This window comes from Lithobates pipiens, unplaced genomic scaffold (assembly GCF_037356315.1).
Source record: "Lithobates pipiens isolate NorthernLeopardFrog02 unplaced genomic scaffold, aLitPip1_a1.2 Scaffold_30, whole genome shotgun sequence".
Taxonomy (NCBI): domain Eukaryota; kingdom Metazoa; phylum Chordata; class Amphibia; order Anura; family Ranidae; genus Lithobates; species Lithobates pipiens.
In genome coordinates this window covers 164351732-164495452 of record NW_027507791.1, presented here as the reverse complement: position 1 = coordinate 164495452, position 143721 = coordinate 164351732, and the positions used below count along the sequence as shown (strand labels likewise).

The 143721-nt window shown below is 47.9% G+C and overlaps 1 non-coding gene and 29 pseudogenes across 1 annotated transcript; 15 read left to right on the top strand and 15 right to left on the bottom strand.

Moving 5' to 3' along the window:
* Nucleotides 1-22187: 22187 nt before the first annotated feature.
* Nucleotides 22188-22306, top strand: LOC143948771 (5S ribosomal RNA; annotated as a pseudogene).
* A 433-nt stretch (nucleotides 22307-22739) lies between these two features.
* LOC143954142 (5S ribosomal RNA) lies at nucleotides 22740-22858 on the top strand. Its single transcript, XR_013269160.1, has one exon. It is a non-coding gene; the product is annotated as a 5S ribosomal RNA (ribosomal RNA).
* Nucleotides 22859-32398: 9540 nt separating this feature from the next.
* On the bottom strand, nucleotides 32399-32517 carry LOC143948601 (5S ribosomal RNA; annotated as a pseudogene).
* Nucleotides 32518-32626: 109 nt separating this feature from the next.
* LOC143945467 (5S ribosomal RNA) lies at nucleotides 32627-32745 on the bottom strand (annotated as a pseudogene).
* Nucleotides 32746-50579: 17834 nt separating this feature from the next.
* LOC143945855 (5S ribosomal RNA) lies at nucleotides 50580-50698 on the top strand (annotated as a pseudogene).
* A 2012-nt stretch (nucleotides 50699-52710) lies between these two features.
* LOC143946413 (5S ribosomal RNA) lies at nucleotides 52711-52829 on the bottom strand (annotated as a pseudogene).
* Nucleotides 52830-54019: 1190 nt separating this feature from the next.
* LOC143948428 (5S ribosomal RNA) lies at nucleotides 54020-54138 on the bottom strand (annotated as a pseudogene).
* Nucleotides 54139-54240: 102 nt separating this feature from the next.
* LOC143949670 (5S ribosomal RNA) lies at nucleotides 54241-54359 on the bottom strand (annotated as a pseudogene).
* A 320-nt stretch (nucleotides 54360-54679) lies between these two features.
* Nucleotides 54680-54798, bottom strand: LOC143948379 (5S ribosomal RNA; annotated as a pseudogene).
* A 1697-nt stretch (nucleotides 54799-56495) lies between these two features.
* Nucleotides 56496-56614, top strand: LOC143948433 (5S ribosomal RNA; annotated as a pseudogene).
* Nucleotides 56615-56933: 319 nt separating this feature from the next.
* LOC143950116 (5S ribosomal RNA) lies at nucleotides 56934-57052 on the top strand (annotated as a pseudogene).
* A 91-nt stretch (nucleotides 57053-57143) lies between these two features.
* LOC143948985 (5S ribosomal RNA) lies at nucleotides 57144-57262 on the top strand (annotated as a pseudogene).
* A 2085-nt stretch (nucleotides 57263-59347) lies between these two features.
* On the top strand, nucleotides 59348-59466 carry LOC143947565 (5S ribosomal RNA; annotated as a pseudogene).
* A 7716-nt stretch (nucleotides 59467-67182) lies between these two features.
* LOC143949801 (5S ribosomal RNA) lies at nucleotides 67183-67301 on the top strand (annotated as a pseudogene).
* A 747-nt stretch (nucleotides 67302-68048) lies between these two features.
* Nucleotides 68049-68168, top strand: LOC143949930 (5S ribosomal RNA; annotated as a pseudogene).
* Nucleotides 68169-68266: 98 nt separating this feature from the next.
* On the top strand, nucleotides 68267-68385 carry LOC143950090 (5S ribosomal RNA; annotated as a pseudogene).
* Nucleotides 68386-94693: 26308 nt separating this feature from the next.
* Nucleotides 94694-94812, top strand: LOC143947093 (5S ribosomal RNA; annotated as a pseudogene).
* Nucleotides 94813-95124: 312 nt separating this feature from the next.
* LOC143949030 (5S ribosomal RNA) lies at nucleotides 95125-95243 on the top strand (annotated as a pseudogene).
* A 102-nt stretch (nucleotides 95244-95345) lies between these two features.
* LOC143947269 (5S ribosomal RNA) lies at nucleotides 95346-95464 on the top strand (annotated as a pseudogene).
* Nucleotides 95465-97827: 2363 nt separating this feature from the next.
* Nucleotides 97828-97946, top strand: LOC143949586 (5S ribosomal RNA; annotated as a pseudogene).
* A 12896-nt stretch (nucleotides 97947-110842) lies between these two features.
* Nucleotides 110843-110961, top strand: LOC143947222 (5S ribosomal RNA; annotated as a pseudogene).
* A 1810-nt stretch (nucleotides 110962-112771) lies between these two features.
* LOC143948110 (5S ribosomal RNA) lies at nucleotides 112772-112890 on the bottom strand (annotated as a pseudogene).
* A 378-nt stretch (nucleotides 112891-113268) lies between these two features.
* LOC143947140 (5S ribosomal RNA) lies at nucleotides 113269-113387 on the bottom strand (annotated as a pseudogene).
* Nucleotides 113388-129193: 15806 nt separating this feature from the next.
* On the bottom strand, nucleotides 129194-129312 carry LOC143949102 (5S ribosomal RNA; annotated as a pseudogene).
* Nucleotides 129313-129413: 101 nt separating this feature from the next.
* Nucleotides 129414-129532, bottom strand: LOC143949450 (5S ribosomal RNA; annotated as a pseudogene).
* A 104-nt stretch (nucleotides 129533-129636) lies between these two features.
* LOC143949109 (5S ribosomal RNA) lies at nucleotides 129637-129755 on the bottom strand (annotated as a pseudogene).
* Nucleotides 129756-140613: 10858 nt separating this feature from the next.
* On the bottom strand, nucleotides 140614-140732 carry LOC143947220 (5S ribosomal RNA; annotated as a pseudogene).
* A 374-nt stretch (nucleotides 140733-141106) lies between these two features.
* Nucleotides 141107-141225, bottom strand: LOC143948920 (5S ribosomal RNA; annotated as a pseudogene).
* Nucleotides 141226-141326: 101 nt separating this feature from the next.
* LOC143949458 (5S ribosomal RNA) lies at nucleotides 141327-141445 on the bottom strand (annotated as a pseudogene).
* Nucleotides 141446-142134: 689 nt separating this feature from the next.
* On the bottom strand, nucleotides 142135-142253 carry LOC143949248 (5S ribosomal RNA; annotated as a pseudogene).
* Between the last annotated feature and the right edge of the window lie 1468 nt (nucleotides 142254-143721).

Genomic DNA, 143721 nt, shown 5'->3' with positions numbered 1-143721 from the left:
TACAGGAGATGACCAGACTGCGAATGCGACATACTACAGAAGATGACCAGACTGCAAATGCGACTACAGGAGATGACCTGACTGCAAATGCGACTACAGGAGATGACCAGACTGCAAATGCGACTACAGGAGATGACCAGACTGCAAATGCGACTACAGGAGATGACCAGACTGAAAATGTGACATAGTACAGGAGATGACCGGACTGCAAATGCGACTACAGGAGATGACCAGACTGCGAATGCGACATACTACAGGAGATGACCAGACTGCGAATGCGACTACAGGAGATGACCAAACTGTGAATGCGACATACTACAGGAGATGACCAGATTGCAAATGTGACTACAGGAGATGACCAGACTGCAAATGCGACTACAGGAGATGACCTGACTGAAAATGTGACATAGTACAGGAGATGACCAGACTGCGAATGCGACATACTACAGGAGATGACCAAACTGCGAATGCGACTACAGGAGATGACCAGACTGCGAATGAGACATACTACAGAAAATGACCAGACTGCGAATGCGACTACAGGAGATGACCAGACTGCAAATGCGACTACAGGAGATGACCAGACTGTGAATGCGACATACTACAGGAGATGACCAAGTAGCCAGTTTTAAAATTTAAACCTGTCCTCAGCCCCTTTATAGCACCCTTCTTCACATTCCTGTCCTCACCCCCTTTGTAGAACCCCCCTTCACATTCCTGCCCTGCCTCCCTTTTATATCACCCCTCCTCATTCCTTTCAGTTTCTGATACTTTCCCCCTCCCTCCTTCATAACAGTGCCGTCTTCCCTTTCTTACCTTACTCAGGATACAGCAGATGACATCGGAGGCACAGAGCTGACATCGGAAGTGCAGCAAAGGGATAGACAGAGGGCGGGACCGGCCCCAGTTAACTGATTGGTGGATAGAATGCAGAGCGGTTCTATTAACCAGTCAGTTAACTGGGCCAGCCCCTGCCCTCCGTGCATCGCTGTGCTGCTCTTCCGATGTCAGCTATGTGAAGACAATACAGCTAGCAGGCTGTGCTAGAGCCTCGGGCGGCTCCGGTCCTGCAAATGGGAACGGCGTTCCTGCTGTGAAAAAAGTGCAGGGACGCCGTTCCCACGCGTTCCCGCAGGACTCGAGCCCTGTTCTCCACACCTCCAGCATATGTTCGAGGAAGAGGGGAAACATTTATGCAGCTTTGATGGTGTCAAATACCACCTGGTGAGAAGTTTAAAATTAGTCTCCTGTATCTTCGTGCACAGCCAGGTTTTGAGAGCCAAAGTGATAATGCGTTGTCTCTGTGCTGGGGAAAACTAGCAATTAAGGTCCTTTTCCCAGTTGGACAGACAGGTTAAGTGTGGGTAATCTGTTTGAGAGAGAATGTGTGCCAAAGGGCCTTCGCTCCTGCATAGAGTCTCAAACTCCGTCTGAGGATTGGCGAACGTTTGAGGATTGGGGATGGAATGGAGAAAATTATGTCGTTGCGCCGCTCTCCAAAAAGGCAGTTGGAAAAGCCCTGTCGGATCTGTTAGGGTTGAGAAAGAAGGCCATTTTCCATCAATGATGAATTTAGACGCATTGTCTAGGTTGGAATTTCTAAGTGGGTCCCCGGTTTAAAGTTCGGATGGCCACGTATAGGGAATAGGGGGGAAGTCAAAGACGTGAGTGTGTTTTGGGTAGCGATCAGGTGACTGACTTTCAACTAAGCCCCTATAGTGGGATGTGACGTCAATTCTGTGGGTAAACCCTTATAGCACCACATGGCGCTTCTTAGCAGAATTCGGGAGTGAGCTTAGAAAGTTTGTTTGGATTCCAGTCCAATACACACCCCAGATGGGAGGCCAGGTAGTAGCGACACAAGTCAGGGAGAACCAACCCTCCCTGTTGTTTAGACAATGTCAGCTGTGACCGCTTAAGTCTGGGATTTTCGTGGGCCCAGTTAAATTGAGTGAGCAAGGATTGAGCTTGCTTAAAAAACGGGACTGGAATCTGGATCAGGAGAGCTTGGAAAAGATAGGTAAATTTAGGGAGTATGTTCATTTTAATGAGATTGCATCTCCTGAACCAGGAATGGAGGCCAGAATGCCACCCGTGAAGCAAACTGCGGATCTTAGTGACAAAGGGTGGGGGAAGTTTTAAGGGCTGTACGGGTCAATTTAAATCGAAAATTGGACTGCAAGTCTAGTAACGTTTGCGGGGGGACTGCAACCCCCATGGCCTCTGATTTCAAGAAGTATCCCGTATATCTGGAATTCCCGAAGGAGATTTTGCAAGGAAACTCTGGGATTCGTCAGCGAGAACAGCATGTCATCCACGTAGGCAGATATCTTGCACTCAGTAGTACCCATTTGGAGTCCCGTTATGTCTGAGTTTTGTTGAATTGTGGAGAGAAAGGGTTCCAATGACAGGGGCAACAGGGGGCAACCCTGTCTGGTCCCATTCCCGATGTCAAGGGGAGATGAGAGCACCCCATTCGCTTTGACTTGAGCTGAAGGGCGTGAGTATATTTTACTTATCCATGCCAGCATCCGTTCACTCAGACCTATATGGCGAAGGACCAAGAACATGAATGTCCATTTGACCCGATCAAAAGCCTTCTCGGTATCAGTACTCACGAGAAGACAAGGGGTCCCAGATGACTTTGCTTTATGGACCACGGTAAGCACCTTAATGGTGTTGTCCCTATCTTCCCTGGTGGAAATAAAACCTAACTGGTCAATATGTATATGGGACTGCAAGTGATGTGCCAATCACATGGCAAGGATTTTAGACAATAGTTTTAGGACCGAATTTAGGAGGGAAATGGGTCTGTAGCTCCCACATAGGCCCAGGTCTTTGCCCTCCTTAGGTATCAACGAGATGTGGACTCTAAGGGTATCCTCAGGAAAATCCCCATTTGAGCTCAGAGTATTAAATAAATTCACCAAGCGCGGGCCGAGAATAGGGAGGAAGGTCTTATAGTATTGTGCGGTATATCCGTCAGGGCCCGGAGCCTTACCCACCTTCGGAGGTCCCACGGCCGTCTGGACTTCTTCCAGTGTGATCGGGTCCTCCAAGTACTCCCGTGAGTCCGATGAGAGGGTTGGTAGACCAGAACCGGTTACATATCTGTCTATATTGTCCTGTCCGGACCCTGAATCAGGCAGGTTGTAGAGATCAGAGTAACATTTTTCAAAGACTTTGGCTATTTGGGTTGGGGTAGAGGCCCTCTGGCCATTCTCATCTATCAACTGGGGTATGTAAGAGGCAGATTTAAACTCCTTTACCGACCTGGCTAAGATTTTTCTGCATTTGTCCCCTGACTCCTACGTCAATTTACGACAAAACTGGAGTGTCGCTTTCGCTTTATAATGGAGTAGGTCAGCAATCTGGGTGCAGAGTGTCCCCAATTCAATCTCTAAGGTCCGTGAGGGGGCATGTTTATGTTTGGCTTCCACAGAGGCAAGTTCACGAAACAGATTAGCAAGCTGTTCCTTCCATGTTCGTTTGATGCCTGCCCCGTGCCTGATAAGTACCCTGCGGAGTACTGACTTGTGAGCCTCCCAAATTATCCTCGGGTCGCAGTCCTGCGTTTAGTTTTCTTGGAAATAAAGGTCCAATTCCCTGGTCCATCTGCTAAAACTTCCGGTATCTGGAGGAGGCTCTCATTAAGGTGCCAGAATAGAGACCTACGTGAGGGGTTCCTAGAGAGGGTGTAGGTAAGGGCTACAGGAGCGTGGTCAGACCAAGTAATATGGCCGATGGAGGAAAAGCTCACCAAGTGCAGTTGGTCATGTGGAATCAAGAAGAAGTCTATCCTCAAGTATGATTTGTGAGGGGAAGAGCAAAAAGAGTTGTCCCTTTCCCCAGAGTGTTGCAGACGCCAGACATCAACTAATTGGTCATTCAGTAAACACTTAGTAAATGAGGAGCGAGGAGCAAGAGGCAGAAGTTTCAACCGATGGCGAAAGGGGACATTAAAGTCCCCACCTAATATCAACTGGCCCTCCCGAAAGTCACATAATCTGTGCAGGGTAGTTCTGAGGAACGTATCTTGGTGATCATTGGGAGCGTACACAGTGGCAAATGTAAAAAGGCGCTCTCCAATGTGGCCCCTAAGAAAAAGATATCGGCCCCCAGGGTCCACCAGAGAATCCTGGAGAACCCAGGGGAGCCTGCTAGAGATCAGAATGAAGACTCCCTTGGTCTTAGAGGAGGGGTTAGTAAAGTGGTAGACCTTAGGGAAAGATCTCGACCATAGAAAGGGGAGACTAGTATTTTTAAAATGTGTTTCTTGTATAAAGGCCACATCAGTACAAGAAGTCTTCAGTTCTCACAGGAGGATCCACCGTTTTTCAGGGGAGTTCAGTCCCTTAACGTTTAGAGAGGTGACCTTGACTGAGTCTGCCATCGCTCCTCGGGGAGGGGGAGGGGGACGTCAGAGAAAAGCAAAGAAAGTTGAACCAAGGTAGGTTTTGGGTAGGTAATGGATGGCGGGAACTAAGGGGGAGAAAGGAAGGGCAAATGGAAGGAAAGGTAAGGGGAAAAAGAGGCCGGGCACCTCAACCCCAGGGGGAGAGGGAAATTAAGGGTTGTCCGCACTCAACAGTACAGAAAGGGTATACTAAAACAGCACAATTATGCTATAGCACTTACCAGATGTACACTGGGTTTAAAGCGCTGTCCTGCGTGGGTTGGTGGGTAGACAGGTCGGAGAGGGAGCCCCCAAATCCTAGTCCCCCCAGTCCCGGCAGTGGTAAATGTCACGTCTGATACCGGTATGCAAATAAAAGACAATCAGTAACATCATAGAACCAAAAAACAATAGTATAATCAAAACAGAGGTAGAGCATATAACTGTCAGCACTGAGGGGTCTCCTCAGCTCACCCTAAACGTAGGCATGCACGAGGGAGCCCATCACAACAGAAAAGGCATCACAAAATGGAATCCACCACCCCCCGTCCCATACCCCAAAAGTACATGCAGCCCCCGAACAAATGCATTTCTCCCTTTGGCAGATTGTCCTCTCCTTACCCCCTCTCCCCCGTCCACACCCCGGGGGAGAAGGGGCAGGGAAGAGGGGAAAAGGGGGGTGGAAGGGGGGAAGGGGGAGGGAAAGGGGGAGGGAAGAGGGAAAGGGGGAGTGAAGGGGGAAAGGGGGGAGGAAAGGGAAGGAGGGAAGGGGGAAGGAGGGAGGGAAAGGGGCAGCAAGGGAGAGGGGACAAACATGCGGAAATGTCAAGTCCTTTAGCGCACTCACACCAGCAACCACCCGGACGCCATAAATTTCAACTCCTGCCCTCTATGGTCACCACATCAAGATGAAAGAGGAGCAGCCCTGGTCGGTGCATGGAGAATCCGGCAGGCAAGGGGCTGGGGCCACCATCCCTCCATCCAACGGGAGACTTCACCCGAGCAGCAGTCCTGGGGCCCGCCAATTAGTGTCTCTCCTGCATCACCATCGGGGGCTGTGTAGAGCATCCAGAGGGAGGCTGGGACCGCCCAAACAGTAAGGGGTTAATCCTCCATGGGGGTCCAGAGTCACACTGGAGGGAAGCAGTGTCTCGTACCAATAGGCTCAATAAATGAGTCATTCAGGGTGTCCCCGAAAGTTGCAGAAGGCAATGTCGGCAAAGAGTAGGTGGGGGCCAGAGAGGGGGGGACGAGGGGCGCAACCAGGGGGAGGGGACACATATGCGGGAATGTCAAGCCCTTCCAGTACAGCGCACTAGGTATCACTCAGACCCCCCAAAGTGCAACTCCCCCCTCTAAGGTCAAGACGCCAGAAGGGAAGATGAGCCGCCCTGGTCTGTACATGAAAGAACCTGCTGCCAAGGGGTTTGTTGCCATCATCCCTTCCTTCAATGGGAGATGCCACCGGCATGACAGCCCCATGTCCTGTCAAGTGGTGCCCCTCCGACAATGTCGTCGGGGTATATGTGGAGCATTCAGGGGGAGGCAGGGACCACCCAAACAGTGAGGTGTAAAGCCTCCAAGGGGGACCGGTGTCAGACAGGAGGATAGCGGTGTGTTCCTGTGAGCAGTGGAAGGAAAGGTCGGTAAGGATTATGAATGGGTGGGGGCCAGGGAGTGCATAAAACTGCCACCAGATGACCAGGGCAGAGAGGGCAAGGAGATGAAAGTCAGATCTGGTAGGTGGGGGCGGGGTTGAGGAGTGTCCCTCATATTACTCACGATGGCCATCCCTTGAAGCTGAGCGCTCTGCATACACAGGACGTTCTTCTGTATAATCTAGCCTATCTATATACATTGGCCTGTCTTTTGTACACATTAGCCTGTCTGTATCAACTAGCCGGTCCTCTGTATACACTAGTCCGTCTGTATACACTAGTGTATACAGATAGGCTAGATTATACAGAAGAATGTCCTGGGTATGCAGAGATGGAGGCTAGGGTATACAGAGAGAGAGGCTAGAGTATGCATACTTGCTAGTGTATACAGACGGACTAGTGTATACAGAAGACCAACTAGTTTATATAGAGAGGCTAATGTGGGCAAAAGACAGGCTAGTGTATACAAATAGGCTAGATTATTGAGAAGAACATCTTGGGTATGCAGAGATGGAGGCTAGGGTATACAGAGAGAGAGGCTGGTGTATGCAGACTTGCTAGTGTATACAGACGGACTAGTGTATACAAGGAGGCTTGGGTATACAAAGAGCTAATGTATAAAGAGCAGCTAGTGTATACAAAAGACTTCCAAGGGTATACAGAGAGACTCGTGTATGCAGAAGACCGGCTAGTTTATACAGAGAGGCTAAAGTGTACAAAACACAGGCTAGTGTATATAGATAGGCTAGATTATACAGAAGAACGTCCTGGGTTGCCGAGATGGAGGCTGGGGTATACAGAGAGAGAGAGACTGTGTTACACAGAGAGGCTAGAGTATGCAGACGTGCTAGGGTATACAGACGGACTAGTGTATACAGAATATCAGCTGGTTTATACAGAGAGGCTAATGTGTACAAATGACAGGCTAGTTTATACAGATAGGCTAGATTATACAGAAGAATGTCCTGGGTATGCAGAGATGTAGGCTAGAGAGAGAGAGGCTGGGTTACACAGAGAGGCTTGGTTACACAGACTTGCTAGTGTATACAGACGGACCAGTGTATACAGAGGACCGGCTAGTTTATACAGAGAGGCTAATGTGTACAAAAGACAGGCTAGTTCATACAGATAGGCTAGATTATACAGAAGAACGTCCTGGGTATACAGAGAGAGAGGCTGGGTTACACAGAGAGGCTAGTGTATGCAGACTTGCTAGTGTATACAGACGGACTAGTGTATACAGTAGACCAGCAAGTTTATACAGGGAGGCTAATGTCTACAGAAGACCGGCTAGTGTATACAGATAGGCTAGATTATAGAGAAGAACGTCCTGGGTAGGCAGAGATGGAGGCTAGGGTATACAGAGAGAGAGGATGGGTTACTAAGAGAGGCTAGTGTATGCAGACTTGCTAGTGTATACAGGCGGACTAGTGTATACAGAGAGGCTTGGGTATACAGAGAGATAATGTATAAAGAGATGCTAGTGTATACAAAAGACAACCAAGAGTAGACAGTGAGGCTCGTGTATACAGAAGACCGGCTACAGAGAGGCTAATTTGTACAAAAGACAGGCTAGTGTATACAGATAGGCTAGATTATACAGAGGAAGGTCCTGCGTATGCAGAGATGGAGGCTAGGGAAGCCAAAGTTAGACTGTGTTACACAGAGAGGCTAGAGTATGCAGAAGACTGGCTAGTTTATACAGAGAGGCTAATGAGTAAAAAAGGCAGGCTATTTTTTACAGATAGGCTTGTGTATACAGAAGATAGTCTGGGGAATTCAGTGAGGCTAGTGTATGCCAAGAGAATGGGACACCGAGATTATTGTAAAAAGAAGGCAGGCTAGTGAATATAGATTACGGGCACGTGTATACAGAAGACAGAGAGGCTAGTCTATATAGAGTGGCTGGTGTACACAGAGAGATTAATGTATACAGAAAGGCTAGCGTGTAAAGAAGACAGGACTTTATTTTTTGCTAATAAAGTAGTTACTTCTGAAACATGTAAAGAGTTACAGTGCTTTTTTCATATTTTGGTGCTTTTAAAAAGTGGTGTGTTGTCAGTGGTGATATCAATGTGACAGTTAATGTGGAGAACTACAAATATACAAAATAGAGCAAAAGAGTGCTAAGTGTATTTTGTTAAGTCATTGACTGATAGACGTTAAGTAATTGGCCGTTATTGGTTTGGCAGTACATGGTTTATTTTGATAAATATATTCTCTAATTATAGCCGAGTTTTAGGCGACTTTATTATTAGCATTATTCGCATTATTCATATTTATTATGCAGAGTGTAAGTATTACAGTGAGACGATATTGCTTTTGAAAGTTTTGTATTATTATACATAGCATTGTTAAGAGACCAATTTTACATTGCTTAATATTGCAGAGCGTAATTTAACAGGAAAGAAAACCAAAACGTTAGTTGTAGTAGCTTCATAAAACTGAGAAATCGTTGCATTACTCTAAATTTAAAAGTTGTTGCGGTAGCGCTGAGAAGACGATATTAGATGAGTGATCTACACATTTCGTTTACTATTGCAGAGAGATACCGGCTAAATGTTAATATCTTAATATGTGCTGCGTGTAAGGTAGAAATAAGATGGTTTTGTGTGAGTTGGTTTACCAGGATTTAGAGATAGTAATCTGTTTATTCTAATAATAAATATAGCAAAATAACTCCGATTAATATTGAGACAGTATATACAGGTTGGGTTTAAGTGGAAATACACGAAATAACAGCAACGACGTGTGTCAATCATTACGTGTCTTTAATCATGTAGTGAATATACCCCAAATATAGCATAAGGATGAGAAAAGATAATAACTGGCAGAGGATGACATGGCAAAAAGACAAACTGCATTAGAAATGTGAAAATGAATTAGAGATGAAATGTCAATCCCCATTGGTTACTTGCAGGTATTAATACTGTTAACACGGCTACGTACAGCAAAGTATGAGCTAAGCAGCTAAATATTCTGCAATAGCAAAGATTAAGTATTGCAGTTGAAAAGAGATCGGAAGCGTTAGTTGCAGTAGCTTCAAAATGACTGAGAAATCATTTCATTACTCTAAATGTAAAAGTTATCCCGTTAGCACTGAGTGGACTGATATTAGATGAGTGATCGTTGTAGTACAAATTCAGTTTCCTATAGCAGAGAGATACCAGCTAAATGTGAGAAGAGCAATTAAACTGTACACGGTAGCATTGCATTACTCTTAATATGTGCAGCGTGTAAAGAAGCAATAAGATGATTTTGTATTATCCTAAAATTAGCCGTATACGTGATTAAGGTGAGTAGGTAAGGTGAGTAGATTTAGACATAGCAAACTCTACAATCTAATTTAGCAAAATTAGAACGGATAATATTGAGACAGTATATACAAGTCGAGTTTAAGTGGAAATACACAAAATATCTAGCTTACCTTTACATTGTTCAATAGAGCGTTGCAAAATAATACCAGGGCAGAATGTCGGAATAGCAATTAGATGAGATGATTGCTGTAATCATGAAATATCAGCAACGACCTGACTAGGTTTTTATCGTTCTTCAGGATCATTACGTGTCTTTAAGGATGAGAAAGTATAATAACTTGCAAAGTATGACATGACAAAGAGACAAATTGCATTAGAGATGTGAGATAGACATAAAATGTCAATCCCCATTGGTTATTTACATGTAGCCATTACTACAGTTAACGCGGCTACATACAGCAAAGTGTGAGCTAAGCAGCTAAAGGGTTTACATTATTACAGAGTAAATTGACGTAGCTTGAAAATTCCAACGTGTAAATAGTTCCATTAATTTTGTTACGCACGAAGATGGCTTTCACTGACTGTTTTCCGATTCCACTGGAAAGAGAATCCTATTGCATAGAGGTAGCGAGAGATGGTTGCATTACCCTTAATGTGTAAAGGTTTTAAAGACATGGTTTTGTGTGAATTTTGCTTTAACGTAAAATTAGCTGTAGACATTATAACTATGGTTAGGTTTACAATGATTTAGAGATAGTTATCTCTATAATATAATAATAATAACTATAGCAAAACAAATTAGGAAAATATTGAAGCAGTATATATAGGTCGAGATAAAGTGAATACACAAAAGGGATCAAGTGATAGTTGCAAAGTAATATCCTCATTAAGGCAGAATGTCGGAATAGCAATGAGATTCGATGGTTGCAAATTAAATAACTCTGAGCTGATGATTAATTTCCCACTGGTATAGTCATAATGTAATATCAGTAATTGCTATCAATAAATGTTAAAATTGTAAGACGGTTCACGGTTCTGTGGAATTGATATGGATTTAAAAGCGGTACATTAATTTTCTGAAGCATATGGCAGAAAGACGGCTTACACTGCTTTTCTTACATTTTGCTGCGGTAAAAAGAAATGTTTTGTCACTGTGTTTTAACTGTGACAGTTAAGGTGGAGAAAAATAAGTAATACAGAAAAAGAGTCAAACAGTGGAAACGTTTATTTGCTTATGTTCTGAGATACTGGTTGAGCAAAAAAACTGTTTTATTAAGATGTAAGACTAGTTTAATTGTCTACATATATGCTTTTCAGAGAGTTGTATAATATAGGCGACAAATAGGACATTTAAATGGCATAATATTGCAGGGAGGAAGTATCGCTGTTCAACGGTAAGAGATTGAAAGTTTAGCTTGAAAATGGCAGAGAAATAGTTGCGTTAGTCTAAATTTAAAGGATATGCAGGTACCAATGAGAAAGCTTATATTAGACTAGTTAATCTTTGCATTACACATACACTAGTCCATCTGTATACACTAGCAAGTCTGCATACTCTTGCCTCTCTGTGTAACCCAGCCTCTCTCTCTCTGTATACCCTAGCCTCCATCTCTGCATACCCAGGACTTTCTTCTGTATAATCTAGCCTAGCTGTATAAACTAGCCTGTCTTGTGTACACATTAGCCTCTCTGTATAAACTAGCCGGTCCTCTGTATACACTAGTCCGTCTGTATACACTAACAAGTCTGTGTAACCAAGCCTCTCTCTCTGCATACCCTAGCCTCCATCTCTTGCATTACCAGGACCTTCTTCTGTATAATCTAGCCTATCTGTATACACTAGCCTGTCTTTTGTACACATTAGCCTCTCTGTATAAACTAGCCGATCTACTGTATACACTAGTCCATCTGTATACACTAGCAAGTCTGCATACTCCTGCCTCTTTGTGTAACCCAGCCTCTCTCTCTCTGTATACCCTAGCCTCCATCTCTGCATACCTAGGACGTTCTTCTGTATAATCTAGTGTTATGATGAGCTTTGAAATAAAGGACATCTACGAAGTAGCATTCGTCTCAATGCATGTTTACTTCAGAAATACTTACTGTACAGAGGACCACACCTTCCAAGGGGTTGTGGTACAGAATACAAACTGTTACAGCTTTTTATAAGAAAATTATAACATTACCGCTTATGGCGGGCACAGAACCAAGTTACAGAGTACGTAATACATTTCATAATAATTGGTCCCACATTACATATGGTCATCTTGACCCAAACACAAAAACAAGATAAACAAGATAAAAGTCAATTTGACAGGATAGTGATTAATTATTAAAAGGGTAAAGTTTGTTATATACAGGGACTTTCCATACCAACATTTCACAACATTTCTGGGAATAATATCTTTTGTTATCTTACTGGCAGAACATTTCATGTCATCCAGAGAACAGAATACACAAGCAATCATATGTGTGGAAACATTTGACAAATACTCAAAGAATAGAGAAACATTTGAAAAAGAAATTAATTCTTATATTGAAGGGGAACTCTGAGTAACTTATATAGATATGTGTTGCATATGTCTTCATATCTTCACAGGCCCTCCTATGTTTCTAATTCTTTGGGTATTCCTCTTTAGACTTCCTCTATGTCTCTGGGTTGACCTCCAGGTATACGAGCTACCATCTCATGAGCAGTCCTGACTCTTGACCTTTGGGGCTCAAAAGAACCAGTATTAGTACAAGCTTTCGAAATAGCACTACAAGAAGTTGTAGTTATCTTCAAACAACATTTGAATAACATAGGTGCACAATTGATTATAAGGATTATAAGTACTATGATACCAACAATATAAAGGATACCATGTAATATACCAGCAAACCAGCCTCCAATGCTTGAAAACCAGTTGACAGGATTAAGCCAGGAAAGCCAGCTTTCCCAACTTCCTTCAACCCAAGCAGTTTCAGTATGCTCTTTCCGAATATTGAGCTTGAGCTGTTGCACCTGTTCCACATGTGAAATGATGGCATCTTCTGCTTTAGTATCACTTCCAATGTAGTTACAACAGCCTGTTCCCACTATGGCGCATATTCCTCCCTGGCTTGCTGTAAGATAATCCAACACCGGTGCTGCAAAATCTCCTTTTTAACCATTTTTAGCTCTGTGGCAAGAGTCACAAAGTTCCTATGATGCAATGCTGTAATATTATCAATCAAGTCAGCTAAATCAATGATAAAACTGAATGCCTTTTTGATACAACATCTATTTACCCATGATATGGAGAATATTGGCTTTATCTCCTTGTCATGTGACTCTACATTAGCGTCAATATCACTAGTATAAGTATTTTTCCTCAACAATAAGTGGGGGTACCTCAATGTTAGTCTCACCCTCCTTGTTCATATCAGGACCTTTAACCTCATCATGATTCTCTTCCTTCCCCCCAGGTTCTGACTGAGAAGCTAAATCTCTTTTTAGGAGATGGATGGGGATTTTACGGATTTGGGACTCCTTAAACTCATTGTTACTCATATACCAAGTGGCAGGTATTACTCTACCAAAATAACAAACCCCCATAGAATTTAAAGAGATCCAATTATATGCTTTCTTCCCACATATAAAATAATAACCTGGGGGAGCTGCACAAGCCTTCTTGAAATTATACCTCTGCAAACACATTAATAATTTCATATTGTTCTGTCTAGAATGCTGACGGTGCGTGTAGTCATGTAGTTCCTGAATTCGATCCGTGCTCCATGCTGTATCCTTACCATTAAACCAATATCTGATCTCAGCATTGTTCATACAGTTGGAGTTCCCAATTGGTCTGGTAGTACTTTGGAAACCCTGAGTAAACAGTTCAGATTAATATTCTCGAGTGAAGTTTATACAGACCGAGGGAATTTTCATTGGAGCATTAGTGAACAACAGTAGCGAAACAACTCTGTCAACCATAGGTCTGCTTACATCTTCAAAGTGGGCATTGTTCTCTATTTCGGCCAATGTGCTGGGCACACCTAATAAGGGTATAGTCTTATGTGATATAGGTGCATGTGTGCATATCCAGCAATTAGAAATGTTCAGTCTTTTTGCTGCCTGTAGGTGCATGGATACAAAGGAGTTATAAAAGGGTTCACCCAATTTAGCATGATACCCATGAGTGTCTCTTCTTGTTCTTTGATTGGGATTACGGCTCTCTTCAGATTGCAATTTTTCACTTGTTACGGTGGCATTGAAAAGGTAGGTGTCATGTATCTTACCTTTTTCTTTATGGTATGTCCATTCGAATGCCATGACTGTGATCCACACTACCGCTCCACCACAGAGGATAACGCTCCACAACGCCACATTCGGTCTAGGCCCCAGGAGATTCATTCTGCAGTCTTCTGGCTCTGGCACGAGTGATTGGCGGTGATGACCTGGAAGGCAAGGGTAAAGAAGAATACCTGCTAACAGCAGAATGATCTGTATGTTCCATCGGACCTATAGTCTTTTTACAATGGGAACCATGAACCCACTTGTAGTACTTCAGCTTTGCAGCAGTTGGAGATACAAGAATGATTTGAAACGGTCCTTTCCACTTAGGGGACAAAGTGGTCCAGGGTATTCGATTCTTGATGTACATGTGTTCCTTCACTTGTATCCACTGGTTGTCCTGCTTTGGCTCTGGAAAAGTATCAGAAAACACATTTGCCAGTCTGCGCACATAGTCTATCATGGTATCTTGACCATTTCTCAAATTTACTGTCTCTGGGGGTACCAAGGGTGCAGGAAGTCTCCGAGGCGGTCACCCAAATAGTATATCAAAAGGTGATAGTCCATGCTTCTCCTTAGGGGTGGTCCTAATGGTAGTTAAGGCTTCTACCCATGTGCTTTTCCCGTTAGCAGTTATTTTTGCAAGATATCTCTTTAAAGTCTGGTTAGTGCGTTCAACCATCCCACTAGCTTGTGGCCTATATGGTGTGTGCAACTGTTGTTTTATTCCCAAAATAGCCACCACTTCTGCCATTAGCTTATTGTCAAAGTGTGTACCTCTATCTGAGGAAATAACAGCCCCTATACCAAATCTTGAGATTAACTCTCTAATGAGACATTTTACTACTGTTCGGGCAAGGGGGCATATCTGAGAAGTCAATCTGCACAATTTGAAATGGCTCCTCAGTATGTGGAATATGCTTCATATGAGTGGGCACTGGTTTTGCAATGTTATGAATTTGACATATTGCACATTCATTAATCTATATAGCAGCATATGTATGAAAGCCTGGAGCCCACCAGTGTTTGTTCGCCACCCAACACATCCCTCCTGTTGAGACATGGCAAGGCCCATGGCTCAAAGCAAACAAATAAGGAAACAGAGTTGGAGGAGCAACCATTTTTCCATTCATAGTCCACAGGCCATCCTCATCACAAACAGCCCCTTTGGAGCACCAGGATGGTCTGTGAGATGAGTTTTCCTGTAAGGCAGACAAAATGTGTAAATCAACAGGTAAATCAGTCAGAAACAACATAGGCATGGCACTGGATGGCTATTCGTAGATTGCTCCTTTAGCATATTCATTGGCTTGTTACACAAAATAGGTAGTAAGGTTTACTATAGTCAGGTAGCCCAAGATTTGGGGTTGTCAGTAAAATTTCTTTCATTTCTTTCTTCACTGCTGGGGTTAATTTGTCCTCAATAAATTTATAACTACCCTTTGTATGTCGCTTTAATAATACTTGTAAAAGACCTAATACTAGTGGAGGATTGAGTCTCCTTCATAAAGTAAAATTTTCATTTTTTATTTATTTATTTATTTATTATCTATTCGTAATCACCGGGCAGCTTCCTCCGGTGACTTTTCTACTCAAGATACTGAAAAATTCTTGGTACTGACAGGGCTAAATCCCCATGACTTTTCACCGCGGCCACTTTCATATAGTCTGGTGAGAATTTCCAGTAATCCAGACCGCTGGATTCATAAGCCCCTTGTGGGCTTCTTGTAATCCCTCCTGTTTAGGGTTAATAAAGTTCTGGCATAAGGAGCAAATTTAACATCTCCCTTTGCTTCAAGTATGTTTTACTCCCATCCCTTCAGGCATTAAAACTATAGTTACTCTTATATTTTCTCTGTCTAGCAGACTGCTAGGAGAGTATGGCGATACACCACCTCTTACCTATAGAGGTTCAGTGACGTTGGCAGTAATTACATCATTACTTATCTTAACCAAGAAAATACCTGCTGATTCGAAGTAGGAAAATTGGCATCACATATATTTAACAAAGTCTTTTTTGTCTTTCTCGTTTAATTTGAAGAGCTACAACCTGCACTTCAATACTTTCCATATGCAGTGCTGCTTTCTTAGGTATGGGAACTTGTTATACATTTACTATTTTTATCGCTATCCTTATTAATCTCTTAGATTCTTTAAGATCCACTATTCATTAATTCTAGCGCTGGCTTCTTTCTCCATTCTTTAACTTCCTATAACAATCCTCCCATGAAACTGTTAACCAGACCATGTCTTTACACTTTCTTTTAATTCTTCTTAAATTCTTATTGCTGAGTCAGAAACTGTAGCAGCAGGCCAGGGGCGCAGCTATAAGGGTTGCAGCAGTCGCGACCGCAACCGGGCCCTGTGATGCAGGGGGCCCATGCAGCCCCCTCTACATATGACCAGCAGCAGCATAGGCAGCTAGGGGTACCAGTGCACCATGCACACGGGTGGCTGGAGGTGGAGGGTGACTAGCAGAGCTCCATGCTCGACTATCGCACTGGCTGCTCTTTAGTTGTGCATTCCCCGCATGACCTGTGTCCTCAGCCGGCTCCTCAGAGTACCCCTATCCTGCTCCATGCATTGCCACTCAGTCCGATGTCTGTTCTCCCCAGCCAGAGTCCCGCTCCCCCCCCCCCCTAGTCCGGCCCACACTGCACTGCATACTTCTCCCGGGTAAACAAACTTTAAGCACACAGATGCAGTGCAGCCCTATGAGAGCCAGCTCCTCGGAGGACACTGCAGGCTTGTCTGCCAGCCCCCCTCCTCCCCCGTCATACACAGATGATGAAAGGTCTTTCTGGGCGATATGCTGATCGCCCATCCAGCACACTGGATGGAGCCCAGGTCAGCATGGATGAGTGCGCGGCCTACAGCTTGGTCATGGTGAGTGAGAGGACCCCATCCCCCACACACCATTACATACCCCCTCCCTCTCCCCCTGGGGACAGGGACCCCTTCTTACGTGGGGACAGGGACCCCCACCTCCCCTGGGGACTGGGACCCCTTCTCACCTGGTGGCAGTAACTTCATCTGCCCTGGAGAAAAAGGCCTCATCTCTTCTGGGGACGGGGACCCCATCCTGCCTAGGGACAGTCCCCCAATGGGGCACCTAAAAATTAAAAAAAACTTATAAAAAAAAACTACTGATACCAGTGGTGGAACTACAGGGCTCACAAAGGTCATACCTGTGACCACGCCCTGGAGTTCAACCGCCAGACTCGGAGGGAAGGGCCCTGTATGGGGTTCAGGGGGGCCCTTCATGGTTTCTTGCATCAGGGCCCTGAAGATTCTAGTTACGCCACTGGCAGGGGTAGACAAGCCGTCCCTAGTTGTTAAGATTATGTAGCTCTCACTTCCCCTAGTCAAACAGCCACCACTATATATATTGGGTCACCCATCTAAGCCCCGGTTAGGGTTAATTCATTTCATTACTTGTTTGCCCATCGCTATATGGATGCTGCACATTATAGAATACAGACCCCAACTTACTTCGGGGAACGACAATATGATATCATAACGATATAGTGAGGCCCGAAACGGAAAAGACAGAAAAGAAAAAGTAGTGCAGGGCCGGGCATGACCATGTTTTTTGGGGAGACAATGCAGGGGTTAATATGAAGAGATAAGAGGGGAGGGGACAGGGAGTAAAGTCCAAGGGGGAGTGGTAATATATAAGGAGGAGGTGGGACTTGGCTGGGGAACAGAAAGTTGTGGAGAAAGAAAGGAGGAGGCAGTTTTTTGCTCTGCTCCTCCAACATGGCTGAGATGTCACTCGGATGAGGGTCTTTATGGATGACCAGGTGAGTGGACGGAGGCTGGGAGGTGAGGGTTGCTGTGCATGCACAGTTTGCGGCCTCTGGCACTCTGTTTTCACCAGGGCCCTCATCTGAGGCCCTGCGCAGGCAAGGAGCACTCTAGGGAGAACAATCCGGTCCCCCAGCAAAGAATACCCAGCCGCCTGCCTGAGCAGGGTCTGGGCGGACTCCACGCCGCCAGCCCAGCTCGGTGGGTGGGGCCACGTGCTGCTCGGTGGGTGGGTTATGGTGCTGCTTCCCCGCCCGTGAATTGCAGGACTTCTACCTCCTCTGCCTGCATCGCTGCGCGGGGAGGAAGGCTCGGCGAGGGAGACTAATTAGTATGGCCGTCAGGCTGCTTATATTTTAAAAAAAAGGTTTTTAAGGGGGCGGAGCTCCGCGGGTGGGCGTTGCTTATACGGGCGGCACAAGATGGCACAAGATGGCGGTGGAAGGACGAGGTTGACCTTCCAGGTCACAGTATGTGAGGGCATTTGTAGAACCATGGCAGGAGGCAGAGCTTCGGGGGTGAGACAGGCACTACAACAGAGGGACTCCACGGCCCCCAGGACCTCTTTGCCTGGGGGGCTGATGACACCACCGGTCCTGGTCTAGAATGACAGGTCAGAAGGCGAGCTGACAGTGTGCGAGGAGGAGGAGCCGCAGGAATGCGAGCCAGCAATGGAGGCAAGCACGGCGGCTGTTGGGGTTCCAGTCAGCCCGGTAAGTCAAATAATGTCTAAATGTTTTTCGTTTAAGTTGCATTACAGGATTTGTTGGGGGGTTGGAAAGGGGGGTGCAATGTCGGTGGCAGTTGCTCCTCCGGGAACAGAGGTGGTGGATGCTGGCCCACAAATGGCGGGCGGTGCGTCTGCAGTTTGGGGACAGTGGTGCAGTGGTGGGGTTGTCAGGTAATGGTAGGATGAAGATGGTAAGGATTGCAGATGCAAAAAAAATAAATAAATAAAAAAAATGTCAGATGTACGGGTGCTTTGAGGGTCCCCTGAGAACACAATTAAATAGGAATTCCGGGATACGATTTGAAAAGGTAAGTGTGTGGAGATCTTCTCGTTATGGCCCCCTTTAAAAAAAATAAAAATAAAAGGGGGGGAATTTACATTTTAAGTGTGTAGGGACATGCAGGAAGATTAAGGGAAAAGGGATGAAGGTAAGAGGAGGTACCGATTGATTTTGTGGAAGGCGGTCGCCATTATGCGATTGCCATGGGGGGGAAGAACCTGTTGTTCTGTTATATGTAGGCCATTGCACACGTTAAAAAGGGGGATCTGATTGGCTACGGGATGATGAGCAGTTTAGACCGCGCAGGTAGGTATGGCCGCCTCTTAATGGGGATCAAAGGATAGCGGCTTCTGGATGCGGTTTCTGTAGTCGAGGCCCCCGAAGCAGTTCCTTCAGGGGGGTATACCCAGGGCCGTCTTTAATATTGATTGGACGCTGGGCAAACATTTTCTTAGGGCCCCCCCCCCTGCATGCAATTTCGCTCTCCACCTTCTCTGAGACATACAATAAATAGCAGCAAGACTTAAAATCACTTTACTGTATCAGATCAGGCAGCGATTGTGATTGGTTGCCAGAAGTTACAGCATATTATTACTGCTTACTGACTGGTTGCTAGAGGTTACAGCACTCCTTAAGGCTCACTGATTAGTTGCTAGAGGTTACAGCACATTTCTGCTTGTTGATTCGCTGCTAGAGATTACTGTACAGTAATACTGCTCACTGGTTGCAATAGGTTACAGCACACACACTGCAGTGGGGTATGATATACTTATGAATGCTGCCTTTATTTACATATGAATGCCGTTGGCCTTGGCTATTTACATATGCATGTGACTGCTATTTACATATGAATGTCAGTATTTATAGGTAAACACAGGTCTGCAGGTGATGCCTGCCCATAGGTTGCTCAATTTAGTGGGCCATGGTTAGATGTTTAGGTAATTACCGGAGTGGGGGGGGGGGGGGGTAGAGACGTGTCGGTCCCTGATTCAATCGTACATGGCTTGGACGTTTTTGTGTGTTGGGCCGCCTTCTTCCGATGTGTGTGCGATTATACTTTATACATTGCAGCACATTGCAGGTAGGTTCATTAGTGCCATTGGCTGCAAAAAACACGGGGGGCCGACGAGGGATATTGTACTATTTTGTTCTGGCATTGTGATTGTTTCAGGGGTTACGGAGGTTCATCTGCCAGTGACCAAGGTGGAGGTACTATAGAAGGGGGTGGGGGAGGCCCAGGGACGGCGTGAGGTACAGTTGAGGACTTTGCATTCGTTGCTGGGTAAGTTCAATTATACCTGCCGGTTTTATTCTGATGAGTGGGTTTTGGCCGACGGCTGCCGTCTGCTACAGTGGGGGTTTCAGGCCCTGGCTAATTTAAACAGTTAAATGTGGAACATAGGGAGGGTTAGAAGGTTTGGTATGAGTTCTTGGCCACATATAACGGACGATAGGTGGATGCCAGGTCAATGGGAAAAGGGGTCACGAACACGGCAGGGTAAACAGGTTTGGGGGAAATTTTTTCTTTCAGGGGCAATAGAGTGAGGAAATTTGGCCCCAATTTTGTTGGGTGGAAGTGGGGTGTTCATTCGTAAACGTGTGCTATTGGAATTTTTCCAGTGGTTCCAGCTATGGAGCTGGGGTAAGGGTCATGCAGGAACCTGACATTGAATTGTGATTATGTGGGTGTGGTTTACGTGGTCAACCACATGTCCGCGTTGTCACAACTGGTCATACGGCAGCTACGCCACTTTGTGGTGCGTTAGGTGCAGTTGAACATTTTCTATATGCTATTCATCTTGCAGGCTTCGGAAACACGGGGGGCTTACTCCTTGCATCTATTTTTGGTGGGAGTTAGCCGGCCACAGAGGGGGAGGAATTCCCTACTCGGGCTGGGTATGGGAGATGGCATTGGAGTCACCACGGGAGGTAACAGGGCGGTCAGCCAGTGAGTCCACATGGGCGGCTTATGTGAAGGTATGAAAAGAAGGGTGGGTTGTTGGGTGCAAGAGTCTGAGGTCAAACATGGCTATGTGGGGGGTAAGTTTGTTGGTGGTACTATGGTTCTAGGAACTTGGTAAACGGGGGTCGGTATCTGCCATTGAGCGGAAACTGGTGGGTTTTTGGCTTTTGTTTAACCTGCGGTGCAGGGTTGATTGAAAAAAAAAGAGTTTGGGTTGGACAATTGAAAAAAAATATGAATAAAAAAATGATCAAAGGGTTAGAGGGGTGGAGGTGCTGCTGTTTGTGTTACCAGGATTCAGGGTAAAAAAAAAAAAAAAAAAAGAGATAAAACGTTTAGGGAGTTTCTAGGGTTTGGAACAGATGGCATGGGGGGCAGTTCATGTGGCACAAGGCTGGGAAGTATTGGTCTAGGTTCCAGTTCGGATCGGTGTTCTGAAAATGCCACTGGGACGCAAGGTTAGATGGTGCAGAATACGCTTCACACTCCTTCCGCATCGGGGCGGCTGTAGAAGCTGCCAGATGTGGGTTGGATGAGGCAGCAGTAAGGAGGAATGGTAGGTGGGAAGCAAAGCGATTACGCACTTACCTATGCCTTCATGTGGTGGTGGAATAAATAATAAAAATAAATAAATAAAAATAAAACACGAGTGGGGGAGTAGTCTGTATATACAAGCTGTGTTGTTTGTGGTAAGGGGTACATTGGTTTACTTTAAAGTTGGTGCTGCCTTTGTTTGGCGTTTTTTTTTTGTCCAGATGGAGGACTTATACGCCTTGTCTGGATTTTCTTTGTTATCTGTATGTTTGTTGGGGGGCCAGGAGAGCAGATGCGAGATCCGTTGGCAGACAGTTGGGTAGTTAGAGGAGGGAGGCATGTGTTCACTGGCTAGGTGTAGGGGGGTTGAGGTGGAGCAAGGTGGTATGGGAAATGGAACGTTAGGCATGGCGGGATAAACCGCCGGCCATCTGGGTTATGCATACAAGGGGTAATGCTTTTGGGTTCGAATGATCAGGGAGCTGATCTCGGACATTAAGTCAGATATTTTACGACTTCGTACAGTTGTCTAACACTCAGGTGGTGGGGAGGCTGTGGCTCAGAATGGGGTGCCTGGTGATCAGGCAAGTAGAGGGGGAAACTAATGTGGGCCTGTAATTGAGGGTGTTAGAATACACCTCTAGGGAGTGGGGATTGTTTTCTGGGCTCTGGGGCTGCAAGATGGGATCCAGCGGGCCCCCGGGGGTGTGGGGGAGCCCTTAAGGGTAAGGTGTCATCCTTGCAGGCTGTGGCGGTGTTTTGTTGGTCTTTGACGGTGGCAGTAAACATATGTGATGATAAGGGGTGGGGGGCTCATCGGTAGTATGTGCCCCTCCGGTGTATTCCAGAGAAAGGTTAGCTGGAATACTGTAATGGTTGCACTGCGGGAAGGGGGTTGTCTCCGAGCTGATTATCCGCTGGAGACCTATCGTGTGAATAAAGGTCCCGCTGTGTATTGGTGGAATATGTGTTGGAGTTCGGGGGTGCCCTCAAAGACCAACAGACTGGAGTTAAACAAGTTGTTACGGAGGTGATATTTTGGTATATATTTGATATTGGAGTTATTTATATGGTGTGAATAATAAATAGGCTGCTATGGCCATTTATACTCCAAAATTAAGGTGTGGTCTCATCATTTTAGAAGGGTAAGAAATGGGGATGTTGGAGTACAAGTGGTATAGCAGTAAGAGGCAGGTTGGGTACCTCTGAACTACACTGGTTAGTACCTGATGTTTTATTTTTCTGCTTGTTTGCTGAGGTGACCATCTTGGCGTTTGTCAAGAGGACTGAGAGTGGCCAGCAAGATCGCCTATGGCCACATCACCCTGAATGCACCCATTCTCGTCTGATCTTGGATGCCAAGCAGGGTCAGGCCTGGTTAGTAAATGGATGGGAGACTGCCTGGGAATACCAGGTGTCGTAGGCTTTTTTTCAATATGTTGTTGGCGTTGACGACCTGTTTTATTTTTCTGCTTGTTTGCCGAGGTGACCATCTTGGCGTTTGTCTCGTCTGATCTCGGATACTAAACACGGTCGGGCCTGGTTAGTACCTGGATGGCAGACCGCCTGGGAATACTAGGTGCCGTAGGCTTTTTTTCAATATGTTGTTGACGTCGACGACCTGTTTTTATTTTTCTGCTTGTTTGCCGAGGTGACCATCTTGGCGTTTGTCAAGAGGGTTGAGAGTGGCCAGCAAGATCGCCTACAGCCATGTCACCCTGAATGCGCCCGATCTCGTCTGATCTCGGATGCTAAGCAGGGTCGGGCCTGGTTAGTACCTGATGTTTTATTTTTCTGCTTGTTTGCCGAGGTGACCATCTTGGCGTTTGTCAAGAGGGTTGAGAGTGCCCAGCAAGATCGCCTACGGTCACATCACCCTGAATGCACCTGATCTCGTCTGATCTCGGCTGCTAAGCAGGGTCGGGCCTGGTTTGTACCTGGATGGGAGACCGCTTGGGAATACCAGGTGCTGTCGGCTTTTTTTTTAATATGTTGGTGGCGTCGACGACCTGTTTTATTTTTTTGCTTGTTTGCCGGGGTGATCATCTTGGCGTTTGTCAAGAGGGTTGAGAGTGGCCAGCAAGATTGCCTATGGCCACATCACCCTGAATGCGCCCGATCTCATCTGATCTCGGATGCTAAGCAGGGTCGGACCTGGTTAGTACCCGGATGGGAGACCGCCAGGGCCGGACTGGGAATAAAAACCAGCCCAACAGCATAACGTCATTATTTTCTTGTTCATGAAAGGGAAAGCCATACATTTTAAAGAACATTTGATGAAGAGTGTATTATATATAGATATGAAGTCACATAGGGATATATATATATATATATATATATATATGCAAATTCCAGTTAAAAGTGGTAAGTGGACAATTATCAAGGGGGACCCCAGGAACTCAGAACGTGGGGGGGGGACCACCTTCCACAGAAAGAATACACTAAGGTAAAGGGGACGGGTGCTCACCAAATGCAGCTTTACTCTGCCTGTGAATGCAGTCTCACTGTGCCCACAAATGCGGCCTCACCGTGCCCACCATTGCAGCCTCACTGTGCCCATTATTGCAGCCTCGCTGTGCCCATCAAATGCAGTTTTACTGTGCCCATGAATGCAGCCTTACTGAGCCCATGAATGCAGCCCCTCCTGTGCCCCATGTCCCAGTCTGCAGTCCCTGTCTGTGGGAAGGTGTGTTGTTGATGCTCAGTACGGTACCTTGCATGCCAGCAGGATATCCATGACGGCCAGCAGCAGGCAGGGTCTGTTCTCGTTTTGGATGGGGACAGTGCTCCTTCCAGAGGATCTGTTTGCTGTGAGATGGAGTGGTCCCTGGAGACCTGCACCTTCAGCCGTCCCCATTTTCCAGCCCCAGTCAGCCTGTCCTCTGGTCCTGGGGAAGTGGAAAGTACTGGGTGGGAGGTGGAGAGAAGGAGGAGCAGAGAGTATTGGCGGGGTTGGAGAACACATGGGTGGGGGCAAAGAGCAGGGGGTAGTGGAGATCACAGGGGTGGGGAGCAGAGAGTGCTGGGGGGAACTTGAGAGTACTGGCGGGGCCAAAAAGAACAGGGGTGGAGAGCATGGTGGGCTGAAAGCACTGAGGGGGCTAAGAATGTGGGGTGGCGAAGAGCACTGGGGGGGGCAGAAAAACAGGGATGGAGAGCACGGGGCTGGAGAGTACTGAGGGGGTACAAAGAGTAGGGGTGAGAGCTTGAGAGCACCAGTGGGGACCAGAAAGAACAGGGGGAAAAGCACGGGGGATTGGAGAGCATTATGGGAGGTGGAGAGCATTGGCAGGGTTGGAGAGCACATGGGTGGGGGCAAAATGCAGGGGGGAGTGGAGAGTACAGGGGTGAGGAGTGGAAAGTGCTGGGGGGAGCCAAAAAGAACAAGAGTAGAGAGCACGGGGGTAGAGAGAACGGGGGGACTGGAGAGAGATGGGTGGAGCTTGAGAGCACCAGGGGGCCATAATGAACAGGGGTGGGGAGAATGGAGGGATGGAGAGCACTGGGGTGGTGAGAAAGAACAGGGAGGAGAGCACTGGGGGGAGTGGAGAGCACTGAGGGGAGAACAGGGGGGAGAGCACTGGGGGGAGTGGAGAGCACTGGGGGGGAGAACAGGGGGAGAGCACTGGGGGGAGGAAGAACAAGGGGGAGGGGGAAAACAAGGGCGGAGAGCACTAGGGGGAGTGGAGAGCACGGGGGTAGAACAGGGGGGGAGTGAAGAGCACTGGGGGGGAAGAACAGGGGGGAGGACTGGGGGGAGTAGAGAGCATGGGGGGGAAGAATGGGGGGAGAGCACTGGGGGGAGTGAAGAGCACTGAGGGGGAAAGAACAGGGGGGAGAGCACTGGGAGGAGTGGAGAGCACTGGGGGGGAGTAGAACAGGGGGGGAGTGAGAGCCTGCAAAGAACTTAACAATTGTGACAGCGAATCACAATTGCAAGACTTTCTCCAAGACGGAGGATGTACATTGGTCTTTAATCCTCCACACTCCTCACATATGGGTGGCATATGGGTGGCATCTGGGAGAGACTTATAGGTATTGCCAGGTCGAATCTTGGATGCTATGTTGCTACAAATCAAACCTGCTCAGTTGACCCATGAGACTTTACGCACCTTTATGGCAGAGGTTACGGCTATTGCCAGGCCTATAGTTCCTGTGTCCTCAGACTCAGATATACACCTATGGCCCTTAACCCAGCAATGTTGTTGGCTCAAAAGGTGAACTCTTTGTCTGCTCCATCTGGAACCATAAGTACAACACAATTTCATGCAAAACAATGGAAGTACAATGCTTGGCAGACATATTTTGGAAAAGATGGAAAAGAGTATCTGTCAAATCTGCAACGCCTTAGGAAATGGACTGAGGATCGTCCAAATATAAAAGTGGGTGATGTTATGTTGAAGGACAGCCAAGAGGGCAGGAATGAGTGGCCCGTAGGACTTGTTAATGCTCTAAGCAGGGATGGCAAGGTTAGAAAGGTGGAGGTCAAGATTGTGAAAAATGAGACCGCCAGAATTTATCTCAGACCTGTAACTGACAGTTTTGATCTTGGACTAGCTAGGATTCCATTTTTCTGTTTATATGTTTTTTCTGCATAGCAGTAGTTATTTAGGTAGTGACATAATAAATTATGCCAGACAGAGTGTTCTGCCCATATTTTTTATGTGCTGTTACAGATTATACTGCAATGTTGGTTTCACGTTGCTGCCATCTAGTGGTCAGAGTTAGTTATTATTTTGCCACAGCTTGACAGGAAGTGATATTTTCTTCACAGTGAAAGCTGGAACTGTACTTCCTTAATTTCATGATTGCTCCTTGATCCAAGCTGACTGAATGCAGTAGAGCTCTTAACTATTCCTGGGCTAATGGTGGAATTGTCCGTGAGTACTTTCACTGATAGAGTGAGGCTGCTGTATAATGGTTTTAATGCAATGACACATTTGTTTATGCTTATGTTGTAGTTTTACAAAGTTATTTGGAAAAAAGAATACATACAGATCTGATGTCTTGTGTTTCTTGACTTCAGAGTTATTTTTAATCTGTCTGACTAGTGTTATACAACAGTTCAATAACGCAAAGCAGAACAGTGGGCGTTGCAGCGCGTTTTCAAACCGCACAGCAAACTGCATTTTCTGGGTGGGTTGCGTGTTCAGAAATGTGTAGATGGATTCAGACACTGCCTAAATGGAAGCGCATACGCTATGCACATTTGTTGCCTTTTTGGAAACATGCAGAAAGGTTTTGCTGCCAAAACGCGCAATGCTCCATGACCAAAAAGTTTCTTTAAACTACTTTGGGGCGTTTGTCGCTTATAGGGCAGCCCATTCAAGTGATGCTTGTTTACATGGGAAAAACACAAAAAAAAGTGAAGCAGGAAACATGCATTTCCACTATGCTCGGGTGTGGATGGGATGTGCTGGGGAGTAAGCTTTTAGGCAGCAAGGATAACTAGGGAGGAGAGAGGGGTGAGTCAAAAAACAAAAACACTACATCAGAAGTCTCAAAGATTAAGACAAAACGTACCCCTATGTCATCTCAAGCCTTCTCTTCTCTACTCTGCTATTGACAACCTCTACGACAAAATCTCACCCCTATCCTGCACCAACCTAGCCACTTCTGTCTACAACACTTCACTTCTGGCCTCTCTGGACTCACTGGCCCCCCTCACTACACACAGAATCAAGCCCCGACCCCTTCAACCTTGGCAAACAGATGCCACTAGAAGTCTGAAAAAACTTGGTCTTGCGCCACAGGCGCTCATGAGCATGACTAAGTCTCAGAGAGATTTCAACCAATATAAATCTGCCCTCCAAAATTAAAATTCTAGCCTCCTCTCTGCCAAGCAGAACTATTTTATCACTCATCAGCAACCTATCATCCCGTCCCCATCAACTCTTCTCTACTTTCAACTCTCTACTTCGTCCTCCACCGCCTCCACCCGCCAACTCACTCACTGCCCAGGAGATTGCTAATCACTTCAAACAGAAGATTGATACAATTCGCGTGGAGATTTCTACTGTTCTGATACCCTCCACGCTTTACACATCATGCCCACAGGCACAATCATTACTTCCCTCTTTCAACCCCACCGCTATAAACGAAGTTGCTAAACTACTTGGTAATGTCCACCTTACCACCTGCCCTCTGGATCCTGTTCCCTCGCAAATGCTGCGTTCACCCTCTGACTCTATGCTACACTCTCTAACTCACATCTTCAATCTCTCCCTCTCTTCTGGCATCGTCTCCAACTCTCTAAAACATGCACTTGTCAAACCCATACTTAAAAAACCCTCACTGGACCCATCCAATCCAAACAACCTACGCCCCATCTCCTTGCTCCCCTTTTTATCCAAACTACTCGAACGTCTGGTCTACAACCGACTGAGCGTCCACCTCGCTGATAATAGCCTTCTTGATCCCCTTCAGTCTGGATTTCGTCCTCAACACTCCACAGAAACTGCTCTCCTAAAACTAACAAATGATCTACTAACGGCCAAAACCAATCGACATTATTCTGTACTCCTCCTCCTGGACCTCTCTGCTGCCTTTGATACGGTTGACCACCCCCTCCTTCTCAAAAAACTCCACACCTTTGGTCTCCGTGACTGTACTCTACGATGGTTCTCTTCCTACTTATCCAACCGCACCTTTAGCGTTTCTTACAATTCTACTTCCTCCTCTCCTCTTCCTTTCTCTGTTGGGGTCCCCCAAGGTTCTGTTCTTGGACCACTCCTATTTTCAATCTATACCTCCTCCCTGGGTCAACTGATAGCCTCCCACGGCTTCCAATACCACCTCTATGCTGACGACACCCAAATCTATTTCTCTACCCCTCACCTCACTCCCTCTGTCTCCTCACGTATCACTAATTTACTATCAGATATATCAGTCTGGATGTCACACCACTTCCTCAAAATCAATCTATCCAAAACCAAACTTATAATTTTTCCTCCCCCATATGCCCCTTCCCCTGATCTCACTGTCAAAATTGATGGCACAACCATAAGCCCATCCCCTCATGCCAAGGTTCTAGGTGTAGTACTGGACTCTGAACTCTCCTTCAAGCAACACATCCAATCACTGTCCAAATCCTGCCGCCTCAACCTCCGCAACGTCTCCAAAATATGCCCCTTTCTAACCAATGAGACAACAAAGCTCTTAATTCACTCGCTGGTCATCTCTCGCCTCGACTACTGCAACTCCCTTCTCATTGGCTTACCTCTACATAGTCTATCACCTCTTCAATCCATTATGAATGCCGCTGCCAGACTCATCCACCTTACCAATCACTCGGTGTCTGCTACTCCTCTCTGTCAATCCCTCCACTGGCTTCCACTCAGCCAAAGAATTACATTCAAAATACTAACAATTACATACAAAGCCATCCACAACTCTGCCCCCAGCTACATCACTAGCTTAGTCTCTAAATACCAACCTACTCGTCCTCTTCGTTCCTCTCAAGACCTCCTGCTCTCTAGCTCCCTCATCACCTCCTCCCATACTTGCCTCCAGGACTTTTCCAAAGCCTCCCCAATCCTATGGAATGCCCTACCCCAATCTGTCCGCTTATCTCCTACTTTATTAGCTTTTAGACGATCCCTGAATACACTTCTCTTCAGAGAAGCCTACCCCACCCACACCTAACTGTATTTTCATTTTCTCCATCAGCTCACCCCCCACAGTTATTACCTTTTGTTTCAACTTGACTCTCCCTTCTAGATTGTAAGCTCTAACGAGCAGGGCCCTCTGATCCCTCCTGTATTGATTTGTATTGTAAGTGTACTGTCTGCCCTCATATTGTAAAGCGCTGCGCAAACTGTTGGCGCTATATAAATCCTGAATAATAATAATAATAATTCAGACACTGCCTAAATGGAAGCGCACACGCTATGCACATTTGTTGCCTTTTTGGAAACATGCAGAAATGTTTTGCTGCCAAAACGCGCAATGCTCCATGACCAAAAAGTTTCTTTAAACTACTTTGGGGCGTTTGTCGCTTATAGGGCAGCCCATTCAAGTGATGCTTGTTTACATGGGAAAAACACAAAAAAAAGTGAAGCAGGAACATGCATTTCCACTATGCTCGGGTGTGGATGGGATGTGCTGGGGAGTAAGCTTTTAGGCAGCAAGGATAACTAGGGAGGAGAGAGGGGTGGGTCAAAAAACAAAAACACTACATCAGAAGTCTCAAAGATTAAGACAAAACGTACCCCTAGCTGGTGATTTTACAATGGGAGTCGTGCTACACCAGAGTCACCAAAAAATACTGCAAGACTCAAGTCACTGAATTTAAGACAGCACCTATTGAAATCTGTGTGTTTTCACTTTACCTGAGTAGCAGGTCACCAATAAATAGTCAATATGTATCAGTTCACAGGAACCATGAGGTAGATCAAAAACAGATTATAGGTGACTCACCTATAATCTGTTTTTGATCTACCTCATGGTTCCTGTGAACTGATACATATTGACTGAGCACATTATTTATATAGCTGGTAGCCTTATTTGGCATATATAAAACAGCTTTGCTTTGCTCAGTTTTTTCCACAGTTTTTTGCATATACATATTTTTTTTTTTTTGCATTATTTGCACATATTTTTTGGATTTTTTTTGCACTCTGCACTTTATGGACACAAGAGATATACAGTTTTGCAAAATTTTTGGACTTTTATTGATCCTTGATTAACGTTGGATGTTATATACAATATACGATATTTAAGACACTTATATTCTAGTCCACATTAAAGCGGGAGTCCACCGGGACTCCGCGTTTTTTTTTTTTTTTAAAAGCCAGCAGCTACAAATACTGCAGCTGCTGACTTTTAAATAGTGACACTTACCTGTCCAGCGCGCCCGCGATGTCGGCACCCGAAGCCGATCGCTCGCTCGGCTGCCGGGTCCCGCCGCCATCTTGGGTATGGGAATCAGGAAATGGAGCCTTTCGGCTTCATTTCCCGGTTCCCTACTGCGCATGCGCGAGCCGCGCGGCGCAATCTGGACGGTCCCCGCTGCCTCTGGGAGCTGTGTGTTTCCCAGCAGGCAGCGGGGCACTTGCTGAAGGGGGCGGGCGCTTGCGGAACGGGGGCGTAACCTACGCTCGTTCCGCAGAGAGCTAGCCCGGAAGTGGGTGCAGTTACCTGGATTATCCAGGTAACTGCACCCCCCTCCCCCCTGAAAGGTGCCGATTGTGGCGCCGGAGGGGGGGGGGGGATTCCGATGAGCGGAGGTCCATTTTAGGGTGGACCTCCGCTTTAACCACTTGCCACCCGCCCATTGTCAAATGACGGCGGCAGAGTGGTTTCAAAATCCTGACTGGACGTCATAGACCGTCCTCAGGATTTTGAGCCGCTGCGCGCCCCCGGGGGTGCGCATCACGGCGATCATTGTTGCGGGGTGTCAGTCTGATCCAATGATGGCTGATCACAGTGTAAATAGGAAGAGCCGGTGATTGGCTGTTCCTCACTCGCGTCTGTCAGACGCCAGTAGAGGAGAGCCGATCGGCTGCTCCTCTGAGAGGGGGGGTCTGTGCTGCACACTGGACCACCAGGGACTCCAACAGACCACCAGGGATGCCCAGCAGCAGGTATGCCACCCTAGACCACCAGGGATTCCAATCAGTGCCCACGATGTATGCCAATCAGTGCCCACAATGGGCATCACTGATTGGCATGCATTATTTTTTTTTTTAACAGAAACATTTTTATTGGTCTCTTAACGGATACAGCAATGCATCACATCATATTTTTTACATATAAAATATAAAATACAATGTAACAAGCACAAAAAAAAAGAAAAAAAAAGGATCAGAGCAGAATCAAGCTATGTAGTATAGCGTACATTCAGATTTAGCAGTCATATTCCACAAAACATATCCGCACTGCACTTATCCCAGTATTCGTAGGGGACAACTCCTTAATTTGGCTGCTATAAAGGGTCAGGCCATTTGATCATAATACAGCACCTAACCATCTACAGTAGGTCGGGGTGAGGGGACCAACGCATCAATACAGGTCAGCCCTGTGTCTCATAGTGCGCTTCTCTCTTGCACCCAACATCCCCAGATCTTAGTAAACTTTGTACCTTGTACAGCTGGAGGGCAGAATCAATCAGGGATTTCCAGTGGGCTACACTAGGTGGGTCTGATTTCTTCCACTGCATAAGAATAGTCTTTCTGGCATAGAACGCCGTATAAAACACAAACAGCTGTTTATATGTATTTGGCGCCACCCTGTCACACACGCCCAGCAGTAAAACTACCGGATCTAACCCCAACGAGAGGTCCCCAACTTCGTTGATCTCCCGCACCACACCTTCCCAAAATCGTCTTATAACCGGGCACTCCCACACCACATGTATAAAGTGGTACACTTCGGGCATCTATCCGAGTATCCCGGGTATATTCTGGAAAGGCGTTGCGGGGTATAGTATGCCCTATGAATACATTTCAACCGTATGTACCTGTCCTTAGCTGATATCATCAATGGCAAATATTGTTGTATCCCCTCTTCCCAATCATCAGTCTCCAGGGTGGGGAGGTCCTCCTGCCATTTCTGGAAGAGGCTAGGTCCCCCCCTGGCCGACCCCGTCGAGATCCTAAGATAAAGAGAGGAGAGGACACGATCCGCCTCCTGGGCCATGAGAAATTTCTTGACAATGTGGGAGTGTAAGATTACTCCTGAAGGAAATTGTGCTCTCAGTGTGTGGCGTAATTGTATGTAGCGAAAAATCATTCTGGAGGGGAATTGGTATTCTTCTCTAAGGGAATCAAAGGGGATAAGGGATCCCCTCGGCATCACCTGTTGCAGAGTTGTGACACCATACCTAGCCCAAAGGGCAGGGTCCGGGACCGAGCTGAGGTGTTTCAACTTTGGGTTTTCCCACAGTGGGGTGTATGGCGACAGTGCGGCGGGCGGGTTCAATCGAGTTGTAACCTGATTCCAAACCCGAAGCGTAGTTCGCATAGGGGTAGTGACCTCAGGGTGAGCCTTCGGCCCTCTAAAGACTAAGTTACTCAATGCAGGATAGGAGCCTAAAATTGCCGCCTCCAGATTAACAGACGGGTTGGAGCGGAGCTGCATGAACCACCACCGCACCGTAACCAGTACCGCTGCCCAATAATATTCCTTCAGACAGGGAAGGGCTAGACCCCCAAGTGACAGGGGCAATTGGAGGGTAGTTTGTGCTATTCTTGGGGTTGCCCCGGCCCATATAAAGGTGTTCACTATCTGTTCTACCTTCTTAAAAAATGAAGGTATCTGTCATTTGTGGGAGGAGCCTCGCCGTTATAAGACGGCCTCGGTTCCTCCCTGCCCTGTTGGATGTTTCCGGAGGTTGTCCCACCCTCTCGTTCCCCCTTTTTCTTTGTATCCCCTTTTCTTTTTTAGTACTACTTGGGAATGCCCCCTTTTAGGCATACTGACCACGTGACCACGGCACAACTTCAGGTCACTTTCTTTCAGTATCTGTCATTCCCATTTCATCATTGTTATAAGAGTCTCCAAGCACAAATAAAAAAAAAGCCTACGGCACCTGGTATTCCCAGGCAGTCTCCCATCCAAGTACTAACCAGGCCTGATCCTGCTTAGCATACAAGATCAGACGAGATCGGGCGCATTTAGGGTGATGTAGCCATAGGCAGTCTTGCTGGCCACTCTCAACCCTCTTGACAAACGCCAAGATGGTCACCTCGGCAAACAAGCAGAAAAATAAAACAGGTCGTCGACGCCAACAACATATTAAAAAAAAAGCCTACGGCACCTGGTATTCCCAGGGGGTCTCCCATCCAGGTACTAACCAGGCCTGACCCTGCTTAGCATTCAAGATCAGACAAGATCGGGTGTATCCAGGATGATGTGGCCGTAGGCAATCTTGCTGGCCACTCTCAACCCTCTTGACAAACGCCAAGATGGTCACCTCGGCAAACAAGCAGAAAAATAAAACAGGTCGTCAACGTCAACAACATATTTTAAAAAAAGCCGGGAGGGCGTGGCTTGCCTAGAGAGAGGATGGCTGCTTAAGCTTTTTGCTCCGTCTTACCTCAGCCTAAAAAAGATCGATCACCGAGGATTTTACCTGAAAAACACTGTCACATCATGGGGACCTCCTCAAGCGGACCCTCTGCATCTAGATCCCGCTCACCAAGGGACCTGGGATCCCGTAATACCAAGAGAATACCGCATCTTTTCAGGAACCAGGGGGCCGACATGGCGGCCTGTTCTCCCACCACCAACCACATCGGGATTACCCTGACGCCGACTGATCCACAGCACACTATGGCAGACAGTCCATCTCCCCATCACCAACAACTAAATATCCACGACCTGAGGACTGAGGGCTGATATAAAGAGCACTCTAACCACCTCCATCTCAGACTTCCGCCACGAGATACAAGCAATCACAGGGAGAGTAAACTCCATGGAGCTAATGGCGGCGCAACAACAGCATTAATTGCAGATGGCTCAAGGCAAAGTCGACACACACACCTGGCAGCTCAGAGACCTCCAGCGCCATGTCGAAGATATCGACAATAGGGGACGAAGACACAATCTGAGGTTTAGAGGCCTCCCGGAGTCGATGGAGCCCGAGCAAATCCTCCCAGCGGTCACATCCCTATTCAGCCAGCTGCTAGTCTGAACCTCCGGTACACCTATAGCTATGGAGAGGATACATAGAGCCTTTAGGCCTAAGGGCAAAGATTCTGATCCCCCACGGGAGGTCATCTGTTATGTTAACGACTATACCCTCAAAGAAGAGGTTCTTAAAAAAACTAGGAGCAATCTGAACCTGACATTTGAAGGCCATTTGATCCAGATATATCAGGATCTTTCGGCGATCACGCTGAAACATCGAAGAGACTTGCACCCATTACTTGACGTGCTGAGGCAGAGAGACATCCGCTATCGCTGGAAGTTTCTGTTCGCTCTGCAAGCCTGATTTTCAGGTCCACATTTCACCCAACACCCGGAGCACTGAAGATCTCATGGAAACTCAACTGTCCAGATCTCGCAGACATAGGTTGCCATCCACCTTCAGACCACTTGGGGGACACCGACCCCGCCACACACCGACGAGCCCGACTTCGGTCCCGCTACCTCGCAGAGCACGCAGGGACCGCTAGACCTGTCGCCTCACGAGAGCTCTGGGACCCCCATGCGACGGTGGATTAGCCTACATGCTTCATACCCTGCCTAGTGCCGCTCTCCTTTCCTCTGCCATGCATATGGACCATTCCCTTACTCACCTGCCTTGAAAGACTACAGACACTAGCTTCAATATCCCTGACTCCGGTTACCACCATGATTTCTACCTGGAACAGTCCTGGGCCTCCAACCCGTCAGACGAGAGAGCATTCAACGCACGCACTCGACTAGACACCAGACCTGCTCGGATCCCATATAGTTGTAGCCTTTTACTCTCTAACTGAACACTACCACGACCGAATGAGCGCCCAGAAGAACCCGAGACACCTATCGGTAAAGTATACATCGAACGGAGCACTTGGTATATTTTAGTGACTGATCCGATCTTGTGCCCTGCTGCGACATTTATATTGGCGCTTACCTCTATGCCTTATATGAACTATTCTTCATATTGCAGACCTCATATCATCATAGAGGAGCTAGTAATTCTATATACTTTACTAAACATCATACTACCATGAAAGCAGGGGCCCGTTCACTACCTTACAATATTGCAGGCATTGGGTGGTCAATTTATCAAGTGATACCCCCTTACTAGCCTTATCCCTGATCCAGGATATACAGGAGCCATGATTTATATGATTTTTAGGCCCACCCAAACCTACCCCCCAGTACCCACCTCTTACAAACCTATAACATCTATCAGGTGTAGGGCAGGGGTCAGGGGCGTAACTATAGGGGGTGTAGCAGTCGCGACCGCAACCGGGCCCTGTGATGCAGGGGGCCCATGCAGCCCCCTCTACATATGGCCAGCAGCAGCATAGGCAGCTAGGGGTACCAGTGCACCATGCACACGGGTGGCTGGAGGTGGAGGGTGACTAGCAGAGCTCCATGCTCGACTATCGCACTGGCTGCTCTTTAGTGGTGCATTCCCCGCATGACCTGTGTCCTCAGCCGGCTCCTCAGAGTACCCCTATCCTGCTCCATGCATTGCCGCTCAGTCTGATGTCTGTTCTCCCCAGCCAGAGTCCCGCCCCCCCCGAGTCCGGCCCACACTGCACTGCATACTTCTCCCGGGTAAACAAACTTTAAGCACACAGATGCAGTGCAGCCCTATGAGAGCCAGCTCCCCGGAGGACACTGCAGGCTTGTCTGCCAGCCTCCCTCCTCCCCCGTCATACACAGTTGATGAAAGGTCTTTCTGGGCGATATGCTGATCGCCCATCCAGCACACTGGATGGAGCCCAGGCCAGCATGGATGAGTGCGCGGCCTACAGCTTGGTCATGGTGAGTGAGAGGACCCCATCCCCCACACACCATTATATACCCCCTCCCTCTCCCCCTGGGGACAGGGACCCCTTCTTACGTGGGGACAGGGACCCCCTCCTCCCCTGGGGACTGGGACCCCTTCTCACCTGGGGGCAGTAACTTCATCTGCCCTGGAGAAAAAGGCCTCATCTCTTCTGGGGACGGGGACCCCATCCTGCCTAGGGACAGTCCCCCAATGGGGCACCTAAAAATTTAAAAAAAATTATAAAAACAAAACTACTGATACCAGTGGTGGAACTACAGGGCTCACAAAGGTCATACCTGTGACCACGCCCTGGAGTTCAACCGCCAGACTCGGAGGGAAGGGCCCTGGATGGGGTTCAGGGGGGCCCTTCATTGTTTCTTGCATCGGGGCCCTGAAGGTTCTAGTTACGCCACTGGTGACAGTTAAGGTGGAGAAAAATAAGTAATACAGAAAAAGAGTCAAACAGTGGAAACGTTTATTTGCTTATGTTCTGAGATACTGGTTGAGCAAAAAAACTGTTTTATTAAGATGTAAGACTAGTTTAATTGTCTACATATATGCTTTTCAGAGAGTTGTATAATATAGGCGACAAATAGGACATTTAAATGGCATAATATTGCAGGGAGGAAGTATCGCTGTTCAACGGTAAGAGATTGAAAGCTTAGCTTGAAAATGGCAGAGAAATAGTTACGTTAGTCTAAATTTAAAGGATATGCCGGTACCAATGAGAAAGCTTATATTAGACTAGTTGATCTTTGCATTACACAATCCTATTATTATTATTATTATTATTAAGATCATAGTGCAGAGAGATACTCAGTTAATGTCAGAGATACTCGGTTAATGTCAGAAAAGAAATAAAACTGTTTACATCGTTAGCGAGCGATAGTTACATTACTCTTAGTATGTGCAGCATGTCTAGTAGCAAATGAATGGTTTTGTGAACATTTTGCATTACCGTACAATTAGCGGTATAACTCATCGAAGTGAATAGATTTAACCGGATTTTGAGGTAGTAAAAAAGTTTTAAGAAATAAAGCAAAATAAGTCAGGATGGTGTGTCAGGACTGTCACATACTCAATGTGACAGTTGATGTGGAGAATTACAAATATGCAAAATAGAGCAAAAGAGTACATGATTCATTTTGATGTATGATAGTTTTATTGCATGCTTGATGTGGATGATTAAAATCGTGTAGTGAGTATAATCTATATTTAGCATAAGAATGAAAAGACATAACATGGCAATGAGACAAACTCCATTAGAGATGTGAGCTAGATGAAATGATGAAATGTCTCTGTATAGCCCAGATTGTCCTCTGTTATCACTTAGCCTACCCTCTAAATTCACTAGCCTCTCTATATACAACAGCATGTTTACACTAGCCGGTCTTCTGCATACAATAGCCTGTCTTCGATAGACACTTGCCTAGGTCTGAATACACTAGCCCGTCTTCTGGCTTCTGTATGCCCTAGCCTCTCTTCTGTATACATTAGTCTCTCTGTAAAAACTAGCATCTCTGTATACCCCAAACTGTCTTCTGTAAACACTTATCTCTCTTTATAGCCTGTCTAGCCTTTCTTCTGTACACACTAGCTTCTCTGTATACACTAACCAGGCTTCTATATACAATAGCTTCACTCTATGCACTAGCCTCTCTGTATAATCTAGCCTCTCTGTATACCCTAGATAGTGTTCTGAAAAAACTAGCCTCTCCGCAAAAGCCAGCCTTTATTCTGTATTCACTAGCCTTTCTTCTGTATGCTGTAGTCTTCTATATATACTAGCTTCTCTGTAAACCTTTGCATCTCTGTAAACACTGTGTAAACTAGCCAGTCTTATGTATACACTCGCCAACTGTATACACTAGACTCTCTGAATACACTAAATCTCTGAGTAACACAGCCTGTCTTCTGTATACACTGGACTGTAAAAACTAGCTAGAATACACCAGCCTGTCTTCTTTACCCACTAGACTATCTGTATGCACTACCCAGTCTTCTGTATACACTGTCAGCTTTGATGTATACCCAAGCCTGTCTTCTGTATACACTAGTTTCTCTATATGCACTGTCCTTTCTATATACACTCTACCCTCTCTATACACTAACCTCTCGATATACACTAACATCTTTGTATATACTAGCCTCTCTTTAAACTAGCCTCTCTGTGTACCCAAGCCTCACTGTTTACTCTAGCATCTCTGTATACTCAAGCCTATTAACATACACAAGTCTGTATTCTGTATTCACTAGCCTTTCTTCTGTATGCTGTAGTCTTCTATATATACCAGCTTCGCTGTACACCCTTGCATCTCTGTAAACACTGTGTAAACTAGTCAGTCTTATGTATACACTCGCCAACTGTATACACTAGACTCTCTGAATACACTAAACCCTCTGTATACCACAGCCTGTCTTCTGTATACACCAGACTGTAAAAACTAGCTAGAATACACCAGCCTGTCTTCTGTACCCACTAGACTATCTGTATACACTACCCAGTCTTCTGTATACACTGTCAGCTTGGATGTATACCCAAGCCTGTCTTCTGTATACACTAGTCTCTCTATATGCACTGTCCTATCTGTATACACTCGACTCTCTCTATACACTAACCTCTCTATATACACTAACATCTTTGTATATACTAGCCTCTCTTTAAACTAGCCTCTCTGTGTACCCCAGCCTCACTGTTTACTCTAGCATCTCTGTATACTCAAGCTTATCTGCATACACGAGTCTGTATTCTGTATTCACTAGCCTTTCTTCTGTATGCTGTAGTCTTCTATATATACTAGCTTTTCTGTACAGCCTGTCTTCTGTATACACTAGACTGTAAAAACTAGCTAGAATACACCAGCCTGTCTTCTTTACCCACTAGACTATCTGTATGCACTACCCAGTCTTCTGTATACACTGTCAGCTTTGATGTATACCCAAGCCTGTCTTCTGTATACACTAGTTTCTCTATATGCACTGTCCTTTCTGTATACACTCTAACCTCTCTATATACACTAACATATTTGTATATATTAGCCTCTCTTTAAACTAGCCTCTCTGTGTACCCCAGCCTCACTGTTTACTCTAGCATCTCTTCTGTATGCTGTAGTCTTCTATATATACCAGCTTCTCTGTACACCCTAGCACTGTAACAGTGCTAGGTTCCTGTATTACAGAAACAGAACACCAGCAATAAGGTGTATACTGTGTAGGAGGCACACAACACCCACTCTAACTTCTGCACTACAGATGCGTGTATTGCAGAAATTGAACACCAGTAATAAAGGGAAGCTTCAGGTGTGTACTGTGCAGGAGGCACATAACACCCACTGTAATAGTGCTAGGTTCCCAAGCAGTAAAGACACTGTCCCTGCCTATCGTCCTCTTTCCCTGACCACCGCAACACACTATGCAAGGCCGCCGCGCTGGCGGCCTTATATAGTGTGAGGTGTGTACTAAACCCCCCTGAGCTATAATTGGCCACAGGAATCCTGCCTGTGGTGAATTGTGGCTCTCCTCACAGAGGATGTCACATCTGTCACGTCTGATATAGAACCTATTATGCTCCTCGTAAACTTTTTCAATTTGGCCAAACGGCCGGACGCAAGTTGCCCCCGGTGCGGGAACATGGGGGGAGACATGATGCACATGTTTTGGAGATGCCCGAAGTTGATCCGCTACTGGACGGAGGTGACAGGAACCATTGATCGGGTGTTTGGAACCTCCACCAGGATGGAGGTGAAGTATTGTCTCCTGGGATTAGTTGAAAGAGTCGGAAACCCGGGAAGCAGCCAGATGGCAGTTCTGAGATGCCTATTTCAGGCAAGGAAACTGATTGCCCAACCCTGTTAGCCTCCAATGTTGGCAATGACTTGGTTATTTTCGCTTGTTTCCCAAGATGACCATGTTGGCATTTGTCAAGATGGTTGAGAGTGCCCGAAGAGATCGCCTATGGCTCCATCACCTTGAAAGTGCCTGATCTTGTCTGATCTCGGAGGCTAAGCATTGTCGGGATTGATTAGTAACTGTTGGCGTTGACATGTTTTTTTTCTTCCGCTTGTTTCCCAAGGTGATCATCTTGGCATTTGTCAAGAGGGTTGAGAGTGCACAAAGAAATTGCCTACGGGCACAACACCCTGAAAGCGCCCAATCTCGTTTGGTCTCAGAAGCTAAGCAGGGTTGGGCCTGGTTTGTACCTGGATGGGAGACCGCCTGGGTTTTCCAGATGCTGCAGGCTTTTTTTTATGTTGTTGGCGTTGACTTGTTTTTTTTGTTTGTTTCCCAAGGTGACCATCTTGGCGTTTGTCAAGAGGGTTGAGCGTGCCTGAAAAAATCTACTATGGCCGCATCACCCTGAAAGAGCCCAATCTCATTTGATCTCAGAGGCTAAGCAGGGTTGGGACCTGGTTAGTACCTGGATGGGAGACCGCCTGGGATTTCTCGATGCCATAGGCTTTAGTTTTAAGTTGTTGGCATTGACTTATTTTTTTTTTATTTTTTTTTTATTCTTTTATTAAGTATAAGTAGAACAACATAAATATAACAGTCAGCCATACAGCATGACCCAGGGTCACAATTACATGGTAACAAAAAATAGGCAGCCAAATAACTCTGGGTTCTCAGAAGGGAGTCCTACAGTTTCATGCAGAAAAGAGAGAAACCCCATCTCCGACATGTAGTACAGTATAACTAGTGCAGCTCCGTTCGGACAAATGTAATCATGGAGAACAACTGGGACCACAGCGAGCCAGCTTATCATGACCTATGTGAACCAGAGTAAAAGATGGGCCGGTCGTGTCCAGAACCCTGGGGTTCTTCTGGGCCTCGAAGGCTAGTAAGGAGACAAGGCATAGTCAAAAGGGAGGACGGGGGGAGAAGAGAGTGCAAAGACGGAGAGAGAGAGTGGTGGCGGCGGGGAAAAAAAGAAAAATAAAGACAAAAAGGGAGGGGGGGGAATGCCACCCAGGGCAGACATGGCCTACGTAGGTAAACGTTAGATGTTCAGTCATTTTCTGGAAAAGGGGCACTGCTCACCTCCCGAATGTAGTCTCGAGTACCAGTAAAATACCTCCAGGGCCTCCATGTAACACTAAATGCCTCTTCAGTGTTGTGAAGGGTGGCGGTCAATTCTTCCATCCGGAGAATATGATTGACTTTGAAATACCACAGCACCTTGGATGGGGGCTGAGGCTGCCTCCACAGTGCGGGAATGCAGGCCCGGGCGGCGTTCAGGAGTTGCATCGTGAGGGTTATTTTGTATTTTCGAACAGGCTGTTCGGTCAAGTGTAGAAGGCACGCTGCTGGGAACCGAAAAGTTCCTCAAGGCCGGGCATGCCCAGAAAAGGTGTCCCATGGTCCCCGTATCTGAATTGCACCTCCAACAAACATCCGGGATTGATCTATTCATTTTATTCAGAAGGTATGGGACTATCTTGTATCCTGATTCTTGATATTGGTTTGCGATGGAAGCTTTATGTACTAAGGTCAGGATCTTCCCTATCTGTTGTGGGGTAAATGTGATGCCTAAGTCCCTCTCCCATTTATGGATAAATGGTGGGGTCGACTGCTCCTCCTGACTACTCAATAGGTTGTACAGGAGGGAGAGGGTGTGTCGCACAGGTTCCCTTTTGTGACAGATGGATTCATAGGATGTCAGGACTCTAGGAGTGTAGGGGGCCCTTTGTATGGCCAGAAGAAAGTGACAAAGTTGATAAGCACTAAACAAGTCAAGCGGAGGGTCAGAAAGCTCGGCGGCAGTTTGCGTGGTCGGGAGCCCTCCCGAGGGCCACACCTCTCCCAGACGCTGTTTCCCCACCACTGTCAACTGTCGCAGTTTCTTGTTGGTAAATCCCGGTGGGAAGTCTGGATTACCTATAACCGGAGTCATTGGTGACGGCAGGGGAGCAATATGTGTGCAGCGGAACAACCTCCGCACAACAGCCAATGTAGCTCCCACTACAGGGTGATTTCTGAGGTCTTTTGGTAGGGAGGACAGGAGCCACGGGGAGGTCAATAGGGGAATGGATCCATCCTCAATCTCCATCTCCACCCACTGCTTGTGTGGGCCATTACAATGCCAATCAACGACTCTCGCTAGCAGAGTCGCTCTGTAGTATTGTCTCAGATCTGGGAGACCCAGACCCCCCTTGTCCTTTGGTCTGGCAAGCAATTGCAAACGGGCTCTGGGCGGTAAAGGCCTCTCCACCGGCTGGTCCTCCACGAAGGCCGATTCAATCGGTGTTAAATCAGCCAGTGAGCGCAATGGTTTCAGCAGGGAGTGTACAAAGGCAGCCAGTTGATGGTAGGTCCAGTGATCCATGGGCGTTGCCCGTGAGGGAGGAATTAGTTGAGATAAAGGCACAATGCCATCCTGGTTGGCGACGTGGTGTAGCAGGGGTGTATTACCCAGATTCCAGGAATGAATTCTGGGGTCAATGTTTCCTGGTGAGAAGTAATTATGACCCGTCAGAGGCATAATGGGAGAGTGATATAACCACTTGTGCTGTTTACATATCGAGTCCCAGATCTGTAGAGTAGAATAGGTGAGAGGAGAGGAGCTAGGTGCTAACGACCTATGTTTCCTGGGAATCCACACTTGGGTGTAGAGGTCCGTGCCACTGAGCGCCAATTCAAGGGCAACCCATAGTTTAGAATGTTTGTGATATTTCCAGTCTGATATCCTGTTGAAAACAACGGCTAAAAAGTAAAGTTTCACGTTAGGTAAAGCCAGGCCCCCCAGCCGTTTAGGTCTGGTTAGAAGGCCTCGGGACAGTCTCGGACGCTTTCTCTTCCAAACATATCTGCAGATCAGTAAATCTATGAGTGTTAAAAAACTAGCTGGAATACCCACTGGAATCATCTGGAATAAAAACAGAATCCGGGGTAGGATATTCATCTTAATCACACTAATTTTCCCTAACCACGAATGTGCGACTTGGGACCATCTTTGTAAGTCCATTCGAATTGCATTAAGAAGGGGTATATAGTTAACGCGAAATAGAGTCTGGGGTTTAGGTGTGAGGTAGATGCCTAAATATTTCATTTTGTGTGTTTGCCAGCTAAAAGGGAAAGGAGTCTCTAAGACGAACCACAGTTTCCCCGGGGATAGAGACGTTAAGAATCTCCGATTTGGACATGTTCATTTTAAAATTAGATATGAGACCGAATTTTGAGAAGGCAGACATCAGATTGGGAAGGGAAATCAGGGGTTGTTGTATGTAGAACAGAATATCATCCGCATAAGCAGCGTATTTGTGTTCTCGATCACCAACAGTGATCCCATGGATGTTTGGATTGTGTCTAACTGTAGAGAGGAAGGGTTCCAGGGATAGAGCGAGAGGGGGCAGCCCTGACGTGTACCATTATAGAGTGTAAATGATTCACTTAGGGTACCATTAACACGAATTTGAGCTGTAGGGGAATGGTATAGTGCTTAAATGTGAGATAGAAAAGTTTGGCTGATTCCCAAGTGAGACAGGGTCGCCATGAGATACTCCCAGTCCACCCTGTCAAACGCCTTTTCCGCGTCTGTAGAAAGTAACAGGGTGGGCTGGGCGGACCCCCTAGCACAAGCCATCAGGGACAGGGTGCGGAGAGCATTGTCGCATGCCTCCCTACTCGGGATAAACCCAGTCTGATCACTGGAAACCCAGCGTGGAAGTAGGGGTAGAAGCCTGTTTGCTATACCTTTGGCATACAGTTTAGCGTCTAGATTCAAGAGAGATATAGGTCAATAACTCCCGCATAAACTAGGGTCCTTCCCTGAATTAGGAATCACAGAGATATGTGCATGCAGCGTCCCCGGACGGGGTGTCCCCCCCTGTGAGATCGTGTTAGCATAAGAGGTGAGGCGCGGCAGCAGGGTCTCCGCAAAGGCCTTATAGTAAAAGGCCGTAAAGCCATCCGGTCCAGGGGCCTTGCCACTCGACATAGCCTTCAGTGCTACTTTGAACTCCTGGACAGAAAACTCTCCGTCCAATGAGGCGAGGGCGTCAGAGTTCAGTTTGGGCAAGTTGGCCTGCTGTAGATATTCTTGGATCAGAGTTCTCCTAACCACCAAGTCCGGCACAGCGTGAGGGACATGGTATAGGCGTTGGTAAAAAGCATGAAATTCCTTGGCTATAGTTGTGGTCTCATGCGTGAGAGCGTCAGAAGCTGTCTTAATTTTATCAATGAAAGCCCTGGTTTTTGCCTGTTGTAGGGAACGAGCCAAAAGCCTCCCCGGTTTATTACCCCATTCATGGAATTTTTGTGACACCCTACGGCCTTCCCGTTTCCATTGCTCATGGTACATGGCCTTCAACTCCTCCCTCTTCATTGTTAGGTTATGTAGTGTGGCTTGAGCGAGACTGGCCTTGTGTTGTGACTCAAGGACGCTAATTTCTAACAATAGTTTAGATAGTTGCTGCGCAAATTCCTTTTTCCTTCTGGAGCCCAACTCCATGAATTTACCTTGCATATGGGCCTTATGGGCTTCCCACAGTACTCCTGGGGAAATGTCTGGGTGGGTATTATCTTTGAAATACTGATTTAGTTCCTCTTGCATGTGTATTTTGTCTGCCTCCTCACTAATAAGGTTCTCATTTAATTTCCAATTGGCTGGTTTTCGGGGCAACGAAGAGATATTAATGGTAAGCAAAATGGGGGCATGATCAGATATGGTTGATGAAGCAATTACTGAATTTGTCAATAGGGAAAGGTGGTGGTGATCAAGAAAAAAAAATCAATCCTGGAATAGGATTGGTGGGCGCTCGAGTAATACGTATAGTCTCTTGCTCGCGGATGCATTATCCTCCATGCGTCCATTAACTGGGTGTCACACAAGCGTTTACGAATGTATGCAAGACGCTTACGAGGAACCGAAGACCTGCCCACGGACGTATCAAACACTGGTTCCAAGGGGACATTAAAGTCTCCAGCCAGGATAACACATCCACTAGCAAAGTCCCTCAATTTCGCAAGCGTAGTGGCAATAAAAGTGGCCTGATCTCGATTAGGAGCATAGAGGGTCGCCAACGTACATGGCATCCCGCCCAGGCTGCCCCTGAGGAACAGAAAGCGTCCGTGAGGGTCACTCAACATCTCTAGCATGTTAAAAGGGGTACCTCCACGGAACCCAATGGCCACACCCTTTGCCTTATGTACATCAGAGAGACTATAATACCAGACTGGGTATTGCGGGGAGAATAATTTCACCGAAGTGGTGTGGGTAAGATGGGTCTCCTGCAAGAAGACAATGTCCCCCCGCAGGCGACCCAGTTCCCGGTATAGGCTATGACGTTTACCAGGGGCATGGAGGCCCCTCACGTTTAACGATAACAATTCCACCGTGGCCATGGGGATCCGTCAGAGAACTCCAAATACAGCCCGTTACCAGGAAACAGGACCAGAGGCAGGGGAAGTAAAGGGCAGGGGGATGAAAGAAAAAGTGTGAAAAGGAGAGGAAAGAGAAGGAGAGTAGTGAGAAGGTAAGTATTACAGGTTATGACCTGCAACCCCTGCAGCACACACAACCCAGACCCAATTGGGTCTACCGCGGCATGCGCACACAGCAGATTGCAGTGCAGTAAAGGAGCAATTGACCGGGCCACCCCCCCCCCCCCGGAGCCCCAGCCATCGAAACGGCCGGAGCCCGGGGGCCAAGATCCGCCCAACGCCCCCCGGAGGGAAAACACATGTGGCCAGGCAGCAGCAACCCGCAACCGTCTAAAACAGAAGTCGCAGGCCGCAGCTCCGGCTCCAACCCCAAATTACAAATTATATAATAACACATAAATGAAAGAAATAGCACAGAGTTCATGTACACTTAGGGAAACACAAGAACCGAGAACACCAGCCACCAACGTTCACAATAGGGGATCCAAGTGTCATGAGGTAGAGACAGTCAGAGGCATGTCCCAAGTGTCCCCGGTGCAGGACCACCCGTAGGCACTCCAACACTTCGTTCCCATTAAATTAGACACCCCGTAGGCAGCTGAGAGAGTATGACGTTAAACACCAAAACAGAAATAAAAATGAAAGGTAACATAAACAACTTGTTATACTTGCGGGACCAGGGAAGCCGCGCCATCAGTGCGGAATACTGGACAGAAGAGCGCCATCAGACGTGCCATCTATGCATGCATATTAGCTGGGCTAAAAAAGGGGACGCGTTGCTTGCGGGACACTCTCTGCCATGGCTCCTCAGGATTATTCGGTAGGGGTGGGATGCCTTCCTGCCAACCCGGTAAATCCGGCGGGGATATGCTCACATCCATGCAGAATTTTTCCAGATCTTCTGGGAACCGCAGAACCGCCGTCTTCCCATCTCTGTGTGCGATCAGGGCGGCAGGGAAACTCCACCGGTAGTTGATGGAGGACAAGCGCAGTTTCTCAGTTAGGGGACGCAGGGCCCTGCGTCTCTCCAGAGTCTCCCTGGCCAAATCAGGAAAAAAAGAGAGTGACGCCCCATCAAAGTCCAGGACTGGGGTCCCCTTGAGTTTTTTCATGATGCGTTCCTTCTCTTCAAAATAGTGCACTCTGCAGATCACATCACGCAGAGTCTCCGCCGGCAGGTTACGAGGGCGGAGGGCCCTGTGAACTTGGTCAATTTTCAAAGGATGGTCAGCCGCATTCCCCAATAGGCCGTTAAAGATTCCTCTTACCATTGGGAGGAGGTCCTCGTCCCCGGTCGCCTCCGGGAGCCCCCGGATCCGGATGTTGTTCCGTCTGTTACGGTTCTCTGGTCCTCGATCTTATAGAGGGAAGACCGATGAGCGATAGCGAGAGAGCGGGTAGTTGCTTGCAGAGACCTAATGGCAGTAGCATGCCTGTCCAGCCTCTGCTCGGTCTCCTCTACTTGCGCGAGATCCGAATGGACAGCGGACACTTCTCTCTTGATGGATTTCTCTAGCCCCAAGAGCATCGATGCCAGTTCAGACTTAGTAGGAAGTCCGCTCACCAGCGCTGCCACTTCCGATCGTCTTGTCTCACTCTCTTCCCCGTCAGAACCCGCCGACGAGGCCGGGGATTGAGATCTGCGTTCAGGCCTGGGGCGGGGCCTGCGGCCGCGCTCGTGGTAAGCAGAGAGCGGCCTAGGCCATCCATGTCCCCCACCTCATCAGGCTCCGCCAGGAACCGTTTGATCGATCCCTCGGGCGCGCCCTTCTTCGGCAGGGACTTGCCGGTTCTCCTACCCATCGTTCCCAGGCATGTGGAGTAGTTCATGTGGTGAATAAGTGCTAAAATACCGGGGTCAGCGCCGGAGCTCAGGGACAGTGTGTCCTCACCGCTGCATGCCGAGACCACGCCCCGAGGAAATCCTTTGATTACGTGAAAGCGGCTTTGAGAGCACGTTACATCCGCTATAGTGTTCTTTTTCCGGCCCGGATGGAGAGACGATCCGCTTCTTTAACACCCCCGGAGAGGCATCCGCCTGGATTGATTCGCTGGCGCCAGCCCGCTGATCGACTAACTACCTCTTCGGAATTGTTTACAACCCATTCTACTGTTGGGATGCCCACGGCCTTTGTTGCACCTGTTGTGCCCTGTTTGCACCGATGGTGGGCTCACCTCTAATGCTGGCAGCAACCTCCCCGGTAGCGGGAGTTCAAGTTGATACCCCTGACCTGAGATACGGTCGGGAGAAGGCTGTGACATGCCGCTCCTCTTTGCCCTTTCCTGCTCCCTCCTGGAGCATGGGGGCTCATACCATATGTTCCTTCTTCCCCTTTTTGGGTCATTTTCACTGATGGGACAAACTGCAATTTTTCTTTATCCTCCCAGATCCATGTCCCTGTCAGCCTCCTTCATAGAGCAGGCGGTTGCCTCACGCCTAGTGAGCCGCTCACTTGGTTACCTAAACCCCCCCAGGATGTCTGGGGGGTGGAACTTGCCTCCTGCATGGACCCCCAGTTACAGCGGGCGAGCTGATACACTTTGGGATGAATACCCTCCTCAGTTTAAGGGGGTTGGGTGGGGTGGGGAGTGGGGACTGTTCCCCTAACGGGGCCAGGGACTTTTGTTTCCCTTTTTCTTTTTTCATGTATGGTTATTGGGGTTATCTGTTTGTTCTATGTTTAGTTTTATTGTACTTGTTTACTAAAAATATTGATATTTCAGTGTTGCATTGTCCTCGGATATGTATGTCCCGGGTCCAGCGGTCCAATCCGGGAGCAGGGTTCCACAATGATCCTGATCCTTCCACTGCCCCCAGAATCCATGTCTACACTTAACATTGTATCCTGGAACACCAGGGGATTGAACTCCCCGGTTAAGCGATCCCTGGTGTTCCAATTTCTTCAAAGTTATAACCCACACATATGCGTACTCCAGGAAATGCACCTCATCGGCAGTAGACTTCTTTCCCTCAGAAAACCCTGGGTGGGGTACCATTACCACTCCACCCACTCTAGTTTTGCCAGGGGGGTAAGTGTCCTAGTATTGAAGTCCCTCCCCTTTCGGCTCCTGGATCTGGCCTTGGACCCGGACGGCAGGTATGTCATTATTCATGCGACAATTTACTCAATGACCTGGACCATTGTGGGATTATACTTGCCCCCGCCGGCCTCATTGCTGGTGCTGAACCAAATCACTAGCAAGATGGCCGAGTTTGCCTCTGATAATGCTCTTATCCTGGGTGATTTTAATCTAGTTCCTGACCCAGACATGGACAGACTGACTCCGGGGGGACACCATGGACCTGGGCTGGCTGCCTGGGCAGACACATATGGCCCCGACGGATGTCTGGAGGTGGAGACACCCCGGGTCTCGGGCATTTACATGTCACTCTGCCACCCATAAAACATTCTCCCGCATTGACTTGGTCTTTGCGCGGAGCCCAGTCCTCCCAAGGGTCGTAGACATACAAATATTGCCCAGGGGGATATCGGACCATGCACCTCTGTTTCTGACATTGGATCTTTCCCTGGGACCAGCGGTTAGACTATGGGGGCTTTCCAGGTTCTGGATCTCAGATGCCGCTGTGGATGCTCATTTTAGGACCGAATTGAACAGCTATTGGGAGGAGAATGCAGGTTCGGCTGGGGCCACGGTAGTCTGGGATGCCTTTAAGGCTACCACGAGGGGGCACTATCAGACTATCATTGGCAAAATACGCAGGGAACGTAGAGCAGAGCTAAAAAAAGCTGAGGGAGAGGCGGTCTGCGCGGAGGCTCTTTTTGTCCGCACTCGGGACCCCCAACATTATTGGCAACTGCAAATCCTGACCAGGGAGGCTGTTGATCTTCATACCTCTCTCACCCAGAAGAGAATGCTAGCTCAGTCCCAGCGGATCTTTGAGCAGGGGGAGAGGTCGGGGAGGATGCTGGCCTGGCTCTCCAGGGAACAGGCAGGGGGGTTGAGCATTTCACATATCAGGGACAAATCCGGTCAGTTACTTCACACCCCAGACGGGATTAATAACTGTTTTGCGGAGTTTTATACATCTCTCTACACCTCTAGGTCGGATTACAGTAAGGAAGAACTAACGACCTACTTGGCCGACATAGATATACCAATCCTCACGGAAACGTACCGAAATAGGCTGGACGCCCCTATCACGGTTCTGGAGATTCTCCAGGTGCTTAAATCTATGCAGGTGGGTAAGACGTCGGGACCGGACGGAATCCCGGCGGAATTCTATAAGCACTACGCTACGGAGCTCTCTGAAAGACTCCACCATCTATTCTCTGCGTCGTCGCATATTGATAAACTTCCCGACACCATGAGCGAGGCGATCATAGTGGTGATCCCCAAGCCGGGGAAAGACCCCACCTTGTGTTCGTCATACCGCCCTATATCACTGTTAAATGTGGACGCGAAAATACTGGCCAAAATCCTGGCCAACAGACTAACTTAGTCATCACGGCCCTTGTCCATAGTGACCAAACAGGTTTTATGCCAGGCAGAGGCACAGACATTAATATCAGACGCCTACTCACGCACATAGATAGCGGCCGGGGGTAGACGGGTGTAGCGGCCTCGCTCGACGCGGAGAAGGCTTTCGACTCTGTTGAGTGGGGTTACCTATGGGAGGTGCTCTCGCAATTCAGATTTGGCCCAGGATTTACGAATTGGATCCGCATGCTGTACCACAGCCCTTCTGCTAGAATCCGTACCAATGGCTGTCTCTCCGGGCAGTTTCAGCTGGCACGGGGTACGAGACAGGGGCACCCCCTCTGACCAGCCTTATTTGTCCTTGCGATGGAGCCCTTGGCTATTTTGCTGAGAGCGGATACTGGGATAAAGGGGATACAAGTAGGGCCCATCGAGGAAAAGCTGTCCTTGTATGCAGATGATGCTCTGCTTTATTTAGTGGACGCGTCGTCTTCTTTGGGCACTGCACTGGAACTGATTAATCAATTCGGTCAGTACTCGGGTATCCGCATCAATTGGGACAAACCGGTTGTTTTCCCACTCCACTCCTCGACCCCTCGCATGCCTCATCCACAGCTTAAATGAGTGGAAAGTTTTATATACCTGGGGATTAAGGTCAGTGGTAGAGTTCAGAACTATCTGGAGGACAATATACAGCCACTCATGACACAATTAGGGGCTAGGGGCACGGCATGGCGATCTCTCCCTTTATCCCCAGTGGGCAGAGTCAATTTGTTAAAAATTATCTATCTCCCCAAGTACCTGTACTTCTTTCGTAATACCCCCATCCACATTCCCAGGACTTTTTTCCAGAGACTGGAGAGTCTGTTGATATCCTTTGTCTGGGCTGGGAGACCCCCCAGGGTAGCTAAGCAGATACTATATCTCCCACTATCGGGGGGTGGGCCTGGCGCTCCCAAACTTTCAGATCTACTACTGGGCGGCCGTTTTGGTCACAATTCGGTGGTGGTTCTCCCAGCCCACACAAAACCCGGCGGTCACCCTGGAGGCAGCCATCCTTGGCTCCTATGCAGCTCTGAGTAACCTACCATTTCGGGGGCTTAGGGCGAGCTCCTCCATGACGGGCTTGATGCGTACCACGGTGAGGGTCTGGCGGGAGACAAGGAGGAGCTATGGAAAGCCCAACCACATCTCCCCACATATGCCCCTATGGGGCAACCCCATGCTCCCTCACCTGAATAGTATCCCAGACCCTTCTCTGTGGGCGAAAAGAGGAATCGTCACATTAAAGCACATAGTTTATCAGGGTAGGCTAATGATCGCCTGGGAATACTGGATGCCGTAGGCTTCTTTTTATGTTGTTGGCTTTGACCTGTTTTTTTTAGCTTGTTTCCCAAGGTGACCATCTTGGCCTTTGTCAAGAGGCTTCAGAGTGCCCAAAGAGAGTGCCTACGGCCAAATCACCCTGAAAGAGCCCAATCTCATCTGATCTTGGAGGCTAAGCAGCGATGGGCCTGGTTAGTACCTGGATGGGAGACAGCCTGGGAAAACCAGGTGCCGTAGGCTTCTCATTATGTTGTCGGCGTTGACCTGTTTTTTTTCCCTTGTTTCCCAAGGTGACCATCTTGGCATGTGTCAAGAGGGTTGAGAGTGCACAAAGAAATTGCCTATGGGCACAACACCCTGAAAGCGCCCAATCTCGTTTGGTCTCAGAGGCTAAGCAGGGTTGGGCCTGGTTTGTACCTGGATGGGAGACCGCCTGGGTTTTCCAGATGCCGCAGGCTTCTTTTTATGTTGTTGGTGTTGACCTGTTTTTTTCGCTTGGTTCCCAAAGTGATCATCTTGGCATTTGTCAAGAGGGCTGAGAGTGCCTAAAGAGATCGCTTACAGCCGCATCACCCTGAAAGCACCCTATCTCTTCTGATCTCAGAGGCTAAGAAGGGTTGGGCCTAGTTAGTACTTGAATGGGAGACGGCCTTGGAATACCAGGTGCCGTATTCTTCTTTTTATGTTGTTGGCGTTGACCTGCTTTTTTTCGCTTGTTTCCCAGGCTGACTATCTTGGCATTTTTCAAGAGGGATGAGAGTGCCCAAAGAGATTACCTATGGGCATATCACCCTGAAAGCGCCCAATCTCCGCTGATCTCAGAGGCTAGAAAGGGTCGCGCCTTGTTAATACCTGGATGGGAGACCGCCTGGGAATACTAGGTGCTGTAGGCTTCTTTTTATGTTGTTGGCGTTGACTTGTTTTTTTTGTTTGTTTCCCAAGGTGACCATCTTGGCATTTGTCAAGAGGGTTGAGAGTGCCTAAAGAGATCGCTTACAGCCGCATCACTCTGAAAGCACCCTATCTCTTCTGATCTCAGAGGCTAAGAAGGGTTGGGCCTAGTTAGTACTTGAATGGGAGACGGCCTTGGAATACCAGGTGCCGTATTCTTCTTTTTATGTTGTTGGCGTTGACCTGCTTTTTTTCGCTTGTTTCCCAGGCTGACTATCTTGGCATTTTTCAAGAGGGATGAGAGTGCCCAAAGAGATTACCTATGGGCATATCACCCTGAAAGCGCCCAATCTCCGTTGATCTCAGAGGCTAGAAAGGGTCGCGCCTTGTTAATACCTGGATGGGAGACCGCCTGGGAATACTAGGTGCTGTAGGCTTCTTTTTATGTTGTTGGCGTTGACTTGTTTTTTTTGTTTGTTTCCCAAGGTGACCATCTTGGCGTTTGTCAAGAGGGTTGAGCGTGCCTGAAAAAATCTACTATGGCTGCATCACCCTGAAAGAGCCAAATCTCATTTGATCTCAGAGGCTAAGCAGGGTTGGGACCTGGTTAGTACCTGGATGGGAGAACGCCTGGGATTTCTCGATGCCATAGGCTTTTTTTTTAAGTTGTTGGCATTGACTTATTTTTTTTTTTTTTATTCTTTTATTAAGTATAAGTAGAACAACAAAAATATAACAGTCAACCATACAGCATGACCCAGGGTCATAATTACATGGTAACAAAAAATAGGCAGCCAAATAACTCTGGGTTCTCAGAGGGGAGTGCTACAGTTTCATGCAGAAAAGAGAGAAACCACACCTCCGACATGTAGTACAGTATAACTAGTGCAGCTCCGTTCGGACAAATCTAATCATGGAGAACAACTGGGACCACAGCGAGCCAGCTTATCATGACCTCTGTGAACCAGAGTAAAATATGAGCCGGTCGTGTCCAAAACCCTGGGGTTCTTCTGGGTCCCGAAGGCTAGTAAGGAGACAAGGCATAGTCAAAAGGGAGGACGGGGGGAGAAGAGAGTGCAAAGACGGAGAGAGAGGAGGGGGGGGATGGCGGCAGGGAAAAAATAAAAAATAAAGACAAAAAGGGGGGGAGGGAATGCCACCCAGGGCAGACATGGCCTACGTAGGTAAACGTTAGACCGCAAAGCTGTACACGTGCTATTCTCCTCGGACTTCTTACCATTGGCTCTGATATCCATGCAATACGATTGTTTGTAACTATTTGTATCACACATTCGGTGAAGTTGCCTTTGCATTGTATGTCGCATACTACTAAATAAAAAAATAAAAATAAAAAAAAAAGAAGCCTATGGCACCTGGTATTCCCAGGCGGTCTCCCATCCAGGTACTAACCAGGCCCGACACTGTTTAGCCTCCGAGATCAGACGAGATTGGGCGCTTTCAGGGTGATGGGGCCATAGGTGATCTCTTCGGGCACTCTCAACCCTCTTGACAAACGTCAAGATGGTCACCTTGGGAAACAAGTGAAAAAAAAAAACAGGTCAAGGCCAACAACATAAAAAGAAGCCTACAGCACCTAGTATTCCCAGGCGGTCTCCCATCCAGGTATTAACAAGGCGCGACCCTTTCTAGCCTCTGAGATCAGCGGAGATTGGGCGCTTTCAGGGTGATATGCCCATAGGTAATCTCTTTGGGCACTCTCATCCCTCTTGAAAAATGCCAAGATAGTCAGCCTGGGAAACAAGCGAAAAAAAGCAGGTCAACGCCAACAACATAAAAAGAAGAATACGGCACCTGGTATTCCAAGGCCGTCTCCCATTCAAGTACTAACTAGGCCCAACCCTTCTTAGCCTCTGAGATCAGAAGAGATAGGGTGCTTTCAGAGTGATGCGGCTGTAAGCGATCTCTTTAGGCACTCTCAACCCTCTTGACAAACGCCAAGATGGTCACCTTGGGAAACAAACAAAAAAAACAAGTCAACGCCAACAACATAAAAAGAAGCCTACAGCACCTAGTATTCCCAGGCGGTCTCCCATCCAGGTATTAACAAGGCGCGACCCTTTCTAGCCTCTGAGATCAGCGGAGATTGGGCGCTTTCAGGGTGATATGCCCATAGGTAATCTCTTTGGGCACTCTCATCCCTCTTGAAAAATGCCAAGATAGTCAGCCTGGGAAACAAGCGAAAAAAAGCAGGTCAACGCCAAGAACATAAAAAGAAGAATACGGCACCTGGTATTCCAAGGCCGTCTCCCATTCAAGTACTAACTAGGCCCAACCCTTCTTAGCCTCTGAGATCAGAAGAGATAGGGTGCTTTCAGGGTGATGCGGCTGTAAGCGATCTCTTTAGGCACTCTCAGCCCTCTTGACAAATGCCAAGATGATCACTTTGGGAACCAAGCGAAAAAAACAGGTCAACACCAACAACATAAAAAGAAGCCTGCGGCATCTGGAAAACCCAGGCGGTCTCCCATCCAGGTACAAACCAGGCCCAACCCTGCTTAGCCTCTGAGACCAAACGAGATTGGGCGCTTTCAGGGTGTTGTGCCCATAGGCAATTTCTTTGTGCACTCTCAACCCTCTTGACACATGCCAAGATGGTCACCTTGGGAAACAAGGGAAAAAAAACAGGTCAACGCCGACAACATAATGAGAAGCCTACGGCACCTGGTTTTCCCAGGCTGTCTCCCATCCAGGTACTAACCAGGCCCGACACTGTTTAGCCTCCGAGATCAGACGAGATTGGGCGCTTTCAGGGTGATGGGGCCATAGGTGATCTCTTCGGGCACTCTCAACCCTTTTGACAAACGTCAAGATGGTCACCTTGGGAAACAAGTGAAAAAAAAAAACAGGTCAAGGCCAACAACATAAAAAGAAGCCTACAGCACCTAGTATTCCCAGGTGGTCTCCAATCCAGGTACTAGCAAGGCCCAACCCTGTTTAGCTTCTGAGGTCAGAGGAGATCGGGCGCTTTTAGGGTTATGTGCCCATAGGCAATCTCTTTGGGCATTCTCAACCCTCTTGACAAATGCCAAGATAGTCACCTTGAGATACAAGCGAAAAAAAACAGGTCAATGTCAACAACATAAAAAGAAGAATACGGCACCTGGTATTCCAACGCCATCTCCCATCCAGGTACTAACTAGGCCCAACCCTTCTTAGCCTCAGAGAAGAGAAGAGATAGGGCTCTTTCAGGGTGATGCTGCTGTAAGCGATCTCTTTGGGCACTCTCAACCCTCTTGACAAATGCCAGGATGGTCTCCTTGGGAAACAAGCGAAAAAAAAAAACGAATCAACGCCAACAACATAAAATGAAGCCTACAATAACTGGTATTCCCAGGTGGTCTCCCATCCAGGTACTAACCAGGCCCGACTCTTCTTAGCCATCAAGATCAGACGAGATTGGGTGCTTTCAGAGTGATGTGGCCATAGGAAATCTCTTCAGGCACTCTCAACCCTCTTGACAAACACCAAGATGGTCACTTTGGGAAACAAGCGAAAAAAAAACAGGTCAACGCCAACAACATAAAAAGAAGTCTACGACACCTGGTATTCCCAGGCGGTCTCCCATCCAGGTACTAACAAAGCCCGACTCTTCTTAGCCTCCAACATCAAACGAGATCGGTTGCTTTCAGGGTGATGTGCCCGTAGGCAATCTCTTCAGGCACTTTCAACCCTCTTGACAAACGCCAAGATGGTCACCTTGGGAAACAAGCAAAAAAAAATAATAAGTCGGAAGCTAGAGACAATACGGCCCGAGTCCTCAATTTAATCCATGTGGCGCATGTACAGGGAAGGCCCTTGCTTATGTTGTCAACGGACGCGAAGAAGGCCTTTGACAGGGTGGCCTGGCACATTTTTTTTAACAGAAAATTTTTATTGGACAAATCAGCATTACATTGCAAAGAATAGTAAATCCGATATTACACAGTTGTAGAAAGGAAAAAACCACCTTCATCCAGTAATCATTCTTATATTAATTAACCAGCAGTACAGATAACAGGAGTAACCATTACTCCATCATAAATACAGGACATCCCCAGCGGAACTTCACAGCCATCAGGCAGGTACCTGACATTTGCACGAGCCCACGGAAGGGGGGGGCAGGGAGGAAATGGTCGGGAGAGAGAGAACAGGGCGGGAGGGGGGTATCCACCACCGTCTCAGCTCAACTCAAAGTTAGGGGGAGGGGGTACCAAGAAGCGGACGCGTCTATCCAGGAAGACCAAATTTTATCAAATTTCCCTGGGCATTGTCTACTTTCATAGGTCAACTTATACAGGGGGAGCACCAGGTTCACTGATCTCCTCCACGAGGCAGGGGTAGGGGGGTCTTCGAGTTTCAATCTCAATAGAATCTCGCGTCTGGCATAATACAATGCGAAGGTAAGGCACAGTTTGCAGTACCTGTCCCCCTCAACGTCTGCCAAATGGCTCAATAGTAGGGTTTGAGGGTCGACCTGAAGGTTCGACCCGGTCACAGCATTTAGCGTAGAAACCACTTCCTCCCAGTAGGGCTGGATTTTGGGACATGACCAGACCATGTGCCAGAATGTGCCCACCTGCTGTTTACACCTTTGACAATTAGGGTCCCTTTGGAGGTAAATACGCGCCAGCCTCTGTGGGGTGAAGTAGGCCCTATGCAGGAATTTAAATTGTATAAACCTGCCCGAACTCCACTTCTCCCGGGATATGGTCAAACTAGTGTCATGTTCCACCGTGAGGTAAAGATATAAGGTCGACAGGGTTCTCCCCATCACCCTGGAAGTCAGTAGATGTTCAATGGAGTCCGATTCCAGAGTCAGAGGGGCAGGAAACTGAGCCCCAAAGGCGTGCTTCAGTTGCCAATATCTGAACTGCAAAGAAAGTGGAAGCTCATATGTACGTCTCAGTTCAAAGTGCCTGAAGAGATTGCCTACGGGCACATCACCCTGAAAGCACCCAATCTCGTTTGATGTTGTCGGCTAAGAAGAGTCTGGCCTTGTTAGTACCTGGATGGGAGACCGCCTGGGAATACCAGGTGTCGTAGGCTTCTTTTTATGTTATTGGCGTTGACCTGTTTTTTTTCCGCTTGTTTCCCAAGGTGACCATCTTGGTGTTTGTCAAGAGGGTTGAGAGTGCCTGAAGAGATTGCCTATGGCCACATCACTCTGAAAGCACCCAATCTCGTCTGATCTTGGAGGCTAAGAAGAGTCAGGCCTGCTTAGTACCTGGATGGGAGACCACCTGGGAATACCAGTTATTGTAGGCTTCTTTTTATGTTGTTGGCGTTGATTCGTTTTTTTTTTCGCTTGTTTCCCAAGGTGACCATCTTGGCATTTGTCAAGAGGGTTGAGAGTGCCCAAAGAGATCGCTTACAGCAGCATCACCCTGAAAGAGCCCTATCTCTTCTCTTCTCTGAGGCTAAGAAGGGTTGGGCCTAGTTAGTACCTGGATGGGAGATGGCGTTGGAATACCAGGTGCCGTATTCTTCTTTTTATGTTGTTGACATTGACCTGTTTTTTTTCGCTTGTTTCCCAAGGTGACTATCTTGGCATTTGTCAAGAGGGTTGAGAATGCCCAAAGAGATTGCCTATGGGCACATAAGCCTGAAAGCGCCCGATCTCCTCTGATCTCAGAAGCTAAACAGGGTTGGGCCTTGCTAGTATCTGGATTGGAGACCACCTGGGAATACTAGGTGCTGTAGGCTTCTTTTTATGTTGTTGGCCTTGACCTGTTTTTTTTTCCCAAGGTGACCATCTTGGTGTTTGTCAAGAGGGTTGAGAGTGCCCGAAGAGATCACCTACGGCCCCATCACCCTGAAAGCGCCCAATCTCGTCTGATCTCGGAGGCTAAACAGTGTCGGGCCTGGTTAGTACGTGGATGGGAGACCGCCTGGGAATACCAGGTGCCATAGCCTTCTTTTTTTATTTTTATTTTTATTTTTTTATTTTGTAGTATGCGACATACAATGCAAAGGCAACTTCAAAGAATGTGTGATACAAATAGTTACAAACAAACGATCATATTGCATGGATATCAGAGCCAATGGTAAGAAGTCCGAGGAGAATAGCACGTGTACAGCTTTGCGGTCATATCAAGATGAGATTAAAGCTCCATCTCGTTGGGATCCTCTACCACTTAAAATATTATTGATACTAGCCCTGCTACCCTCGAAGAGTTTCGATATCCATAGATAGGGGAAGAGTATTGTGTAGTAGTCAAATGAGGTCGGAACATACCATTTTCTTTTCCCTTTTTTGAGTTAAGAAGGGAAATAGTAGAACTGAAAGGAGGGAGAAGGGGAAAGAGAAGATTGGGGAAGGAAATGGCAGAAAAGGAAAAGAAGGGGTAAGGGGGTGTCGTGGGTAGAGTGGATAGGGTGGGGTCCCCTCCCAGGGAGCAAGAGACGCCCTCGGTTTACCAGCTCATCAGCTGTCCAACGTTTGGAACAGCGATCTCCAACGATCACCATGAGCTTACTATGTCTCGCGGAGGTATTCTTCCGAAAAGCACAACTGTTCCAGTAGAACCATCTGTTCCCCTGCTCCTCCATTTTATCCCTCATTGTGGCAGTCAGGTCTTCCATTCCTTCAATATCATTTACCCTTGCAAACCACTGGGTCACCGTTGGAGCAGTTGCTGTTTCCACTGACTTGGAATGCAGGCCCTAGCTGCATTGAGGAGATGTTTAAGTAAGGACTTATGATAATGCTTTCTCGACATAGGAGTTAGATTGAGAAGAACTGCTGTGGGATCATTGGCTAAGGAAATGTCTGTGAACTTGTGGATGAGTCTCAGGACAGGCTGCCAGAATGTTTGTACTTTAGGGCATTCCCAGAAAATGTGGAGAATGGTGCCAGCCTGTTGCTCACAGCGCCAGCAGCGGTCAGATTGACCGGGGAATATTTTGGCCAACACCGCCAGTGTACGATACCAGCGTGTGATCACCTTATATGAGATCTCCTGATATTTACTGCAGAGTGACGTCTTATGGGCGAAAAAGAGTATTCTGTCCTTCTGTGGTTTGGAGAATGTAGTTTGTAAGTCCCTTTTCCATGTAGCTAGGAAGGGCGGATCCGTGGAGGATTGTGCGTCTGTCAGGATTTGGTAGGACCTAGAGAGGGAACCACGAATTGGGCCATCATCCAGGCAAAGTTTCTCGAAGGGGTGGAATTGTCTAGAGAAGAACGAATGGTTAGGTAGGGATCCGAGGAAATTGATGAGCTGTCTAGCTCTCCAGCTATCCATTGCAACAGGTACTTGCTCTAGCAGTATGGTCCCCGTGGGAATCCAGCCCGTGGGTCCAAGAAATAGGGCTGCTCTCAGAAGCCCTTTCAAGGCTTGCCTGGTAATGGCCTGGTCAGACAGGCCCGGAGGGAATCTAGGATGTCCAATAATTGGGGTCATAGGAGAAGGGAAGTTAGTCAGGTGGGAAAGGTGAAAAAAACGATCCATCTCGGCGAGCGAGGGGCCAATTAACGGGTGAGTAGTCACACAGGACTCCAATGGCCTCCCCGCCCAAGGCAGACCAGCCAGTGGAACCCGCGCCATCTCCTGCTCTAGCTTGACCCATAGCGTCAGTTCCCCATGCCGGCACCAGTCAACCACCCGTGTCATGTGCGTCGCTGTGTAATATAGAGCAGGGTCCGGGAAGCCAATACCTCCCCGTAATTTCGGTCGCAATAGCATTGCCCTACCAATACGCGTATGTTTGCCACGCCAGAGGAACTTGATAAAGATTGAGCGAACCGCATGAAAGAAAGTCTGGGGTATTTTGATAGGTAAGGCTTGTAGTAGATACAGAAGTCGTGGCATCGCGTTCATCTTCAACACATTACAGCGTCCGAACCATGACAGAGCTAGTGGGTCCCATCTTTTAAGGTCCGCTGTAAGCCCATAGGCTTCTTTTTATGTTGTTGGCTTTGACCTGTTTTTTTCGTTTGTTTCTCAAGGCGACCATCTTGGCGTTTTTGAAGAGGGTTGGGCGTGTCTTGAAGAGAACGCTTACGGCCACATCACCCTGAAAGCTCCCGATCTCGTCTGATTTCAGAGGCTAAGCAGTGTCAGGCCTGGTTAGTACCTGGATGGGAGACCGCCTGGGAATACCAGGTGCCATAGGCTTCTTTTTATGTTGTTGGCTTTGACCTGTTTTTTTGCTTGTTTCTCAAGGCGACCATCTTGGCGTTTGTCAAGAGGGTTGGGTGTGTTCTTTTGGGGGCGTGGCCTGACACGAATGGCGACGGATGTTAGATTGTAAGCTCCTGATACCTGCGGAGCTATCCGTCGCCATCCACACGATCCAGTGCCCAATCCCTGCTCAAGCCACCTCCGCCGGCTAGTTGGAGCCCGCAGCGGTGTCCCGGGCCTATATTGCAGCGCTCGGCGGCCCGTGGACTCCGCGGATCCGCCGCATTGCCGTCCGCCGGCCGCCGCCATCTTTCTGCCCCGAGGCCTCCCGGAAAAGCCTTGGCCCTGCTGCCTGCAGAGGTGAGAGACCTCCATCGGTCCCCCCACGTTGTCCACCCTCCTGCCAGGATCCCTCCGGTGGCGTTCCCTGGACTCTGGGGCGCTCGGGGAGGCCGCGGCCGGTTCCGGCCCAGTGAGGCCTACTAAGGCCTACGGATCCCCGGTGTTTCCTGCGGCCGCCACCCGAGATCGTGCTCCGCGGCCGTTCCGGCCTACCACCACGGCTGAGGGTCCTGCAGTTCTACCGGACAGGTGGACTAGAGATGGCTGAGTAGGGGGCACTTTCTTTTTGGAGCGCCCGGTCGCCTCTCGACCACCCCGACCATTTCAGTGCCTTACAGAGCACTATGCACTCCGCTAAGAAGAAGGGAGCCAAGCGGAACAACAAACTGTTCAAATCGGCGCCTCAAACCCGACCTCCGGAGAGCTTAGCCGGTTATTTCACCGCCAGCAATTTCTATCCCCGGAGGCCAAGATGGTGGCGACTCGCACGGAGGAGGAGAGCGTGTCCCCAGGTCCAGCACCACTCTCGCATACAGAGCATACACCAGCAGATGGCTATCGGGAAATTCCGCCGGACCTCCACCCCATGGACGACGAACTGAGGCGGGCTGCCGTGCCGACAGGCGGAGTGGACGCTGAACTGCGTATGCTGCTCCAAGCGTTGCCGACGAAGGCGGACATAACCGCTCTGATAGGGACTGTGGAGGCGGCTCACCGCAAAGAGATGGCGGCAGTTAAGGCAGACGTATCGGCGCTTAATTCTAGGGTGGAGGCGGGGGAGGCCTCTCTGGCTGCTTTTGAACAACGTGTAGCGGCGGTGGATAGACTCCAGGAGGCACACGCAGAGACTCTGGTGGCACAACAACTCCACTTGGAGGAAATGGAGGATAGGAGTCGCAGGAACAACCTGCGACTCCGGGGCTTACCTGAGGCTACAGGCCCTGAAGACTTGCAGGATACCGCTCTTGCTATCTTCCGCGCTATAGAAGGCATCGAGCTCCCGGACCGGGTGGAGATCGACCGGATACACAGAGCGCTAGGCCCTAAACCTACGGACCCCCTGCGGCCCCGAGATGTTATTTGCAGGATCCACCACTATCCTCATAAGGAACAGATCCTACGCAAAGCCTGGAACGCCGGGGACCTGGAATTTGATGGGGCGACCATTAAGATCCTCCCGGACCTTTCCCGCCCCACCCTGCAAAGACGAGCCATGCTGCGGCCGCTGCTTGACCTTGCTCGCAGAAGAAATATAACTTACCGCTGGGGATATCCGCTTTCAGTGACATTTAAGAAAGATCAGAGATCGTTTACTTTGCGGAAACCTGAATCCCTGCCTGCCCTCTTTACCTTTCTTGGTTCAGAGCCGGTGAGGATGCCTGACTGGCTGGCTTTCCTCCCACGACCGCAAGGACAACCGAGTATGTCTGGACAAGGAGCTGCAGTGCCTCCCGGATTACAAAGAGGTCGTCGCCGACCTAGAGCGGTCTCTCAGGAGGATGTCCGTGAATCTTGATCTGGCTCCCGGGTGCTACCGCCCAACCTCGTTTGACCGTAATCGGATGATCCCAACCCCAGGTTCGGAACTCACCTGCTCAGTTAAGTTTTTGTTTCTTATCTTTGCCCCTACATTTCCAGTTACCTTTGCACCTTGACTGCCACCTGGCTCCCTCATGGTCCCCTGGCACCACCCCCCCCCCGCCCTTTTTTTTTTTCTCTTTTTGGTGGGCTACCCGCCCCGAGGTGTTGAATGATCCTACCTGCATTTTACCAGCCCCCCCCCCTACGGGGAACTGTGAGGAGCTACGCCCCCACCCCTCGGTTGACGTATTTGACTTGCTGACTCTGCCCTGCCCGTCTGCCGTGGGACATCCCTTCTCAGTTACGGCAGGAACATTCCACGCTCCAGCGCCTAACCGGGGAGGACACCCTTTGCCACCGTTGGATGGGTGGGGATGGCTGCCGTGAAATCCCCCCATTGGCAACGGCCCTGAGAGTTGCAGTCATGTGAACCCCTCGGCTGGACATACGGACGGGTAGCCTGGACGGATGAGGAATGGGTTTGACATGTCTGCGCGCATGGAGCCCTGATGCCATGGGGGTTCTGGGGGCATGGGCATCCACTGGATTACGGACGCATTGAAAGATTCTGTCGCAGGTGTGTGTTTAGTTGGGGGCTCGGGTCGGGCTACCAGGCCGTTGGGCACCATTTGGCTGGCTACTTGTCCTGTATTAGGAGCCGATCTGGCTGACGATCGGCAGGCTCTCAGGGTATATCTGGGGAGGGTTGACAGTCTCCTACATGGCCTGGTAGATACAGGATTAACAGCCCTCTTACTGCGGCAATTCCTACGTTTGGGGCCAGGTGTCTACCGAAAAGCAGGTATGAGGGGGACGTATACCGTGGGGAATGGGAACACCTGTTTCGTTCACTTTTTTCAGTTTTTATGCATTTGTTGTCTCCTTTTTTCTGGGTTGGGGGTTATCCCTGTTGCAATATTTTTGGAGTGATACATGTTTTTTCATTTTTATGATGTGTCGGGTGGGGAGGTGTGGCTGGGCGCTCTCTTTTTGAGCCCTGTCCTACCTCTCCCCCAAATAGGTTGGTATATGTCGCTGGGTTCTGCCACACGGCTCCCAAGCGCCATATGCAAATATTATACTGTGTAAGGGACAAGGTGTTAGACTTTGTCCCATTTTCCTGACTCTTTTTCTCTTTCTTCTTTTAACGTTTTTTCCTTTTCTTTCTGGTATCTGTTTTAACCTTCTGTTTCCTTCCCCTCTCTTCCCTTGCCCTTTCCTTCCCGGTCCTTTCCGCCACCCGCCCAACCCCCCCCCCCCCCCGGTCCCCTATGGCATTCGACAGACTTACAGTGATGTCCCTGAACGTTAAGGGTCTTAACACGCCGGAGAAGAGGCGTATTTTGTTAGATGATTTAAAACGGTCCCAGGTAGACGTAGCTTTTCTCCAGGAGACCCACTTTAAGGATAATAAGCTACCTTATTTACGAAATAAGCTTTTCCCGATTGCCTATCATTCCACAAACCCAACGGCTAAGTCCAAGGGAGTCTCCATACTGATATCCAGTAGGGTTCCCTGGAACTGCCAGAGCTACACTCTGGACCCCTCAGGACGGTTTGTCTTCCTTAAGGGTACGGTAGGCCTCACGCAGCTTACACTGGCAGCGATATATGCCCCTAATGACCACCAGGCCACCTTTCTGGAAGAGACTTTAGAACGTCTCCAAGACTTCGGAGAGGGCCAGTTGATTATAGGGGGAGACTTTAATGCCCCAATTGACTCCCTCAGTGGACACTTCCTCCGGAAGGACCTCCATCCCCATAGGCCAACTCAAACGTATGTCTAAGACGTTCCATAAATCACAGCTGATAGACGTTTGGCGTCTGCAGCATTCGGGAGAGCGTGACTATACCTACTATTCCTCTGTACACCAGGTATACACTAGGATAGACTACTTCCTGATCCCCCATGCGCACCTACATGCCATTGAACACACGTCTATTGGACTTAGGACCTGGTCTGACCATGCACCTATATTTTTGACATACCGTATATCTGATCACGCCTCTTCCAGACACCGATTCTGGCGTCTGAACGAGAGCCTCCTGCAGGCACCGGAGGTGCTGGCGGAGGTGTCTAGGGAGCTGCATTGTTACTTCCAGGAGAATGCCCGACCTGGTTGTACGCCTGGGATTTTGTGGGAGGCTCACAAACCAGTGATTAGGGGGATCCTTATTAAGCATGGGGCCCGCATTAAACGGGAGCGTACCCAACAACTTACCCAACTCTTACAGAAACTTGCTGTTGCTGAGGGCAAACATAAGCATAATCCCACACTGTCCTCGGAGTCTGACTTGACAACCTTACGGAAACAGATCAACGATCTCCTCCACTACAGAGCTAAGGCACATTTACAGATCTGTCGTAGAATGACATATGAATCAGGGGACAAATGCGGGAAATTGTTGGCAAGAATGGTCAGAGACTTAAAACTTTCCACAGACGTCCCTCATATTAACAAGGCAGGGGGCGAAAGGGCAATCCTGCCCACACATATTACACAGGAGTTTCACTCTTTCTACTCCACCCTGTACAACCTGCCTCTGGTGACAGCGCCCCAATCAGACATGGACGAATACGTTGCGACCTCTCACATGCCCTCTCTCTCGCCTGACACGCAGAGGATCTTAGACTCTCCCATAACTTTACCAGAACTCCAAACGGCCATGAAGTCCCTGAAGCCCGGGAAAGCGCCGGGTCCTGACGGCTATACCTTACAATACTACAGAACCCTATTCCCAGTATTAGGCCCCCAACTACTCACGGTCTTTAATGCCATGGGGTCGGGAGAAACATTCGCCTCCGCTACCCTGGGTGCCCATATCTCCGTGATCCCTAAGGAGGGGAAGGACCCGGCGTCCTGTGGCAGTTATAGACCTATCTCGCTGCTGAACGTAGATCTCAAACTATTCACCAAAATACTGGCTACTCGGCTGGCATCGCATCTCCAGCAACTTATCCATCTGGATCAGGTGGGTTTTGTCCCGTCGAGGGAAGCTAGGGATAGTACCACCAAAGTGCTTAATTTGTTACATATTGTGAAATCAAAGAAGACCCCGTGTCTATTTTTAAACACTGATGCCGAAAAGGCGTTCGACCGGGTTAACTGGTCGTTTATGTTTACAGTACTACGACATATCGGACTGGGGGAGGTGATGCTGAGCCGCATAGCTAGTATATATAGTAGTCCTACAGCCCAGGTGAAGGCCAACGGTATACTATCAGAACCTTTTAAGATCACCAATGGGACGAGACAGGGTTGCCCATTGTCCCCCCTCCTTTTCGCTCTGTCCTTGGAACCGTTTTTAGCCAAGATCAGAATGAACCCCGATATACAAGGGGTGGCAATTGGCCGACTGCACTGTAAGCTGTCAGCCTATGCGGATGATATGCTCTTCTCCATCACTAACCCAATAATTTCCCTTCCGAACCTCCTTAGTTCATTCGAGACTTACGGGAAACTCTCTAACCTTTGAATTAACTTTATTAAATCTGAGGCAATGGGGATATCTATTCCGGCACGTACTCTCTCGATGTTACAATCCACCTTCCGATTTAGATGGACGTCCTCTGCCTTGACTTATCTGGGCACGAAAATCCCAACTGACCTGTCTCGCATCTATGACTATAACTTTCCCCCTTTGTTGATACAGATTAGGGCACTGCTAGACACATGGCATAAGGGACTACACTCATGGTTTGGGAGATGCAATCTACTAAAAATGAGTGTGCTGCCCAAATTGTTATACCTCTTTCAGGCTCTCCCGATCAGAATACCTCCCACATATTTTAAACAGGTGCAGACCCTGTTTGTCCAATTTGTCTGGGCATACAAGAAACCGCGCATACCACGTGCCCAACTTTCTGCGCCCAAACGATATGGGGGACTGGCACTCCCCGATATTAGGAGATACTACCAAGCAATACACTTAGGCAGAATCGTGGACTGGGGGAGACATCAAGAATTGAAATTATGGGTACAGATAGAACAACGGCAGGTAAACATTCCCCTGCGTTCTGCGCTATGGTGTGGTGGCTCCCTCCCCCCTGAGATAAAATCGCATCCCTTGATAGGGAACACTCTGACGCAATGTCTTCAGGTGACACTCCAAAACTCCCTGACTACCAAAACCTCTCCCTTGACCCCGATTCTAGGTAACCACCGGTTCCCCCCCGGGAACTCACCTACACGCTTTCAGGCGCTGAGGGAGTCAGATTGTGTAACGGCTGCACGATTTGTGCGGCGAGATAGGTGGCCCTTGTTAACGGAGCTAACCGACCCAGCGGGCTCCTTCCAGCTCTCCTTCTGGGACGCAGTACAGATACACCATTTTCTTCAAAGCATCCCAAATCCCCAGTCTTACACACGACCGCTGACCCCATACGAGGAATTCCTCACATGCACGGAACCAGTTTCTCGAGTCCTCTCTAAAATGTACTCGACACTGAATACACCAGCCCACCCGCCGAGCCTGGCGTGCTTGGACAAGTGGGAGGCGGAGCTTCAATGCACCTTTACTGCAGTCCAGAAACAGAATATAATTGACCATTCTCTTAAAACGTCACTGTGCACTAAAATACAAGAGACCAATTATAAAATCATGACCCGGTGGTATCTTACACCTAGTCGCCTACATGCCATTTTCCCAGACACGTCAGCAAGTTGCTGGCGATGTCATGAAGAGAGAGGGTCCATGTTACACATGTTTTGGTCCTGCCCTAAGTTGGCACCTTTCTGGACTGCAGTGCGAACGGTGTCTCAAAAATTTACAGACCTGCTGATTCCCAACGACCCGGCGTTCTTTCTACTCCATGTGTCCACCCTGCCCCCCCGAAGATACAAGAGATCTATACTGCGACACTTGACTAACGCTGCCAAATCCTGTATCCCCCTACTTTGGAAACAAGACTGTCCTCCGACCGTAGCAATGTGGTTGAGGAGGGTAGAAGACATGAATAAAATGGAGGACTTGGTGTTGACAGCGCAACACAGACAGGACACCTACAGGAAAACCTGGTCTCTCTGGAATATGTTCATACTTTCAGATGAAGGAAAGTCGCTGCTTGCGACTTGAGCTGTTGTGATTACATGGACACTAGGCAGTACACGGAGGTTCCAACCCCATGGACAGGTATCTCAGTCGCACGCCTCCCATTGTCCCTCCATGCCCCCCTTCTCTCCCGATCCTCCCCCCTCTCCCCTGTAACTTACCTTTCTTTCTTCTCTCATTCTTTTCTGGTAGCGATATGTCGGCCTATATTGTTTAGATTTTGGCTATACCAACAAACTGGACCTCGGGGACATATGGACCCTGGTTATATTCTCTTTCTTGTGCTGTTGGAATATGCACTGTATTTTATATCTTGTCAAGATGAGTGACTTGGAGGCTGCGACCTCCATTTTTTTGCTACCGCTGTATGTTAAACGGGTCCTTGTCCCATTGTTGAAAACTAATAAAATATATATTTGAAAAAAAAAGAGGGTTGGGCGTGTCTTGAAGAGAACGCTTACGGCCACATCACCCTGAAAGCACCCGATCTCCTCTGATTTCAGAGGCTAAGCAGCGTCAGGCCTGGTTAGTACCTGGATGGGAGACTGCCTGGGAAGACCAGCTGCCATAGAAGGATCTGGCCTGGTTAGTGTCATGATTGGGAGATCGCCTGGGAATACCGGATGCCGTAGGCTTCTTTTTATGTTGTTGGCTTTGACCTGTTTTTTTTTAGCTTGTTTCCCAAGGTGACCATCTCTGCCTTTGTCAAGAGGCTTCAGAGTGCCCAAAGAGAGTGCCTACGGCCAAATCAACCTGAAAGAGCCCAATCTTATCTGATCTCGGAGGCTAAGCAGTGATGGGCCTGGTCAGTACCTGGATGGGAGACAGCCTGGGAATACCAGGTGCCGTAGACTTCTCATTATGTTGTCGGCGTTGACCTGTTTTTTTTTCCTTTTTTCCCAAGGTGACCATCTTGGCATTTATCAAGAGGGTTGAGAGTGCACAAAGAAATTGCCTACGGGCACAACACCCTGAAAGTTCCCAATCTCGTCTGGTCTCAGAGGCTAAGCAGGGTTGGGCCTGGTTTGTACCTGGATGGGAGACCACCTGGGTTTTCCAGATGCCGCAGGCTTCTTTTTATGTTGTTGGTGTTGACCTGTTTTTTTCGCTTGTTTCCCAAAGTGATCATCTTGGCATTTGTCAAGAGGGTTGAGAGTGCCTAAAGAGATCGCTTACAGCCGCATCACCCTGAAAGCACCCTATCTCTTCTGATCTCTGAGGCTAAGAAGGGTTGGGCCTAGTTAGTACTTGTATGGGAGACGGCCTTGGAATACCAGGTGCCGTATTCTTCTTTTTATGTTGTTGGCGTTGACCTGTTTTTTTTCGCTTGTTTCCCAGGGTGACTATCTTGGCATTTTTCAAGAGGGATGAGAGTGCCCAAAGAGATTGCCTATGGGCACATCACCCTGAAAGTGCCCGATCTCCTTTGATCTCTAAACAGGGTTGGGCCTTGCTAGTACCTGGATTGGAGACCACCTGGGAATACTAGGTGCTGTAGGCTTCTTTTTATGTTGTTGGTGTTGACTTGTTTATTTTTTTTTGTTTACCAAAGGTGACCATCTTGGTGTTTGTCAAGAGGGTTGAGAGTGCCTGAAGAAATCTGCTATGGCCACATCACCCTGAAAGAGCCCAATCTCATCTGATCTCAGAGGCTAAGCAGGGTTGGGATCAGTTTAGTACCTGGATGGGAGACCGCCTGGGATTTCCAGATGCCGTAGGCCTCTTTTTATGTTGTTGCCGTTGACCTATTTTTTTCTGCTTGTTCCCAAGGTGACCATCTTGGCGTTTGTCAAGAGAGTTGAGAGTGCCTGAAGATATTGGCTGTGGCCACATCACCCTGAATCTGTTCCATCTCGTCTGATCTTGGAGGCTAAGCAGGGTCGGGCCTGGTTAATGCCAGGATGGGAGACCGCCTGGGAATACCAGGTGTCGTAGGCTTCTTTTTTTTTTCAAATATAATTTTTTCTCCAAACAGGGGAAGATGGTCCCCCGAGTACATAATGCAACAGAGAAATACAGAGCAAAAAGCAGCTGAACAATACTTGATACAGGTATATTCGCAACTGTGAGTCTGCCTTCCATCAATCACAATGATTCGAGGCACGAATAAAGTACTGTACCAAGATCCAGGGTCACACAAACCCCAGGTCCCTCCTGCATAATCCATCCAGAGGGGGGTGTGGGGCCGTAATTCCCAATTTTCCACTTTTTCCAGAAGAGAGAGGGGGTGAGAGATAGGGGAGGAAGGCAGAAAAGAGAAGGGGTGAAAGATCATGAAAGGAGAAGAGGGGACGATACACGATGGCAGCCACTGTCCAAGGGGCCAGTCAAGGAAAGCTCAGAGCACTAAGGCGATAGCAGGCGACATCCTTCCAGCGAGAATATAAAGGTATTCCAGATGTCCCAGGTTTGTTTAAAAAATTCTTGTTTACCTTGTGATGTGAGGATCAAGTCCTCCATTTTTTTTAATGTCCTCTATTTTCCTAAGCCAGTGAGTAATGAAAGGGGGGGGGGCATTTTTTCCAATAGAGAGGGATGCAGGATTTCGCCGCATTTATCACATGCCGTAAAATTGATTTTTTTGTACTTCTTAATGGGAATCTGTTAATGATGCAAGAGAAAGAATGCAGCCTCTTCCTGGATGGAGAAGTCTGTGAATTTTTGTGTTATGCATCGGATCTCTGTCCAGAAGTCCACCAAGCTGGGACAGGACCAAAAAATGTGGAGCAACGTGCCCTCTTCTTCTCCACACCTCCAGCATATGTTCGAGGAAGAGGGGAAACATTTATGCAGCTTTGATGGTGTCAAATACCACCTGGTGAGAAGTTTAAAATTAGTCTCCTGTATCTTCGTGCACAGCCAGGTTTTGAGAGCCAAAGTGATAATGCGTTGTCTCTGTGCTGGGGAAAACTAGCAATTAAGGTCCTTTTCCCAGTTGGACAGACAGGTTAAGTGTGGGTAATCTGTTTGAGAGAGAATGTGTGCCAAAGGGCCTTCGCTCCTGCATAGAGTCTCAAACTCCGTCTGAGGATTGGCGAACGTTTGAGGATTGGGGATGGAATGGAGAAAATTATGTCGTTGAGCCGCTCTCCAAAAAGGCAGTTGGAAAAGCCCTGTCGGATCTGTTAGGGTTGAGAAAGAAGGCCATTTTCCATCAATGACAAATTTAGACGCATTGTCTAGGTTGGAATTTCTAAGTGGGTCCCCGGTTTAAAGTTCCGATGGCCACGTATAGGGAATAGGGGGGAAGTCAAAGACGTGAGTGTGTTTTGGGTAGCGATCAGGTGACTGACTTTCAACTAAGCCCCTATAGTGGGATGTGACGTCAATTCTGTGGGTAAACCCTTATAGCGCCACATGGCGCTTCTTAGCGGAATTCGGGAGTGAGCTTAGAAAGTTTGTTTCGATTCCAGTCCAATACACACCCCAGATGGGAGGCCAGGTAGTAGCGACACAAGTCAGGGAGAACCAACCCTCCCTGTTGTTTAGACAATGTCAGCTGTGACCGCTTAAGTCTGGGATTTTCGTGGGCCCAGTTAAATTGAGTGAGCAAGGATTAAGCTTGCTTAAAAAACGGGACTGGAATCTGGATCAGGAGAGCTTGGAAAAGATAGGTAAATTTAGGGAGTATGTTCATTTTAATGAGATTGCATCTCCTGAACCAGGAATGGAGGCCAGAATGCCACCCGTGAAGCAAACTGCGGATCTTAGTGACAAAGGGTGGGGGGAAGTTTTAAGGGCTGTACGGGTCAATTTAAATTGAAAATTGGACTGCAAGTCTAGTAACGTTTGCGGGGGGACTGCAACCCCCATGGCCTCTGATTTCAAGAAGTATCCCGTATATCTGGAATTCCCGAAGGAGATTTTGCAAGGAAACTCTGGGATTCGTCAGCGAGAACAGCATGTCATCCACGTAGGCAGATATCTTGCAATCATTAGTACCCATTTGGAGTCCCGTTATGTCTGAGTTTTGTTGAATTGTGGAGAGAAAGGGTTCCAATGACAGGGGCGACAGGGGGCAACCCTGTCTGGTCCCATTCCCGATGTCAAGGGGAGATGAGAGCACCCCATTCGCTTTGACTTGAGCTGAAGGGCGTGAGTATATTTTACTTATCCATGCCAGCATCCGTTCACTCAGACCTATATGGCGAAGGACCAAGAACATGAATGTCCATTTGACCCGATCAAAAGCCTTCTCGGTATCAGTACTCACGAGAAGACAAGGGGTCCCAGATGACTTTGCTTTATGGACCAGGGTAAGCACCTTAATGGTGTTGTCCCTATCTTCCCTGGTGGGAATAAAACCTAACTGGTCAATATGTATAAGGGACTGCAAGTGATGTGCCAATCACGTGGCGAGGATTTTAGAGAATAGTTTTAGGACCGAATTTAGGAGGGAAATGGGTCTGTAGCTCCCACATAGGCCCAGGTCTTTGCCCTCCTTAGGTATCAACGAGATGTGGACTCTAAGGGTATCCTCAGGAAAATCCCCATTTGAGCTCAGAGTATTAAATAAATTCACCAAGCGCGGGCCGAGAATAGGGAGGATGGTCTTATAGTATTGTGCGGTATATCCGTCAGGGCCCGGAGCCTTACCCACCTTCGGAGGTCCCACGGCCGTCTGGACTTCTTCCAGTGTGATCGGGTCCTCCAAGTACTCCCGTGAGTCCGATGAGAGGGTTGGTAGACCAGAACCGGTTACATATCTGTCTATATTGTCCTGTCCGGACCCTGAATCAGGCAGGTTGTAGAGATCAGAGTAACATTTTTCAAAGACTTTGGCTATTTGGGTTGGGGTAGAGGCCCTCTGGCCATTCTCATCTATCAACTGGGGTGTGTAAGAGGCAGATTTAAACTCCTTTACCGACCTGGCTAAGATTTTTCTGCATTTGTCCCCTGACTCCTGCGTCAATTTACGACAAAACTGGAGTGTCGCTTTCGCTTTATAATGGAGTAGGTCAGCAATCTGGGTGCAGAGTGTCCCCAATTCAATCTCTAAGGTCCGTGAGGGGGCATGTTTATGTTTGGCTTCCACAGAGGCAAGTTCACGAAACAGATTAGCAAGCTGTTCCTTCCCTGCTCGTTTGATGCCTGCCCCGTGCCTGATAAGTACCCTGCGGAGTACTGACTTGTGAGCCTCCCAAATTATCCTCGGGTCGCAGTCCTGCGTTTAGTTTTCTTGGAAATAAAGGTCCAATTCCCTGGTCCATCTGCTAAAACTTCCGGTATCTGAAGGAGGCTCTCATTAAGGTGCCAGAATAGAGACCTACGTGAGGGGTTCCTAGAGAGGGTGTAGGTAAGGGCTACAGGAGCGTGGTCAGACCAAGTAATATGGCCGATGGAGGAAGAGCTCACCAAGTGCAGTTGGTCATGTGGAATCAAGAAGAAGTCTATCCTCAAGTATGATTTGTGAGGGGAAGAGCAAAAAGAGTTGTCCCTTTCCCCAGAGTGTTGCAGACGCCAGACATCAACTAATTGGTCATTCAGTAAACACTTAGTAAATGAGGAGCGAGGAGCAAAAGGGAGAAGTTTCAACCGATGGCGAAAGGGGACATTAAAGTCCCCACCTAATGTCAACTGGCCCTCCCGAAAGTCACATAATCTGTGCAGGGTAGTTCTGAGGAACGTATCTTGGTGATCATTGGGAGCGTACACAGTGGCAAATGTAAAAAGGCGCTCTCCAATGTGACCCCTAAGAAAAAGATATCGGCCCCCAGGGTCCACCAGAGAATCCTGGAGAACCCAGGGGAGCCTGCTAGAGATCAGAATGAAGACTCCCTTGGTCTTAGAGGAGGGGTTAGTAAAGTGGTAGACCTTAGGGAAAGATCTCGACCATAGAAAGGGGAGACTAGTATTTTTAAAATGTGTTTCTTGTATAAAGGCCACATCAGTACAAGAAGTCTTCAGTTCTCACAGGAGGATCCACCGTTTTTCAGGGGAGTTCAGTCCCTTAACGTTTAGAGAGGTGACCTTGACTGAGTCTGCCATCGCTCCTCTGGGAGGGGGAGGGGGACGTCAGAGAAAAGCAAAGAAAGTTGAACCAAGGTAGGTTTTGGGTAGGTAATGGATGGCGGGAACTAAGGGGGAGAAAGGAAGGGCAAATAGAAGGAAAGGTAAGGGGAAAAAGAGGCCGGACACCTCAACCCCAGGGGGAGAGGGAAATTAAGGGTTGTCCGCACTCAACAGTACAGGAAGGGTATACTAAAACAGCACAATTATGCTATAGCACTTACCAGATGTACACTGGGTTTAAAGCGCTGTCCTACGTGGGTTGGTGGGTAGACAGGTCGGAGAGGGAGCCCCCAAATCCTAGTCCCCCCAGTCCCGGCAGTGGTAAATGTCACGTCTGATACCGATATGCAAATAAAAGACAATCAGTAACATCATAGAACCAAAAAACAATAGTATAATCAAAACAGAGGTAGAGCATATAACTGTCAGCACTGAGGGGTCTCCTCAGCTCGCCCTAAATGTAGGCATGCACAAGGGAGCCCATCACAACAGAAAAGGCATCACAAAATGGAATCCACCACCCCCCGTCCCATACCCTAAAAGTACATGCAGCCCCCGAACAAATGCATTTCTCCCTTTGGCAGATTGTCCTCTCCTTACCCCCTCTCCCCCGTCCACACCCCGGGGGAAAAGGGGCAGGGAAGAGGGGAAAAGGGGGGTGGAAGGGGGGAAGGGGGAGGGAAGGGGGAAAGGGGGGAGTGAAGGGGGAAAGGGGGGAGGGAAGGGAAGGAGGGAAGGGGGAAGGAGGGAGGGAAAGGGGCAGCAAGGGAGAGGGGACAAACATGCGGAAATGTCAAGTCCTTTGGCGCACTCACACCAGCAACAACCCGGACACCAAAAATTTTAACTCCTCGCCTCCATGGTCACCACATCAAGATGAAAGAGGAGCAGCCCTGGTCGGTGCATGGAGAATCCGGCAGGCAAGGGGCTGGGGCCACCATCCCTCCATCCAACGGGAGACTTCACCCGAGCAGCAGTCCTGGGGCCCGCCAATTAGTGTCTCTCCTGCATCGCCATCGGGGGCTTGTGTAGAGCATCCAGAGGGAGGCTGGGACCGCCCAAACAGTAAGGGGTTAATCTTCCATGGGGGTCCAGAGTCACACTGGAGGGAAGCAGTGTCTCGTACCAATAGGCTCAATAAATGAGTCATTCAGGGTGTCCCCGAAAGCTGCAGAAGGCAATGTCGGCAAAGAGTAGGTGGGGGCCAGAGAGGGGGGGACGAGGGGCGCAACCAGGGGGAGGGGACACATATGCAGGAATGTCAAGCCCTTCCAGTACAGCGCACTAGGTATCACTCAGACCCCCCAAAGTGCAACTCCCCCCTCTAAGGTCAAGACTCCAGAAGGGAAGATGAGCCGCCCTGGTCTGTACATGAAAGAACCTGCTGCCAAGGGGTTGGGGCCATCATCCCTTCCTTCAATGGGAGATGCCACCAGCATGACAGCCCCGTGTCCTGTCAAGTGGTGCCCCTCCGACAATGTCGTCGGGGTATATGTGGAGCATTCAGGGGGAGGCAGGGACCACCCAAACAGTGAGGTGTAAAGCCTCCAAGGGAGACCGGTGTCAGACAGGAGGATAGCGGTGTCTTGTACAAGTTGGTTAATTAGACAAGTCATCCAGTGTGTTCCTGTGAGCAGCGGAAGGAAAGGTCGGTAAGGATTATGAATGGGTGGGGGCCAGGGAGTGCATAAAACTGCCACCAGATGACCGGGGCAGAGAGGGCAAGGAGATGAAAGTCAGATCTGGTAGGTGGGGGCGGGGTTGAGGAGTGTCCCTCATATTACTCACGATGGCCATCCCTTGAAGCTGAGCGCTCTGCATACCCAGGACATTCTTCTGTATAATCTAGCCTATCTATATACATTAGCCTGTCTTTTGTACACATTAGCCTGTCTGTATCAACTAGCCGGTCCTCTGTATACACTAGTCCGTCTGTATACACTAGTGTATACAGATAGGCTAGATTATACAGAAGAATGTCCTGGGTATGCAGAGATGGAGGCTAGGGTATACAGAGAGAGAGGCTAGAGTATGCATACTTGCTAGTGTATACAGACGGACTAGTGTATACAGAAGACCAACTAGTTTATATAGAGAGGCTAATGTGGGCAAAAGACAGGCTAGTGTATACAAATAAGCTAGATTATAGAGAAGAACATCTTGGGTATGCAGAGATGGAGGCTAGGGTATACAGAGAGAGAGGCTGGGTTACATAGAGAGGCTGGTGTATGCAGACTTGCTAGTGTATACAGACGAACTAGTGTATACAGAGAGGCTTGGGTATACAAAGAGCTAATGTATAAAGAGCAGCTAGTGTATACAAAAGACATCCAAGGGTATACAGAGAGACTCGTGTATGCAGAAGACCGGCTAGTTTATACAGAGAGGCTAAAGTGTACAAAACACAGGCTAGTGTATACAAATAGGCTAGATTATACAGAAGAACGTCCTGGGTATGCAGAGATGGAGGCTGGGGTATACAGAGAGAGAGAGACTGTGTTACACAGAGAGGCTAGAGTATGCAGACGTGCTAGGGTATACAGACGGACTAGTGTATACAGAATATCAGCTGGTTTATACAGAGAGGCTAATGTGTACAAATGACAGGCTAGTTTATACAGATAGGCTAGATTATACAGAAGAATGTCCTGGGTATGCAGAGATGGAGGCTAGGGTATACAGAGAGAGAGAGGCTGGGTTATACAGAGAGGCTTGGTTACACAGACTTGCTAGTGTATACAGACGGACCAGTGTATACAGAGGACCGGCTAGTTTATACAGAGAGGCTAATGTGTACAAAAGACAGGCTAGTTCATACAGATAGGCTAGATTATACAGAAGAACGTCCTGGGTATGCAGAGATGGAGGGTAGGGTATACAGAGAGAGAGGCTGGGTTACACAGAGAGGCTAGTGTATGCAGCCTTGCTAGTGTATACATACGGACTAGTGTATACAGTAGACCAGCAAGTTTATACAGGGAGGCTAATGTCTACAGAAGACCGACTAGTGTATACAGATAGGCTAGATTATAGAGAAGAACGTCCTGGGTATGCAGAGATGGAGGCTAGGGTATACAGAGAGAGAGGATGGGTTACAAAGAGAGGCTAGTGTATGCAGACTTGCTAGTGTATACAGGCGGACTAGTGTATACAGAGAGGCTTGGATATACAGAGAGATAATGTATAAAGAGATGCTAGTGTATACAAAAGACATCCAAGAGTAGACAGTGAGGCTCGTGTATACAGAAGACCGGCTACAGAGAGGCTAATTTGTACAAAAGACAGGCTAGTGTATACAGATAGGCCAGATTATACAGAGGAAGGTCCTGGGTATGCAGAGATGGAGGCTAGGGAAGCCAGAGTGAGACTGTGTTACACAGAGAGGCTAGAGTATGCAGAAGACTGGCTAGTTTATACAGAGAGGCTAATGAGTAAAAAAGGCAGGCTATTTTTTACAGATAGGCTTGTGTATACAGAAGATAGTCTGGGGAATTCAGTGAGGCTAGTGTATGCCAAGAGGCTGGGACACCGAGATTATTGTAAAAAGAAGGCAGGCTAGTGTATATAGATTACGGGCACGTGTATACAGAAGACAGAGAGGCTAGTCTATATAGAGTGGCTGGTGTACACAGAGAGATTAATGTATACAGAAAGGCTAGCGTGTAAAGAAGACAGGACTTTATTTTTTGCTAATAAAGTAGTTACTTCTGAAACATGTAAAGAGTTACAGTGCTTTTTTCATATTTTGGTGCTTTTAAAAAGTGGTGTGTTGTCAGTGGTGATATCAATGTGACAGTTAATGTGGAGAACTACAAATATACAAAATAGAGCAAAAGAGTGCTAAGTTTATTTTGTTAAGTCATTGACTGATAGACGTTAAGTAATTGGCCGTTATTGGTTTGGCAGTACATGGTTTATTTTGATAAATATATTCTCTACTTATAGCCGAGTTTTAGACGACTTTATTATTAGCATTATTCGCATTATTCATATTTATTATGCAGAGTGTAAGTATTGCAGTGAGACGATATTGCTTTTAAAAGTTGTGTATTATTATAAATAGCATTGTTAGAGACCAATAGGACATTTTACATGGCTTAATATTGCAGAGCGTAATTTAACAGGAAAGAAAACCAACGCATTAGTTGTAGTAGCTTCATAAAACTGAGAAATCGTTGCATTACTCTAAATTTAAAAGTTGTTGCGGTAGCGCTGAGACGATATTAGATGAGTGATCTACACATTTCGTTTACTATTGCAGAGAGATACCGGCTAAATGTTAATATCTTAATATGTGCTGCGTGTAAGGTAGAAATAAGATGGTTTTGTGTGAGTTGGTTTACCAGGATTTAGAGATAGTAATCTGTTTATTCTAATAATAAATATAGCAAAATAACTCCGATTAATATTGAGACAGTATATACAGGTTGGGTTTAAGTGGAAATACACGAAATAATAGCAATGACGTGTGTCAATCGGGTTCATTACGTCTCTTTAATCATGTAGTGAGTATACCCCAAATATAGCATAAGGATGAGAAAAGATAATAACTGGCAGAGGATGACATGGCAAAAAGACAAACTGCATTAGAAATGTGAAAATGAATTAGAGATGAAATGTCAATCCCCATTGGTTACTTGCAGGTATTAATACTGTTAACACGGCTACGTACAGCAAAGTGTGAGCTAAGCAGCTAAATATTCTGCAATAGCAAAGATTAAGTATTGCAGTTGAAAAGAGATCGAAAGCGTTAGTTGCAGTAGCTTCAAAATGACTGAGAAATCATTTCATTACTCTAAATGTAAAAGTTATCCCGGTAGCACTGAGTGGACTGATATTAGATGAGTGATCGTTGTAGTACAAATTCAGTTTCCTATAGCAGAGAGAACCAGCTAAATGTGAGAAGAGCAATTTAAACTGTTCACGGAAGCATTGCATTACTCTTAATATGTGCAGCGTGTAAAGAAGCAATAAGATGGTTTTGTATTATCCTAAAATTAGCAGTATACGTAATAAAGGTGAGTAGGTAAACTGGATTTAGACATAGCAAACTCTACAATCTAATTTAGCAAAATTAGAACGGATAATATTGAGACAGTATATACAAGTCGAGTTTAAGTGGTAATACACAAAATATCTAGCTTACCTTTACATTCTTCAATAGAGCGTTGCAAAGTAATACCAAGGCAGAATGTCGGAATAGCAATTAGATGAGATGATTGTTGTAAACATGAAATATCAGCAACGACGTGACGAGGTTTCTATCGTTCTTCAGGATCCTTACGTGTCTTTAAGGATGAGAAAGTATAATAACTGGCAAAGTATGACATGGCAAAGAGACAAATTGCATTAGAGATGTGAGATTGACATGAAATGTCAATCCCCATTGGTTATTTACATGTAACCATTAATACAGTTAACGCGGCTACATATAGCAAAGTGTGAGCTAAGCAGCTAAAGGGTTTACATTATTTAAGAGTAAATTGACGTAGCTTGAAAATTCCAACGTGTAAATCGTTCCAATAATTTTGTTACGCACGAAGATGGCTTTCACTGACTGTTTTCCGTTTCCACTGGAAAGAGAATACTATTGCATAGAGGTAGCGAGAGATAGTTGCATTACTCTTAATGTTGTAAAGGTTTTAAAAAGATGGTTTTGTGTGAATTTTGCTTTAACATAAAATTAGCTGTAGACATTATAACCATGGTTAGGTTTACAATGATTTAGAGATAGTTATCTCTATAATATAATAATAATAACTATAGCAAACAAATTAGGAAAATATTGAAGCAGTATATATAGGGATCAAGGGATAGTTGCAAAGTAATATCCTCATTAAGGCAGAATGTCGGAATAGCAATGAGATTCGATGGTTGCAAATTAAATAGAAAAATAACTCTGAGATTATGATTAATTTCCCACTGGTATAGTCATAATGTAATATCAGTAATTGCTATCAATAAATGTTAAAATTGTAAGACGGTTCACGGTTCTGTGGAATTGATATGGATTTAAAAGCGGTACATTAATTTTCTGAAGCATATGGCAGAAAGACGACTTACACTGCTTTTCTCACATTTTGCTGCGGTAAAAAGAAATGTTTTGTCACTGTGTTTTAACTGTGACAGTTAAGGTGGAGAAAAATAGGTAATACAGAAAAAGAGTCAAACAGTGGAAACGTTTATTTGCTTATGTTCTGAGATACTGGTTGAGCAAAAAAACTGTTTTATTAAGATGTAAGACTAGTTTAATTGTCTACATATATGCTTTTCAGAGAGTTGTATAATATAGGCGACAAATAGGACATTTAAATGGCATTGTCTAAATTTAAAGGATATGCCGGTACCAATGAGAAAGCTTATATTAGACTAGTTGATCTTTGCATTACACAATCCTATTATTATTATTATTATTATTAAGATCATAGTGCAGAGAGATACTCAGTTAATGTCAGAGATACTCGGTTAATGTCAGAAAAGAAATAAAACTGTTTACATCGTTAGCGAGCGATAGTTACATTACTCTTAGTATGTGCAGCATGTCTAGTAGCAAATGAATGGTTTTGTGAACATTTTGCATTACCGTACAATTAGCGGTATAACTCATCGAAGTGAATAGATTTAACCGGATTTTGAAGTAGTAAAAAGAAATAAAGCAAAATAAGTCAGGATGGTGTGTCAGGACTGTCACATACTCAATGTGACAGTTGATGTGGAGAATTACAAATATGCAAAATAGAGCAAAAGAGTACATGATTCATTTTGATGTATGATAGTTTTATTGCATGCTTGATGTGGATGATTAAAATCGTGTAGTGAGTATAATCTATATTTAGCATAAGAATGAAAAGACATAACATGGCAATGAGACAAACTCCATTAGAGATGTGAACTAGATGAAATTAATGAAATGTCTCTGTATAGCCCAGAATGTCTTCTGTTATCACTTAGCCTACCCTCTAAATTCACTAGCCTCTCTATATACAACAGCATGTTTACACTAGCCGGTCTTCTGCATACAATAGCCTGTCTTCGATAAACCCTTGCCTAGGTCTGAATACACTAGCCCGTCTTCTGTCTTCTGTATGCCCTAGCCTCTCTTCTGTATACATTAGGCTCTCTGTAAAAACTAGCATCTCTGTATACCCCAAACTGTCTTCTGTAAACACTTATCTCTCTTTATAGCCTGTCTAGCCTTTCTTCTGTACACACTAGCTTCTCTGTATACACTAACCAGGCTTCTATATACAATAGCTTCACTCTATGCACTAGCCTCTCTGTATAATCTAGCCTCTCTGTATACCCTAGATAGTGTTCTGCAAAAAACTAGCCTCTCCGCAAAAGCCAGCCTTTATTCTGTATTCACTAGCCTTTCTTCTGTATGCTGTAGTCTTCTATATATACTAGCTTCTCTGTAAACCTTTGCATCTCTGTAAACACTGTGTAAACTAGCCAGTCTTATGTATACACTCGCCAACTGTATACACTAGACTCTCTGAATACACTAAATCTCTGAGTAACACAGCCTGTCTTCTGTATACACTGGACTGTAAAAACTAGCTAGAATACACCAGCCTGTCTTCTTTACCCACTAGACTATCTGTATGCACTACCCAGTCTTCTGTATACACTGTCAGCTTTGATGTATACCCAAGCCTGTCTTCTGTATACACTAGTTTCTCTATATGCACTGTCCTTTCTGTATACACTCTACCCTCTCTATACACTAACCTCTCGATATACACTAACATCTTTGTATATACTAGCCTCTCTTTAAACTAGCCTGTCTGTGTACCCAAGCCTCACTGTTTACTCTAGCATCTCTGTATACTCAAGCCTATTTACATACACAAGTCTGTATTCTGTATTCACTAGCCTTTCTTCTGTATGCTGTAGTCTTCTATATATACCAGCTTCGCTGTACACCCTTGCATCTCTGTAAACACTGTGTAAACTAGTCAGTCTTATGTATACACTCGCCAACTGTATACACTAGACTCTCTGAATACACTAAACCCTCTGTATACCACAGCCTGTCTTCTGTATACACCAGACTGTAAAAACTAGCTAGAATACACCAGCCTGTCTTCTGTACCCACTAGATTCTCTGTATACACTACCCAGTCTTCTGTATACACTTTCAGCTTGGATGTATACCCAAGCCTGTCTTCTGTATACACTAGTCTCTCTATATGCACTGTCCTATCTGTATACACTCGACTCTCTCTATACACTAACCTCTCTATATACACTAACATCTTTGTATATACTAGCCTCTCTTTACACTAGCCTCTCTGTGTACCCCAGCCTCACTGTTTACTCTAGCATCTCTGTATACTCAAGCTTATCTGCATACACGAGTCTGTATTCTGTATTCACTAGCCTTTCTTCTGTATGCTGTAGTCTTCTATATATACCAGCTTCTCTGTACACCCTAGCACTGTAACAGTGCTAGGTTCCTGTACTACAGAAACAGAACACCAGCAATAAGGTGTATACTGTGTAGGAGGCACACAACACCCACTCTAACTTCTGCACTGCAGATGCGTGTATTGCAGAAATTGAACACCAGTAATAAAGGGAAGTTTCAGGTGTGTACTGTGCAGGAGGCACATAACACCCACTGTAATAGTGCTAGGTTCCCAAGCAGTAAAGACACTGTCCCTGCCTATCGTCCTCTTTCCCTGACCACCGCAACACACTATGCAAGGCCGCCGCGCTGGCGGCCTTATATAGTGTGGGGTGTGTACTAAACCCCCCTGAGCTATAATTGGCCACAGGAATCCTGCCTGTGGTGAATTGTGGCTCTCCTCACAGAGGATGTCACATCTGTTCTTATTATATAGAACCTATTATGCTCCTCGTAAACTTTTTCAATTTGGCCAAACGGCCGGACGCAAGTTGCCCCCGGTGCGGGAACATGGGGGGAGACATGATGCACATGTTTTGGAGATACCCGAAGTTGATCCGCTACTGGACGGAGGTGACAGGAACCATTGATCGGGTGTTTGGAACCTCCACCAGGATGGAGGTGAAGTATTGTCTCCTGGGATTAGTTGAAGGAGTCGGAAACCCGGGAAGCAGCCAGATGGCAGTTCTGAGATGCCTATTTCAGGCAAGGAAACTGATTGCCCAACCCTGTTAGCCTCCAATGTTGGCAATGACTTGGTTTTTTTCACTTGTTTCCCAAGATGACCATGTTGGCGTTTGTCAAGATGGTTGAGAGTGCCCGAAGAGATCGCCTATGGCTCCATCACCTTGAAAGTGCCTGATCTTGTCTGATCTCGGAGGCTAAGCATTGTCGGGATTGATTAGTAACTGTTGGCGTTGACATGTTTTTTTTTTCCGCTTGTTTCCCAAGGTGATCATCTTGGCATTTGTCAAGAGGGTTGAGAGTGCACAAAGAAATTGCTTACGGGCACAACACCCTGAAAGCGCCCAATCTCGTTTGGTCTCAGAAGCTAAGCAGGGTTGGGCCTGGTTTGTACCTGGATGGGAGACCGCCTGGGTTTTCCAGATGCTGCGGGCTTTTTTTTATGTTGTTGGCGTTGACTTGTTTTTTTTGTTTGTTTCCCAAGGTGACCATCTTGGCGTTTGTCAAGAGGGTTGAGCGTGCCTGAAAAAATCTACTATGGCCGCATCACCCTGAAAGAGCCCAATCTCATTTGATCTCAGAGGCTAAGCAGGGTTGGGACCTGGTTAGTACCTGGATGGGAGACCACCTGGGATTTCTCGATGCCATAGGCTTTAGTTTTAAGTTGTTGGCATTGACTTATTTATTTATTTATTTATTTTTATTCTTTTATTAAGTATAAGTAGAACAACATAAATATAACAGTCAGCCATACAGCATGACCCAGGGTCACAATTACATGGTAACAAAAAATAGGCAGCCAAATAACTCTGGGTTCTCAGAGGGGAGTCCTACAGTTTCATGCAGAAAAGAGAGAAACCCCACCTCCGACATGTAGTACAGTATAACTAGTGCAGCTCCGTTCGGACAAATGTAATCATGGAGAACAACTGGGACCACAGCGAGCCAGCTTATCATGACCTATGTGAACCAGAGTAAAAGATGGGCCAGTCGTGTCCAGAACCCTGGGGTTCTTCTGGGCCTTGAAGGCTAGTAAGGAGACAAGGCATAGTCAAAAGGGAGGACGGGGGGAGAAGAGAGTGCAAAGATGGAGAGAGAGAGTAGGGGGGGTGGCGGCGGGGAAAAAAATAAAAATAAAGACAAAAAGGGAGGGGGGGGGGAATGCCACCCAGGGCAGACATGGCCTACGTAGGTAAACGTTAGATGTTCAGTCATTTTCTGGGACAGGGGCACTGCTCACCTCCCGAATGTAGTCTCGAGTACCAGTAAAATACCTCCAGGGCCTCCATGTAACACTAAATGCCTCTTCAGTGTTGTGAAGGGTGGCGGTCAATTCTTCTATCCGGAGAATATGATTGACTTTGAAATACCACAGCACCTTGGATGGGGGCTGAGGCTGCCTCCACAGTGCGGGAATGCAGGCCCGGGTGGCGTTCAGGAGTTGCATCGTAAGGGTTATTTTGTATTTTTGAACAGGCTGTTCGGTCAAGTGTAGACGGCACGCTGCTGGGAACCGAAAAGTTCCTCAAGGCCGGGCATGCCCAGAAAAGGTGTCCCATGGTCCCCGTATCTGAATTGCACCTCCAACAAACATCCGGGATCGATCTATTCATTTTATTCAGAAGGTATGGGACTCTATACCAGCATGAGACTATCTTGTATCCTGATTCTTGATATTGGTTTGCGATGGAAGCTTTATGTACTAAGGTAAGGATCTTCCCTATCTGTTGTGGGGTAAATGTGATGCCTAAGTCCCTCTCCCATTTGTGGATAAATGGTGGGGTCGACTGCTCCTCCTGACTACTCAATAGGTTGTACAGGAGGGAGAGGGTGTGTCGCACAGGTTCCCTTTTGTGACAGATGGATTCATAGGATGTCAGGACTCTAGGAGTGTAGGGGGCCCTTTGTATGGCCAGAAGAAAGTGACGAAGTTGATAAGCACTAAACAAGTCAAGCGGAGGGTCAGAAAGCTCGGCGACAGTTTGCGTGGTCGGGAGCCCTCCCGAGGGCCACACCTCTCCCAGACGCTGTTTCCCCACCACTGTCAACTGTCGCAGTTTCTTGTTGGTAAATCCCGGTGGGAAGTCTGGGTTACCTATAACCGGAGTCATTGGTGACGGCAGGGGAGCAATATGTGTACAGCGGAACAACCTCCGCACAACAGCCAATGTAGCTCCCACTACAGGGTGATTTCTGAGGTCTTTTGGTAGGGAGGACAGTAGCCACGGGGAGGTCAATAGGGGAATGGATCCATCCTCAATCTCCATCTCCACCCACTGCTTGTGTGGGCCATTACAATGCCAATCAACGACTCTCGCTAGCAGAGTCGCTCTGTAGTATTGTCTCAGATCTGGGAGACCCAGACCCCCCTTGTCCTTTGGTCTGGCAAGCAATTGCAAACGGGCTCTGGGCGGTAAAGGCCTCTCCACCGGCTGGTCCTCCATGAAGGCCGATTCAATCGGTGTTAAATCAGCCAGTGAGCGCAATGGTTTCAGCAGGGAGTGTACAAAGGCAGCCAGTTGATGGTAGGTCCAGTGATCCATGAGCGTTGCCTGGTTGGTTGGTGACGTGGTGTAGCAGGGGTGTATTACCCAGATTCCAGGAATGAATTCTGGGGTCAATGTTTCCTGGTGGGAAGTAATTATGACCCGTCAGAGGCATAATGGGAGAGTGATATAACCACTTGTGCTGTTTACATATCGAGTCCCAGATCTGTAGAGTAGAATAGGTGAGAGGAGAGGAGCTAGGTGCTAACGACCTATGTTTCCTGGGAATCCACACTTGGGTGTAGAGGTCCGTGCCACTGAGCGCCAATTCAAGGGCAACCCATAGTTTAGAATGTTTGTGATATTTCCAGTCTGATATCCTGTTGAAAACAACGGCTAAAAAGTAAAGTTTCACGTTAGGTAAAGCCAGGCCCCCCAGCCGTTTAGGTCTGGTTAGAAGGCCTCGGGACAGTCTCGGACGCTTTCTGTTCCAAACATATCTGCAGATCAGTGAATCTATGAGGCCGCGTACACACGCGGGGACTGTTCGCTCAACTTTGTCCGTCAAACAGTTTCAGCGGACAGTCCGCTCAAAATTAGCATGGACGGACTTGCCCACACACGACGAACGAACAGTCCGCTGAAACCGCGCGCGATGACGTGAACGGCACATACGACGGGACTAGAAAACGACGTCCTATACACTGCAATGCAACCTTCGGCGTGTAAATTCTTTCTGAGCATGCGCGAGACTTAGTTTGACAAACAAGCCTACACACGGGCGGACTGTCCGCTCAAACCAAGTTTCAGCGGACAGTTTTTCGGAATTTGAGCGAACAGTCCCCGCGTGTGTACGCGGCCTCAGCGTTAAAAAACTAGCTGGAATACCCACTGGAATCATCTGGAATAAAAACAGAATCCGGGGTAGGATATTCATCTTAATCACACTAATTTTCCCTAACCACGAATGTGCGACTTGGGACCATCTTTGTAAGTCCATTCGAATTGCATTAAGAAGGGGTATATAGTTAACGCGAAATAGAGTCTGGGGTTTAGGTGTGAGGTAGATGCCTAAATATTTCATTTTGTGTGTTTGCCAGCTAAAAGGGAAGGAGTCTCTAAGACGAACCACAGTTTCCCCGGGGATAGAGATGTTAAGAATCTCCGATTTGGACATGTTCATTTTAAAATTAGATATGAGACCGAATTGTGAGAAGGCAGACATCAGATTGGGAAGGGAAATCAGGGGTTGTTGTATGTAGAACAGAATATCATCCGCATAAGCAGCGTATTTGTGTTCTCGATCACCAACAGTGATCCCATGGATGTTTGGATTGTGTCTAACTGTAGAGAGGAAGGGTTCCAGGGATAGAGCGAGAGGGGGCAGCCCTGACGTGTACCATTATAGAGTGTAAATGATTCACTTAGGGTACCATTAACACGAATTTGAGCTGTAGGGGAATGGTATAGTGCTGAAATGTGAGATAGAAAAGTTTGGCTGATTCCCAAGTGAGACAGGGTCGCCATGAGATACTCCCAGTCCACCCTGTCAAACGCCTTTTCCGCGTCTGTAGAAAGTAACAGGGTGGGCTGGGCGGACCCCCTAGCACAAGCCATCAGGGACAGGGTGCGGAGAGCATTGTCGCATACCTCCCTACCCGGGATAAACCCAGTCTGATCACTGGAAACCCAGCGTGGAAGTAGGGGTAGAAGCCTGTTTGCTATACCTTTGGCATACAGTTTAGCGTCTAGATTCAAGAGAGATAGAGGTCAATAACTCCCGCATAAACTAGGGTCCTTCCCTGACTTAGGAATCACCGAGATATGTGCATACAGCGTCTCCGGACGGGGTGTCCCCCCCTGTGAGATCGTGTTAGCATAAGAGGTGAGGCGCGGCAGCAGGGTGTCCGCAAAGGCCTTATAGTAAAAGGCCGTAAAGCCATCCGGTCCAGGGGCCTTGCCACTCGCCATAGCCTTCAGTGCTACTTTGAACTCCTGGACAGAAAACTCTCCGTCCAATGAGGCGAGGGCGTCAGAGTTCAGTTTGGGCAAGTTGGCCTGCTGTAGATATTCTTGGATCAGAGTTCTCCTAACCACCAAGTCCGGCACAGCGTGAGGGACATGGTATAGGCGTTGGTAAAAAGCATGAAATTCCTTGGCTATAGTTGTGGTCTCATGCGTGAGAGCGTCAGAAGCTGTCTTAATTTTATCAATGAAAGCCCTGGTTTTTGCCTGTTGTAGGGAATGAGCCAAAAGCCTCCCCGGTTTATTACCCCATTCATGGAATTTTTGTGACACCCTACGGCCTTCCCGTTTCCATTGCTCATGGTACATGGCCTTCAACTCCTCCCTCTTCATTGTTAGGTTATGTAGTGTGGCTTGAGCGAGACTGGCCTTGTGTTGTGACTCAAGGGCGCTAATTTCTAACAATAGTTTAGATTGTTGCTGCGCAAATTCCTTTTTCCTTCTGGAGCCCAACTCCATGAATTTACCTTGCATATGGGCCTTATGGGCTTCCCACAGTACTCCTGGGGAAATGTCTGGGTGGGTATTATCTTTGAAATACTGATTTAGTTCCTCTTGCATGTGTATTTTGTCTGCCTCCTCACTAATAAGGTTCTCATTTAATTTCCAATTGGCTGGTTTTCGGGGCAACGAAGAGATATTAATGGTAAGCAAAATGGGGGCATGATCAGATATGGTTGATGAAGCAATTACTGAATTTGTCAATAGGGAAAGGTGGTGGTGATCAAGAGAAAAAAATCAATCCTGGAATAGGATTGGTGGGCGCTCGAGTAATACGTATAGTCTCATTATCCTCCATGCGTCCATTAACTGGGTGTCACACAAGCGTTTACGAATGTATGCAAGACGCTTACGAGGAACCGAAGACCTGCCCACGGATGTATCAAACACTGGTTCCAAGGGGTCGTTAAAGTCTCCAGCCAGGATAACACATCCACTAGCAAAGTCCCTCAATTTCGCAAGCGTAGTGGCAATAAAAGGGGCCTGATCTCGATTAGGAGCATAGAGGGTCGCCAACGTACATGGCATCCCGCCCAGGCTGCCCCTGAGGAACAGAAAGCGTCCGTGAGGGTCACTCAACATCTCTAGCATGTTAAAAGGGGTACCTCCACGGAACCCAATGGCCACACCCTTTGCCTTATGCACATCAGAGAGACTATAATACCAGACTGGGTATTGCGGGGAGAATAATTTCACCGAAGTGGTGTGGGTAAGATGGGTCTCCTGCAAGAAGACAATGTCCCCCCGCAGGCGACCCAGTTCCCGGTATAGGCTATGACGTTTACCAGGGGCATGGAGGCACCTCATGTTTAACGATAACAATTCCACCGCGGCCATGGGGATCCGTCAGAGAACTCCAAATACAGCCCGTTACCAGGAAACAGGACCAGAGGTAGGGGAAGTAAAGGGCAGGGGGATGAAAGAAAAAGTGTGAAAAGGAGAGGAAAGAGAAGGAGAGTAGTGAGAAGGTAAGTATTACAGGTTATGACCCGCAACCCCTGCAGCACACACAACCCAGACCCAATTGGGTCTACCGCGGCATGCGCACACAGCAGATTGCAGTGCAGTAAAGGAGCAATTGACCGGGCCCCCCCCCCGGAGCCCCAGCCATCGAAACGGCCGGAGCCCGGGGGCCAAGATCCGCCCAACGCCCCCCGGAGGGAAAACACATGTGGCCAGGCAGCAGCAACCCGCAACCGTCTAAAACAGAAGTCGCAGGCCGCAGCTCCGGCTCCAACCCCAAATTACAAATTATATAATAACACATAAATGAAAGAAATAGCACAGAGTTCATGTACACTTAGGGAAACACAAGAACCGAGAACACCAGCCACCAACGTTCACAATAGGGGATCCAAGTGTCATGAGGTAGAGACAGTCAGAGGCATGTCCCAAGTGTCCCCGGTGCAGGACCACCCGTAGGCACTCCAACACTTCGTTCCCATTAAATTAGACACCCCGTAGGCAGCTGAGAGAGTATGACGTTAAACACCAAAACAGAAATAAAAATGAAAGGTAACATAAACAACTTGTTATACTTGCGGGACCAGGGAAGCCGCGCCATCAGTGCGGAATACTGGACAGAAGAGCGCCATCAGACGTGCCATCTATGCATGCATATTAGCTGGGCTAAAAGAGGGGACGCGTTGCTTGCGGGACACTCTCTGCCATGGCTCCTCAGGATTATTCGGTAGGGGTGGGATGCCTTCCTGCCAACCCGGTAAATCCGGCGGGGATATGCTCACATCCATGCAGAATTTTTCCAGATCTTCTGGGAACCGCAGAACCGCCGTCTTCCCATCTCTGTGTGCGATCAGGGCGGCAGGGAAACTCCACCGGTAGTTGATGGAGGACAAGCGCAGTTTCTCAGTTAGGGGACGCAGGGCCCTGCGTCTCTCCAGAGTCTCCCTGGCCAAATCAGGAAAAAAAGAGAGTGACGCCCCATCAAAGTCCAGGACTGGGGTCCCCTTGAGTTTTTTCATGATGCGTTCCTTCTCTTCAAAATAGTGTACTCTGCAGATCACATCACGCGGAGTCTCCGCCGCCAGGTTACGAGGGCGGAGGGCCCTGTGAACTTGGTCAATTTTGAAAGGATGGTCAGCCGCATTCCCCAATAGGCCCTTAAAGATGCCTCTTACCATTGGGAGGAGGTCCTCGTCCCCGGTCGCCTCCGGGAGCCCCCGGATCCGGATGTTGTTCCGTCTGTTACGGTTCTCTGGTCCTCGATCTTATAGAGGGAAGACCGATAAGCGATAGCGAGAGAGCGGGTAGTTGCTTGCAGAGACCTAATGGCGGTAGCATGCCTGTCCAGCCTCTGCTCGGTCTCCTCTACGCGGTCCAAAACTTGCGCGAGATCCGAACGGACAGCGGACACTTCTCTCTTGATGGATTTCTCTAGCCCCAAGAGCATCGATGCCCGTTCAGACTTAGTAGGAAGTCCGCTCACCAGCGCTGCCACTTCCGATCGTCTTGTCTCACTCTCTTCCCCGTCAGAACCCGCCGACAAGGCCGGGGATTGAGATCTGCGTTCAGGCGGGGGGGGGGGCCTGCGGCCGCGCTCGTGGTAAGCAGAGAGCGGCCTAGGCCATCCATGTCCCCCACCTCATCAGGCTCCGCCAGGAACCGTTTGATCGATCCCTCGGGCGCGCCCTTCTTCGACAGGGACTTGCCGGTTCTCCTACCCATCGATCCCAGGCATGTGGAGTAGTTCATGCGGCGAATAAGTGCTAAAATACCGGGGTCAGCGCCGGAGCTTAGGGACAGTGCGTCCTCACCGCTGCATGCCGAGACCACGCCCCAAGGAAATCCTTTGATTACGTGAAAGCGGCTTTGAGAGCACGTTACATCCGCTATAGTGTTCTTTTTCTGGCCCGGATGGAGAGACGACCCGCTTCTTTAACACCCCCGGAGAGGCATCCGCCTGGATTGATTCGCTGGCGCCAGCCCGCTGATCGACTAACTACCTCTTCGGAATTGTTTACAACCCATTCTACTGTTGGGATGCCCACGGCCTTTGTTGCACCTGTTGTGCCCTGTTTGCACCGATGGTGGGCTCACCTCTAATGCTGGCAGCAACCTCCCCGGTAGCGGGAGTTCAAGTTGATACCCCTGACCTGAGATACGGTCGGGAGAAGGCTGTGACATGCCGCTCCTCTTTGCCCTTTCCTGCTCCCTCCTGGAGCATGGGGGCTCATACCATATGTTCCTTCTTCCCCTTTTTGGATCATTTTCACTGATGGGACAAACTGCAATTTTTCTTTATCCTCCCAGATCCATGTCCCTGTCAGCCTCCTTCATAGAGCAGGCGGTTGCCTCACGCCTAGTGAGCCGCTCACTTGGTTACCTAAACCCCCCCAGGATGTCTGGGGGGGTGGAACTTGCCTCCTGCACGGACCCCCAGTTGCAGCAGGCGAGCTGATACACTTTGGGATGAATACCCTCCTCAGTTTAAGGGGGTTGGGTGGGGTGGGGAGTGGGGACTGTTCCCCTAACGGGGCCAGGGACTTTTGTTTCCCTTTTTCTTTTTTCATGTATGGTTATTGGGGTTATCTGTTTGTTCTCTGTTTAGTTTTGTTGTACTTGTTTACTAAAAATATTGATATTTCAGTGTTGCATTGTCCTCGGATATGTATGTCCCGGGTCCAGCGGTCCAATCCGGGAGCAGGGTTCCACAATGATCCTGATCCTTCCACTGCCCCCAGAATCCATGTCTACACTTAACATTGTATCCTGGAACACCAGGGGATTGAACTCCCCGGTTAAGCGATCCCTTGTGTTCCAATTTCTTCAAAGTTATAACCCACACATATGCGTACTCCAGGAAACGCACCTCATCGGCAGTAGACTTCTTTCCCTCAAAAAACCCTGGGTGGGGTACCATTACCACTCCACTCACTCTAGTTTTGCCAGGGGGGTAAGTGTCCTAGTATTGAAGTCCCTCCCCTTTCGGCTCCTGGATCTGGCCTTGGACCCGGACGGCAGGTATGTCATTATTCATGCGACAATTTACTCAATGACCTGGACCATTGTGGGATTATACTTGCCCCCGCCGGCCTCATTGCTGGTGCTGAACCAAATCACTAGCAAGATGGCCGAGTTTGCCTCTGATAATGCTCTTATTGATTACTGATTGATTACTTACTGATTTTAATCTAGTTCCTGACCCAGACATGGATAGACTGACTCCGGGGGGACACCATGGACCTGGGCTGGCTGCCTGGGCAGACACATATGGCCCCGACGGATGTCTGGAGGTGGAGACACCCCGGGTCTCGGGCATTTACATGTCACTCTGCCACCCATAAAACATTCTCCCGCATTGACTTGGTCTTTGCGCGGAGCCCAGTCCTCCCAAGGGTCGTAGACATACAAATATTGCCCAGGGGGATATGGGACCATGCACCTCTGTTTCTGACATTGGATCTTTCCCTGGGACCAGCGGTTAGACTATGGAGGCTTTCCAGGTTCTGGATCTCAGATGCCGCTGTGGATGCTCATTTTAGGACCGAATTGAACAGCTATTGGGAGGAGAATGCAGGTTCGGCTGGGGCCACGGTAGTCTGGGATGCCTTTAAGGCTACCACGAGGGGGCACTATCAGACTATCATTGGCAAAATACGCAGGGAACGTAGAGCAGAGCTAAAAAAAGCTGAGGGAGAGGCGGTCTGCGCGGAGGCTCTTTTTGTCCGCACTCGGGACCCCCAACATTATTGGCAACTGCAAATCCTGACCAGGGAGGCTGTTGATCTTCGTACCTCTCTCACCCAGAAGAGAATGCTAGCTCAGTCCCAGCGGATCTTTGAGCAGGGGGAGAGGTCGGGGAGGATGCTGGCCTGGCTCTCCAGGGAACAGGCAGGGGGGTTGAGCATTTCACATATCAGGGACAAATCCGGTCAGTTGCTTCACACCCCAGACGGGATTAATAACTGTTTTGCGGAGTTTTATACATCTCTCTACACCTCTAGGTCGGATTACAGTAAGGAAGAACTAACGACCTACTTGGCCGACATAGATATACCAATCCTCACGGAAACGTACCGAAATAGGCTGGACGCCCCTATCACGGTTCTGGAGATTCTCCAGGCGCTTAAATCTATGCAGGCGGGTAAGACGTCGGGACCGGACGGAATCCCGGCGGAATTCTATAAGCACTACGCTACGGAGCTCTCTGAAAGACTCCACCATCTATTCTCTGCGTCGTCGCATATTGATAAACTTCCCGACACCATGAGCGAGGCGATCATAGTGGTGATCCCCAAGCCGGGGAAAGACCCCACCTTGTGTTCGTCATACCGCCCTATATCACTGTTAAATGTGGACGCGAAAATACTGGCCAAAATCCTGGCCAACAGACTAACTTTGTCATCACGGCCCTTGTCCATAGTGACCAAACAGGTTTTATGCCAGGCAGAGGCACAGACATTAATATCAGACGCCTACTCACGCACATAGATAGCGGCCGGGGGGAGACGAGTGTAGTGGCCTCGCTCGACGCGGAGAAGGCTTTCGACTCTGTTGAGTGGGGTTACCTATGGGAGGTGCTCTCGCGATTCAGATTTGGCCCAGGATTTACGAATTGGATCCGCATGCTGTACCACAGCCCCTCTGCTAGAATCCGTACCAATGGCTGTCTCTCCGGGCAGTTTCAGCTGGCACGGGGTACGAGACAGGGGCACCCCCTCTGACCAGCCTTATTTGTCCTTGCGATGGAGCCCTTGGCTATTTTGCTGAGAGCGGATACTGGGATAAAGGGGATACAAGTAGGGCCCATCGAGGAAAAGCTGTCCTTGTATGCAGATGATGCTCTGCTTTATTTAGTGGACGCGTCGTCTTCTTTGGGCACTGCACTGAAACTGATTAATCGATTCGGTCAGTACTCAGGTATCCGCATCAATTGGGACAAACCGGTTGTTTTCCCACTCCACTCCTCGACCCCTCGCATGCCTCATCCACAGCTTAAATGAGTGGAAAGTTTTATATACCTGGGGATTAAGGTCAGTGGTAGAGTTCAGAACTATCTGGAGGACAATATACAGCCACTCATGACACAATTAGGGGCTAGGTGCGCGGCATGGCGATCTCTCCCTTTATCCCCAGTGGGCAGAGTCAATTTGTTAAAAATTATCTATCTCCCCAAGTACCTGTACTTCTTTCGTAATACCCCCATCCACATTCCCAGGACTTTTTTCCAGAGACTGGAGAGTCTGTTGATATCCTTTGTCTGGGCTGGGAGACCCCCCAGGGTAGCTAAGCAGTTACTATATCTCCCACTATCGGGGGGTGGGCCTGGCGCTCCCAAACTTTCAGATCTACTACTGGGCGGCCGTTTTGGTCACAATTCGGTGGTGGTTCTCCCAGCCCACACAAAACCCGGCGGTCACCCTGGAGGCAGCCATCCTTGGCTCCTATGCAGCTCTGAGTAACCTACCATTTCGGGGGCTTAGGGCGAGCTCCTCCATGACGGGCTTGATGCGTACCACGGTGAGGGTCTGGCGGGAGACAAGGAGGAGCTATGGAAAGCCCAACCACATCTCCCCACATATGCCCCTATGGGGCAACCCCATGCTCCCTCACCTGAATAGTATCCCAGACCCTTCTCTGTGGGCGAAAAGAGGAATCGTCACTTTAAAGCACATAGTTTATCAGGGTAGGCTAATGACTTTCCAAGAACTGAGACGTACATATGAGCTTCCACTTTCTTTCCAGTTCAGATATTGGCAACTGAAGCACGCCTTTGGGGCTCAGTTTCCGGCCCCTCTGACTCTGGAATCGGACTCCATTGAACATCTTCTGACTTCCAGGGTGATGGGGAGAACCATGTCGACCTTATATCTTTACCTCACGGTGGAACATGACACTAGTTTGACCAAATCCCGGGAGAAGTGGAGTTCGGACAGGTTTATACAATTTAAATTCCTGCATAGGGCCTACTTCACCCCGCAGAGGCTGGCGCGTATTTACCCCCAAAGGGACGCTAATTGTCAAAGGTGTAAACAGCAGGTGGGCACTTTCTGGCACATGGTCTGGTCATGTTCCAAAATCCAGCCCTACTGGGAGGAAGTGGTTTCTACGCTAAATGCTGTGACCGGGTCGAACCTTCAGGTCGACCCTCAAACCCTACTATTGAGCCATTTGGCAGATGTTGAGGGGGACAGGTACTGCAAACTGTGCCTTACCTTTGCATTGTATTATGCCAGACGCGAGATTCTATTGAGATAGAAACTCGAAGACCCCCCTACCCCTGCCTCGTGGAGGAGATCAGTGAACCTGGTGCTCCCCCTGTATAAGTTGACCTATGAAAGTAGACAATGCCCAGGGAAATTTGATAAAATTTGGTCTTCCTGGATAGACGCGTCCGCTGATCTTGGTTCCCCCTCCCCCTAACTTTGAGTTGAGCTGAGACGGTGGTGGATCCCCCCCCCCGCCCTGTTCTCTCTCTCCCGACCATTTCCTCCCTGCCCCCCCCCCTTCCGTGGGCTCGCGCAAATGTCAGGTACCTGCCTGATGGCTGTGAAGTTCCGCTGGGGATGTCCTGTATTTATGATAGAGTAATGGTTACTCCTGTTATCTGTACTGCTGGTTAATTAATTTAAGAATGATTACTGGATGAAGGTGGTTTTTTCCTATCTACAACTGTGTAATATCGCATTTACTATTCTTTGCAATGTAATGCTGATTTGTCTAATAAAAATTTTCTGTTAAAAAAATGTGCCAGGCCACCTTGTCAAAGGCCTTCTCCGCGTCCGTTGACAACATAAGCAAGGGCCTTCCCTGTACATGCGCCACATGGATTAAATTGAGGACTCGGGCCGTATTGTCTCTAGCTTCCGACTTATTTTATTTTTTTGCTTGTTTCCCAAGGTGACCATCTTGGCGTTTGTCAAGAGGGTTGAAAGTGCCTGAAGAGATTGCCTACGGGCACATCACCCTGAAAGCAACCGATCTCGTTTGATGTTGGAGGCTAAGAAGAGTCGGGCTTTGTTAGTACCTGGATGGGAGACCGCCTGGGAATACCAGGTGTCGTAGACTTCTTTTTATGTTGTTGGCGTTGACCTGTTTTTTTTTCGCTTGTTTCCCAAAGTGACCATCTTGGTGTTTGTCAAGAGGGTTGAGAGTGCCTGAAGAGATTTCCTATGGCCACATCACTCTGAAAGCACCCAATCTCGTCTGATCTTGGAGGCTAAGAAGAGTCGGGCCTGGTTAGTACCTGGATGGGAGACCACCTGGGAATACCAGTTATTGTAGGCTTCTTTTTATGTTGTTGGCGTTGATTCGTTTTTTTTTTTCGCTTGTTTCCCAAGGAGACCATCCTGGCATTTGTCAAGAGGGTTGAGAGTGCCCAAAGAGATCGCTTACAGCAGCATCACCCTGAAAGAGCCCTATCTCTTCTCTTCTCTGAGGCTAAGAAGGGTTGGGCCTAGTTGGATGTGAGATGGCGTTGGAATACCAGGTGCCGTATTCTTCTTTTTATGTTGTTGACATTGACCTGTTTTTTTTGCTTGTATCTCAAGGTGACTATCGTGGCATTTGTCAAGAGGGTTGAGAATGCCCAAAGAGATTGCCTATGGGCACATAACCCTGAAAGCGCCCGATCTCCTCTGACCTCAGAAGCTAAACAGGGTTGGGCCTTGCTAGTACCTGGATTGGAGACCACCTGGGAATACTAGGTGCTGTAGGCTTCTTTTTATGTTGTTGGCCTTGACCTGTTTTTTTTTTTCACTTGTTTCCCAAGGTGACCATCTTGACGTTTGTCAAGAGGGTTGAGAGTGCCCGAAGAGATCACCTACGGCCCCATCACCCTGAAAGCGCCCAATCTCGTCTGATCTCGGAGGCTAAACAGTGTCGGGCCTGGTTAGTACCTGGATGGGAGACCGCCTGGGAATACCAGGTGCCATAGGCTTCTTTTTTATTTTTTTTTTATTTTTTTTTATTTAGTAGTATGCGACATACAATGCAAAGGCAACTTCACCGAATGTGTGATACAAATAGTTACAAACGATCATATTGCATGGATATCAGAGCCAATGGTAAGAAGTCCGAGGAGAATAGCACGTGTACAGCTTTGCGGTCATATCAAGATGAGATTAAAGCTCCATCTCGTTGGGATCCTCTACCACTTAAAATATTATTGATACTAGCCCTGCTACCCTCGAAGAGTTTAGATATCCATAGATAGGGGAAGAGTATTGTGTAGTAGTCAAATGGGGTCGGAACATACCATTTTCTTTTCCCTTTTTTGAGTTAAGAAGGGAAATAGTAGAACTGAAAGGAGGGAGAAGGGAAAAGAGAAGATTGGGGAAGGAAATGGCAGAAAAGGAAAAGAAGGGGTAAGGGGGTGTCGTGGGTAGAGTGGATAGGGTGGGGTCCCCTCCCAGGGAGCAAGAGACGCCCTCGGTTTACCAGCTCATCAGCTGTCCAACGCTTGGAACAGCGATCTCCAACGATCACCATGAGCTTACTATGTCTCGCGGAGGTATTCTTCCGAAAAGCACAACTGGGTCCAGTAGAACCATCTGTTCCCATGCTCCTCCGTTTTATCCCTCATTGGGGCAGTCAGGTCTTCCTGACTGTTCAATATCATTTACCCTTGCGAACACTTGGGTCACCGTTGGAGCAGATTGCTGTTTCCACTGACTTGGGATGCAGGCCCTAGCTGCATTGAGGAGATGTTTAAGTAAGGACTTATGATAACGCTTTCTCGACATAGGAGTTAGATTGAGAAGAACTGCTGCGGGATCATTGGCTAAGGAAATGTCTGTGAACTTGTGGATGAGTCTCAGGACAGGCTGCCAGAATGTTTGTAATTTAGGGCATTCCCAGAAAATGTGGAGAATGGTGCCAGCCTGCTGCTCACAGCGCCAGCAGTGGTCAGATTGACTGGGGAATATTTTGGCCAACACCACCGGTGTACGATACCAGCGTGTGATCAGCTTATATGAGATCTCCTGATATTTACTGCAGAGTGACGACTTATGGGCGAAAAAGAGTATTCTGTCCTTCTGTGGTTTGGAGAATGTAGTTTGTAAGTCCCTTTTCCATTTAGCTAGGAAGGGCGGATCCGTGGAGGATTGTGCGTCTGTCAGGATTTGGTAGGACCTAGAGAGGGAACCACGAATTGGGCCATCATCCAGGCAAAGTTCCTCGAAGGGGTGGAATTGTCTAGAGAAGAAGGAATGGTTAGGTAGTGATCCCAGGAAATGGATGAGCTGTCTAGCTCTCCAGCTATCCAATGCAACAGGTACTTGCTCTAGCAGTATGGTCCCCGTGGGAATCCAGCCCGTGGGTCCAAGAAATAGGGCTGCTCTCTGAAGCCCTTTCGGGGCTTGCCTGGTAAAGGCCCAGTCAGACAGGCCCAGAGGGAATCTAGGATGTCCAATAATTGGGGTCATAGGAGAAGGGAAGTTAGTCAGGTGGGAAAGGTGAAAAAAACTATCCATCTCGGCGAGCGAGGGGCCAATTAACGGGTGAGTAGTTACACAGGGCTCCAATGGCCTCCCCGCCCATGGCAGACCAGCCAGTGGAACCCACGCCATCTCCTGCTCTAGCTTGACCCATAGCTTCAGTTCCCCATGCCGGCACCAGTCAACCACCCGTGTCATGTGCGTTGCTGTGTAATATAGAGCAGGGTCCGGGAAGCCAATACCTCCCCGCAATTTCGGTCACAATAGCATTGCCCTACCAATACGCGTATGTTTGCCGCGCCAGAGGAACTTGATAAAGATTGAGCGAACCGCATGAAAGAAAGTCTGGGGTATTTTGATAGGTAAGGCTTGTAATAAATACAGAAGTCGTGGCATCGCGTTCATCTTCAACACATTACAGCGTCCGAACCATGACAGAGCTAGTGGGTCCCATCTTTTAAGGTCCGCTGTAAGCCCATAGGCTTCTTTTTATGTTGTTGGCTTTGACCTGTTTTTTTCGCTTGTTTCTCAAGGCGACCATCTTGGCGTTTGTGAAGAGGGTTGGGCGTGTCTTGAAGAGAACGCTTACGGCCACATCAACCTGAAAGCACCCGATCTCGTCTGATTTCAGAGGCTAAGCAGCGTCAGGCCTGGTTAGTACCTGGATGGGAGGCTGCCTGGGAAGACCAGGTGCCATAGAAGGACCTGGTCTGGTTAGTGTCTTGATTGGGAGGGCGCCTGGGAACACTGGATGCCGTAGGCTTTTTTTTATGTTGTTGGCTTTGACCTGTTTTTTTTAGCTTGTTTCCCAAGGTGACCATCTTGGCCTTTGTCAAGAGTCTTCAGAGTGCCCAAAGAGAGTGCCTACGGCCAAATCACCCTGAAAGAGCCCAATCTCATCTGATCTCGGAGGCTAAGCAGTGATGGGCCTGGTTAGTACCTGGATGAGAGACAGCCTGGGAGTACCAGTTGCCGTAGGCTTCTCATTATGTTGTCGGCGTTGACCTGTTTTTTTTCCCTTGTTTCCCAAGGTGACCATCTTGGCATGTGTCAAGAGGGTTGAGAGTGCACAAAGAAATTGCCTACGGGCACAACACCCTGAAAGAGCCCAATCTCGTTTGGTCTCAGAGGCTAAGCAGGGTTGGGCCTGGTTTGTACCTGGATGGGAGACCGCCTGGGTTTTCCAGATGCCGCAGCCTTCTTTTTATGTTCTTGGTGTTGACCTGTTTTTTTCGCTTGTTTCCCAAAGTGATCATTTTGGCATTTGTCAAGAGGGTTGAGAGTGCCTAAAGAGATCGCTTACAGGCGCATCACCCTGAAAGCACCCTATCTCTTCTGATCTCAGAGGCTAAGAAGGGTTGGGCCTAGTTAGTACTTGAATGGGAGACGGCCTTGGAATACCAGGTGCCGTATTCTTCTTTTTATGTTGTTGGCGTTGACCTGTTTTTTTTCGCTTGTTTCCCAGGGTGACTATCTTGGCATTTTTCAAGAGAGATGAGAGTGCCCAAAGAGATTGCCTATGGGCACATCACCCTGAAAGCGCCCAATCTCCGCTGATCTCAGAGGCTAGAAAGGGTCGCGCCTTGTTAATACCTGGATGGGAGACCGCCTGGGAATACTAGGTGCTGTAGGCTTCTTTTTATGTTGTTGCCGTTGACTTGTTTTTTTTGTTTGTTTCCCAAGGTGACCATCTTGGCGTTTGTCAAGAGGGTTAAGCGTGCTTGAAAAAATCTACTATGGCTGCATCACCCTGAAAGAGCCAAATCTCATTTGATCTCAGAGGCTAAGCAGGGTTGGGATCTGGTTAGTACCTGGATGGGAGACCGCCTGGGATTTCTCGATGCCATAGGCTTTTTTTTAAGTTGTTGGCATTGACTTATTTTTTTATTTTTTTATTCTTTTATTAAGTATAAGTAGAACAACATAAATATAACAGTCAACCATACAGCATGACCCAGGGTCACAATTACATGGTAACAAAAAATAGGCAGCCAAACAACTCTGGGTTCTCAGAGGGGAGTCCTACAGTTTCATGCAGAAAAGAGAGAAACCCCACCTCTGACATGTAGTACAGTATAAGTAGTGCAGCTCCGTTCGGACAAATGTAATCATGGAAAACAACTGGGACCACAGCGAGCTAGCTTATCATGACCTATGTGAACCAGAGTAAAATATGAGCCGGTCGTGTCCAGAACCCTGGGGTTCTTCTGGGTCCCGAAGGCTAGTAAGAAGACAAGGCATAGTCAAAAGGGAGGACGGGGGAGAAGAGAGTGCAAAGACGGAGAGAAAGGAGGGGGGGATGGCGGCGGGGAAAAAAAGAAAAATAAAGACAAAAAGGGAGGGGGGGGGGGAATGCCACCCAGGGCAGACATGGCCTACGTAGGTAAACGTTAGATGTTCAGTCGTTTTCTGGGACAGGGGCGCTGCTCACCTCCCGAATGTAGTCTCGAGTACCAGTAAAATACCTCCAGGGCCTCCATGTAACACTAATGCCGTGTACACACGATCAAACAAGCGGGTGGAAAAGTCCGGCAAACTCAAGTCCGTCGGATAATCCCCCCGTGTGTAGCCTCCGGCATACTTTTTTGACCCGAAAGTACGGCGGACTTAGAAAGTAGTTTTACACTCCAATCTTCCCTCCGGACTCGCATTTCGGCGGACAATCCGGCCGTGTGTGTGCCAGTCCGCCGTACTTTTGAAATGAACGGACTTTTCCCGCCCGGAGAAAAGTCCGCTCATTTCGAGCGGGTCTCCAGGTAGGCGGGGCCCGCGAAGGATAGGTTGCTGGACCCGCCGCCTGGTATGGACTTAAAGGGGAACGAACCCCAAGTCCACATCAGACCCTTGTCCGAGCACGCTACCCGGCCGGCCAGGAAAGGGGGGACAAGCGAGCGCCCTCCCCCTCCTGAGCCGTTCCAGGCCGCGTGCCCTCAACATGGGGGGTGCCTTGGGGAAGGGGGGGCCGCGTGGCCCCCCCACCCCAAAGCACCTTGTCCCCATGTTGATGATGACAAGGGCCTCTTCCCTACAACCCTGGCCGTTGGTTGTCGGGGTCTGCGGGCGGGGGGCTTATCAGAATCCGGGAGCCCCCTTTAATAAGGGGGCCCCCGGATACCGGCCCCCCACCCTATGTGAATGAGTATGGGGTACAATGTACCCCTACCCATTCAACTGTAAAATAAAGTACAAAAAAAACACAACACACAAGGGTTAAAATAGTTTATTGCACAGCTCCGGGGGTCTTCCGTCTTCGGGAGTCTTCTCGCCGGACTCCTCCGCTATCTTCTTGTAGCTCTTTTGCTAGCGGAGGAGCCCGGCTTTCTTCCTCGCCGCCGGCCTCTTCTTCCGACTTTGGGGGGTCTTGTCCCCCTCTTCGGTTCTTCTGCCGGGCCACCGCGCCTTCTTCTAGCTCTTTTACAGGCGGTGGCCCAGTCTTCTGCCGCCGCCGCCGCCTTCCGTTCTTCTGTCCTTCTCTTCTTCTTCTTCTTCAGATGTTGCCTCGCTGAGTCCTCCGCTCACAATGAGCCAGGCGGCGGGTCCAGCGACGTATCCTTTGCGGGCCCCGACTACCTGGAGACGCACTCGAAATGAGCGGACTTTCTTCCGCGTGTGTGGGCGAGTCCATTCATTTCAAAAGTAGGGCGGATAGTACGGCGGACATAGTACGCCGTATTTGTCCACTGAAAAAGTGCCGTGTGGGCAAGTAGCCCGTTCGGAAAGTCCGACGGACAGTCTGGCGGGAAGTCCGCCAGACTAAGTACGTCGGACAGACGGCTACGTGTGTACGCGGCTTAAATGCCTCTTCAGTGTTGGGTGGCGGTCAATTCTTTTTTTTTTTGTTAAAACAGCACAAGTTTATTGAACAACTCAGTTATAACAAGGCATTACAGTAGGTACAAACATCAGCCACTTCATAGGTGACGGAACAGAACAGAGGTATCAGGAAATATGCTGAGTAGGCAACTCTTAGGGTCAAGTTGAAGGGGTGAACCCATGTGGTCGTGTACAAACTTGACAATCTGCCCCCAATACTCCTGGACCATTGGGCATTGCCAGAGAAGATGGTAGAAAGTACCAGTCGTACAAGAGCATCTGGGACATCTGGGACACTTCGGGTCATAGTCAGGGTGATACTTAGCTATCCGGACAAGGGTGCATCACATAGTACTGCGTTAGTCGGTCAGGTAGGTTAAGCAAAGCCTGTTTAATGTTCTCAAGGGCATCCTCCCATTCCTCCCCATCAAAGGGACCTATATCCTCTTCCCATCTCAACCTAGGCCGTTCAGTGATTTGCGCCACCAAGCGGGCCCGGAGTAGGCTGTATAGAGTCAAGATCAATTTAGTCGGTTCGTCCCCCATAATTACATCTGTCAAAGCCAACGACTGTACATTCGGGAAGTCCTGAGCAAATTGCGCACGGAGCGCGTGTCGCAATTGCAAGTAGCGAAAGTGCATATGAGGGGGTATGTTAAATTCCACTTGTAGGGAGGGAAAATCCCTTACGCCCATAGGAGACACCACCTGGTTCAGATAAAGTATCCCCCTAGAAGCCCACAAGTCTACATCTGGTAAGCCAAACAACTCACGAAGTAGGGGGTTGCGCCATAACGGTGTATGTGAGTGGTGATAGTCAGCTCCCAGTAATCTAAGGGCTAGCTTCCAAATACTCCGTTGGTGTGGCAGGATCCGGAACCGGGCATCCCTAACCCCACCACCCCGAAAAATCATCTGAAGTGGAGTGTCAACAGGGGATTCAGCCCTCCCGCCCACCAAGGCCTGGTATCTGTGACTATCCGCTCTATGGAGGTGATAAAAATGGGAAACCTGGGCTGCTATGTAGTATGTGTGGAAATCAGGGAGAGCCAATCCCCCCATAGAGGTCGGGTTTTTAAGTGTGTTCCATGTCAACTTATGTCTAGAGGGGCCCCAGATAAAGGTGTTTAAGACACCGTCTAATGTTTTAACGAACGCCACAGGGACCATGACAGGGGAATGCCAAAGTACATAAAGGAGTTTCGGCAGGAGGATCATTTTAGTAATATTGATCCGTCCCATAACCCCAATGGGGAGACGGGACCATGCCTTAGTCTTCTCCCGCACATACAGAAGCAGTGGTTCAAGATTGAGATGAATATACTCCCTGGGCTCCCCTCGTAACCTGCACTCCCAAATACTGGATGGAGGATACCCTGGAGAGCGGGAGAGAAGCCGCACTCCGGTCCGGGGGGAACAAGTCAATGGGTAAAACCTGTGACTTGGTCCAATTAATACGCAGACCGGAATGACCACCAGACTCCTCTATGACCCCCAGGGCAGCTCCCAACGACTGACCCGAGTCCTCTAAATACAGTAAAGTATCATCTGCATACATACTCACCGACTCCACCAGAGAGCCGCGTCGGAGGCCTACTACAGCCGGGTGTGCCCGAAGTGCAGCAGCCAACGGTTCTGCCGCCAAAGCATATAGCATAGGAGAGAGCGGACAACCCTGACGTGTGCCACGGCCCAACTGAAAGGGGTCCGACACCCATCCATTAACCGCTACTCTAGCCATTGGGCGATAGTATAGGAGAGTAATCCATTTAATAAAATTGGGGCCAAACCCAAATTTACCCAAGCATTCCCAAAGATAATTCCACTCAATGGAATCAAACGCCTTAGCAGCATCCAGTGACACCACCACCCTCGATCCCACTCTGTCATGCTCAGCCTGGATATTCATATATAACCGATGGATATTAATGGCCGTGTTTTTCCCGGGCATAAATCCCGTTTGATCAGGGTGAATAAGTGATAGGATGATGCCACTCAAACGGGTGGCAAGTACTTTAGCCAAAATTTTAATATCTGCTTGGAGCAGCGAGATGGGGCGGTAGGAATCCGGGGAGTGGGGATCCTTTCCTGGCTTGGGTATCACTATAATAACTGCCTGCCTCAGAGTATCAGGTAGGGACTCGGATTCAAATATGTGTGTATATAATCTCAACAATTCTGGCACTAGTATCTCAGAGTAGTGGGCATAAAAATCCAGAGGAATACCATCCAGTCCAGGGGCCTTAGCCGCTGCAAGGGATGCCACCGCTAGCCTAATCTCATCTGCCGATATCGGGGCCTCAAGAGACTCAACCTGAGCCTCGGACAGGTGGGGAAGAGAGACAGCTCGGAGGTATGCCCCCGTCTCAGTCCTCGGCCTATGTACCTGCGACTCATAGAGGGCAGCATAGTAAGCACGAAACATGGTGGCCACTGTTGGCGGATCAGTCACCTCCGCACCCCCATTGTCAGTCAACGAAACCACCACCGGGGGCTTGGAGTCCCGATGCGCCAAGTAGGCCAACAACTTTCCCGCCCTCTCTCCCTGTTCAAACACCCGTTGCTTAACAAAAAACAACTTTTGCTTAGCCTGTTCAGTGTGGAGGTGATCTACTATCCTTGTGTGGTGTCTTAATATCTGGGCCTTAGCAGGTGTGGGGTCAGTGGTGAAGTCAGTGGTCACCGAGTCCAGCTCCCGTAGGGCATTAGACAGCAAAGCCTTGGAGGTACGCTTCAACCGGTTAATCCGGTGTGTTAAAGTGGAGCGTACGTGCAGTTTAAAAGCCTCCCAGGTACAATCAACCGGAGCCGTTCCCTGATTAGTAGTAAAGAAAAACCGCCATTCATCCCCTAAGTCTTCGCTGTCACTCAAGGCGGTTAACCAGAAGGGGTGAAGCTGCCATGGTTTCGGTCCAGTAGGCCGGGTCAAGGAAAAAGTTGCCCAGCAAGGGGCGTGGTCTGACAATGATCTAGCATAATAGCCCGTGTCTACTAGCCTGGGTAACAACTGGGCGGACACAGCAATATAATCAATGCGTGACATGGTGGAGTGAGTTGCAGAGAAACAGGAGTAAACACGTTTAGCCTGATATTTAAATCACCATAGATCTGTAAGTGAGAATTCCTGAAACGTGAAACCTAGGCCAGTGTCGCCCTGTGGATGGTCCCCTCGAGTAGAGCTCATTCTATCCACCCCTGGATTCAAAACCTTATTAAAATCTCCCAGCCAAATCGCTGGGACATTAGGGTGTTGAGCCATAAAAAATAATCCCTCTGTAATTAGTCTATGATCGTAGGGAGGGGGTACGTAATAGGCGAGAATAATGTACTATTCGCCGTGCAATAAGCAGTGTATAAATATATATCTGCCCTGTGGGTCTGTCTGTAAAGAAACCAAGGAAAACTGTGCCGTCTTAGATATCAATACAGACACCCCGCGAGAATAGGACGTATGGGTGGCGTGGTAGGCCCAGCCAATCCACGGGCGACGCAAAGCTATTTGGAATCTCCCAGTTACATGCGTCTCCACCAGAACTGTGATATCCGCTCTATAAGTTTTAAGACACCCAAACACTGCCGCCCTATTAATTTTATCCCGAATTCCCCTGACATTCCACGTCAGTAACTTAAGGGTACCCATGGCATGGTCTCAGCCAATATCACAAGGAGAAAAATAGTACCCACACCACCTGACAAAACAGTATCCATCCCCATATTTATCAGAGTAGACATAAAAAAGAGACATTTGTCTGTTCCATAACCAAATAAAGCTTGTGCCATAAACTAAGCATAGAACATAACATACTGTAACATAACAACTACAACCCATCCCCACCCTCCCTGCTCTCAGCCACCCCAACTTGGCTGGAGCTCCCTTCCCAAAACAAACCATATAACACTAGGCAATGTCAGTAACAATAAGCCATGGGGGTGGACTTTGCCAGATATGGACCCAGTGACAAGACCAAATCCTCTCTCGTCATAACCCAGCTTGTAGGCCGGAGCCGGACCATGCGTCCATTTCCCACCCCACTCCCATTGGTGCGGTGCCCAGTTCAGCAGCGGGACATAGCAGTCCAGTAAAGGGCATGTATCAGGAGAAAGTCAAAGTTCTGCAGTCCCATGCAGCAAGTCCAGATGACCCGCAACCCCACCACCCACCCAGGGAAAGGGCCCAATAAAGCCCGCCAAGTGGGCCCCCCAAACTAACAGGGAGGGGGAAGGGGTACTGTGTAACGAACCAGGGGGATGCCCGCAGAGCGTGGCCATAGGCAGCAGCAAATGTTCAGTCCACAAGAGTAACGGCCATCCATGGTAGAGAGGGGGAACATAAGTATCAATTCAGGGACTGAGGTTAGTGAACCACGCATAGGCAGTCCAACAGCGATCTGCTTGCACACGGGCAAATAGGGAGCAGATAGAGTACTCACAAACCCCTCCAACGATTTCGAGCCGCGTCTCTCTGGTCCAACCAGGATACCGCCATCTCAGGATCTTCAAAAAAGTAGGCCCTATCTTCCCCCACAACGCGGAGTCTGGCCGGGTACAACATGGCATATTTGAGGTGATGTGCCCTGAGGCGCCGCTTAACTTCCACGAATCGGGAACGACGTTTTTGAACTTCTGCGGAGAAGTCGGGAAACACCGATATATGTCCGTTCTGAAACGGGATGTTGCCTTTTTCTCGGGTAAGGCGAAGGATAGCATCCCTATCTCGGTAGTTCCGCAGCTTAGCAATGCACGTGCGGGGAGGTGCCCCCTCCGGCAGCGGGCGGGCAGGCATTCTGTGGGCCCATTCGATAATAAAGGAGGTAGAGAACGCCTCCCTACCATAGGCCTTGATCAGGAGAGATTCCAGAAATGTCGCCGGGTCAGCCCCCTCGGAGCCCTCCGGTAGGCCGATGAATCGGAGGTTAGATCTGCGGGCCCTATTCTCGATGTCATCCTGTTTCTGCGCCAGCTGCTGGAGTTGTCTTTGCACATCCTCCTGGGCATGCTGCAGAGGGAACAGGACATCTTCAGCCTGACTGATCCGGGTTTCAGCTTTCTTCACTCTGTCACGCAGTTTAGCCATGTCTTGCCGGATAAGTGAGACGTCCACCTTGACCTCCTCAAACTTAGTTGTCAGTGTGGCCTGGCAGGTAGAAATCGCCTAGAGCACCTTCGCCGTGTCTGAGGTAGCAGGTTCTGCAGCCGGAGGGGACTGTCCGCCATGTTGGCCCTCATGAAGTTAGAGAAAATATATTTATGGTAGTCTAGCTTTATATAAATGGCTATTTCTCAGATTAAATAGTTACAGATATTTAATTCTTTATAGATTTTTAAAAATAAAAATAACATCTATTGTTTGGTATCTTCGATACCAGACGAATGACTGCCTACATAGATGAGATGTTTGGTGTTTGTATTTGTAGAATGCCAGTTCGGGAATGTGACATTTTTCATCATATATGCGATTTATTCCATTGTCGTAATGTAATAATGCAATAAAGTTATTTTATCCACGTTAGGCACTGCGTTCTGCCCGAGTCTTATTTGCGCTCCACACACTTCGGAAGTGATGTGATTACGTTCGCCTCACTTCCTCTGTGTGAGAGACGGCCATGATATGCGGCGTGTTCCACCCTATGTTTATTTGCGTGCCACGCAGTCCGGATGTGGGTCGTTCGCATCTACCTCACGTCCGGCAACGAAGGTTGGCTTTTTTACGGCCGGTTACTGATTGACTGATCGGCTGACTGACGACCGTAACAAACGCATTTATGTTCGCGCCAATTGCTGTTTCCCTTGTGATTGGCTACAATACATACTAACCCGGAAGCATTTGTTCGTCTTCCTGGGAAAGATACGATCGGACTTATAGTCCTTGCAGCTGTTTTAGCTGCTTTTTTAATACGATATTTTTACTTTTTATAAGAGATCCACTTTGGCCATAAATTGTGGACTTGTATATAATTTAATTTAATATAAGTTAACCTTGGCTTATTGGAATGGTTTCATAATGAGGTGTGGAACGCATGCTGGCGGCCATTTTATACCGGAAATGAACTCCGGTGACACGGGCTGAATGAATCTGTGCCTAATTGGGGGTCTTGGTATTTAAGTGAGTGAGTTGCAGCTGAGTAGTACCCCAGATGACGTCTTCTACGACGAAACGCGTCGGGACTCTGCTGCAATTGGGTTTTATCCTGTTAAGCGCTCAAACTACTGTACACATGTGAGTTTTGTACTTTTATTTTCTATTTGTTTCTATAAAAAGGGAATTACGCTATTTTTGGTCCCTGTTTTTTTCTTCGTATGTTCTTAACATGCCTATGGGTATATCTGGCTGGAGTCAAAATACCTCTCAACATATGAAGTGATTGCCTATATTTGAGGTCCCCCTGGATAACTGGTTGCTGGGAGAATCTACACATAGTTGCAAAAGCTTGTATGATCCCCCAAATGTAAATTTGTGAGGATCCATTAACTCCGGTAACCCTTCAATTCGCCTGGTGACGGGAACCTCACGAGACTAATGCATGAACCTTTTTGAAAGGAGGTGTAATATATTTCCTACACACTTGTGGACTATACAAAGACACCATACACAAAGGACTCTGTATTTTACTATTGGGACTTTGTTTTTTTCCCCTTTTTTTCTTCCCTTACTTTGTCTCTTGGACGTTTTTGGTAAAACTTTCTTTTTTATTTTATTTTTTATTTTTGAGTCACTTATATATGCAATTTATGTAAGAATCTATGTGTTATGAGCACTATTTTATAGTGGGATTTTTTCACTGTAATGATATAATTCTACACTTATAAGTAAGATTATGGATATTTGATATTTTGAAGCTATGAGAAGCGCTACGCTTTTTCATAACATTGCTTACGTTACACTTGATACCCCGGTGATGTGTTAGCAGCTCTCTTGTGTGGCTTATTTATTTTTTGGTAAGAATAGCACAGTGTTTTGTTACAAAAATTTCTGTCACGCGGTTTAGCCATGTCTTGCCGGATAAGTGAGACATCCACCTTGACCTCCTCAAGCTTAGTTGTCAGTGTGGCCTGGCAGGTAGAAATCGCCTCAAGCACCTTCGCCGTGTCTGAGGTAGCAGGTTCTGCAGCCGGAGGGGACTGTCCGCAATGTTGGCCCTCGTGGTCCCGCCGGAATTTTTCAAGAGATGCCGCCGCTGCAGACTGCTTCTTCGTCGGAGACATCGTCCCAAGTTATACACAGGAAAGTAACGGGTATTACACCGGTAAAGTTGCAGGTAAAATAGTCAGTGGGCACCCAGGATCACTGCAGGAGATCGCGGTAGGAGCGGAGCTCAGATCACAAGCGTCCTACTCCATTGCTGTCCAGGCCACGCCCCCTGGCGGTCAATTCTTCCATCCGGAGAATATGATTGACTTTGGAATACCACAGCACCTTGGATGGGGGCTGAGGCTGCCTCCACAGTGTGGGAATGCAGGCCCGGGCGGCATTCAGGAGTTGCATCGTGAGGGTTTTTTTGTATTTTCGAACAGGCTGTTCGGTCAAGTGTAGAAGGCACGCTGCTGGGTCGTCTGCGATATCTACATTTGTGAGAGTTTTTATCGTCCCGGTCACCTCCACCCAAAAGTTCCTCAAGGCCGGGCATGCCCAGAAAATGTGTCCCATGGTCCCCGTATCTGAATTGCACCTCCAACAAACATCCGGGATCGATCTATTCATTTTATTCAGAAGGTATGGGACTCTATACCAGCGTGAGACTATCTTGTATCCTGATTCTTGATATTGGTTTGCGATGGAAGCTTTATGTACTAAGGTCAGGATCTTCCCTATCTGTTGTGGGGTAAATGTGATGCCTAAGTCCCTCTCCCATTTGTGGATAAATGGTGGGGTCGACTCCTCCTCCTGACTACTCAATAGGTTGTACAGGAGGGAGAGGGTGTGTCACACAGGTTCCCTTTTGTGACAGATGGATTCATAGGGCGTCAGGTCTCTAGGAGTGTAGGGGGCCCTTTGTATGGCCAGAAGAAAGTGACGAAGTTGATAAGCACTAAACAAGTCAAGCGGAGGGTCAGAAAGCTCAGCGACAGTTTGCGTGGTCAGGAGCCCTCCCGAGGGCCACACCTCTCCCAGATGCTGTTTCCCCACCACTGTCAACTGTCGCAGTTTCTTGTTGGGACATCCCGGTGAGAAGTCTGGATTACCTATAACCGGAGTCATTGGTGACGGCAGGGGAGCAATATGTGTGCAGCGGAACAACCTATGCACAACAGCCAATGTAGCTCCCACTACGGGGTGATCTCTGAGGTCTTTTGGTAGGGAGGACAGGAGCCACGGGGAGGTCAATAGGGGAATGGATCCATCCTCAATCTCCATCTCCACCCACTGCTTGTGTGACCCATTACAATGCCAATCAACGACTCTCGCTAGCAGAGTCGCTCTGTAGTATTGTCTCAGATCTGGGAGACCCAGACCCCCCTTGTCCTTTGGTCTGGCAAGGAATTGCAAACGGGCTCTGGGCGGTTTGCACGCCCAAATAAAGTCCCGGAGCAGCACCTGCAGTTGTCTGAAAAAAATTGGGGGTAACCGGATCGGTAATGTCTGGAACAAGTATAAGATCCGCGGGAGGGCCGTCATTTTGAATGCATTACAGCACCTGAACTAGGTCAGTGTTAAAGCATGCCAGTTTCCCAAATCAGATTTCAGTCTATTCAGGAGAGGGACAAAATTAAGCGGGTACAATTGCGCCAAATCCGCTGCGATGTCAACGCCCAGGTAACGTATAGATTTTTCAGCTCAGTAGAATGGAAAAGCAGAGCGTAGCCTCTTGGCCTCACCATCCGGGCCCGATATATTCAATACAGCCGACTTGGCGCAATTGATTTTATAGTTTGATAGGCTGCCGTATCGCCGGAGAGCCGTGAGTATATTGGGAAGCGAAATGTGTGGATTGGAGACGAAAAAAATTAGATCGTCAGCGTACGCCGCAATTTTGTGGTGTGCCGAGGGTTTGGATATGCCAGTAATATTCGGGTAATTCCGAACGTGACACATAAGTGGTTCCAGAGTCAGAATAAAAATTAGAGGAGACAGAGGGCACCCTGCCTCGTCCCATTAGTGATGGGGAAAGAGTCCGAGCACCACTCGTTCACCCGTACCGCTGCCGACGGCGTGGAGTAAAGCGACATTACCCAGCTCATCATGTTGGGGCCAAGACCTATATGTTCCAGGGTGGCCTGCATAATGTGCCAGGCCACCCTGTCAAAGGCCTTCTCCACGTCCATTGACAACATAAGCAAGGGCCTTCCCTGTACATGCACCGCATGGATTAAATTGAGGACTCGGACCGTATTGTCTTTAGCTTCCAACTTATTTTTTATTTTTTTGCTTGTTTCCCAAGGTGACCATCTTGGCGTTTGTCAAGGGGGTTGAAAGTGCCTGAAGAGATTGCCTATGGGCACATCACCCTGAAAGCACTCGATTTTGTTTGATGTTGGAGGCTAAGAAGAGTCGGGCCTTGTTAGTAACTGGATGGGAGACCGCCTGGGAATACCAGGTGTCGTAGACTTCTTTTTATGTTGTTGGCGTTGACCTGTTTTTTTTTCCGCTTTTTTCCCAAAGTGACCATCTTGGTGTTTGTCAAGAGGGTTGAGAGTACCTGAAGAGATTGCCTATGGCCACATCACTCTGAAAGCACCCAATCTCGTCTGATTTTGGAGGCTAAGAAGAGTCGGGTCTGGTTGGGAGACCACCTGGGATTACCAGTTATTGTAGGCTTCTTTTTATGTTGTTAGCATTGATTCGTTTTTTTTTTTCGCTTGTTTCCCAAGGTGACCATCTTGGCATTTGTCAAGAGGGTTGAGAGTGCCCAAAGAGATCGCTTACAGCAGCATCAACCTGAAAGAGCCCTATCTCTTCTCTTCTCTGAGGCTAAGAAGGGTTGGGCCTAGTTAGTACCTGGATGGGAGATGGCGTTGGAATACCAGGTGCCGTATTCTTCTTTTTATGTTGTTGTTTTTTTTTCGCTTGTATATCAAGGTGACTATCTTGGCATTTGTCAAGAGGGTTGAGAGTGCCCAAAGAGATTGCCTATGGGCACATCACCCTGAAAGCGCCCAATCTCGTCTGATCTCGGAGGCTAAACAGTGTCGGGCCTGGTTAGTACCTGGATGGGAGACCGCCTGGAAATACCAGGTGCCATAGGCTTCTTTTTATGTTGTTGGCTTTGACCTGTTTTTTTCGCTTGTTTCTCAAGGCGACCATCTTGGCGTTTGTCAAGAGGGTTGGGCGTGTCTTGAAGAGAACACTTACGGCCACATGACCCTGAAAGCACCCGATCTCGTCTGATTTCAGAGGCTAAGCAGCGTCAGGCCTGGTTAGTACCTGGATGGGAGACTGCCTTGGAAAAACCAGGTGCCATAGAAGGACTTGATTGGGAGATCGCCTGGGAATACCGGATGCCGTAGGCTTCTTTTTATGTTGTTGGCTTTGACCTGTTTTTTTAGCTTGTTTCCCAAGGCGACCATCTTGGCCTTTGTCAAGAGGCTTCAGAGTGCCCAAAGAGAGTGGCTACGACCAAATCACCCTGAGAGAGCCCATTCTCATCTGATCTCAGAGGCTAAGCAGCGATGGGCCTGGTTAGTACCTGAATGGGAGACAGCCTGGGAATTCCAGGTGCCGTAGGCTTCTCATTATGTTGTCGGCGTTGACCTGTTTTTTTTCCCTTGTTTCCCAAGGTGACCATCTTGGCATTTGTCAAGAGGGTTGAGAGTGCACAAAGAAATTGGCTATGGGCTCAACACCCTGAAAGGCGCCCAATCTCATCTGGTCTCAGAGGCTAAGCAGGGTTGGGCCTGGTTTGTACCTGGATGGGAGACCGCTTGGGTTTTCCAGATGCCGCAGGCTTCTTTTTATGTTGTTGGCTTTGACCTGTTTTTTTCGCTTGTTTCTCAAGGCGACCATCTTGGCGTTTGTACATGGAGGCCCTGGAGGTATTTTACTGGTACTCGAGACTACATTCGGGAGGTGAGCAGCGCCTCTGTCCCAGAAAATGACTGAACATCTAACGTTTACCTACGTAGGCCATGTCTGCCCTGGGTGGCATTCCCCCCCTCCCTTTTTGTCTTTATTTTTCTTTTTTTCCCCCCTCCTCTCTCTCCGTCTTTGCACTCTCTTCTCCCCCCGTCCTCGCTTTTGACTATGCCTTGTCTACTTACTAGCCTTCAGGACCCAGAAGAACCCCAGGGTTCTGGACACGACCGGCTCATATTTTACTCTGGTTCACATAGGTCATGATAAGCTGGCTCGCTGTGGTCCCAGTTGTTCTCCATGATTACATTTGTCCGAACGGAGCTGCACTAGTTATACTGTACTACATGTCGGAGGTGGGGTTTCTCTCTTTTCTGCATGAAACTGTAGGACTCCCCTCTGAGAACCCAGAGTTATTTGGCTGCCTATTTTTTGTTACCATGTAATTGTGACCCTGGGTCCTGCTGTATGGTTGACTGTTAAATTTATGTTGTTCTACTTATACTTAATAAAAGAATAAAAAAAATTAAATTGCCAACAACTTAAAACTAAAGCCTATGGCATCGAGAAATCCCAGGCGGTCTCCCATCCAGGTGCTAACCAGGTCCCAACCCTGCTTGGCCTCTGAGATCAAATGAGATTGGGCTCTTTCAGGGTGATGTGGCCATAGTAGATTTTTTCAGGCACGCTCAACCCTCTTGACAAACGCCAAGATGGTCACCTTGGGAAACAAACAAAAAAAACAAGTCAACGCCAACAACATAAAAAGAAGCCTGCGGCATCTGGAAAACCCAGGCGGTCTCCCATCCAGGTACAAACCAGGCCCAACCCTGCGTAGCCTCTGAGACCAAACGGGATTGGGCGCTTTCAGGGTGTTGTGCCCGTAGGCAATTTCTTTGTGCACTCTCAACCCTCTTGACAAATGCCAAGATGGTCACCTTGGGAAACAAGGGAAAAAAAACAGGTCAACGCCGACAACATAATGAGAAGCCTACGGCACCTGGTATTCCCAGGCTGTCTCCCATCCAGGTACTAACCAGGCCCATTGCTGCTTAGCCTCCGAGATCAGATGAGATTGGGCTCTTTCAGGGTGATTTGGCCGTAGGCACTCTCTTTGGGCACTCTGAAGCCTCTTGACAAAGTCCAAGATGGTCACCTTGGGAAACAAGCTAAAAAAAACAGGTCAAAGCCAACAACATAAAAATAATCCTACGGCATCCGGTATTCCCAGGCGATCTCCCAATCAAGACACTAACCAGGCCAGATCCTTCTATGGTTCCTGGTCTTCCCAGGCAGTCTCCCATCTAGGTACTAACTAGGCCTGACGCTGCTTAGCCTCTGAAATCAGTTGAGATCGGGTGCTTTCAGGTTGATGTGGCCGTAAGTGTTCTCTTCAAGACACGCCCAACCCTCTTGACAAACGCCAAGATGGTCGCCTTGAGAAACAAGCGAAAAAAACAGGTCAAAGCCAACAACATAAAAAGAAGCCTATGGCACCTGGTATTCCCAGGTGGTCTCCCATCCAGGTACTAACCAGGCCCGACACTGTTTAGCCTCCGAGATCAGACGAGATTGGGCGCTTTCAGGGTGATGGGGCCGTAGGTGATCTCTTCGGGCACTCTCAACCCTCTTGACAAACGCTAAGATGGTCACCTTGGGAAACAAGTGAAAAACAAGTGAAACAAGTGAAAAACAAAACAGGTCAAGGCCAACAACATAAAAAGAAAAAAAATTTACAGATGGTCTCCCATACAGGTATAAACCAGGCCGTACACTGCTAGGCCTCCGAGATCAGATTAGATTGTGCGCCATAGGTGTTCTATTTAGACACTCTCAACCCTCTTGACAAATGCTAAGATGGTCATCTTGGGAAACAAGTGAAAAAAAACATGTCAACGCCAACAACATAGACCCTGGCGGTCTCCCATCTGACCCCGACCCTGTTTAGCCTCTGAGAACGGGCACTTTCAGGGTGATGTGACCTTAGGTGAACGCTTCGGGACATACTCAAAACTCTTGACTGATGCTAAAATGGCCACCTTGGGAAACAAGCGAAAGAAAAACAAGTCAAAGCCAACAATATAAAAAGATTCCTACAGCACCTCTAATTAGGAACTATCCAGGCCGGACCCTGCTTAGCCTCTGAGATCAGATGAGATCGGGCGCTTTCAGGGTGATGTGGCCGTAGGAGATTTCTTTGGGCTCTCTCAGCCCTCTTGACAAATGCCAAGATGATCACCTTGGGAAACAAGCGGAAAAAAAAAACATGTCAACGCCAACAACATAAAAAGAAGCCTACGGAACCTGGTATTCCCAGTTGGTCTCCCATCCAGTTACTAATCAGGCCCGACAATGCTTAGCCTCCGGGATCAGACAAGATCAGGCACTTTCAGGGTGATGGGGCCGTAGGTGATCTCTTCGGGCACTCTCAACCCTCTTGACAAACGCTAAGATGGTCACCTTGGGAAACAAGTGAAAAACAAGTGAAACAAGTGAAAAACAAAACAGGTCAAGGCCAACAACATAAAAAGAAAAAAAATTTACAGATGGTCTCCCATACAGGTATAAACCAGGCCGTACACTGCTAGGCCTCTGAGATCAGATTAGATTGTGCGCCATAGGTGTTCTATTTAGACACTCTCAACCCTCTTGACAAATGCTAAGATGGTCATCTTGGGAAACAAGTGAAAAAAAACATGTCAACGCCAACAACATAGACCCTGGCGGTCTCCCATCTGACCCCGACCCTGTTTAGCCTCTGAGAACGGGCACTTTCAGGGTGATGTGACCTTAGGTGAACGCTTCGGGACATACTCAAAACTCTTGACTGATGCTAAAATGGCCACCTTGGGAAACAAGCGAAAGAAAAACAAGTCAAAGCCAACAATATAAAAAGATTCCTACAGCACCTCTAATTAGGAACTATCCAGGCCGGACCCTGCTTAGCCTCTGAGATCAGATGAGATCGGGCGCTTTCAGGGTGATGTGGCCGTAGGAGATTTCTTTGGGCTCTCTCAGCCCTCTTGACAAATGCCAAGATGATCACCTTGGGAAACAAGCGGAAAAAAAAAACCATGTCAACGCCAACAACATAAAAAGAAGCCTACGAAACCTGGTATTCCCAGTTGGTCTCCCATCCAGTTACTAATCAGGCCCGACAATGCTTAGCCTCCGGGATCAGACAAGATCAGGCACTTTCAAGGTGATGGGGCCATAGGCGATCTCTTCGGGCACTCTCAACCATCTTGACAAACGCCAACATGGTCATCTTGGGAAACAAGCGAAAAAAAACAAGTCATTGCCAACATTGGAGGCTAAGCAGGGTTGGGCAATCAGTTTCCTTGCCTGAAATAGGCATCTCAGAACTGCCATCTGGCTGCTTCCCGGGTTTCCAACTCCTTCAACGAATCCCAGGAGATAATACTTCGCCTCCATCCTGGTGGACATTCCAAACACCCGATCAATGGTTCCTGTCACCTCCGTCCAGTAGCGGAACAACTTCGGGCATCTCCAAAACATGTGCATCATGTCTCCTCCCATGTTCCCGCACCGGGGGCAACTTGCGTACGGCCGTTCGGCCAAATTGAAAAAGTTTACGAGGAGCATAATAGGTTCTATAAAATAACAGATGTGACATCCTCTGTGAGGAGAGCCACAATTCACCACAGGCAGGTTTCCTGCGGCCAATTATAGCTCAGGGGGGTTTAGTACACACCCCACACTATATAAGGCCGCCAGCGTGGCGGCCTTGTATAGTGTGCTGCAGTGGTCAGGGAAAGAGGATGATAGGCAGGGACAGTGTCTTTACTGCTTGGGAACCTAGCACTGTTACAGTGGGTGTTATGTGCCTCCTGCACAGTACACACCTGAAGCTACCCTTTATTACTGGTGTTCAATTTCTGCAATACATGCATCTGCAGTGCAGAAGTTAGAGTGGGTGTTGTGTGCCTCCTGCACAGTATACACCTTATTGCTGGTGTTCTGTTTCTTTAATACAGGAACCTAGCACTGTTACAGTGCTAGGGTGTACAGAGAAGCGTGTATATATAGAAGACTACAGCATACAGAGGAAAGGCTAGTGAATACAGAATACAGACTCGTGTATGTAGATAGGCTTGAGTATACAGAGATGCTAGAGTAAACAGTGAGGCTGGGGTACACAGAGAGGCTAGTTTAAAGAGAGGCTAGTATATACAAAGATGTTAGTGTATATAGAGAGGTTAGTGTATAGAGAGAGTCAAGTGTATACAGAAAGGACAGTGTATACAGAGAGTCTAGTGGGTACAGAAGACAGGCTGGTGTATTCTAGCTAGTTTTTACAGTCTAGTGTATACAGAAGACAGGCTGTGGTATACAGAGGGTTTAGTGTATTCAGAGAGTCTAGTGTATAGAGTTGGCGAGTGTATACATAAGACTGGCTAGTTTACACAGTGTTTACAGAGATACAAGGGTGTACAGGGAGGCTAGTATATATAGAAGACTACAGCATACAGAAGAAAGGCAAGTGAATACAGAATAAAGGCTGGCTTCTACGGAGAGGCTAGTGTATGCAGAACACTATCTAGGGTATACAGAGAGGCTAGATTATACAGAGAGGCTAGTGCATAGAGTGAAGCTATTGTATATAGAAGCCTGGTTAGTGTATACAGAGACGCTAGAAGAAAGGCTAGACAGGCTATAAAGAGAGACAAGTGTTTACAGAAGACAGTTTGGGGTATACAGTGATGCTAGTTTATACAGAGAGACTAATGTATACAGAAGACAGGCTAGGGCATACAGAAGACAGAAGACGGGCTAGTGTATTCAGAACATAGGCTATTTTATTTTGAAGACAGGCTATTGTATGCAGAAGACCGGCTAGTGTGAACTATCTCAAAATCCGGTTAAATCTATTCACTTCGATGAGTTCTACCGCTAATTGTACGATAATGCAAAATGTAATGTAACTATCGCTCGCTAACGATGTAAACAGTTTTATTGCTTTTCTGACATTAACCGAGTATCTCTGACATTAACTGAGTATCTCTCTGCACTATGATCTTATTATTATTATTATTAATAATAATAATAATAGGATCGTGTAATGCAAAGATCAACTAGTCTAATATAAGCTTTCTCATTGGTAACGGCATATCCTTTAAATTTAGACTAACGCAACTATTTCTCGGCCATTTTCAAGCTACGCTTTCAATCTCTTACCGTTGTACAGCGATACTTCCTCCCTGCAATATTAAGCCATTTAAATTTCCTATTGGTTGCCTATATTATACAACTCTCTGAAAAGCATATATGTATAGAAGAAAACTCGTCTTACATCTTAATAAAACAGTTTTATTGCTCAACCAGTATCAGCTGTCATGACATAAACGTTTCCACTGTTTGACTCTGTATTACTTCTTTTTCTCCACCTTAACTTTTTAACGCAGCAAAATGTGAGAAAAGCAGTGTAAGCCGTCTTTCTGCCATATGCTTTTAGAAAATTAATGTACCGCTTTTAAATCCATATCAATTCCATATAACCGTGAACCGTCTTAAAATTTTAACATTTACTGATAGCAATTACTGATATTACATTATGACTATACCAGTGGAAAAGGACCGCGTAATGGAACTGTGAAATGAATCATAATCTCAGAGTTAACTTAGCTGAAAAATTTACGATTTACTCACGATTTACTCAACGATTTAAACTTAGATTTTTTCAAGCTAAGTCTAATTTAATCTTAAGTAATTTATACTATAGTCTACTGTACTCTTAAATTATGTACTGTATTTTAGCCGTGCTCATATTTCGTTTTATGTTGCAACCATCGAATCTCATTGCTATTCCGACATTCTGCCTTAATGAGGATATTACTTTGCAACTATCCCTTGATCCCTTTTGTGTATTCACTTTATCTCGACCTATATATACTGCCTCAATATTTTCCTAATTTGTTTTGCTATACTTATTATTATTATATTATAGAGATTACTATCTCTAAATCATTGTAAACCTAACCATAGTTATAATGTCTACAGCTAATTTTACGTTAAAACAAAATTCACACAAAACCATCTTTTTAAAACACATTACACATTAAGAGTAATGCAACCATCTCTCGCTACCTCTATGCAATGGGATTCTCTTTCCAGTGGAAACGGTAAATAGTCAGTGTAAGCCGTCTTCGTGCGTAACAAAATTAATAGAACGATTTACACGTTGGAATTTTCAAGCTACGTAAATTTACTCTTAAATAATGTAGCTCACACTTTGCTGTATGTAGCCGCTTTAATTGTATTAATAGTTACATGTAAATACCCAATGGAGATTGACATTTCATGTCTATCTCACATCTCTAATGCAATTTGTCTATTTGCCATGTCATACTTTGCCATTTATTATACTTTCTCATCCTTAAAGACACGTAAGGATCCTGAAGAACGATAGAAACCTGGTCACGTCGTTGCTGATATTTCATGTTTACAGCAATCATCTCATCTAATTGCTATTCCGACATTCTGCCTTGGGATTACTTTGCAACGCTCTCTTGAACAATGTAAAGGTAAGCTAGATATTTTGTGTATTTCCACTTAAACTCGACTTGTATATACTGTCTCAATATTATCCGTTCTAATTTTGCTAAATTAGATTGTAGAGTTTGCTATGTATAAATCCAGGTTACCTACTCACCTTTATTACGTATACTGCTAATTTTAGGATAATACCATCTTATTGCTTCTTTACACGCTGCACATATTAAGAGAAATGCAATGCTACAGTGAAAAGTGTAATTGTTCTTCTCACATTTAGCTGGTATCTCTCTGCTATAGTAAACTGAATTTGTACTACAACGATCACTCATCTAATATCAGTCCACTCAGTCCTACCGGGATAACTTTTACATTTAGGGTAATGAAATTATTTCTCAGTCATTTTGAAGATACTGCAACTAACGCTTCCGATCTCTTTTCAACTGAAATACTTAATCTCTGCTATTGCAGAATATTTAGCTGCTTAGCTCACACTTTGCTGTACGTAGCCGTGTTAACAGTATTAATACCTGTAAGTAACCAATGGGGATTGACATTTCATCTCTAATTATTCATATTCACATTTCTAATGCAGTTTGTCTTTTTGCCATGTCATCCTCTGCCAGTTATTACCCTTTCTCATCCTTATGCTATATTTGGGGTATATTCACTACATGATTAAAGACACGAAATGAACCTGATTGATAAAAATCTACACACGTCGTTGCTGTTATTTCGTGTATTTCCACTTAAACCCGACCTGTATATGATGTCTCAATATAAATCTTAGTTATTTTGCTATATTTATTATTAGAATAAACAGATTACTATCTCTAAATCCTGGTAAATCAACTCACACAAAATCTTATTTCTACCTTACACGCAGCACATTTTAAGATATTAACATTTAGCCGGTATCTCTCTGCAATAGTAAACGAAATGTGTAGATCACTCATCTAATATCGTCTTCTCAGTGCTACCGGAACAACTTTTAAATTTAGAGTAATGCAACGATTTCTCAGTTTTATGAAGCTACTGCAACTAACGCTTTGGATCTCTTTCCTGTTAAATTACGCTCTGCAATATTAAGCCATGTAAATTGTCCTATTGGTCTGCTAACAATGCTATGTATACATATCTTTCAAAAGCAATATCGTCTCAGTGCAATATTTACACTCTGCATAATAAATATGAATAATTCGATTAATGCTAATAATAAAGTAGTCTAAAACTCGGCTATAAGTAGAGAATAAAACTATCTTACATCAAAATAAACAATGTACTGCCAAACCAATAACGGCCAATTACTTAACGTCTATCAGTCAATGACTTAACAAAATAAACAGCACTCTTTTGCTCTATTTTGTATATTTGTAGTTCTCCACATTAACTGTCACATTGATAACTGAAAACACACCACTATTTAACAGCACCAAAATATGAAAAAAGGACTGTAACCTTTACATGTTTCTGAAGTAGTTGCATTAGCAAAAAATAAAGTCCTGTCTTCTTTACACGCTAGCCTTTCTGTATACTATATAGACTAGCCTCTCTGTCTTCTGTATACACGTGCCCGTAATCCATATACACTAGCCTGCCTTCTTTTTACAATAGTCTCGGTGTCCCAGCCTCTCTGCATACACTAGCCTCACTGAATTCCCCAGACTGTCTTCTGTATACACAAGCCTATCTGTAAAAAATAGTGTGCCTTTTGTACTCATTAGCCTCTCTGTATAAAATAGCCGGTCTTCGGCATACTCTAGCCTCTCTGTGTAACACAGTCTTTCTCTGGATTCCCTAGCCTCCATCTCTGCATACCCAGGACCTTCCTCTGTATAATCTAACCTATATGTATACATTAGCCTGTCTTTTGTACAAATTAGCCTCTCTGTAGCCGGTCTTCTGTATACACAAGCCTCACTGTCTACTCTTGGTTGTCTTTTGTATACACTAGCATCTCTTTATACATTATCTCTCTGTATACCCAAGCCTCTCTGTATACACTAGTCCTCCTGTATACACTAGCAGGTCTGCATACACTAGCCTCTCCGTGTAACCCAGCCTCTCTCTTTGTATACCCTAGCCTCCATCTCTGCATACCCAGGATGTTCTTCTCTATAATCTAGTTATTTGTATACACTAGCCTGTCTTTTGTACACATTAGCCTCTCTGTATAAACTAGCCGTTCCTCTGTATACACTAGTCCATCTGTATACACTAGCAAGTATGCGTACTCTAGCCTCTCTCTCTGTATACCTTAGCCTCCATCTCTGCATACCCAGGACGTTCTTCTGTATAATCTAGCCTATCTGTATACACTAGCCTATTTGTATACACTAGCCTGTCTTTTGTACACATTAGCCTCTCTGTATAATCTAACCGGTCTTCTGTATACACTAGTCCGCCTGTATACACTAGCAAGTATGCATACTCTAGCCTCTCTCTCTGTGTACCCTAGACTCCATCTCTGCATACCCAGGACGTTCTTCTGTATAATCTAGCCTATCTGTATACACTAGCCTGTCTTTTGTACACATTAGCCTCTCTGTATAAACTAGCCGGTCCTCTGTATACACTGGTCCGTCTGTATACACTAGCAAGTCTTTGTAACCAAGCCTCTCTCTCTGCATACCCTAGCCTCCATCTCTTGCATAACCAGGACCTTCTTCTGTATAATCTAGCCTATCTGTATACACTAGCCTGTCTTTTGTACACATTAGCCTCTCTGTATAAACTAGCCAGTCTACTGTATACACTAGTCCATCTGTATACACTAGCAAGTCTGCATACTCCTGCCTCTCTGTGTAACCCAGCCTCTCTCTCTCTGTATACCCTAGCCTCCATCTCTGCATACCCAGGTCGTTCTTCTGTATAATCTAGCCTATCTGTATAAACTAAACTGTCTTTTGTACACATTAGCCTCTCTATATAAACTATCCAGTCCTCTGTATACAGTAGTCCGTCTGTATACACTAGCAAGTATGCATACTATGCATACTCTAGCATACTCTGGCAGCAGGTTCTTTCATGTACAGACCAGGGCGGCTCATCTTCCCTTCTGGAGTCTTGACCTTAGAGGGGGGAGTTGCACTTTGGGGGGTCTGAGTGATACCTAGTGTGCTGTACTGGAAGGGCTTGACATTCCCGCATATGTGTCCCCTCCCCCTGGTTGCGCCCCTCGTCCCCCCCCTCTGGCCCCCACCTACTCTTTGCCGACATTGCCTGCTGCAGCTTTCAGGGACCCTGGATGACTTATTTATTGAGCCTATTGGTAAGAGACACTGCTTCCCTCCAGTGTGACTCTGGACCCCCCTGGAGGATTAACCCCTAACTGTTTGGGCGGTCCCAGCCTCCCTCGGGATGCTCTACACAGCCCCCGATGGCGATGCAGGAGAGACACTAATTGGCGGGCCCCAGGACTGCTGCTCGGGTGAAGTCTCCTGTTGGATGGAGGGATGGTGGCCCCAGCCCCTTGCCTGCTGGATTTTCCATGCACCGACCAGGGCTGCTCCTCTTTCATCTTGATGCGGTGACCATGGAGCGGAGGAGTTGAAATTTATGGGGTCCGGGTGGTTGCTGGTGGGAGTGCGCTAAAGGACTTGACATTTCCGCATGTTTGTCCCCTCTCCCCTGTCTCCCCCCTCCTTCCCCCCCGCTTCCCACCCTTCCCTTCCCTCCTTTCCCTCCCTCTTTACCCCCTTCCACCCCCCCTTTTCCCCCTTCCCTGCCCCTTTTCCCCCCGGGGCGTGGACGGGGGAGAGGGGGTAAGGAGAGGACAATCTGCCAAAGGGAGAAATGCATTTGTTCGGGGACTGCGTGTACTTTTGGGGTATGGGACGGGGGGTGGTGGATTCCATTCTGTGATGCCTTTTCTGTTGTGACGGGCTCCCTTGTGCATGCCTATGTTTAGGGCGAGCTGAGGAGACCCCTAAGTGCTGACAGTTATATGATCTACCTCTGTTTTGATTATACTATTGTTTTTTGGTTCTATGATGTTACTGATTGTCTTTTATTTGCATACCGGTATCAGACGTGATATTTACCACTGCCGGGACTGGGGGGACTAGGATTCGGGGGCTCCCTCTCCGACCTGTCTACCCACCAACCCAAGTAGGACAGCGCTTTAAACCCAGTGTACATCTGGTAAGCGCTATAGCATAATTGTGGTGTTTTAGTATACCCTTCCTGTTCTCTTGAGTGTGGACAACCCTTAATTTCCCTCTCCCCCTGGGGTTGAGGTGCCCGGCCTCTTTTTCCCCTTACCTTTCCTTCCATTTGCCCTTCCTTTCTCCCCCTTAGTTCCCGCCATCCATTACCTAAACAAAACCTACCTTGGTTCAACTTTCTTTGCTTTTCTCTGACGTCCCCCTCCCCCTCCCCGAGGAGCGATGGCAGACTCAGTCAAGGTCACCTCTCTAAACGTTAAGGGACTGAACTCCCCTGAAAAATGGTAGATCCTCCTGTGAGGTCTGAAAACTTCCTGTACTGATGTGGCCTTTATACAAGAAACACATTTTAAAAATACTAGCCTCCCCTTTCTATGGTCGAGATCCTTCCCTAAGGTCTACCACTCTACTAACCCCTCCTCTAAGACCAAGGGAGTCTCCATTCTGATTTCTAGCAGGCTCCCCTGGGTTCACCAGAATTCTCTGGTGGACCCTGGGGACCGATATCTTTTTCTTAGGGGCCACATTGGAGAGCGCCTTTTTACATTTGCCACTGTGTACGCTCCCAATGATCACCAAGACACGTTCCTCAGAACTACCCTGAACAGATTATGTGACTTTCGGGAGGGCCAGTTGATATTAGGTGGGGACTTTAATGTCCCCTCCTCTAAGACCAAGGGAGTCTCCATTCTGATCTCTAGCAGGCTCCCCTGGGTTCTCCAGGATTCTCTGGTGGACCCTGGGGACCGATATCTTTTTCTTAGGGGCCACATTGGAGAGCGCCTTTTTACATTAGCCACTGTGTACGCTCCCAATGATCACCAAGACACGTTCCTCAGAACTACCCTGAACAGATTATGTGACTTTCGGGAGGGCCAGTTGATATTAGGTGGGGACTTTAATGTCCCCTTTCGCCATCGGTTGACACTTCTGCCTCTTGCTCCTCGCTCCTCATTTCCTCTAGAAAGCGGATTACTAAGTGTTTACTGAATGACTAATTAGTTGATGTCTTGCGTCTGCAACACTCTGGGGAAAGGGACTACTCTTTTTGCTCTTCCCCTCACAAATCATACTTGAGGATAGACTTCTTCTTCATTGCACATGATCAACTGCAATTGGTGAGCTCTTCCTCCATCGGCCATATTACTTGGTCCGACCATGCTCCTGTAGCCCTTACCTACACCCTCTCTAGGAACCCCTCACCTAGGTCTCTATTCTGGCACCTTAATGAGAGCCTCCTCCAGATACCGGAAGTTTTAGCAGATGTGACCAGGGAATTGGACCTTTATTTCCAAGAAAACTAAAAGCAGGACTGCGACCCGGGGATAATCTGGGAGGCTCACAAGTCAGTACTCCGCAGGGTACTTATCAGGCACGGGGCGCGCATCAAACGAACACGGAAGGAACAGCTTGCTAATCTGTTTCGTGAACTTGCCTCTGTGGAAGCGAAACATAAACATGCCCCCTCACGGACCTTAGAGATTGAATTGGGGACACTCCATACCCAGATTGCTGACCTACTCCATTATAAAGCGAAAGCGGCACTCCAGTTTTGTCGTAAACTGACGTAGGAGTCAGGGGACAAATGCGGAAAAATCTTAGCCAGGTCGGTAAAGGAGTTTAAATCTGCCTCTTACATACCACAGTTGATAGATGAGAATGGCCAGAGGGCCTCTACCCCAACCCAAATAGCCGAAGTCTTTGAAAAATGTTACTCTGATCTCTACAACCTGCCCGATTCAGGGTCTGGACAGGACAATATAGACAGATATGTAACCGGTTCTGGTCTACCAACCTTCTCATCGGAATAACGGGAGTACTTGGAGGACCCGATCACACTGGAAGAAGTCGAGACGGCCTTGGGACTTCCGAAGGTGGGTAAGGCTCTGGGCCCTGACGGATATACCGCACAATACTATAAGGCCGCGTACACACGCGGGGACTGTCTGCCGAAACTAAGTTCGTCAAACAGTCCGCTCAAACTTTTGAATGAACGAACACGCCCACACACGGCACTTTTTGAGCGGACAAATACGGCAAACTTTGTTCGTCGTACTAAGTCCGCGCAACTTTTGAAATGAGCGGACTCGCCCACACACGAGGCAACAGTCCGCTCATTTCGAGCGCGTGTCAAGGTAGGCGGGGCCTGCGAAGGAGACGTCGCGGGCTCCGCCGCCTGGAATGGACTTAAAGGGGAACCCCAACGCCAAAAAAAATCGGCGTGGGGGTCCCCCCAAAGTCCACAACAGACCCTTGTCCGAGCACGCTACCCGGCCGGCCAAGAAAGGGGGGCGAGCGAGCGCGCCCCCCCTCCTGAGCCGTACCAGGCCGCGTGCCCTCAACATGGGGGGGTGCCTTGGGGAAGGGGGGGCCGCGCGCTCCCCCCACCCCAAAGCACCTTGTCCCCATGTTGATGAGGACAAGGGCCTCTTCCCGACAACCCTGGCCGTTGGTTGTCAGGGTCTGCGGGCGGGGGGCTTATCGGAATCCGGGAGCCCCCTTTAATAAGGGGGCCCCCGGATAACGGCCCCCCACCCTATGTGAATGAGTATGGGGTACAATGTACCCCTACCCATTCACCTGTAAAATAAAAGTACCCAAAAAAAAAACACAACACACGAGATAAAATATTTTATTGCACAGCTCCGGGGGTCTTCCGTCTTCGGGGGTCTTGTCCCCCTCTTCGGTTCTTCTGCCGGGCCACCGCGCCTTCTTATAGCTCTTTTGCAGGCGGTGGCCCGGTCTTCTGTCGCCGCCTTCCGTTCTTCTGTCGCCGCCTTCCGTTCTGCTGTCGCCGCCTTCCGTTCTTCTGCCGGGCCACCGCGCCTTCTTATAGCTCTTTTAGAGGCGGTGGCCCGGTCTTCTGTCGCCGCTGTCGCCGCCGCCTTCCGTTCTTGTTCTTCTTCTTGTTCTTCTTGTTCTTCTCCAGGAGATGTTGACACGTCGCTCTCTGCGGCCGGAATGCCAGAGCCGCGCTGAGCGGCCACTTATATAGTGACAATGGGGCGGTGTCACATGGTATATGTCACATGGGTTGGTCACATGGTGACCCTGCCCCCTTACGATGTCATAGTCCCCATGTGACATCAACCCATGTGACCAACCCATGTGACTTATACCATGTGACACCGCCCCATTGTCACTATATAAGTGGCCGCTCAGCGCGGCTCTGGCATTCCGGCCGGAGAGAGCGACGTGTCAACATCTCCTGGAGAAGAACAAGAAGAACAAGAAGAACAAGAACGGAAGGCGGCGGCGACAGCGGCGACAGAAGACCGGGCCACCGCCTGCAAAAGAGCTATAAGAAGGCGCGGTGGCCCGGCAGAAGAACCGAAGAGGGGGACAAGACCCCCGAAGTCGGGAGAAGAGGCCGGCGGCGGGGAGGAAGAAAGCCGGACTCCTCCGCTAGCAAAAGAGCTACAAGAAGATAGCGGAGGAGTCCGGCGAGAAGACCCCCGAAGACGGAAGACCCCCGGAGCTGTGCAATAAAATATTTTATCTCGTGTGTTGTGTTTTTTTTTGGGTACTTTTATTTTACAGGTGAATGGGTAGGGGTACATTGTACCCCATACTCATTCACATAGGGTGGGGGGCCGGTATCCGGGGGCCCCCTTATTAAAGGGGGCTCCCGGATTCCGATAAGCCCCCCGCCCGCAGACCCCGACAACCAACGGCCAGGGTTGTCGGGAAGAGGCCCTTGTCCTCATCAACATGGGGACAAGGTGCTTTGGGGTGGGGGGGCCGCGCGGCCCCCCCTTCCCTAAGGCACCCCCCATGTTGAGGGCACGCGGCCTGGTACGGCTCAGGAGGGGGGGGAGCGCTCGCTCGCCCCCCTTTCCTGGCCGGCCGGGTAGCGTGCTCGGACAAGGGTCTGTTGTGGACTTTGGGGGGACCCCCACGCCGATTTTTTTCGGCGTTGGGGTTCCCCTTTAAGTCCATTCCAGGCGGCGGAGCCCGCGACGTCTCCTTCGCGGGCCCCGCCTACCTGCACACGCGCTCGAAATGAGCAGACTTCCCTCCGAGCGGGAACAGTTTGCTCATTTCGAAAGTAGCCTACACACGGGCGGACTGTTCGCTCAAACCAAGTTTCAGCGGACAGTTTTTCGGAATTTCCGAAAAACTTTGTTCGTCAAACTGTCCGCTGAAACTGTCCGCTGAAGCCCCACACACGAGCGGACTGTCCGCTGAAACACTGTTCAGCGGACAAAGTTGAGCCAACAGTCCGCCCGTGTGTACGCGGCCTAAGACCTTCCTCCCTATTCTCGGCCCGCGCTTGGTGAATTTATTTAATACTCTGAGCTCGAATGGGGATTTTCCTGAGGATACCCTTAGAACCCACATCTCGTTGATACCTAAGGAGGGCAAAGACCCGGGCCTATGTGGGAGCTACAGACCCATTTCCCTCCTAAATTCGGTCCTAAAACTATTCTCTAAAATCCTTGCCACGTGATTGGCACATCACTTGCAGTCCCTTATGCATATTGACCAGTTAGGTTTTATTCCCACCAGGGAAGATAGGGACAACACCATTAAGGTGCTTACCCTGGTCCATAAAGCAAAGTTATCTGGGACTCCTTGTCTTTTCGTGAGTACTGATGCCGAGAAGGCTTTTGATCGGGTCAAATGGACATTCATGTTCTCGATCCTTCGCCATATAGGTCGGAGTGAACGGATGCTGGCATGGATAAGTAAGATAAACTCACGCCCTTCAGCTCAAGTCAAAGCGAATGGGGTGCTCTCATCTCCCCTTGACATCGGGAATGGGACCAGACAGGGTTGCCCCCTGTCGCCCCTGTCATTGGAACCCTTTCTCTCCACAATTCGACAAAACTCAGACATAACGGGACTCCAAATGGCTACTATTGAGTGCAAGATATCTGCCTACGCGGATGACATGCTGTTCTCGCTGATGAATCCCAGAGTTTCCTTGCCAAATCTCCTTTGGGAATTCCAGATATACGGGATACTTTTTGAAATCAGAGGCCATGGGGGTTGCCGCCCCCCCGCAAACGTTAATAGACTTGCAGTCCAATTTTCGATTTAAATGGACCCATACAGCCCTTAAGTACTTAGGTACTTACATTCCACCGGACATCGCGCGTACGTTTATGTTGAACTTCCCCCCACCCCTTGTCACTAAGATCCGCAGTTTGCTTCACGGGTGGCATTCTGGCCTCCATTCCTGGTTCAGGAGATGCAATCTCATTAAAATGAACATACTCCCTAAATTTACCTATCTTTTCCAAGCTCTCCTGATCCAGATTCCAGTCCCGTTTTTTAAGCAAGCTCAATCCTTGCTCACTCAATTTAACTGGGCCTACAAAAATCCCAGACTTAAGCGGTCACAGCTGACATTGTCTAAACAACAGGGAGGGTTGGTTCTCCCTGAATTGCGACGCTACTACCTGGCCTCCCATCTGGGGCGTGTATTGGACTGGAATCGAAACAAACTTTCTAAGATCACTCCCGAATTCCGCTAAGAAGCGCCATGTGGTGCTATAAGGATTTACCCACAGAATTGACGTCACATCCCACCATAGGGGCTTAGTTGAAAGTCAGTCACCTGATCGCTACCCAAAACACACTCACGTCTTTGACTTCCCCCTTATTGCCTATACGTGGCCATCTGAACTTTGAACCGGGGACCCACTTAGAAATTCCAACCTAGACAATGCGTCATTGATGGAAAATGGCCTTCTTTCTCAACCCTAACAGATCCGACAGGGCTTTTCCAACTGCCTTTTTGGAGAGCGGCGCAACGACATCATTTTCTCCATTCCATCCCCAATCCTCAAACGTTCGCCCGCCCTCAGACGGAGTTTGAGACTCTATGTAGAAGCAAAGGCCCTTTGGGCCACATTCTCTCTCAAGCAGATTACCCACACTTAACCTGTCTGTCCAACTGGGAAAAGGACCTTAATTGCTCGTTTTCCCCAGCATAGAGACAACGCATTATCACTTTGACTCTCAAAACCTCGCTGTGCACGAAGATACAGGAGACTAATTTTAAACTTCTCACCAGGTGGTATTTGACACCATCAAAGCTGCATAAATTGGGAATGACGGCCCCACACCCCCCTCTGGATGGATTATGCCGGAGGGACCTGGGGTTTGTGTGACCCTGGATCTTGGTACAGTACTTTATCCGTGCCTCGAATCATTGTGATTGATGGAAGACAGACTCACAGTTGCGAATATATCTGTATCAAGTATTGTTCAGCTGCTTTTTGCTCTGTATTTCTCTGTTGCATTATGTACTCGGGGGACCGTCTTCCCCTATTTTGAGAAAAAATTATATTTGAAAAAAAAAAGAAGCCTACGACACCTTGTATTCCAGGCATTAACCAGGCCCGACCCTGCTTAGCCTCCAAGATCAAACGAGATGGAACAGAATCAGGGTGATGTGGCCGTAGCCAATATCTTCAGGCACTCTCAACTCTCTTGACAAACGCCAAGATGGTCACCTTGGGAACAAGCAGAAAAAAATAGGTCAATGGCAACAACATAAAAAGAAGCCTACGGCATCTGGAAATCCCAGGCGGTCTACCATCCAGGTAATAAACTGGTCCCAACCCTGCTTAGCCTCTGAGATCAGATGAGATTGGGCTCTTTCAGGGTGATGTGGCCGTAGGAGATTTCTTCAGGCACTTTCAACCATCTTGACTAACGCCAAGATGGTCACCTTGGGAAACAAACAAAAAAATCAAGTCAACGCCAACACCATAAGAAGAAGTCTACAGCACCTAGTATTCCCAGGTGGTCTCCCATCCAGGTATTAACAAGGCCCGACCCTGTTTAGTCTCTGAGATCAGACGAGATCTGGTGCTTTCAGGGTTATATGGCAATAGGCGAGCTCTTCAGGCACTCTCAACCCTCTTGACAAACACCAAGATGGTCACCTTGGTAAACAAACAAAAAAAAAAACAAGTCAACGCCAACAACATAAAAAGAAGCCTGCAGCACCTAGTATTCCCAGGTGGTCTCCAATCCAGGTACTAGCAAGGCCCGACCCTGTTTAGCCTCTGAGATCAGAGGAGATCAGGCGCTTTCAGGCTGATGTGCCCATAGGCAATCTCTTTGGGCACTCTCAACCCTCTTGACAAATGCCAAGATGGTCACCTTGGGAAACAAGAGAAGAAGAAAAAAACAAATCAACACCAACAACATAAAAAGAAGCTTACAATAACTGGTATTCCCAGGTGGTCTCCCATCCAGGTACTAAGCAGGCCTGACTCTTCTTAGCCTCCAAGATCAGACGAGATTGGGTGCTTTCAGAGTGATGTGGCCATAGGCAATCTCTTCAGGCACTCTCAACCCTCTTGACAAACACCAAGATGGTCACCTTGGGAAACAAGCGGAAAAAAAAACAGGTCAACGCCAACAACATAAAAAGAAGCCTACGACACCTGGTATTCAAAGGCGGTCTCCCATCCAGGTACTAACAAGGCCCGACTCTTCTTAGCCGACAACATCAAATGAGATTGGGTGCTTTCAGGGTGATGTGCCCGTAGGCAATCTCTTCAGGCACTTTCAACCCTCTTGACAAACGCCAAGATGGTCACCTTGGGAAACAAGCAAAAAAATAAAAAATAAGTCGGAAGCTAGAGACAATATGGCCCGAGTCCATGTACAGGGAAGGCCCTTGCTTATGTTGTCAACGGACGTGGAGAAGGCCTTTGACAGGGTGGCCTGGCACTTTATGCAGGCCACCCTGGAACATATAGGTCTTGGCCCCAACATGATGAGCTGGGTAATGTCGCTTTACTCCACGCCGTCGGCAGCGGTACGGGTGAACGAGTGGTGCTCGGACTCTTTCCCCATCACTAATGGGACGAGGCAGGGGTGCCCTCTGTCTCCCCTAATTTTTATTCTGACACTGGAACCACTTATGTGTCACGTTCGAAATGACCCGAATATTACTGGCATATCCAAACCCTCGGCACACCACAAAATTGCGGCGTACGCTGACGATCTAATTTTTTTCGTCTCCAATCCACACATTTCGCTTCCCAATATACTCGCGGCTCTCCGGCGATACGGCAGCCTATCAAACTATAAAATCAATTGTGCCAAGTTGGCTGTATTGAATATATCGGTCCCGGATGGTGAGGCCAAGAGGCTCCGCTCCGCTTTTCCATTCTACTGAGCTGAAAAATCTATACGTTACCTGGGCGTTGACATCGCAGCGGATTTGGCGCAATTGTACCCGCTTAATTTTGTCCCTCTCCTGAATAGACTGAAATCTGATTTGGGAAACTGGCATGCTTTAACACTGACCTGGTTCGGGCGCTGTAATGCATTCAAAATGACGGCCCTCCCGCGGATCTTATACTTGTTCCAGACATTACCGATCCAGTTACCCCCAATTTTTTTCAGACAACTGCAGGTGCTGCTCCGGGACTTTATTTGGGCGCGCAAACCGCCCAGAGCCCGTTTGCAATTGCTTGCCAGACCAAAGGACAAGGGGGGTCTGGGTCTCCCAGATCTGAGACAATACTGCAGAGCGACTCTGTTAGCGAGAGTCGTTGATTGGCATTGTAATGGCCCACACAAGCAGTGGGTGGAGATGGAGATTGAGGATGGGTCCATTCCCCTATTGACCTCCCTGTGGCTCCTGTCCTCCCTACCAAAAGACCTCAGAGATCACCCCGTAGTGGGAGCTACATTGGCTGTTGTGCGGAGGTTGTTCCGCTAAACACACATTGCTCCCCTGCCGTCACCAATAACTCCGGTTATAGGTAATCCAGACTTCCCACTGGGATGTACCAACAAGAAACTGCGACAGTTGACAGTGGTGCGGAAACAGCGTCTGGGAGAGGTGTGGCCCTCAGGAGGGCTCCCGACCACGCAAACTGTCGCCAAGCTTTCTGACCCTCCGCTTGACTTGTTTAGTGCTTATCAACTTCGTCACTTTCTTCTGGCCATACAAAGGGCCCCCTACACTCCTAGAGACCTGACGCCCTATGAATCCATCTGTCACAAAAGGGAACCTGTGCGACACACCCTCTCCCTCCTGTACAACCTATTGAGTAGTCAGGAGGAGGAGTCAACCCCACCATTTATCCACAAATGGGAGAGGGACTTAGGCATCACATTTACCCCACAACAGATAGGGAAGATCCTGACCTTAGTACATAAAGCTTCCATCGCAAACCAATATCAAGAATCAGGATACAAGATAGTCTCACGCTGGTATAAAGTCCCATACCTTCTGAATAAAATGAATAGATCGATCCCGGATGTGTGTTGGAGGTGCAATTCAGATATGGGGACCATGGGACACCTTTTCTGGGCATGCCCGGCCTTGAGGAACTTTTGGGTTCCCAGCAGCGTGCCTTCTACACTTGACCGAACAGCCTGTTCGAAAATACAAAAAAACCCTCACGATGCAACTCCTGAAGGCCTGCATTCCCGCACTGTGGAGGCAGCCTCAGCCCCCATCCAAGGTGCTGTGGTATTCCAAAGTCAATCATATTCTCCGGATGGAAGAATTGACCGCCACCCTTCACAACACTGAAGAGGCATTTAGTGTTACATGGAGGCCCTGGAGGTATTTTACTGGTAATCGAGACTACATTCGGCAGGTGAGCAGCGCCCCTGTCCCAGAAAACGACTGAACATCTAACCTTTACCTACGTAGGCCATGTCTGCCCTGGGTGGCATTCCCCCCCCCCCCTTTTTGTCTTTATTTTTCTTTTTTTCCCCGCCGCCACCCCCCCCTCCTCTCTCTCCGTCTTTGCACTCTCTTCTCCCCCCGTCCTCCCTTTTGACTATGCCTTGTCTCCTTACTAGCCTTCGGGGCCCAAAGAACCCTGGACACGACCGGCCCATCTTTTACTCTGGTTCACATAGGTCATGATAAGCTGGCTCGCTGTGGTCCCAGTTGTTCTCCATGATTACATTTGTCCGAACGGAGCTGCACTAGTTATACTGTACTACGTGTCGGAGGTGGGGTTTCTCTCTTTTCTGCATGAAACTGTAGGACTCCCCTCTGAGAACCCTGAGTTATTTGACTGCCTATTTTTTGTTACCATGTAATTGTGACCCTGGGTCATGCTGTATGGTTGACTGTTATATTTATATTGTTCTACTTATACTTAATAAAAGAATAATAAAAAAAATAAAAAAAATAAGTCAATGCCAACAACTTAAAACTAAAGCCTATGGGGGGGGGGGCGTGGCCGAGCGGAGACCTGAGTGAACGTGCCTGGGGGAAGCTCCGCTACTAGAGTGCATACCCAGAGCCTTCCCATCCACCGGAGCGGAACGGACCCCACCGGAGGCCCTGGGCATATCAGGAGGAGCTGGGGCATACCTCTAGCGCGGGTGCGCCGTTCGCGGAGCTCCGGCCGCCCAGCAGGACAGTCCGAGGCTTCGGTCTGCAACGTGGAGCAGCGGCCATCTTGCTCCATCCGGAGGCCGAGCTTCGGCGGACTACAAAGCCCAGCGGCAGTTTCTACCACCTGCGGGTTGCCGGGGACATCCAGCCTGCCATCTAGAGCCGGAAGTCCTCCCTGAGTGGCCCTGGGATCATCCAAAACGGTCCTGGTAAGTGACGGCAGCCATCTTGGTACACCCGGAGGCCTCTCTGTTTTCTCTTGGCTCAATCCGTCCCCATCCACCCTCAGTAACACTCTAGCCAGACCACCAGAGACCCCTAAAGGGGTTATTAAGGGGGCATGTACTTTTATCTGGCTGCATTTGCTACACCTCTGTGTCTTCTGGGCCCCATTCTAGACTCACTGACCCCCTGGAAATCCTGGCCGGGCGCCTGCAGAATTAGACGGGGATATCCTCGAGGATCAACCCCCCCCTTATTACATAGGCTGCTGCTACGGATCCAGAAACCCAGGAAGGTGGCCATCTTGGTTCACCCAGGCTGCTGTATGCACCCACACTCCTTAGCTCCCTCATCCTTACGAACCTGGATCTCTACATACACAGCCACCAAAGCTGCCCAATCAGATAGTGCCCACCTGGGGTCTCCGTCCGTTCAAGTCCGCAGAGACACGGAACGACCATGTCTGGCTAAAGAAATGTCCAGCTGAGTCCCGTGATCGCCCGTAGCGGACAGGCTATACCTCAGACATTGCACATACCTGAACAGCATGTCCACGCACAGCTCTCGATCTACTGAGTCAGCGGATCTCCAACAGGGTACAATCCAGCGATACCTGCTCTGTACATCTCAGTCTGATCCCGGCACTCCCAGAGACAAGATGGCACCAGCGCATAATCCAGGGAAGAGCAAACCTCCTCCTCCTACTCAGCCGACAACGGACAGCAGCGAGGAATCAGATGACCCCCCCGACCCAGCACTCGGTCCTTCTAAGTGTAACGTCCAGATCCGGCACCACTGTTGTCCCTCTTCCAGGGGCAGGCCCTGGAGCTGTGGCCCCTCCAACATCAGGAGAATTACCTAGGTCTGAAGCCTCAAATCTTCTAGCGGCCTTCCGAGCGGAGTTTGAATTCTGGGCAGTCAAAATGGAGTCCTCACTCCACAAGCACCTTCAGGCCATCCAACAGCAGGTCTCTACCAATCAGACCGCAATCTCTACCCTAACTGATACTCAATCTGACCATGCTGCCCGCATCACGTCTCTTGAGCGGGCCTCCAAAGAATACTTGCACCGTATACGTCAAAATCAACTGCACATAGAAGACGGGGAGAATAGGAGCTGCAGGAATAATATACGACTACAAGGCATACCGGAAGCCACGGCGGGAAGAAATTATGCGCAAAGCGTGGCGTTTGGGTCCTGTGGACTTTGACGGTTCAACTATCCACCTATACCCAGACCTTTCTCGCAACACTCTCCACATGCGCCGAATGGTCCGCCCACTGCTAGACCTGATACGCCAAGCCGGAGCAACCTACACTTGGGGGCACCCCTTCAGCATCAAGGTGACCAGGGCCAAGTATAAATTTGTCCTCTCTGATCCAGATCAACTTCCAGCCCTTTTCAGCTTTTTGGAGCAAGATCCAACTGATGTACCTAACTGGCTGGACCCCCCAGACGACTGCGCTAGGGTACATGTGATCCTCTCCCACAACGCCGCAGACATCCGAGGTATGCATCGCACTCTGTTGATCCTGGACCACGTCACCCTACCTCTCCGGAAGATTAAAGTAACTTCAAGAAACCTTTTGGACCTATTTCGGTGCTCATTGTATGACTAGTGCCATCTCAGTATTATACCTATCCCTTGCCTCCCCTCCTTCCATCTTACTTGTTTCTCCATATACTCTGTTGGTTACGCCATGATGGGAGATGGGGTGGTAGACCGCATACTAAATACCTCAATACAGCTGGTGCACTTAATTGACTGACCTTCTCCCTGCCCTTTGCTAGTGTATTGTGACTGGCTGGGGTTCGGGAGAGGCAATGGAACAGCGGGTTGCTCATGCTTGATCTAGTTATGTAAATGTTGAGTTCCTAATCTACTTTAATGTACAGGTCTACTCTCTAGATGTTTAGCGGTAATGGCCCACCTGGATATGGGTGGAGGGGCGGCTGATGGATCGGTTGGGTCCACGGTCCCTTGCCGCTATCCACGTGGGCTTCCTTAGTTATATACTCACGGTTTCTTACACACCGGGTAGTTTCACCCTAATGCGCTCTCTGTAGTATTACACTGATGGATCTCTGCCCCCCCGTTGGAGTATGTGGAAACATATGTTGACAATGTTTGCTCCCTTCCCGTGAGGTCTCTCATGGACTGTTGTCTCCTCTGCGGAGGGGGGAGACTGGACTGGTGTGGAGCTATTTGCCCATCGCTATCTCCCCCTTCGTGGAGGATCTGATGTGTGTTCTGTATTAATATCTTGTTATACTAATGTGCCTCAGTAAAGTTTTACATGCCTGTCGTGCTACTGGGCTCATGGCTCAGGTTCTCTGCTTCGACCCTTCACCCTCAATAGGCCGGGCACGAATAGTGCTCATTTACGTGAACTTTCACGTGGTGTCCCGTTCTCGTGGACACCTTAGATTTACCAGGCTCCTTGCCTAGGAGCCCTCGTTCCCCTTTTTTTTCCCTTTTCTTTTCCTTTTTTAGTTTTGTACTAGTACACTTTCTGCTACCTTATAAGTTCCCCCTTTCCTTCTCCTACTCCCCCCCCCCCCCACTGTCTATAACTTGATTTTCTTATCACTATGGCTCACACAGTACTATCTCGTCCTTGCTTGAAGTGTTGCTCGTACAATGTAAATGGCCTCAATATTGCATCCAAGAGAGCACAAATCATTTACCACATGCATAAACAGCAGGTCAACGTATTACTGTTACAGGAAACACATTTCCACACAAACTCCACCCCTTCCTGCTCCAACAGGTACTTTAACAGATGGTTCCACAGTACAAACCTCTCTCAGAAAACTAAAGGCGTTTCTATTGCCTTCCACAAAATGCTCCTGATTGATCTGATAGACCAGCTGTCGGATCCTAAGGGAAGGTATGTGTTCGTAAAGTTCTCCCTATGGGGCACCAAATTTACTATAGCCAACCTCTACCTACCAAACACTAACCAAATCTCGACTGCTCTGCGATACCTGACGCTCTTGTCAGAATTTGCGGAAGGTAAACTAATTATAGGCGGGGATTTTAATGCCCCCCTAGACCCACTCTTAGACTCATCCACCTCTCGCTCATCCATCTCCTTTACTAAGTTGAGGGCTTTTAAACGGGCTATATACGACCTCCGTCTAATCGACATCTGACGGGTTCTGTTTCCAACAAATCGGAATTATACCCATTTCTCACAGGTCCATCACTCCTATAGTCGTATCGACTACTTCCTTCTTGACCATAGCTGCTTAGATTGGTCACCTGAATGTGACATAGACTCAATGGTCTTGTCTGACCACTCGCCTATATATCTGACATTATCTATCCCTTCCACACCCGTGAGGGAATGGACATGGAGGATGAATGATTCCCTCCTCACGAACCCTGAGTGTTCCCACAAGGTCTCGGAAACTATCTCTAATTTCTTGCTAGATCATGCCACAGACACCACCTCGCTACCCTTCCAATGGGAGGCGCTTAAAGCTGTTCTGCGAGGACTCTTCATTCAGGTGGGAACCCGCTTGAAAAAGACTCGTTCAGCTGCAATAACCTCAGCAACTCAAAAGCTTCGGGACCTTGAGACCCAGCATAAACGAGCCCCTACGCTGGTGACTTTTGACAGAGGTCTCACTGGCCCGATCCCAACTCAGGGACCTATACGAGGCCTCAGCTCGTACTTATGCGGACAGACTTGCTTTACATCAGTACCGATTTCGAGATAAATGTGGTAGGCCGTTGACCCGCACCCTCCATCCAAACACGCCTTCCACATTTATACCTCATATTCGGGCCCCTTCTGGAGAAATGCTTAATGAGCCCTCCAAGATATCACAAACATTCAGAGATTTCTATCAAACACTATACAACCTACCGACCGGTATCTCATCTAGCCCATCCCACACTCCTGCGCCCGATGGACAGTCCTATATCGAGGAAACTGAGCTCCCTATATTAGATGGCGATACTACAGAAGAGCTAGAGAAAGTAATCACAGCAGACAAGGAAGTGGGAGCAATAGCGGCCACCCCTTCCGGTAAAAGCCCAGGACCCGACGGTTTTACTCCTAAATTCTACAAAACATTTGCTCCTCCGCTGACCCCCTTTATGGCTAAGGTGTTTAACTCTCTATCAGAAGCCTCAGCGTTTCCTCCACAAACGCTTGAAGCCCACATCACCATTATCCCCAAACCAGACAAAGACCCTACCTTGTGTGCAAATTATAGGCCCATATCATTAATTGGAGTGGATCTGAAAATATATGCCAAAATATTAGCTACTAGAATGCAACCGCTACTCCCCCGCCTTATACATCTGGAGCAGGTGGGTTTTGTAAGTGGCCGCGAGGCAAGGGATAACACCCTGAAAACCCTGCTTCTTACCGACTATGCCCGCACCCACGAAATCCCTCTATGCCTTTTGACGGTCGACGCCGAAAAGGCATTTGACTGGGTTGACTGGCAATTCCTTCCGATGTCTCTGCAACAGATAGGCCTGGGTCCCAAAATGCTATCCCGAATTATGGCCCTTTACTCCTCACCTTCCGCTAGAATTCGAGTAAATTGTTCACTGTCACCTACATTTGCCATTAACAATGGGACACGACATGGCTGTCCTTTATCTCCCCTTCTATATGTCCTTGTCATGGAACACCTAGCAATAGCCTTACGCAATAACCCCAACATCTCAGGTGTATCGATAGGCCCCACTCATTCTAAGCTGGCGCTCTTCGCGGATGACTTGCTATTGTTTGTAACCCAACCCCACCTATCTTAACCACATATAATGCAGGAATTCACAAGGTTTGGCATGCTGAGCAATTTCAAAGTAAACCATACTAAATCAGAAATCCTGAACATCTCACTGTCCCAAGAGGTCCTCGGTCAGTTATCCGCTAGATACCCATTTAAAACAGGCTCTACCTCCATCCGCTACCTCGGAATCCAAATACCCAAGGACAGGTCCCATCTATTCTCTTTGAATTATGCACCCCCGCTGCTTAGAACCAAGATGGATCTCTCAAACTACGCAAAGAAATGCCTATCGTGGCTAGGCAGAGTAAATGCCCTAAAAATGGATGTAATCCCTCGGTTTCTCTATTTGTTCCAAACAATTCCCATTTCCATACCCTCCTGGTTTTTCAGGAAGCTCCGCCAACTATTCTCCTCCTTTATTTGGGGAGGGGCTCGTCCCCGGATACGCTACGAGACCTTATCACTCCCCAAGATTCGTGGCGGAGCAGGAGCCCCGGATGCCTCCTTATATTATAGAGCAGCTGTGCTCACGCGTATACTTAACTGGTTCCATCATTCCTCCTCCAAATTGTGGGTACAAATAGAGAGCCATATTAACCCAATAGATCTCTGTGCATTGCCGTGGACACCTACTGAATACCTGAAAGAAGAGGTACCACTGAGCGACCTCACCCAACAAACCATACAAATCTGGACCTGAATGAATTCCTCCAAGACCCTATCTCCCATGCAGGGACCCATGACTCCACTGTTTGGAACTCCGGCTTTTCCACCGGCCCTACAGGGAGCGAGTTTTGGACCTTGGTGTAAGGAGGACCACAGGCGACTTGCCAAGTCCTATGTTCAGACCCCTCTCTGACTCATGACGTTCCCTCTGACCCATCTTCTCATGCCTCTACACACTGGCTGCAGAGACAACAGGTGATTTCCTACATTCGCACTTTCCCATCGTTACCTAATGTACTCGCTGACTTAACGGACTTGGAGGGCATGCTGCTCCAGGCCACCCCTCCTACACATGTAGTCTCTCAATTATATTCCCTCTTACATGTGGCTTATAATCCTGACCTTCCCCCATACACACAAGCATGGGAGGAAGACCTGGGCCACTCCATCTCGCCTGTAGACTGGCAAAAGTGCTTCAAAGTTCATACTGACCCACAAAATGTCCATAGCCTCCAATTCTCAAGAAAAGGGGTTCAAGCTGTTGACCCGCTGGTACAGATGCCCTTCGACTTTGCACCGAATCAACTCGACACTTCCGGATACTTGCTGCCGTTGCTTGTCATCTAAGGGAACGTTACTTCACATTTGGTGGGCATGCCCCCCTGTGAGGAAGTTCTGGCAAAAGATCCTTGACTTGTACTGTAAACTCATGGCGACCTCCATCGCACCCTCTCCTGAGATGGCTCTGCTATCTCTGCTCCCGGGACCACTTAAGTCAGTCAAGAAAGACGTTCTGCGTCACTTTTTGGCGGCTGCTAGAACGGTGTTGCCCAGACATTGGAAGTCGACGAGCATGCCTTCCCTGGGGGATTGGGCAATTGAAGTGGACCGAATTAATAGTTTGGAAAGAATGTTGTCGCAGGAAACGGGTAGGGAGGAACAATTCTCTAAGACCTGGACCTCATGGTCGATGTTTCGATATTCCTCAGAGTTTATCTCATGGGCCACAGAGGACTCTACCGATACACCTGTGTGATCAGGGTGGAATGTATACCTTTTGATCCCTAAGCTCTTTACTGTCCTGACCCCTCTTTCCTCACTCTCTTCCCCCTTTCTTCCCTCCCCTATACAAGTTGCAGTAATACCCGATTACTTAAGTTATGACCTCCAGTCTCATTAGACCAGAATGGTGGCACATACAGAGCTTCCCCACCAGAGTGAACGTTACCAGAATAAGAACAATAGCCCTAGTCTACCTGTAATGAGTGGGCATCACTCGCTGGGAAGATAGTGGTGCGCACACACCCACTTTAACTTAGACTAATCATTGTAGGACCACAGGCTCTTCTACCATACTACCTAAATCGAAGCTCAAAACAAACACTTTAACCTCGTGATAGTTTGACACCACTGTAGTAGAGTGGATTTCTTTGTGGTTTCCTTTTTTTATGTTTATGTAACAATGTAAAACGAATATGTTAGAATATTCTGTATTTTTTTTTCCCCCTCCTATCTTGCTTTTATATCTCAATGAAAATAAGATTGAATTAAAACTAAAGCCTATGGCATCGAGAAATCCCAGGCGGTTTCCCATCCAGGTACTAACTTGGTCCCGACCCTGCTTTTTTCAGGCACGCTCAACCCTCTTGACAAACGCCAAGATGGTCACCTTGGGAAACAAACAAAAAAAACAAGCAAAAAAAAGCAGGTCAACGCCAACAACATAAAAAGAAGAATACGGCACCTGGTATTCCAAGGCCGTCTCCCATTCAAGTACTAACTAGGCCCAACCCTTCTTAGCCTCTGAGATCAGAAGAGATAGGGTGCTTTCAGGGTGATGCGGCTGTAAGCGATCTCTTTAGGCACTCTCAACCCTCTTGACAAATGCCAAGATGATCACTTTGGGAAACAAGCGAAAAAAAACAGGTCAACACCAACAACATAAAAAGAAGCCTGCGGCATCTGGAAAACCCAGGCGGTCTCCCATCCAGGTACAAACCAGGCCCAACCCTGCTTAGCCTCTGAGACCAAACGAGATTGGGCGCTTTCAGGGTGTTGTGCCCGTAGGCAATTTCTTTGTGCACTCTCAACCCTCTTGACAAATGCCAAGATGGTCACCTTGGGGAACAAGGGAAAAAAAACAGGTCAACGCCGACAACATAATGAGAAGCCTACAGCACCTGGTATTCCCAGGCTGTCTCCCATCCAGGTACTAACCAGGCCCATCGCTGCTTAGCCTCCGAGATCAGATGAGATTGGGCTCTTTCAGGGTGATTTGGCCGTAGGCACTCTCTTTGGGCACTCTGAAGCCTCTTGACAAAGGCCAAGATGGTCACCTTGGGAAACAAGCTAAAAAAACAGGTCAAAGCCAACAACATAAAAAGAATCCTACGGCATCCGGTATTCCCAGGCGATCTCCCAATCAAGACACTAACCAGGCCAGATCCTTCTATGGTACCTGGTCTTCCTAGGCAGTCTCCCATCCATCTAACAAGGCCTGACGCTGCTTAGCCTCTGAAATCAGACGAGATCGAGTGCTTTTAGGGTGATGTGGTCGTAAGCGTTCTCTTCAAGACACGCCCAACCCTCTTGACAAACGCCAAGATGGTCGCCTTGAGAAACAAGCGAAAAAAACAGGTCAAAGCCAACAACATAAAAAGAAGCCAATGGCACCTGGTATTCCCAGGCGGTCTCCCATCCAGGTACTAACCAGGCCCGACACTGTTTATCCTCCGAGATCAGACGAGATTGGGCACTTTCAGGGTGATGGGGCCGTAGGTGATCTCTTCGGACACTCTCAACCCTCTTGACAAACGCTAAGATGGTCACCTTGGGAAACAAGTGAAAAAAAAAACAGGTCAAGGCCAACAACATAAAAAGAAGCCTATGGCACCTGTTATTCCCAGACGTTCTCCCATCCTGGTACTAACCAGACCCGACACTGCTTAGCCTCCGAGATCAGACAAGATCAGGTGCTTTCAGGGTGATGGGGCCGTAGGTGATCTCTTTGGGCACTCTCAACCCTCTTGTTAAACACCAAGATGGTCACCTTGGGAAACAAGCGAAAATAAACAGGTCAACGCCAACAACATAAAAAGAACCTTACGGCACCTGATATTCACAGATGGTCTCCCATACAGGTATTAACCAGGCCGTACACTGCTGCAAGATCAGATTAGATTGTGCGCTTTCAGGGTGATGTGGCCATAGGTGTTCTATTTTGACACTCTCAACCCTCTTGACAAATGCCAAGATGGTCATCTTGGGAAACAAGTGAAAAAAAACAGGTCAACGCCAACAACATAGACCCTGGCGGTCTCCCATCTGACCAAGACCCTGCTTAGCCTCTGAGATCGAGCGCTTTCAGGGTGATGTGACCTTAGGCGAACGCTTCGGGACATACTCAAAACTCTTGACAGATGCTAAAATGGTCACCTTGGGAAACAAGCGAAAGAAAAACAGGTCAAAGCCAACAATATAAAAAGATTCCTACGGCACCTGTAATTAGGTACTATCCAGGCCGGACCCTGCTTAGCCTCTGAGATCAGATGAGATCGGGCGCTTTCAGGGTGATGTGGCCGTAGGAGATTTCTTTGGGCTCTCTCAGCCCTCTTGACAAATGCCAAGATGATCACCTTGGGAAACAAGCGGAAAAAAAAAACCATGTCAACGCCAACAACATAAAAAGAAGCCTATGGCACCTGGTACTCCCAGTTGGTCTCCCATCCAGTTACTAATCAGGCCCGACAATGCTTAGCCTCCGAGATCAGACAAGATCAGGCACTTTCAAGGTGATGGGGCCATAGGCGATCTCTTTGGGCACTCTCAACCATCTTGACAAACGCCAACATGGTCATCTTGGGAAACAAGCGAAAAAAAACAAGTCATTGCCAACATTGGAGGCTAAGCAATGTTGGGCAATCAGTTTTCTTGCCTGATATAGGCATCTCAGAACTGCCATCTGGCTGCTTCCCGGGTTTCCAACTCCTTCAACTAATCCCAGGAGACAATACTTCGCCTCCATCCTGGTGGAGGTTCCAAACACCCGATTAATGGTTCCTGTCACCTCCGTCCAGTAGCGGATCAACTTCGGGCATCTCCAAAACATGTGCATAATGTCTCCTCCCATGTTCCCGAACCGGGGGCAACTTGCGTCCAGCCGTTCGGCCAAATTGAAAAAGTTTACGAGGAGCATAATAGGTTCTATATAATAAGAACAGATGTGACATCCTCTGTGAGGAGAGCCACAATTTACCACAGGCAGGATTCCTGTGGCCAATTATAGCTCGGGGGGGGTTTAGTACACACCCCACACTATATAAGGCCGCCAGCGCGGCGACATTGTATAGTGTGTTGCGGTGGTCAGGGAAAGAGGACGATACGCAGGGACAGTCTTTACTGCTTGGGAACCTAGCACTGTTACAGTGGGTGTTATGTGCCTCCTGCACACACACCTGAAGCTACCCTTTATTACTGGTGTTCAATTTCTGCAATACATGCATGTGCAGTGCAGAATTTAGAGTGGGTGTTGTGTGCCTCCTGCACAGTATACACCTTATTGCTGGTGTTCTGTTTCTGTAGTACAGGCACCTAGCACTGTTACAGTGCTAGGGTGTACAGAGAAGCTGGTATATATAGAAGACTACAGCATACAGAAGAAAGGCTAGTGAATACAGAATACAGACTCGTGTATGTAGATAGGCTTGAGTATACAGAGATGCTAGAGTAAACAGTGAGGCTGGGGTACACAGAGAGGCTAGTTTAAAGAGTGGCTAGTACACACAAAGATGTTAGTGTATATAGAGAGGTTAGTGTATAGAGATAGTCGAGTGTATACAGAAAGGACAGTGCCTATAGAGAAGCTAGTGTATACAGAAGACAGGCTTGGGTATACATCAAAGCTGACAGTGTATACAGAAGACTTGGTAGTGTATACAGAGAGTCTAGTGGGTACAGAAGACAGGCTGGTGTATTCTTTTTTTTTTTTTTTTTTACAAAGAAAGTGTTTATTGAGTTGAGAAGAACCACAAGTACAGGGTACAAAATACATACAGTAGGCAGATAAAGCAGAGATACATCAAAAATACATCATGCTGGATGGGAGCAGGAGGTACCAGAAACCAAACTGATGGAGAGGGTACATTGAAGAGCTGTTAACAGGGTCACAGAAATAGGAGTTAGAGCACAGCACTGAGGCAGATCGGTAAAGGAGCTACAAAGCATCAATGCGGTAAGTCCTGGGGAAGGGAGGGGGAGGAGGGGGAAAACAAGCAGGC